The sequence below is a fragment of the Mytilus galloprovincialis genome, chromosome 10, assembly GCF_965363235.1.
Source record: "Mytilus galloprovincialis chromosome 10, xbMytGall1.hap1.1, whole genome shotgun sequence".
Classification (NCBI taxonomy): domain Eukaryota; kingdom Metazoa; phylum Mollusca; class Bivalvia; order Mytilida; family Mytilidae; genus Mytilus; species Mytilus galloprovincialis.
The window spans coordinates 16,278,110-16,422,288 of NC_134847.1; the positions used below are offsets into that span (position 1 = coordinate 16,278,110).

The following is a 144,179-nucleotide window of genomic DNA, read 5'->3' on the forward strand; positions in this document are numbered from 1 at the left end:
AGACCCCATCCGACTGTACACGACCTTAACTCGACCATTCACGACTCCTTAATGACTCCATCACGACTCCATTCCAACAACAAAAGGAATACTTATTCGATAATTCCGATCAGTTCACGATCTTTACAAGATCTTTACTCGGCTGGCTAGACCAAATCATAGTTTGACGTCGCGAAAATAACAATTTACGTTAGCAAAGTGATTACCTCCCCTGTAACTGTATCGTATGCCCTTAATTGTTACCCTTGTCCGTCCGTACGCACGTACGTCCCAACACGACCCTTTATAATGTTATATATGCTAGCTGGGGCATTATTGGTGTCCAATGGACACATTCTCCGTTTATTTGGTTATATACAGTAGAAGGTCCGAGTAAATTATTCATTTAAAATATCTACATAGAAATAAAGCAGGATTTGTGGACAAGGTGGTAAGAGCTCAGAGAGACAGGTTAATAGCTTTGGCGGAGCTTGTAGAGTACATAGAAGACGGAGAAGATGGTGTAGACATCAACAAGCACCGAGAAATATAGGCGAGGCAGTGGCTGGCACGACGACCACTGTGTGGTCAGTTTGAGAGACTTGCACTAACTCAATAGAGAGGAACCCAATACTTATAAAAACAGCATCATAGTGGACACTGATATGTTTTCTTTTTCTTTTTGGAAATGACACCATAAAATGAGATTTGTCACTGGATTAGTACTTATGTTAGATAGCAATATACATCAACTTTACCATCCCCATTTCCGTGCTTTCTTTCAAATAAAAGCGTACTGAATGTAAAGGTATGTGCATAAGTAAGTAATCAGTGTTTTTCATAGATTTGATATCCATTAGTTGCATGGTTAAAGATATTTATTTTCTTTTTGCTGTATGGCAACAATAAAAATATTGCAAAAAGAGGGCAAAGATGTCCCCAAAATTTTACCCAAAGTAGAATTTCAATCCCCTTGAGTGATACCTTTTCTAAAACAGTTTACAACTTTACATATATCTTTCAACCAAAGTTTGGTAAACGTTGTGTGCCGTTTGTTATAGTTTGTTAAACGTAACAGAAGTAGAAACAAATGCAACCTTTGGTTAGAGGGGATTGAATTTTTGGGTAATTTTAGACAATGTTTTGAGTTATGACAAGCAAGATCACGTTTGGATAATTGATTTAATGTTACAGTTAGAAAGAAACGCATCATTTGCACTAACAAACGACGAACGACAAACTGTAGACGCATTTGCAGCGAGTGTATAGTTTGTCAAAGGTTATGCAAACTTGCAAAAGTATGTTAGAAAGTAGAATAAAATTATCAAAACGTGTGCTCGCTGAACAGTTTGTATCGTTACTGTTAGAAAGAATTCGCACCAAATAAAAATATTTGTCTTTCGTCTCATTTTTGTGTGAAATTACGTCATAAAGTTCGAATGAAAAGAAAATTGACTGTAAGGTGACCTATAGTTGTTATTGATAATTCCTGTGTCATTTGGTGTTCTGTGAAGATCTGTCTCAATGGCAATTGCACCACATCTTCTCTTTTTGCTACAAAACAATACGGACAGATAAAACAGAAAATAGCCCATAAAACAGGTAAATTATAATCTTGATGTTCTTATAAACCAACTTTGAAAGATAATTAGGCATCAGCAGTCATACAATGAATATTATTGCACAATTACTTCAATATTTAAAAAATCCGGCGGTGCCAAAATTGCTGGATTTTCTTCCCTTCCGGAACATATGAGATCATCCCAGATGGGTTACGTGTTGCTAAGTTTTTAGTTTTCTATGTTATGTGGACTGCTGTTTGTGTTCTCGTCGGTTACCATTTTTCGCTATGGCTGTGTCGGTTTGTTTTTAACCTCTGAGTTTGATTGTTCCTTTGGTGTCTTTTGCCTCTCATTTGAAATGTTACCTCTCCTTGCAAAAGTAAAGACACGTACTGTACAAGGAGGAATTTTTGTACAGTTAAAAATAATGTTGCCAATATATTTTTGCGGAAGCATAGTTATGAGGGTTAATCAGATCTGCACACACTTTCAAAGAATCGTATAGCAGTCATGTGTTCTCGTGTATGACCGAGTAGAGATCGAAGAGTGGCCGAACGTGGTCGCGAAGGGATCGGGTATAGGTCGAGTTGGTCTGGGATAATATAAATATTCAAGTCGCAGTGATCTGGAAGCGATCGGGCATTGGTCGAGTTAATCTCGAAATGATCGGAAATTAGTCGAGCAAAGATCGAAATGATCGAGTACTGGTTGGTAAAATTTTTGTATTCCGACCAAACTCGATCTGTACACGATCCTTTCCCGACCAATTCGACCGCTACTCGACGAATACTCGAATGTTTTTGACATGTCGATGACGAGCAAGGTAGACTATCCCGAAGATTCTTGTCGATAGAGTCAAACCAGTCTCCCGATCACGTAATTTGTCTTGATCAGGCGTGATCGAGTTCATCTGATTGGCAGTGTGAACCTAGCTAAACTAAAGTAGTGTTTAAACGCTATCAATACATTTTTTTTTTCAATGTCTAATACTATAAGGTATGGAGCCAATCTTGATTCCATTTTCTCTTTTTGGAATTTCATTTACAAAAAACTGTTACCGACAAACGTTGCAGGCCTTTTTGTATCTTTTTCTACTTTGTTGGTGTCCATAGAAAAGTAGAGTTTAAAACTGAACAGGCGTACTCTGGTGTTTGTCTTATTCAATATGTTCTTGATCTGATATCGAACTTTTGCTAAATTTGCAACATCTAAGTGTGCAGTTTGCTTTGCTGCATTTGATGTTTATGTAATTCTGTGTTTTTAGCCTGTCAACATGTTCGAGGGTGTTGCCTGTGGAGGTGTTATTATTATATGTTATTGTTTTTTTTTTTTAAATTTGGTTGATGGTCAAGACATAACAATGTCATTTTTCAATATCATTTTGAAAGACTTTGCAGTCACTATAAGTTACATAACCAAATATGCAATTGTATCAACTGCAAAACGATTTATGTTAAAATGTAGGCCAACTGGTATGTCATCTATGTAAAATATAAACAGACTTGGATAAAGTTCAAAACCTTGATGCGCTACAGATTCTACAAATACAAATCATTAGGTCTCGTCTGCTACGAATACTGCTTTGTTACGACATGATAAAAAATCTTTTATCTACATGTCTGTGATTTTTTTTACCCTGGATATCATTGTGATGTAGTTTGTGTATATATCGGTTATTACTGATTTTATCAACGGCTTGAGAGAAATCCATTATTGATATATCTGATGGTTTAAAAGTTGTTCTAATTCTATTTTACTAGAAAAATAATGTTCACATTGCACTTAACTCTGTGTAAAAGTGAGAAAAAAAAATTAAAACGGAAAGTCCCTGGTCAGATGGCAAAATCAAAAGGTCAAACACATCAAACGAATGGATAACAACTGTCATATTACTGACTTGGTACAGGCATTTTCTTATGTAGAAAATGGTGGAATGAACCTGGTTTTACAGCTAACTAAACTCTCACTTGTTTTGACAACGATGCGTGAACAAAACAAACAGACATAATAGGTAAAAATGTTAAATATACAGCAGTCAACATTGTGTTATAATCGTAATCACTAAAAACAAACTATTTAAGAAAAAAGCACAATATAGCATATAGACTAAGCATAATAGCAAAATATAAAGACAAGAATACACAAAGTTTAAGTGTACTCAACACGCCTCTGATAGTTGTGCAGGATGTACAAGTACACAGCCACGCATTTTGCAATTAAAAAAAAATACAACAGCTCTTTGATGGGTTCGTAGGTGTCCTGTCACAAGGCAGAATTTCTGTTTCTATCAAATAGATTTATATTTCCCAACGGCTGTTTAAAATCTTCCAAATTGTCATTTTGGACGACCTATATTACAGGACCTACTTGTCTTTAGATTTTTTTCTGTGAATTTGTTCTCATCCTTAACATACGTGAAATATATACCACTGTACGTTAAGCAACCAAAAATCAATTAACCAATCATTTATTTTAAATTCTTTTTTCACCTATTAATACGCTTTTTTTTAGTCTGCATAGTCGTTACATCATTAGAAACCCGAAAACTCTACAAATCAATAGAACGATTTTCTTAAATGTACCGACCAGTCTATGTTCGTCGGACAAACTATTATTTTATTAAACTGATAAAAAATATACATTTTTTTTTCTTAATAACATACAGGAAACATTTCGTTATATCTCTTAAACTCTTAAACTAGCTTTATGTCAAGTCGAGGCTTAAGATCCTATGTTGGGTTCAGTTGGGTTAACCGTTTGATGATACAATTGATGGTTTTTAAGTCTTCTTTTTTAATGTTGCATGTATGATAGTTTTTAAATTTAGCAGTGCTTGGTTTTACGAAAATTAATTAAAATTGTCGATTGAGAGCATCTTATCTCAAATAAGTTGTAATTATAAACTGACAACGCCATGGCTAAAAATTAAAAGGACAACCAGACAAACAATAGAACACATGACACAATATAAAAAATTAAAGAATAAACAACACGAACCCCACCAACAACTAGGGGTGATCTCAGGTGCTCTGGAAGGGTAAGCAGATCCTGCTCCACATGTGGCACCCGTCGTGTTGCTTATGAGATAACAAATCATGTAAATAGTATAATTCGGTAGGTCACATTTATGAAAGGGAAGGGGATTGTAGTTACGACGTAAGAAATATATCCGATATCATTTGTGAAACGGTTATTCCATAACAGTCAACCAACTCGTGATGGCGTCCGTAAAATTTACGAAGAGATGATTTCAACTTCACCATTTGGAATTCTTGATTTAATAGCTCCCTTATGAGCAACAAAATCATGAAAATCATGAAAGAAAATGCAAGCACGGGAATATCGTATCAATTGGGAGATATACACACCGTACGCAGGTGCTACTTGAATGTTGCTACTTAGAAAAGGAAAGTTCACAATTGGAGAGCTAAAATCATCTCTTTTGTCGTAAAGTTTTGTTTTCAATCGACCCTCATTGTCAATTTCTAGATGTAAGTCAAGATATGAGGCCAACTTGACTGTACCTGTTGTATCCTTTATCTCTAGTTCAATTGGATAGATGCGTTCGACATAGTCATCAAATTTTGAATTATTTAGTGAAAGAACATCATCTTTATAGCGGAAAGTAGAGTTTAAGGATATTGCTAACTTCTTATCTTTCTTCGTAAGAAATTCCTGTATGAAGTCAGCCTCATAATAATAAAGAAACAAGTCGGCAAGAAGAAAGGCACGATTCGTTCCCATTGGAATGCCGATAGTCTGTTGAAAAACACGTCCTCCAAACGTAACAAATATGTTGTCAATCAAAAAATCAAGCATCTTGATAATGTCAGTTTCAGAGAATTTTTTGTTTGAATCAGAGTGATCCTTTACAAAGTAGGATGTATCCCTTCCTAAGACAATACACTTGTATCTTCGTTGGCCATTCTTTTTGTTGAAACAAAGCAATACCAACTCTTTTAATTTGTCTTTAAGTTTGGAATGTAAAATACCTGTATAAAGTGTAGAAAAGTCAAATGTTTAAATACTATAACAAGATGAAAAAGAGAGTTAGATTGTATGTACTCAAAAAGATCTTTGGAATTTTTAAGGATCCACACCTGATTCACGCCATCTCTAGAATAGGCAGTTTCACAATAACTTTGAAGCCCGTCTTTGATTGCTGATAAAATAGATGGTAATAATTTAAAAAGAGGTTTCGTTGAGCACATGGAAAACCCAGCAATATACCGTTGTTTGTAAGTTTAGGTATTCAACACAGTGATGGAAGATCCAGTTATCATCTTTCAAACAAATAACAGACCTATGATTATCCAGGATTTCCTCTTTAGTAAGTGTCGTGAGGGTATACGTTGGGTTTCCAAGTATATTGTCAATACCTTATTCGTTTATCAAGCAGTTAATGTTATGAGTTTTACACACAAAAACGATATTGTTTGGGGCTTTATCTGCGGGGACAGCAACATATTTGTCATGAAGGTAGGATAAGTGTTTTGCAACATTAGGGTCTTTAAAGATTGACGTAGCATGGGTATTGATAGACCCATTCAGTTTTTTCATTCTGATTTGTATCAACGAACTCACTGCCTTAATCCATTCGGAAAGAGTGTCTACGTCTTCCTTCTCATGCTTAGCCCATTGCCTGGCATAATCCTCGACTGAATCCATCAAAATTTTAAAGTTGTATTTCCATTTGATGGATTTCGGTTCACGATATTTTGGACCTTTCGATAACACATTTCGTAGGGAAGTGTTATTAACAATTTTGAGGTCACCAGTAATAACGTGGCCAGTCGGATTATATGTGAATTGGGAACTAGCACAAGTGCAATCAGAAGGTTTAGACTTGAAGTCGTCAATACTAAGATCTTGCAAAACGTGTTTGTAATTGAAAACTTTAGTTGCAATAGGTTTGGTATAGGTATAAAAAAAATGATTGGTACAGACTGGTCTTTGAAATAAGGAGGTATTTTCGATTGAACTAATTTATGATGAAGGATATTGCCTAAGTTGACGCCATCGAGACCTTGGTTGGCAAAGGAAAGATTAAGGATAAGTTTTTCCTTCTGTTTACTCTCTCTGAAATCAACAACAGTCTTTTGTTTTGTAAAAGCCCAGAACTGTTTCATACTGCAAAACCAAATTATTATTGCGAGCGATTTCTTTTTGCGATTTTCGTGAGTAGAAAAATAACGCTCGAATATGTAAAATTTGGCTGTTTCCTTATCAAACAATATCAAGTTAATCCGAAAATTGTGAAATTAAATAGCTGCAAAGTGGTCTAGAAAGGGTAAAATGTGAAAAAAGGTATTCAAGAAAATAAGTTGGATTACATAATAGGAAAATCTGTTCTTGTCTGGTATAGGTGGAACACTGTTTTCTATGTAATGCCAGAATGATTGTCTGATCTGTTTGTGTGCCTGATGTTTTACTTGCTTCAAATTTATTTTTCGGGAAATCATTTTAAGATTGCTTTTGATCTTTTTAAATAATTATTCTACTGTTTTCCTAGTTTTACAAGTTTTTACAAGTTTCAGCTGTTACCCTGGTATTCAATTATTTTAGTTAAGATGTTTATTTAGAACTATTTTCTGATTGGGTTCCATAAATATATTCACCAGAACTAGAAATTAAAGAGACAACAGACACGGCTTCTCCCGCCTCATTTTTAGACTTGTACCTATAATTTGACATACACAGTCATCTCAGTATGACAAATGCGAAGATTTTAATTTTGAAATTATTAATTTCCCCCACCTTAATAGCAATATACCAACTTCACCTGCATATGGAATATACATTACCCAACTTATTCGGTATTCAAGAGATGGCAGCTCCTACTCAGACTTTGTAAAACGTCACCAGTGTCTGAGCAGAAAGTTGATGAACCAGGGGTATGTCAAAGAACGTCTTGTCCTTTTTCTAAAAAAAATCATCGGAAGGTACCAAGAACTTGTTGATAAATATTCCGTATCAATTTCACAAATAACACACGATGGTCTTGAAGTATAGATTTTGCGTACTGACGTTGGTTATCATCTTAATAACGTAACGGTGTTATATTATTCTTTTGTTTGTCTTTATTAATAGTATTTTTACTGTTAAGTCAGTTTTTTTTTTAGATATTCATTTGACGTGTCTCTGTGCTTATGTATAACATCATACTTTGAACGACAAAATTATTTTATTTATTAATATTACTTTTACTTATGTATCTTGTCATACTTTGAATGGCAAAACTATTTTATTTATTAATACTACTTTTACTGTTAAGTCTGTTTTTTGTGATATACATTTGACGTGACTCTGTACTTATGTATCCCGTCGTACTTTGAACCACATAATTATTTTATTTATTGTTATAAGTTTTACTGTTTTAGTCTGTTTTTTATTATATCTACTTTACGTGACTCTGTATTTATGTATCCCGTCATACTATGAATGACAACATTATTTTATGTCTACCTGTGCGAATTTCAAACGAGCAATTTTACACCAGTACATAAAACCTTCTATCCGTTATGGGTGGATTTTACATAGATAAATAAAATCGTATAATATAAGAAAATGAGGATGTTAAATTTGATGTATTCCTTTTTCTGCATCTTCGTTACATTTGTTGTTTTTATAGTGATTAAGATGACAACACAATGTTGACTGCTGTACCCCTATTTTTGACATTTTTACCTATTGTGTCTGTTTGTTTTGTTCACGCATCGTTGACAGTATAATGGAATTTTATGCGACTGTCATACAAGTGAGAGGTTTATCTAGCTATAAAACCAGGTTCAGTCCACCATTTTTTACATAAGAAAATGCCTGTACCAAGTCAGGAATATGACAGTTGTTATCCATTCGTTTGATGTGTTTGAACTTTTGATTTTGCCATTTGATTTGGGACTTTCCTTTTAAAATTTTCCTCGGAGTTCAGTATTTTTGTGTTTTTACTTTTTTCAGTGCCTAGTTGGTTTATCTTCGTTTTAACTTCTAACCAAAGACCTCCGTTAATATTTCCATGTTATGTATGTTGTAGGCTATGTGGTTTTTTTTTATGTTTCAAGTTATATTGAACTATATCAAAAACATATCGTATTAAGAATCTAGGCCTTATTCGACTCGAGAAAACGATTTTGTAGCTTTGTTATCATACGTATCATACAATTATATGTTTTCCTTCAATTTTTTATGGTTGTTCGATTAACTGTTTATATTCAGTGTCAATCAACACATTACCAAAAGGAGAGTGTATTTTTGGTGAGTAGATATAATAATTAATTTTCCGAATCTCTACCTCGAGGATTCAAGTCTCCTCTGTTTACACATGATTGATTCAATTTCAGTTGGGTTTTTTTTAAGATGTAGGATTATAATAGCCTGATACCCTTAGGAAAAAGGAAGTGAAGTCTTTAATAAAAAAAAAATAACAATCTGGAAGAAAGAAAGAAGGAATCAACAAAACGACATTAATTCCTTTAAAAGAAGACTTTATCAAATTGATAACAACTGTCATATTCTTGAATTGGTACATGCCTTTTCTTATGTAGAAAATGGATAATTAAACTTGGTTTTACAGCTAGCTAAACCTCTCACTTGTATGACAGTCGTATAAAATCCATTATATTGACAACGATATGTAATCAAAACAAATAGACATAATAGGTAAAAATGTTCAAAATAGTGATGCAGCATTTAACATTACTTTGTCAGGGCCAGCAAAAATTTAAATTAGAAACCTGGTAACCTTAAATTACGACATTCACAAACAATGATAAAACCAATAAAGTATATAGGAAGACACGAAATATATCAAAAGAAGAATACAAAAAAGCCCGGCAACACATAAACATACCAAAGAAAGCAAATTACAAGCACTGCCAATTTCATAAAAAGAATAACTCAGAAAGATAAATCACAACTAAAACATGTAATGAAACACATGAAACTCTATAATCAGTGGAAAATAACATGGTCATGCAGGCAATACTTAAATAAAATAAGAAAGATAGACAATTGGTGTTGACTTGATAGACATGAAAAATATGCAAACTTCGGTTTTTACAACTTTTTAATGAACAAAATATACAAAACATATAAATGAAAAGAAATATTATTTTGCAGAGGTGAAACAGGGATAATAACGATTTGTGTACTTTTACCATTTTTATATATAAAAACATGACCATCTCTATTTATTGTCTTGTGTGAAATATGTCCATCTTTGTACGTGGTCTTTTCAAACAAAATATAAAAGTTGTGTAATATAACCAAACAATTTTATCAAAAGGTTCTAATATGGTAAAGAAATGTATGAACAAACTCTTCTTCCTTGATGTCAGGATTTAAATATTTTACATCAATTTAAAAAGTTAGAAAGCCCCAAAAAGTACGAAGTTAAAGAGCATTGATGACACAAATCTCCGAAACGTCTTGCCAAATACAAATTAGATAATCTCTTCGTAAAAGTATTATCAGATTTTTAAATGTTAGAACAGACAATTGCTTAACATGAAAAATTTCCCAGCTCTTAAAATTAACCAATTTAATTTGTTTATACATTAAATCTTTCTAATTGATTCCTTTTTATTTTGCATAGAAAATATCCTTCTTTTATTTTTGAAATTTCTTGAAATAAGGTAACATACAGTTTTACTGGTGATTTTCCTTCTCATTGAAAGTTAATATTGTAGACACCGACAAAGATAATACTTATACATCTGTTCTGCTAATACAATTACTCTTGAAACGTACGTCTGCCGTATTAAGACATTATATTTTTTTCTTGGAGAAGCTTTAAATATATCATAATCTAAAATCAGATTGAAATGCACTTAACAGACATGTGACCACTGTTCGTAGTTGTCGATTTCTAGATTATACATTTTGTTATGACGTCAACCAATGAAATCTCTGACTTAATTGATTTGTCATTTGGAGAACTGGAGTACCAAATATGTTTTCAAAACTAAAACCCATCATCAATGATAACGGGAAATATATGTTGCGCAATCTCGAACATGTTGCTTGGGGATTTTTAAACGAAGTTTGGTTGTGAGTTCTTTATTTAAAACTTTCAAAAATATTTCAAAATATCAGATTTATCGAAAACATCTCAAATGTTAAATACCATTTAAGTCTCATGATCAATACGACCAAACTAAAGGTTCACGCCTCTCCCTATAGCATAGAGTCTGCTTCTTCCTATTCAATTTCGTGATTCGCACTAGTTCAATTAACAAGACTTAACTCTAATGAACATACATTGATTTAATAAGTCTGCTTCATTATGTATAGTCGTATAAGAAGTGCTCAGTCTCCAATATAAGGATTTCATTTTCGGATATTGGCTTAGATATATGACTACTACGAAAACTTTCGCATTTTGAAGTTTTACAGATACAAAGTAACAATAAAATGAAATACAAATGGAAATAGATATAATATATAACAACATATAAATATAAATAATAAAAACATTCATTAAAATTCAATTACACACATCCAATTTGCTATCAAACATTCACAACCATTATAAAACAATTTTCCTTTTCACAAGCTCACACAGGTTTTTTTTATGTTATCATATTGTATACATCTTCAGTTCAGAGTCCCAGAACGTTACTTTGTTATTAGTTTTTTTGTGACACGAACAGTTGTTTGTTATCTGAGGGGTGTTAACAGTGGCATACAGTAAGCAACCTTGTAGTTGTAGTGTATGCTTCATAATTAGGAATCGTGGTATATTTTTTATTGTTTATAAAGTCTGTTAATATAACTTTGTAAATCTTGCTAATGTCATGATCAACCTATATGACTGATTACTCGTTATACAATATAAATAACACTGCTAAAACAGTATTACAATATACATGTTAATTAGTCATTAAATGTTCGGATGGATTGAAAAATTACTCTGACTGTGTTATAAAATAAAGCTGTTGTTTAGTTATTATAAATAGTTTCAATATATTTGGGGTTATTTCAATATCCAATGCGATAAAATATACATTTTTTCAAGAACAATATTACTTAGAATGAAATTCAAAACAGTGTGGCTGTGACCATTGATTGACACATTAAATTCATCCACTGACTGGGACAATTTAGGTGAACGTTTGTATGTAACGACCACTGCTCACTATGTACTTTTTAAAGACACTTAAACTATGGGGTCACCAAAGGTTCTCAACACCTTAATAAAGTAATTCGAAAAATATTCAGAAATAACACGATGTTTTGATTTATATCAATTATATAAATCAACACATACAGGTTATTCCTGATTAATTTGTCGAATTATTTTATAATTAAAGGCGTTAAGAAACCTTTGGTGACCCCACAGTTTAAATGTCTATCGTAGGTATGTCGTGAACAGTGGTCGTTACACACAAACGTTCACGTAAATTGTCCCAGTCAATGGATGAATTTAATGTGTCAATCAATGGCCACAGTCACACTGTTTTGAATTTCATTCTAGTGAAAATTTCCAACTGGATGTACTTATATATCTTATTCACCATACAGAATATAAAATGCATGCAAACAAATGTAGTCGGTCATTGTTGTGGAACACAAATCCCATTCAAACATCCAACTCAGGATATCACTCATTCATGATCTATTTTACTCACACAGAAACTTACATAATATTTACAGATTAAACAATAATAATATTTGTGATTTTTTTTATAAAAGCACAAAACACTGGCCAAAATACTAGTTTGTCAGCCGATTGTTTTATGTTAGCACTTTTTAGATGCCACTACCAAGTTCATTTTCAGATAAAACCAAAACATTGCACAATCAATTCACGTTTAGCATCAATCAGAATATACATTATAATAATTAGTACGTCTTACTCGTTGTATTGTTATGTTTATGCAATGTTTTTGTGGTAACTTGATATAGCTTGCATTTAACATATTTAACACACCAATTGAAATTGAAAGACCCGATTTAGTACCCATTTATAGGTATTTCGTTGCGTTTTGAAAACACAGTTTACATTTACACGATATGAGGTATGAGGTTACGCTGCTGCCACTAACTTATAGGAAGTCTGTTAAGGAAATCAGCGTCAACGTCGTCCAAATGAAACAGACATTGCATCTCTCATCATTTTCTCCATCTGAATCAAAATAAAACAAATTAAGGATAACATAAAACCGGATAGTTTGACACAATGAGTTTTAAATAAATGAATGATGTTAAGATCGAACTATTTGACAAAAACGTGGCAAAACAGTGTTGAGATAATGACCATCAGAGGAGTAGCTTGTAGTGGAATTTAAGATGACTTTGTAACACCATTCTCATTACAAGTGCGCTCTAAGTGTCATAATCATTGACACGTGTATATTACCAACATCAAATATTTCTTTTATTTTTCTGTTTACTGTAGCCATAACCAATAAATCACTCAAATCGTTTTACATGTGGACTTTAATGTGAATGACAAGTAAAATAAGCTATTTATTTTTTGGATAACTTTGCTCAAGTGAATTTGTTTTTTCGGTTGACCTCTTATATTTTTCGAAATTCTAAGGATTTGCAACTACAGGAATAGATTACCATAGCTGTATTTGGCAAAAGCTTTCAGAGGTTTTGGTTCTCGATACTTTTGTACTCTACAAATTAATTGTCCTTTTTAACTTTTTTATTTGAGCTTCACTAGTAAGCCTTTTGTAGAAGAAATGCTTGTCTGTCGTACTTAGTTTCAGTCTGGTATCTATGAGTTTGTTAATAACTAATTCAGCTCCATCTGAGTACTTAAATTTATTTTTTTTTAAACTCATTATGATCATGTTCATATAAAATTGACTGCTCACAAAACAATTTGTAAGCCATGATTCTCCGATATTTGAACTCTCTAAACTGTATAAAGTTGAAAGATATCTTAAAAATTTTCAACCTTATAAGTTGATTACAAACTGACAATACCATGGCAAAACAAGAAACTATCGGTTTTTTTTATGCAGATGTACATCACTTTAACATAAATCTAATCAGGGGGAGGTGCAGGAGAGTGCTGAAAAAAGAGAATTTATTTCTATAAACATAGAAGATGTGGTATGATTGCAAATGAGACGACTCTCCACAGGAGACCAAAATGACACACAAATTAACAACTATGGGTCACCGTTCGGCCTTCAATAATGAGCAAAGTCCCTACCGGATAGTCAGCTATAAAAGGCCCCGAAATGACAATGTAAAACTAACGACCTTATTCATGTACAAAAAAGAACGAAAAACAAAAAGGTAACACAAAAACTTATTACATCTATTTCACATGCTTTAGTTGTAGATTAAGTTACTGTGAAATATGAAAGTACCATTTATGTCATGTTCATAAAGGCGCATTTTACATGTTGTAATGCACGTTGCATAACTTTTTTGTCATCACATTGACAATGTGTGAAGAGAAAACTTTAAGAATCAGGTTAGATGTTAGTTCTTATTTATATTTGTTAGTTTTTTGTTAAAAAAATTAAAAAATGAGGATCTGAGAGATCGAAGCTTACATCTGAAGGTTCTTATTTTAGGATCTTACATCAGCTTTAGGACACATCGGTACTACACATCGTCTCTTTTGTCTATGAGAAGGACAATCCATTCCGCCACGTCTTGGCTTTTTAAGTATTTTTCGCCTTCGTTTCTGAACTGCATTATCACCACATGATTGTGAGCATGGTGACCATGGTCCCCATTCTCCAACTTGACAATCTATAGCTACAAAGATAATATTTTGAATAGAATATATATTAAATTCTTTATTTCTGTCAATCATATTTAAAAGAATTCGAATTACAAATAATGTCATGTAAGAGTAAAAGAGGGACGAAAGATACCAGAGGGACGTTCAAACTCATAGAGCAAAACTAAACTGACAACGCCATGGCTTAAAGCGAAAAAGACAACAGAAAAACAATAGTACACAAGACACAACATAGAAAACAAATAACTTAGCAACACAAACTCTACCAAAAACTAAGGGTGGTCTCATGTGCTCCACGCGTGGCTCCCGTCGTGTTGCTCTTTTAATCTAGTTATTTATAAAACAAAAAAGAGGAATCTAAACGTTTTGAAGATTAATGTACAATGTATAATGATTTGCCAATAACATGATAACCATATATCTATAAAATGTTGTTTTCATTATTTTTTTTCATCCAATGGATAATGTCAGACACTTTTTTTTAAATGCATTCAATTACTCTGTCAAGCTTAGTATATGCGTTCTAACTCGACCTTTATAGAAATGTAATATTTGTGGCATTTCTCCTTCATTACTTAATTGTAACAATATTATATTAATGTTTTAAATACAATGAGTCTTTAAAACTGACATCTACCCTCAAACCATTTTATAATGGGAATAGAGATATACTTACGACATTTCGGTGATTTACATTTCTTCTTTCTCATTAATTTTCTAGGACATGGTTTTCCACCATTCGAATCTTTGGTAATAACTTTCCTTGATTTCGTCACTACGCCACGACCACACGTGACCGAACATCTTGACCAATCAGACCATTCAGTTACTTTACAGTTTATTGCTGGTCCTAAGCTTGGGTCATGTTTAGTGCGTTTGTTTTTTCGAAATCGATTATTTTTATTTTTCCTTTTCTGTTTTTTCTTATTTTTCCGTTTTTCTTTTTTCTTTCGTTTAGATTCGTCATCAGACATTTTATCTTTCTTTTTTGGAATCATCAATTCTTCTACAATAACAGAGTTTAATCTAGGATCAACTTTTTCTGAAGAAAAAGAACAATGAAAATTTAACATAGTGTGTGTTATCATGTTTTATCGATCCCCATGCCATTCCAGGGGGCGCCCCCATTCCAGATATCATGCAGTCCAACACCTCCGAAGTTTTGTATAAAAATAATACTGATACTACAAATATCTTAACGTGCAAACCATGCCGGGAATAAACGCAAATGAATAGCATTGCTTAATCTAATACATTATATGACTTAAAATTAAGGCCATCTCAATAGCAAAGATGAAGAACGTTAAAAAAATCAAAAATAACTGTGCAATTTCTACCTAGGCAAGCTGGGTAAAGGGGTTGAAAATCTTAATGTTTTAAATCATTGAAAGTACACTTCTAAACTGAACGTTTTAAGAATGGATTATGCCTGCATAGAGGAGCGCTGGATTTTAATCTTCTGATACCCTCGGTGACACCAACAGTTGAATCGATCTTTTAGCTGAAACCATGTTTATAATTAACTACTCCAGAAGCGAGTTTTGTGTATAGGTGTCTCATTAAATATGGCGGATTTCAACACGTACATTCTAATAAGGAATTCATAATATCATCGAACTATCATTAGAATATATATGAAATTCATTTCTCCAACGGTCAAATTTAACTTAATGTCTTTGTAAAACATAGTTTCATTTCAATGATAACTACTGGTCATTATATTCATATCATTGAGCTAGCTGTTAATAAATAATTATGTTATACATAAATAGTTTTAGTACCCATATGATCCCTGCAGTACATGTTACATTCATTCTCAGTTTCAAATTTATTATCATTGCCACGGCATCCACCATAATTAAATTGCAAGCACGTCATCAGTGAATGGTTATAGTAATAACGTAGGAAATGACCGGTACATGGCCCATTGTAAGATGGTTGTAAACATATTGCTGAAAATAAAAGGTCAGTTTTGAAGAAAATTAAGAAAATTTGAAAAGTACTGTACGTGGATTCATTAATATTCGTTGGATGCCAATTTTCGAGGGTTTCGTGAGTATAGGTGAACCACGAATTTAAATGTACATTGGTTTCGTGAGTATAGGTGAACCACGAATTTAAATATACATTGGTTTCGTGAGTATAGGTGAACCACGAATTTAAATGTACATTGGTTTCGTGAGTATAGGTGAACCACGAATTTAAATATACATTGGTTTCGTGAGTATAGGTGAACCACGAATTTAAATGTACATTGGTTTCGTGATTATAGGTGAACCACGAATTTAAATGTACATTTATGTTCAACGAAAACAAAATCTATATAGGCTTTGTATGCAGTGATAGGCAAAACGTTGAAATCTTATATCTACGAAAATGCAAGTTTTCATCAATCCACGAAAATTGTTACCCACAAAAATAGATGAATCCACAGTATCTAAAATATTTAGGAAGACTGTTTTTGAGATAAGGTATGACCTTTTTTCCTTTAATGTTATATAAATAGGATAACGGGAATAGCTAAAAGTATTGGATACTTAAACAAACCACACTAACAACTAACTCTTTAAGTTTGTATATCTATCTTTACCAGCAAAACAACATAAAATGTATAAATTACAAGAAAAAATATTGTATTCTTTTGTTTATAAAGTGAGTTTGAACTAGTTGACTTGATACAATTGCATTTGACAAGCAAGCAGTGCCAACCAAAACTACAAACGAAAGGATAAAAGGTCAAGTGGTGGAAAACAAATGGTCATAATTGATGATCGTTTATATAATATGAAATCAATTCAATCATAATTCAAAACACAGAGACAAACAAAATAGGATTACAGGGAGTGTAGGAATTGGAAACCAGCCACTAACACCAGATTCCTCAGAAGAAGAAAAACAGCCCCACAAACAAAACAAAGAACGAAGGACGTTAAATAGTCCATATGGCCTGACTAGGTACAAACAAAACATGTCTTTGAACTTAGCTAGTTGAAATCTATATTAAACAAACTTTGGTTATCTGGAAATTGACTTAAAAGTATTTCAGATAAATTGTATACTAAATAAACGTATTGCTAGTGATGAAATAGAGTTATACCTGACACCTCAATATTTGCATGCATCAATTTTAATACAAGTATATTTTTTTATGAAATCACCAATAAATCACATTACAAACATACTAAAATCAGGACTGCTTAAATATTGAATTACATATAATTATTTACCTGTAAAGTTTTTCATTTTTTGTGCTAGTTTACAATCTTTAACTTTGCCAACACAAACATCTTTTTCCATTAGATGAAGTCCACAGTTATCTGTGAGGTTACTTTTTCGAAGAAACATTCGCCATTTTTCTCTGATACCGATGCCACACGTGACACTGCATGGCGACCAATCAGACCAAGGTGTTATAGCACAAATGTCATCCACCTTCCTGATTGGATCATGTCTAACAACGAAGTCGTCAGGTAGCTCTTTTTGCACTCTGTCTTTTTTACAGTTTCCTAAACACGATTTAGTTTCCGTAAGATCTATTCCACATATGGATGGTTGAATTTGTGGATTCCTTAAAAATCTCCTCCGTTCTATGGACCCTACTCCACATGGAGTATTACAATCCGTCCATTCAGTCCAATCACTCGTTGCACACTTTTCTTGCTCTGAAATAGTTTTCTCATTTATCAACAAAGATTATATGCAATCGGTAAACACTACACAAATTGGCATGTATCATTTGTCAATTAAGTTTAAATTGGTAAAGTTCTTATACTATCTTCATAAAATGTTACTTTTTTATCCATCTATATTTCCCATTCTGTTCCCTTAATCTCTAATTTCCCATTTTGTTGCCTTAATCTCTAATCAGAAAGAAACATTTTACATATCCTCCTAACAAATCAATTTATACGATCGACAAGTTTTCTTTCAAAAAGATAAATTTCCAAGATTTTTTTTAAAAGTAAATAAAGAACTGTTATAGTGACAAAGTACTGTTAACTAGATTCCCTGTTTCTTAAATGCCATCAACCTCGACCTCGTATATATGAATTTTAATGTTTTAATTAATATAATGAATACGTCCTAAACCTAAAATTAATTTGTGTATATTAATCTGAAAATTAAGTAAGTACTGAAAAAAAATATTCCATGCAAAATGTACACTTTAAATGCATTCAATCGCCATGCATCATGCTGAAGTTACGTCCCTTGGTAAAACGCAAAACAACTTGCTACTTACTTTGCCGTAAACGCTCAGCTGTAAGGGGAGATAATACATAAAATGGGAGTATAAATATGCAGTTTTGTGTATAATATGTCAGCTTTTTACTTGTCTTTACTGTATCGTCGAAGCGATTTTTTTACAAATTGTCTATAAATGTTCAAAACATTTTTATATCACACCTGGTTTATTTCAAAGTCTTCACTAAATTTTTGTCTGGATTATTTAAAAATTACTCTAAATACAAGTAAGTGTAAATGTCGTAAATATCTTAAATATTGTTTTAAAACTTATAAATATTATATTTGGTCCTCAATGCCCTTCAACTTCGTACTTTACCTTCTTAACATTTTTAGATTCGAGCATCACTATGAGTCTTTTGTAGACGAAACGCGCGTCTGGCGTAAATATAAAATTTCAATCCTGGTATCTGATAAATATAAATATGCTTGCAGAAATGGAAACTATATAAGAAAGCTAGGCCATAGGCTATTTGATTTATATCCGTCGATACACTCTAATAGTACCTCTCGGTATTTTTCCATTGATAACATATTTTATTTAAATGCAGAGCTTACATATATAAATACATGATCTTACTAGCAGCACATTTGACGTGACAAACATAATTTACATGTACATACATGTGGTGTCTAAAACGTTCACATCAAACTGTACTAAATCATTCCAACGATTGGTTCATTCAACACCAATCGAATCAAAATACAGATCACGTGTCCAAGATTTGCTGACAAAAGAATTTGACATCACTCCGTTCATTTTACTTTCTGTTCTGATGTAATTAAAAGAGCCAATGAAATTCCTGCCTACAACTTTTTGAAAGTGGGCATCATTAGGACAAAATTAGAGAATCCCGAAAGGCCTTTAAACAGAAAGTAGAACAGAGTATTGTCTGGTCTTTCTCAGCAAAGCTTGGACACATGGTCTGTATTTTAATAAGATTGATTCAATACTGCAAGCATATATATTATGCATATATTTTAAATATAAAGAGAGGAGGGTTTGACATACTATGTTTTAGAGAAGTTCGAATGAATACCCACCTATTTTCTTTTTCATCATCATCTTCTTCTTCATCATTTCTATCAGATCTGTTGCACTTGTATCTTCTGATGAATCTTCTGTGTCTCCATTTTTACACACCTCTTTTGTTTTTGTAAAGACTATTTTGGCCATTGGTCTTATTTTTTGTTTACCATAAAATGGAGATTCAGCGTGGTTCGGATATGAATTAGAAATTTTGTGGATGTTTTCTGGTGGGTCTGTTTCAATATTGTGAGACTAAAACAAAATCGTATACTAAAATTAAACTGAAAGAATTCATTAAAAATTGAGCTGCTTCGGTTAGAAATCGACGTGTAATAGATTTTGATTAATTTTGGAACATTTAAATATGAAATAAATAATAACGTTTAGTCTGTTTGTAGATTTTCGTAAACAGCTAAGTATTTTAAAAACAGTTACAGACGTTTACAACAAGAAATATGTTAACAGATGTATTGATATGCATATGTATGAGGTCGATTTTTATCCGACAAAGCTTTTAAAAATATTGAAATTTAGAATTTAAAACAAAACCTTTCTACGCCGCGGTATAAACATTTTGCATTCAGGCGATGTAAAAGCAACCACCAAGAAATCAATCAAACAAAGACTACTTTCCAGTAACATTTTTACCAAGAAGTATAAAGTGATACCATCTATTTTTTTAGTAAATTAAAACACATTATATAAATAAGCCCGTTCTATTCAATCTGTGGCTAAATATATCTGTCTTCTAGCTTCGAACAATCACGCGTCCATTCGACACTTTGATAAGTAAATGTATGGAAATTTAGTATAAGATATTTTGAATTTGTCCACAACTGAACTTTCACTTACATTTCCACAGAACCATTGAACGCATTAATTATATATTTTTTTTTTAAAATTAATGACACAACATCTTTTAAATCATAAAAAACAAGTGTCTGTATATAGTCAATAATAAAACATTACCATGAATCATCTGGAAACGAATACATAGACTAAAATAAATCTATTTAAGTCCAAGCGCTTTTGATATACTTACAAAATATGATAGACCACTATCAGTGCCAGCATCCCATGGATACAGATCTATACTTATTTCATCTTCCCACTTACAATCAGCTCTGCACATGTTCAGCTTACTTACACCTAGTAAAAGATATGTTATTTTATAATTGAACCTCTTTGTAATACCTGAAGTCCCTCTTTGAGTAATTTTATGATAGCAATGTCCATATATGAATGGGAACAGCGGTAAAATATCTACATATATACTTTTTAAGAAACAGAAATCAGGGAAAATTATTCTGCACAAATGTAAAGTGCAAATTCTTTGTTATGTATATTGATTGGCAGTAACGCATTTCTTCGCTTAAATTATCTTTCGTTTACAAACGGTAAAAGGGAGGTAATAAAATTTTACAAATACTCATTCGTAGCTAACGTGAATTTTATATGGTATTCTTTTCACCATTTCTTGGTTTGCTTTACTTTAAGGCGTAAATATTGTACAACATTCTTTGAAAGAGCAGTGATGTAATTTTGGATTTTCGTGAATTATTTTTTTACACTTTATGTTCATTATGTTCATTATTGCAATTAAGTATACTATATTTCTTCCCACTGCATATGCTATTGTCACTAATTGACCATGGCAGACTTATCAATTTAGAAGTTTGTTTTGACAACATTTCAGAAAAGAATTATCTCTTTCGATATTTTGGCCCGTTTTTTTCGTATGTTTGGCGCTTTATCGCCATCGTTCAAAATATCAGCCATTAAAAAGGTATTTATTATTACATAACCGAGATGAAAATAAATATTTAGCTTTCATTTCTGCTCTATCTACAATGTCATAATGTCTAATTTGAAATTATTTTACAGAAAAGCACGTTTGACATGCTGTAATGGATAATTTGTACATGGTCTGCATACCTGTCAAAATCATTAAGAAGCTATTTGATAGGCAAGTACAGATAGCATGTTTGTATTTATTCTATAAATAAGTGCAATCATACAAGAAACGAATTCATAAACGATTTAGCATAAAAAGTCATTATTCGGCATATTAAACAGTTAAATAGTTTATTTTCCTCAGAATGGTATTTTCTGTCAAATATTTCATTTTGAACATTTTTCATTAAAATGTCTAGATTTAAATCAACAATAATATAAAGATTGACGTCACCAGCATCTTTTTTTATGGTCAATTTATAACAAACATCTATTTTGAAATATTTCTTCTTTTTTCAGTTTTTCATTAATTAAAGACTATAATTAAGAGGCAATGCAATTATGAATTTAACACTTAAAATCTTTCAAAATGGAATACGTTTAGAAATAAAACAAGTTGCATGTACAACGAAATAAAGTTATAACTTTAGTAAAAGAGAGGCGAAAGATACCAGAGGGACAGTCAAATCTCAAAGATAAAAAATAACTGATAACGACATGGCTAAAGAATAAAAAGACAAACAGACAAATAATAGTACACAAGACACAACATAGAAAACTAAAGATTAAGCAACACGAACCCCATTAAAAACTGGGGGTGATTTCAGGTGCTCCAGAAGGGTCAGCAGATCCGGCTCCACATAGTAATAGTTGGCTTATTTGGCAAACTTCCGAAAAAGCTTCTTTTATGCTGATTTCATATCATTTTGACATTTATCGTGTAGGAAACTCATTTCCTTCCTTTCAAGAAATTGGATAAGAAATAAATGCTTCGTTTTTCTACATTCATGCCTTGATAAAACAAAAAAAAAATAAAATTGACCACGTGACTTACCTATGCACCAATCTGGACTTGGACCAATCATCGACAGAAGAGAAATCAGATGATTATGTTGGTTGACATTTATCTGTGTATCCAGACTTTTCTTAGTTATGTCCCTTTCACCCCATAATGGCTGAGTTTTCACAACTGTCAGTATCTTGTCAGTCTGAAAAAGAAAACAAATATCATGACTATTTAACCGGCAGGTTTTAATTCGTGAGCTTGTCAAAGACCTTTTGGGGACTTCTTAGATCCCAATAGTATATGTATAAAACGCCTTTAACTCTTTTAGCTAAGATGCCATCTTAATCACAAAACAAATTCAAAAAAGGGAAGTTCATGTTAGGGACAACAACTATATTATTTATGAAAACATTTTTGCCAGAAAAAAAGGCGCATTCTAAGCTGGAAAACATATATGTTCATTCTGATTGTCATATCAATACAAAATTATTCGCTCATTTATCAATAATTTTAGATGGTTTCAAACCAATTTACTCTTGGAAAACATGATTTATAAATTTATTAATTGGTTTTTGGCTTTGAACTAACTTTCAGTAACTGTAAGTACTCTTAGATCAGTACTTGGTATTTTAGTATGTTTGTCTTTTTGTAAATTTATTAGTGTGATTCATGAAGAAGTCAACTTGTCCTGTTGGGTTACTGTTTGAATAATATGTCCTCTTACTCGTGTTTTGACATTAAGTACACTCCGGGGAACTCTCCTCTATTTGGGTTATTCCTTCTTCAAACGATTCGTTATAGTTAAGAACCATAATTACGTAATCGACAGCAGTGTCGTCATTAAGCGATATATGTCACGTGCTTAGTGTAAATGAAGGAGATGCAATAAAATATGATGAACCGCATCATCTTTATGACAAATAGCAGTATCTTGTCGGTAATAAAGATGGTATCGGAAGTCTCTTTTATTAGTTTTCTTCCTCATTTTGTCGGTTTAACAGAACTTTTAAGATTTTCCCAAGAACTGCTTCACCTGTGAGTCATTGTTTGCTATGACGAAACAAATGATTTCACTCTGCTTGAGCTCTAAAAATATTGTGTTTCTTTCGTGTGTATATAAAAAAAAAATAAGAAGATGTGGTATGATTGCTAATGAGACAACTTTCCAAATGACGTAGAAATTGATAATTATGGACATGTGTCCGTTTCAGAGCTCCAACTCGTGGTTTAATAACTGTACAGTCGATACACTACATCTACAGAAAATCAAACTGGCTTTTCTTATTTCAATCGTTGGTTTGCTGTCTCGTCGGCTCTTACTAAACATCTTTTATTCATCTTTTTTAGATCCAAGATTAGAAACAATAGACAACACAAATCAAATATATATATACTTCGAAAAAGAAACAGAATTGTAACAATGAAAAATATAATTTGTCATGATGTCTTTTGGTTTTTATGCATGTTTTAGACAACCAAACGATAGCTGAGTAACTATGATCCTGGTAACTATGATCCTGGTAACTATGATCCTGGTAACTATGATCCTTGGTCAAATCAGATAAACCGTTAAAACAAGAGAACAGTGAAATTTGAAATTAACCCTGTGCGTGTAGATTCTTCGGCATACGTGCACAGCAAACAATTATCAACATGTCATCGCAAAACAAAACAAGAATGTGTCCACAGTACACGGATGCCCCACTCACACTATCATTTTCTATGTTTAAAGGACTGTGAAATTGGAATAAATTCTCTAATTTGGCATTAAAATTAGAATGATCTTATCAAAGGGAACATGTATACCAAGTTTCAAGTTGATTGGACTTCTACTTTATCAAAAACTACCTTGACCAAAAACTTTAACCTGAAATTTGCACTATCATTTTCTATGTTCAGTGAACCGTAAAATTGGGGTCAAAACTCTAATTTGGCATTTAAATTAGAAAGATCATATCATAGGGCACATGTATACTAAGTTTCAAGTTGATTGGACTTCAACTTCATCAAAAACTACCTTGACCAAAAACTTTAACCTGAAGCCAAAAACTTTAACCTGAAATTTGCACTATCATTTTCTATGTTCAGTGAACCGTAAAATTGGGGTCAAAACTCTAATTTGGCATTTAAATTAGAAAGATCATATCATAGGGCACATGTATACTAAGTTTCAAGTTGATTGGACTTCAACTTCATCAAAAACTACCTTGACCAAAAACTTTAACCTGAAGCCAAAAACTTTAACCTGAAATTTGCACTATCATTTTCTATGTTCAGTGAACCGTAAAATTGGGGTCAAAACTCTAATTTGGCATTTAAATTAGAAAGATCATATCATAAGGAACATGTGTACTAAGTTTCAAGTTGATTGGACTTCAACTTCATCAAAAACTACCTTGACCAAAAACTTTAACCTGAAGCGGGACAGACGGACGAACGAACAGACGAACGAACGAACGAACGAACGAACGAACGAACAGACGGACGGACGAACGAACGAACGGACGGACGAACGAACGAACGGACGCACAGACCAGAAAACATAATGCCCCTCTACTATCGTAGGTGGGGCATAAAAAACGACGATGTAATATATATCAAACCATACATTGCTGCAATTTATCATTTTCTGTTTAAATTTCATTATTTTTTTTTAAGTTTTTGACCTCAAGTCATGGATAGCTTATTTCTAAATTCATTTTGTATTATGTTATTACAGTATTAATAACGACAAAATGTAATAAAACTTGAACCCACAACATCATGTCTGCCTTAGCATTTGTCAAATTGAAGACCTTTCACCTACAAATGCGTTTATTATAGAAAAATCATTTGTTTCCGATGGTGACCTTGGCTCAGATAAAACGTCACACTTAATTAATTTGACAAACACGTGATACTAACTGTTTAAAGGAGTCAAATACGGGTATTTGCAAAATCACCATCGCATACACAGAAACAGATCTTACTTATTTGTTTTCTTTTAAAAGTAAACCCTCTTCGTATGATAATCTATCATGATAATGCAAAAATTGGGGAATTCTTCAAAAACTCGCACCTAATTGTTGATAATTTATTTTATCAAATAATAATTAATATTTCTAAGGGATTTATTGTATATATTTATCAATTGCAATTTGATAAATATGTAATAAATGCCATTTTAACATTTACAGACACATTAACCGGTTGATAAATGTTTGACATTAAGATTTATACGCCAGTTTAGTCTAATATTTAACAAGGACCTGTTTATAATATTATTGTATTGAGGTTTTCCAAGGACAAGCGTGTCTTTTTCTGTTAAACTACATGTAGGTATTTTTCTTACAATACAGTTCAGGGGTGGAAAAGTTACACGATCATAGCTTAAAGGATTTGGGTTTACGAGCGGTCCTATTATTGTCCTAGTTTCCCAGCTTTTTGGTAATTTTGGTTAGATCTGCACTATTAGGCTCTATGGTTCTCTTTATAATAACAAAAATCATAAACACTTTAACTGTTTGAAATAATAATTATCATTATTTTTATCAAATTCTTTAATACTGTAGAATTAAACGTTACAGTAAAAGCATAAAACACAATGCATTTTTAAATAAGTCAAATGTAGAATGAACATTATCTGCGAGGGGGCCTAAAACGGAATGTTACCTCAAGCAACACCTAAGGTTCACATTATGAAAGCAGTCACTTTTCCTGGGTTTTTTTATATACAAACAGATTGATATCAAATTCAGTGGGTCAACATTTTATGACATTATTTATAATATATTTCACATAAAACTTTTTTGTAGCATGTACGAAACTTTAAATATACATAATCACAAAAAAAACATTTTATACATCGTGGGATTCATTCTCGATTATTGTAATCAACTTTTTATTTATTTCCATATCATAATTCGTTGGCGAATATTTTCTTTGATGTGCCATGTTTTCCATTATGAAATTGACAAATGTTCAATATTTTTCTTACAAACGACATATTTAATTGAATTTATAGATATCACAAAAGAGTAAAGTCATTGGAGGTTAAAGGACATAACATTAGGTTTTATGAAGTATGAAAGTACAAGACGGTGTGAAAACGAGATTATTTGTATTTGTGTACCAGGTATCCATAGCTAAATAACATACAAAGCTAGCAGTGATTTTCAGCACAATAGTCAGTGAAGTATTTATTGATGGGTTAAACATATTGATGCATCAAAAGGGTTCTTTTCTTCTTTCTGATTACAAAGTTTGTATGTTCGAATGTACATTTGTCATTTCCGGTAAATTAAGTAAGGCTCTGGGAAGTTTCGTCCATTGAACAATCCAAGTAACAGATCTAATTTAACATATATAATCATACATAAGGACGTTTTACATTAACAAAGTCATTCATAGTTCAAAACTAGTTCAGTAACGATAATTTATATAAAGATATATAACTTTCGCAGTAAATTCTACCCTCTAACTTTTAACCTACTGTGCTTTCTATTAATGAACATAAATTTAGTATAAACTTGGCTGGGTTCTCTTTAATCATGGTGAAAAAATCCATATGTAACATTTTAACTAAACTTGGTAAATTTGTGTAACATGAATGGGCCAATAGTGGATGTTATGCTGTAGAGAAGATTGAATGTTTCAAAAATCAATTTTCAAAGTAAAAATATGATTAAAAATGTAATTTTACTTGCATTCATCGTATCAAGCCAAAAAGAGTATTAAAAACGTTACTTTCCATTTTCTTTCCTTAGTCATTGTTTACATGCTTGCAAAATCAGGAGAAAATTTTTCTAAAAATAAAGACAATTTTGAGACAGGTGTAGACACTTGTGTGCTATTGTACGTGTAACAAATTTATGAACGCGCTCTTTTTTAACTTATTTTATTGATCTATATCAATGAACCACTTTCTTAAAAAAAATGATGACATTTATTCTTATTGGTATCAATTATTTATTAAGATACACGCCCCTTTATGGACATTTCATACAAGAATATGTAAATTATATTGCTATTTACATATATGGTCAAATTTGCTTTTATAAAATTCATATTTATATTCTATTGACCTTCAGTTCCTCTTGAATTAATAATTCTTTTAAAAAAGAAAAGATGGAAACTAATATTAGTATCAGCTATTGCCATATTTTTTTACAAATTTAAGCCTTTTCATTGAACAGGTGGATCAGTGCACAGAGGTCACATTATACATAAATTTAGAGTTTATAAAACATGAAATAAACGACAATGTGATTTGTTATGATGAAAAAATGTACACTAAATTTAACATGTCTTCAAAAAAAGAAAAGATTTGATGTTCATGCGAAAATCACGTGTTTCCGTAAGTTATTTCATGATGTTATATATGTTTTCTAACTATCATACACAATGAAAGAAGGACGAGATTCTGACTACAACAAATGGAACACAACCGCGGTTTTGTATGAATAGGTTTTTAATCAAAGTCCGACTAATGTCTAAAAAGTCTGACGAAATTTTATTGAATTCTGCATTATAATTAAGTTTTAAAAAACTTACATTTCTTCTCATTTCTTGTTCCATGTGATTGACATATCCATATTCACAGACTTCCTTGACAGCTCTGGAGGCTGGTTTACCATACTCCCATATACTGTAGTCTTCACCGTGAGAAGCACCGACTATACTTGACCAATGCAACAGTCGGGTTCTTTCTGTAAATAAAATACGGACAAAATATAAATAAAGGCAACATTGGCACTTAAACCACTTCATCTTTTTCTACTAACAGTAGTATACCGCTGTTCAAAATAAAGTAAAATCACAAAAATACAGAACTCCGATGAATATTCAAAATGGAAAGTACATTTTAATCAAATGGCAAAATCAAAAGCTCAAACACATCAAACGAATGGACAACCGTAATATTCCTCAATTGCATTGGTACAGGAATGTTAATTAATTGTGTAGAAAAAGGTGGATTAAACATGATTTTATAGCTAGCTAAACCTCGCACTTGTATGACTGTTCCAAAGTCATAAACCGATTAAGAGAAAACGAATCCGGGTTCCAAACTAAAACCGAGGGAGACCCATTCAGCTGTTTTATCAGTTATGGATATATATTGGGATATTAAGTAATTGTTGATGAGACAGCAAACCGAGAATACAAATTACACAATAAAGAACAATATTACAAGTGTAGGGGTTTGCTACCAAACAACTTTGTTGTTTTACCTTATAGAAATCATAGGTATCTTGATTTTACTTGAGGATGTTTGCTTATCTGTTTCAAAATAAAAAAAAGCTTTTTAAAAGAGTATGCATTTATAGAACATCAATAACAGAACCCGAAAAAGCAAAAAAAAAAGCAAGGTCCGTGAACTTGATTTTGATATAAAAGTCATTGAAAATTTGTCGGGAAATGATTTTCTCTAGACTTTTCTTACGTTTAACATTGGTTGCTTCAGAACAATGGAAAAATAGAAAGGATTTCATCACATTTTTAAAACTAGCTTTCTATCTAACATTTGATAAGATTATGAAAAGAAAAGTAGGTGTTTACGGACAACAATTTCTTGGCAGCACATTAATAAAACTAGATGATTTCGAATATCTGACATTACGTCAAAAACATGAGAAGCGCACATCCTGAATGTTATCAAATCATGCTTTTCGCAATGAATTTACAAGTAGAAATGTTGAATGAATGAATGAATGAATTAATGTGAAGTTTAGAAAAAAATACTGATATAGGTTAAATTGCTTGTTATTGAGCAGCTCCGGAAAAAGTAAATATAACAGTGATACATTGTTTCAATAATCGATACTCCATATAGACCGTCAAACCCATTTCAACTGTAAGAAGAAATTTCTTATCAAGTGGCCACTTCAATTTAAAGAAAAATGAACAACTTCTATCAGAGGTTTGATAAGTTTTCACTTAAGTGAAATCATTTTGATATTTGAAAAAGAATCTCGTGTTATTGTCATTTTAAAAAGTGCAGATTTTAAACATACTATCGGATTTTATAAGAAATAAAATGTTGTTTTTCTAGGTAACCGTAAAATGTAAATCTCCTTAATAAAATCTATTTACATCTCTTTAACCTTTCTTGGCTGAAATATTGTTCAATAATTTAATCAAAACTTAACTTTTCTTTTGAAGTTTGCACCCTCGAGTACTACGTTTTCTTCCCTCTGAAAACATATTTCTTCTAGCTAGTAAGTGAGTTTGTATATCAATGTACTTTACGTGTGACATGGATTAAATAAAGCGACGGCTTATATTAATTGTAACATCAGAACTATGTCATACTATTATTTTTTTTTTACTTTTATGTCGTTTTCTTTTCCTTTTTTTTTTTTTTTTTGTCAACGAGCATAATGTTAAGATTCAAAAATGTAAGATGTGAAAATTTGATGATAACTGAAATTGATCATATAAAATACCCAACATAACCAGGTAACTTTTGTATTTCAATTTAAACAGGCAGGCAGCACTAGCTCTGGATTGTTCAAATAAAGGGCTGCGCTTTAGCGCATGATACGCCCGTTGTTTGAAAGACGACGGGCGTATAAAAATGGCAAAAAAGACTACAATGACAGTGAGGAGTAGCAAGAAGATAACAGGGAAAGTGAAGATGGTGAAAGTGACTCTACTGAAAGTTATGATCAAAATGAGGATTTAGGTGATGAAAGTAAGGATTTCATTGACGACGGGCGTATAAAAATGGCAAAAAAGACTACAATGACAATGAGGAGCAGCAAGAAGATAACAGGGAAAGTGAAGATGGTGAAAGTGACTCTACTGAAAGTTATGATCTAAATGAGGAAGTAGGTGATGACAGTAAGGATTTCATTGATGATGAAGATAAAGATTTCATTGATGATGAGGAGGCCTCTTCTGAGAATGAAAATGAGGATTTTTCTGAGGAGGAGGCCTCTTCTGAGAATGAAAATGAGGATTTTTCTGATGATGAGGACAGTGATTACAGTGAAGAAGACACTGATGATTAAACCTAGTTCAGCTTTTTAATATTTAGCATAAAAAACAAATATCATTAACATTGGCATATTACATAGAAGTCTTCAATGCAATATAAGGAAAGTGATATATGATTATGGGTTTTAGTAATTCTATGGCTGATTTCCAAATTTTATAGTAGTTTGAAAGAAGGTAATTTTCTTGGGGTATATTGCTCATAGTTAGATTCTGTTGAACACAGTAAGGAATCCATACTAAATTATACAAAGATGTATGCAAAAGTTGTTCAAATGGTGCTTAATATGGTGGATAATGATTATTACCTTTTTATTGTTTAGAATATTCACAAGATGATCATATTGATAAATGTTTAGGAGACTTGATTTCCTTATTTTTTTCATAAAATGACACCCTTTAACATTTAAGGAATATTTAGTCACATGTTAGGATTTTCATGTTGTCACTTGTTCACTTATTATGTGCTATTGTAGACTAGTTATGTTTTATAACATTTTTTATTGCACTCAACCCTTCCACCGAAACCGAACTCTATAAAAAAAAAGCTGCAATGCTAAGGTATCATTTGTGATTTCAATTGCAACCAATTTTAACAAGAGTAAAACATCCTATATGCAAAAACAGTATTTGATGTTTATCCATAGCTTAGATAGTAAAGGTGGCACGGTAGTATTTCCTGGCCCATAAGGGATAATGATAGCCTTTTTAGAATTTTCACCACTTTCTAACACTGCAAAAAATTCTACATTCACAGTTAACTGAAGTACTTTCATTTTACTATTCAGAAATGAATTTGAATATGTATCATGACCGTTTACTTTTTTTGCTATTTTTAAAAAGCTAAGGCCACTTGTACTTTTAGGTCTTTTACGGTGCAGTGAATACAAAATTTTAAAAAATTCTCAAAAATTCATTTTCATCTGTATGTAAAATTATTTTATATTTTTCTTCACCTGATTCATCCCTCAGTTTGGGAAAGTATGTTCAGTTGATACTGTATTTTTTGTCCAATCACACTGTTTAGATACATTTACCTAAGTAGGGTACACAAAAGAGCAACCTAAATTCTGGAATGCAAATACTACCGTGCCACCTTAAAATGTTATCATAAAATGATATATGCCTCAGGGAACAGTTAGTATCTCAGGGACTGCTAATGTGCTTTCATCCTTGCAACTGTTCAATAATAGTACAAACGTATGACATTCATGGAACCTATTTTTTACAAGAAATTTAATGTTTTAAATTGAACTAAAGATTTTACAAATGTTATGTTTTCATCAGATTTTATTAAGTATTATTTGTTACATCAATAGATATAAACAATTCACCAAAGTTTCATGGACATTGGTGAAAGCCTTTTTGAGTTATTGTCCGAAGTGTTAAAAATCCCCCTTTTTTTATGAATAAAGCCCCATTAATCCAAAACTTAAAATCTGAAATTTATAAAAATTGAAAGGGAGCTTACATCAATAGATATAAACAATTCACCAAAGTTTCATGGACATTGGTAAAAGCCTTTTTGAGTTATTGTCCGAAGTGTTGAAAATCCCCCCTTTTTTATGAATAAAGCCCCATAAATCCAAAACTTAAAATCTGAAATTAAAAAAAAACGAAAGGGAGCTTACGTCAATAGATATAAACAATTCACTTAAGTTTCATGGAAATTGGTGAAAGTGTTTTTGAGTTATTGTCCGAAGTGTGGACGACGGACAGACAGACGGACGGACGGACAACGGTATACCATAATACGTCCCGTCTAAAAGACGGGCGTATAATAAAAATGCACTCTTGGTCAGTTGCACAAACTTGAGACTGAAAACTATATAGACTCTATATAACTATTTGGCTTTCTTTGATTATTGTAGCTAGATACCCCTTAATTTGAATTTAGTGTGTATATAGTTCACTTTTCAAACATGACACTTCTAGTTCTTTGACATAACATTTTCCATCTGTAACTCTTAATGTCCAATTAGGACTTTCATTTGTGTTTCTTATTTTCAAATTGCATAAATTACATGATATAATGGTATTCAATTACCAGCTAGTAGCCTTTCCATTTGTCGGTCGAAGGCTTGACAAAAAACAAATCAAAAACTATAAACAATCAGTTATCAGTATCATATCCTTGTTTTAGACCGCTTCGATGGTCTTGTAACATTGTTGTCTCCTCGAGCACGAGGTGTCGTGGGATCGATCTTCAACTGGGTTAAATTAAAGACTTGGTATTGCTGGAGGTGTGTGACATTTATTCCGGTATGCAAAAACTAATATTTGTTTGTTGTTGTTAAGAGCAAGAATGAAGATTTAATATTTGCTGATGGTGTGTGACATTTATTGCAGTATGCGAAAACGAAAACTTCGAGCAAGAATGAAGATTTCAACTGTGCGTTTAAGAAGATTACTGAGGTCATACTAAAATGTCAATTTCTGATATCTAAACCTACATCAAAATTAAGATGTTTAAAATTTGCAATTACAATATTGTGACTTACTCTGGAATTTTACAAGGTGTAGTAAAATAACCGGAGACGATTTTTTCAACCTTAACTGACTTCAAATTTTCGTGGCTACCTATAATCACCAGGTATTTGTTATAAATCCCCAGGTGTTTAAATCAAATGACAGACTTTTTTGACGGGTAATTTATAATTTAGGTGACAATATAATTGTTAGAAATATGCACCCCTACTTGCTAGCTATTTTGTTGATGGTATTTATTCTTTTGTTGACTTTATTATTGCGAAACTAGCTAAATTAACTCTTCACTTTTATAAAGAGACCCTGAGTGAATACCGAGTCTCGTCTTCCAAACAAATATCATTTAGAATTTCATTTACGTTTTAAATGTTTTATAAAGAGAACACAGCTGATCTCGGAATAAAACTTTTATGGAATAAAACGAGCACCTGGCTATCATCGTATTATCTACCCAGAGATAATTATGACTGTCACTGCATTATACTTATATATCATATTTTGACGTAATTATATCTATATTATATATACACTTTTATGACTGGAATAATACCTACAAAACAGTTTGACTCTAAGGTGAAATTGAAGTAAGCTGAGAGACTTCGCTGATTTATGGGACATTTTAACGTAAACATAAATATAATTGTGGCTGTATTTGAAGGAATCTATTTCAACAGTTATGAAAGCATAAATGTGCAACTATAGGAATTCACATTCGATTCTTTTCATACTACATTTTGAAAACGTAAAAATGTTTTAATTTGTAGTCGGTTATTAATTTAGGCAACAGTAGTGTAAATAGAGTACCGATTCTCCAATCTCATAGATCGGGCATGAAGGCAAATCAAAGCCGGGCAAAATAAAAATAAAAACAGAGAAAATAGTAAGAACTTGAATAGGAGCGAGCCAGGTGTGTCGACAGTGTTGGAACCTCCTGCTATGCATGCATAAACTGTACTTTATAATAAAAAATATATAAGGAAATCGTATTCAGAATGCTTCAAACCATTTGGTTGTGAAACAACAATGATACTTCGAAACTTGCTGTTTTAAAAACAATCAGTTCACTATTTGGAATGAATGCTTTCCTTGCCTTGTGTGATTGTTTGCCGAAAAAATTGTCAGTATATAAGATATTTTAGGATTAAAGTATCAAATTTGCACTGCCATATGTAGATACATTTTAGCTCGACAGATTATACGACTGACTCTGTTTCTAGTTAATAAAACATTCAGGAATTCTCGAAGATGCTGTTCGTAATGCAGCCATACTCGATAATGATGTTCAGAAATGACGCAGTCAAAGTTGACTTTGCTTTAAATAGAAAACGCAGAAAACTGGACATTTAAGTTATATTTCAAAGTTAACTACAAATACTCAGTTTGCATTTTCCTAAAGAAAAGTTAGCTTTTCACTATTTTGGCTGTTTTGTTTATTGCTTTTTGTTTTTCGATGCTTTGACATATTTCATGTGTTCCGACTTTCTATACGTTTGTCCTCAATCATATTGGAGAAGAATATTTAACAGAAACACGTGTCGTTTTCCCTTGAAATATGAGTCATACTTTCAAAAGTTTTTAATGTTCGAATTGTGTGAAAGAAGATTTCAAAGTTAAAAGACTTTGAAAGATAATTCAAACGATACTTAAAGATATTTGATCATTTCTGTCATATTTCCTGATTTTGTAGGTAAACATTAAAATATCTATATACCAGATAATATACTACAAATAACGAATTGATAAAGCTGTGGTTAGAAATTTATTGGTTTATACACATGTAGATGATGTGATTAGATTTGGTTATATGCTTTAAATATGCATTTAAGTGCAAAAAAATAAAATTGCACAAAAAACCGTGTTTTATGAGATCAGAGTAATTTACAAGCATAAAATTTGGAAATTTCTCAATTGGGTGAAAATAAATTGCTGTGAAATGAAAAAAGCGACATTCAGATGTACATTTCACACGTAATTGTTGATTATGAATTATGGAAATATAATGAATACACTAAAACTAAGATTGCAACACCCTCGGGTAAAGTCGACCCGCGAAAATTCTAGTTCTTCATTAAAAAGACTCTTGATGTTGTTTTTTTCTCACAAACACTATTTTTTTCGTCTTAAGATATATTTTTTTCGATCGTTCCGGTATTTGATGAAAGTTTATTCAACAAATGCGTGTCGTGCAAACGAGAGTCAGTGCTATACTTTGTTGTCCTGTTGTTTTGTGTGTCACAGTTTTAAGACGTGAAAATTGTTAAACAGTTACACGGTTGTGTGCTTATTTCAAGCTAAATTTAGAGATTCTGCGAGCAAACCTAACAAATGATATGTCGATCCCCACTTATGACAATGGTAGAATATGACAAGCTTAGAGAAATCATACACTTATTGGCATAATAAAAGCGCCTGCAAAACTCAACACATTATATATACCACCACCCCTACATATGGCAATGGCTAGTTCATGATTTACTATGGGAAACCCTTCAACAATTTGGGATCAAAAACATTGTTTAAATTCTGTGAAATCCAGATGAAATACAAAACAGAAGGGTTACAGTGGCATTATATGGTAAATATCAGTCTTTTTGACTGAATTAAAAAGTAAATGTGTATCTTTCACAAGAGAGTATACTAGTACAAATATCGATTTTATAAAGTTGTTGTTAAGAAAATTTATTGGTTTAATATGTACATGTAGATAACGTGAATAAATTGAGTTATTTATACATATAATAGTCTTTAAATGTGCATTAATGTGCAAAAAACAGAAATTGCAAGAATAAAATTGTTTTATGAGACCAATATAATTTACATGGTGAAAATTTGGTAATTTCACATTTGGATGAGAATAAATGGTTATGAAATTTTAAAAATAACGATAATTATGCAGATCGTTATTTCTCACAGATTTTCGTCGTCTTTTTACCACATCTACTTACTATAATGTTTTTATGATGTAATATAATTGACTTAAATTATGCAATAAATGATACGAGATTGATTTATCAAAATAAATACATTTGTATATTCCTATTAAACATTATAACTCATTTAAAAAAAAAAGTAAAAGTTAGAATAAGAGTTATTCCCCTTTTATTCACTTTTCAAGTCAGAATCACTGGTGACTTCCGCTGAATATTCCTTTTGAATTTCGTTAGAAGGCCAAACTTTTTTTCATAAACTAATACTTTTTTTATTTACAATGCTGCTTCAGAAAGTAGTTTTTTTTTTTTTTTTTTTTTTTGCTTTTTATAACGTAATGTGAGAAATAGAGCAGTTAGGTCGTAGTTATTTCTTTATAAGACTAAAAGCGCTGATCAAATGATAATATTTTGGCGAAAAAAAATATGTAAAAATCTTTTTTTCTAAATAACCATATGCGAATATTTTGGGAATAATTATCAGTTACCTACAACCGTACTCGTTCACCGTCTTGCACAAAACAACATTTTTTAAAAGCAACATTAAAACTACGTGTAGATAATATAATTATGCAGTTGAAAAACTTCGCAATGATAATGGGTGTTAAAATCGACCGTTAAGTTAAAACTTATTCATAAATATCACATTCTTTTGAACAAATAGCAGAAAAATGAAAGAATAATTTCTAACTTTGTACCTTTCCGACAGTTCTTTGACGTACATTTCTGATCTTCGATAAAAGGGCTGTAGTTTGATGTGATTTATATCAAGATATATCAAAGATAAGATCATGAATTAATCAACAATTTGCAGTACATGATACATGAGGGTCTATTTTGGGGTCCTTCATTTCTGTATTCTTTTGTTTTTAGGACATTTTTTCTCTATTTTTTAACTTTGTCCCTATTATTCTCTATCCTTTGTATTCTGGCACCTCCTTATTCACTAATCTTAATTTTTGGTCAATTTTTCATTATTGTTATATTGTTTGCAAAGTGTTCTCTATTTTGTAAACCCCTATCGACACCCTCATATACCAGTGAATCCTTTTTTAAAGAAAATACTGTTATTTACGAGCAGGTGGATTTGTTTGATATCAAACAATCAAACACATAGTCTATCTTTAAGAAGAAGATTTTCTTTAATGAAGCTTGTAAAAATTAAGTTTAATGTCTTTAACTTTTTATGACGATCGTAATTTAATGAGAGTATAAGCCTCTCTAGTTTAGTCCCTTCCTTGTGACTTTTGTAGTGCAAAACTATTAATTGTAATCAGGTCAGTGAATATTTAGACATGTCAACGACTTCTGCGCATCCTTGTACGCAAAATTACATGTTCTAAAGGTGTATTCATGACAATGAATTCTAATATCTGCAATAAATATTCTCAATGAATTGTTTTACCTGTAATTGTAGACAGGATGACGTTTAACATTACATAATTTTAACTTATCCAGTTTCATGTCAATTGCATTTTACGGAAATGGAATTCTTATTTCTTTATTTAAGATTAATTCATTCTTGTGTGTTTTGTTTATTTTTTAACTTTATAAAAACGTCTTTAAAATTCATTTGAAAAGTATACGCGACAGAAACTAATACCCGATCATTGATATAAAAAAATACATATCACATTTCTAAATGGTCATATTTCTTTTTTTTTTTAACCCAATAACAGTACATCACATGCAATTCGTCCATTAATAAATCAGTTACAGTTTTAAAATTCTGACAGCTCGAAAGTATTGTATTTTGAAAATTTCTCAATACATGCAATAGGGATTAAAAAGAAAAATCACAAAAATAATGAACTCCGAGGAAAATCTAAAACCGAAAGTCCCTAATCAAATGGCAAAATCAAATAATAAAACACATCAAACGAATGGACAACAACTGTCATATTCATGACTTGGTACAGACATTTTCAAAGGTAGAAAATAATGGATTAAACCTGGTTTTATAGCGCTAAACCTCTCACTTTTATGATACACTACAGGTGTCTCAATACAGTGTACCCCCATTTCAAAATCTACGTTTGTATATAAAAAAAACTGAAATAAGGGGAGATTATACTTACAGAGTCATCTAACATATATCATCCTTGAAATGAAGTAATATGTAATATTTGATATGATTCAGTGATATCAAATAAATTTGAGCGGGCTTTTCTGGTGCCTATTTCGACACAAGTTTTCTTAATGTATTTTTTATATATATTCACAAATTATTGGGCAAATGTATTCTTTGAATTTTATACATGAAAGATAAAGCTGCTGATTAGTATTTGTCCTTTATTATGATATAATATTTAAAACATAAACCAGTGGATTAACATTTAGATCAGTATAACAAAACAGGATTGACTGGTTACATGTATTACCATAGCAGATGACTGTGTACAGCAGATTTTGATATGATACCTGTTGCATCTACTGTACCGATATCCGGTAAAAGGGCGTGATTTTGATGACACATTTGGGTGAAAAGGCACCTTTGAGGAAGTCGGACACGCTTGTTGGATGGACACCTTTGAAAGTGTTATATACATATGTATCATCATATAAAATGATCGAATACATACCTTCTTTAAGCGGGAAATGTTTTGGGTGAGTTTGTCTGGACCAAATTCCTTTAAAATGCATATGGTATCGGGCATTCCCGCAGGCACAACATGTGCTTCTTGGTTCAGAACGATGCTCACCAGTACCATCACCTAATGGAGCCATTGCTGGAACTGAAATAAAAAAAAAACGACATTGGTAATTTGGCAGTGATAAATAAGTGTTCAATATATAAAACGCAGCTTAGTCAAACGCTCGCCGACTGGAAGAGAGCTTTGTATCACCGAACATCCTTTTTCCACATTGAACGATACACAACATCCGCTGTTAGAAGTCAGGAGGACTGGTCAAGAAAACACTGGTGTGTATATCTTTAAGCTGACAATGAATTTCCAATGATATTTATAAACGCATTGTAAAAAGTTTAATGAATTTCCAATGGTACTTATAAACGCATTGTGAAAAGTTGAATGAATTTCCAATGGTATCTGTAAACGCATTGTGAAAATTTTACAGTCGTGGGATAATAGAAAAAGACTACAATTCTTAGATTTTAATATATTTACATGCAAATTTAACTCCCAAAAGTTGCACAATCAACGTTACAAAAGAATAAACATAAGAAAAGGAAATGACATCTTTATTAATTAGACTGATATTACAAAACGACATATACAGTGTTTGAACAATCCACTATGTACTTTAGTATCCAATAACGAAGTTGACTAAAGATGTATGGGTAAATTTTTAGGTTTCACGTAACTGTCTAGAGTAATCTAAGATAGATATCATTTTGCAGTGTAAAATATTGCAGGCAAAATTGGCAAGTTTGTCTCTAAATTGAGACACCTAAATTTATGTTTTTAATCCCGATCTTTTTAATAACGGTATATCTTCTTCAATATTTGGGTGGCATTTACACAATAACGTGGTAAAATTTGATATTTTGATTAATGAGAATTTCTTTTTTCAATGAAAATATTTCTGGATGAAAACAACTCTTTGTAAGATCCTTAGATAAATAAAGAGATTGATAAAAGCATTTGTTTTTAATCTGAGATATCACGTCTTTACTAAGATTATACTTTTTATCAGGTGAGAATCGATTTGCTTCACCTTACAAAGTGACAAAGAGTTTGAAATTTTGATTATTTCTCGAGTATACAATATTAGAGAATCATCATCTAAAAACTAGGAAACCTTCTCTAGCGTATTCCTTTTACGGGTCAATGTTTTAGCTAACCGATCTTTTACCTTGTCCTTGTAATAGAACTATAGTTACATTTAAAACGCGTAACACGTGACAATAAATTCATACGCTGATTATGTAAGTTAATGAAATTCATTTTTTTTTTCTTTTAAAAATGTTTTTATCTTTAGTGTGTTTCCTTCATGTAACCTATTACGGAAGTATGACATGACCGACATATTTTGTATTCGCAGGTTTCATAATTTTGTTATTAAAAAAAAAAGAAAAAATGACAGTCAGATCTTAAACAGTTTGATCTGTGATATTTGTAACCTGTTGACTTTTATGTGTTTTGATGATCAAATCATTGCCAAATAGTACATGTACTTCCGTGTTAGATATGTTATATTTTATCGCGAAATAACGGTAGTTTTTCGATGAAATGTTACATTTTTCTTGCGGAATACCTTACTGAGAATGGTTCACTATAAGTTGGCATGAAAAGGTCTATACTGTTTGGGAAAATTTCAGTGATATTTGGTCTATTTTTGAAAATTGTCTCATTTGCAATAATACCATTACTTATTTTACACAAAACATCTTTTACTTTCCAAAGCGTTTTGATAAAGGTTGTTCCAAAATGGCCCGAATGTCGCCATTTTGTTGGGGTGTTGTTTTTTTTTTTTTTTGTTTGTTTGGGGAGGGTTTACAAATTAATCACCTTCAACATATGTTTACGATCATTATTTTATTGATGAAACGGGAGATATTGGAAGTTTAAACAGCCATAACTGACAGCGTATTATACAAGAAAGGTTTTAATTATGACAGTTTCTCCATATCCAGTTGCGAACGAGCTGGCAACTTCGCACATGTTACAAATGACTACAATTGTCAGTTACACCTCCACAAATTGAGAAAGACGCTACCCTGTCAGATATTTGATATCCATAATTAATTGGTGAAACAGGTGTGAAAAACGAAGATCTTCACTAACAGATTTATATAATTAGCTTATTTTAACAAGTGTTTGAAAACATTGGGAACTAAACAACAATTAGAGAAATTTGATTTCCGTAATTCATTAGCACATGTACCTGTGTAGATGTCAGACCACCAATTCAAAATCAATCTATTCAACCAAATTTTGATTATTTTACAGCTTTCCCTACATTAGTTTAAATTCATAGAAATCCGGTATAGTCTGCTTAATTGTACATGTATCACCTTTCTACGTGCCAAATTTCATCCTACCACTAAATTCTTATAAGAAAGGACTAACCATCGGAACACAAGTACTACTTAAATTTACCTCTGGTTTCTAGAAATCTTGAATTAGTATACTATGGAGCGCATCAAATCTTAATTTTTTAAATGCAATCTCCTTCACAAGTAAATTTTGGCTCTAAATGGTCTTACTATATTTCTCTTTCACCAAGAGTTTCATTTCTGCAAATGTGATGGTTAGTTTAAGTCTACAATGACATCAAAAGCACTATTTTGTGTCGGAGAAGGACTATTTCTACGTTCTAAATTGGAGGGAGTGAATTGGTGGTCTGACACCTGTAAACACTTACCATCTTCACATATAACTTTTGTTAAATTTCCGTCGTCTTTAAACCAGATCTCTGGAGCCTCAACAACTGTAGCCCTGTTAATAAAGAGACCAGATCATAAACATGGATTCATTGTACATCAACATATGAAAGGTTTTTACTTGATGCAAAAAGTTCAAGCAAGATGTCAAAGGGTTGTTTGCTTGACATGCAATAGTTAAAAATACTTCAAACATATTCAAATTTTTATGTGTGTAAATTATGTAATTGCACTGAAACAAAAGTCACAATTCTCTCCTCACGTCCTTCGCAACGTCTTAAAGAGAGTTAAAGGTATTAGAGAGATATCATATAGAATTAACATTTACACTTAAGTTATATATATATACAAATGACATAAATGCATATTTTATTGCGTTGAAAGACAAATTCATAACGGAATTTTAATGATGACAGATTTTCTTCTTATCTAATTAATTAAGTACCGAATATATACAGAAGCAACCACGACACTGAGTAATTGGGCTGTTGGCTTACATACTGCATTTGTTAATTAAAACAGTCGGTGAATTATCTAGTGAAAAAATGCAATGATTGCAAGCAGCGAACAAACTATCTGTTTTATTACATCGAATTAATGCTTTGATATTTATTTAACAACCATTTAACTTCAAAAGACAAACGGTTTAACGTCAAGAAAGCTATCTTTGTGGTATTGAAGCCAATTTTGCACGGAGTTTTAAGAGCTATGTTTTAAATCATTTTGAAATTGCTTCCAGAAAAAAATGCTAAAACGATTATGCAAAGCTATAACAATATCATAAATTCATTATTAATAGTGACTGGTTTATACAACAAATGGTTTTCTCTGACTCTTGGTAATAAAAACATCTATATTTTCTATTGCCAGAATGAAACTATCTTCTCAGTTTTAAAAGTTTAACGAAAGAGGTTATCAAATTATCATTTGATTGACTTTATAACATATGAAAGATATCTTAAGGCCACATCAGAATTTTCCTTGGTGTTTAATGTATTTGTATCGAGATTTTTTGTTTTTGAAAATATACTCTTCTGTGTGTCTCAAGTCAAATATTAACCCATTAGATCTGAATTTTAAAAAATCAATTTATAGCGAAGCCAAATGAAAGAAATAAAATTTTTGAAATAAACAATTGAGTCCAGACGCTATGTACAACCATTTGCACGCTTTTTTTTTTTTTTTTTTTTTTGTGGATCGTATATTTTATCTTCATCCAAACTGTAGTTTTAGAAAATTGCATGGATGTTTAAAAATATTCAAAGTTGTTACAGAGAGGAATTTCGTTATTTTTGTGTTTTATATAATTTTGTTTTTATTTTTTAGTGTGTGTGTGTGTGGGGGGGGGGGGTAAGTTTTTATAAGTTGCGCCTATGATTTAGTGTTTACATTTGAGAGTCTTTATATACGAGAACGTTTGATTCTTTTCAGCTTGTTCCTTAACTTATTGTATAGATTAAAACATTTAACTTTGTCTTTGAAAGTGGATAATCACAGAATTTTTGATAATGATTCGCCTCTGCCTCTTATGCTTCGTTTTGCACGCAAGTCATACATGTATGATGCAATGACAACGCTTTTCCGGATTTGTGGAAAGTAAAAAAAAAACAAACAGAAATATTTACGTTTTCAAAGGCATGTCTGGGTTTAAATGATATGTATTTATCTATAATAAATTCATGTCATTCTAATTACATTTAATGCTGTATAAATGGTTATCGATCGTCATTAAGACGCCATATATAACACTGATAAATGGATAAATTCTTTTTCTCAAACTTTTAAATTTATAAATTTGTTTGATGAAATTATAATTCCTCATTCCATTACTAATGTAAAATCTTACGCTTGACATATACACAGTTTAAATTTTCTGTCATAGCTTTCTGATACTTTTTTTTATATCATTGGTATTCCAATAACTTAATTTACCAAACATAAGTATTATATAGCTTTGTACTTTGATGGTGCGGTTTTAAAATAGCATAAATGTCAGTATGAATGTCAAATTTTACATTAAAAGACCACCATAGCGACCAAGAAATAAATATCAAAAGTGGAATACAAATTCTGCTAAACCTGGGCCGTCTTGAAATTGCAATAAGAAGTAGGCCTCGCAGTGAGTTGCACCTCCAACCGGGTCGATTACAAAATTTAGAATGGAAATGGGGTATGCATCAAAGATGCTTGAAAATCTCGCACCCGGAGCTGGGCTTCAGTTGGTCCCCCAAAAATCAGTAAGACATACATGATAAATGTTAACATCACCAATCAAAAATGTTACTAACCTTTCAGCCTAGATAAGCATCGGTATACACACAGACTATTGTAAAGAGATCTGGTATCGCAGTTGCCACCTTATTGATAATCCGCAATATATTGCGGCCACCTATAATTTGATGTTTTTTTTATGTCAAGTGAATTGACAATTTATCTCTATTATATCATTTAGCTTTTGAAGAAGAGGTTAGATCTTAAGGGACCGGTTCCTATTGCGTACGTATATGTTTAGTAATAAAACTCTCATAATTCTTCCGGTTAACATTACAGAAGGACACTTTTAACTATATATATTCAATGTCAATATTTTTTTTTCTCGCTATATGATACGAGTGAGCACAGCATAGTCAACTAAAACTGATTTGTTATTTTCAAACATAAAAGATTACACAATGCCTTAGTTGGTGGGCAAAGGGAACCCTTGTGATACGCAAACGTTAAGTTAAAGATCATAGTCAACCGCATACATTTCTTTCACTTGAACGAGGTAACAAATGGGAAATGTCCCTCTAATAATGTATTGCAACATTTTACAGGTTAAACCATAATATATAAACTTGTCAAGGTAACCGACAAGGTGTATTTATCTACCTGTAAAAACAGGTGTTAGTGAAATATTTGGCTCCATGTCCTGTCGTTTTTAACACGCTGTACTTAGCGAGTGTTGCTACTTTTAAGTTTTGTCTAAGTATAGTTCATGCCCTAACAATACGTAAACGCATATGTAATCTTTCTCTAGATTTACTGGCGACTAGATTTTAAATGCCAATCTTTGAAACGTTTGATATTTGCGAATTCTACTTTATCAGATTTTTTTTTAAAGTTTGGCGTACCTTAGAACGAATTCTGTCATATTCTTTAAGTTATCAATATTAAAATAAGACTGTTTTAAATCGAAGAAGAGTTCATGAAAATTCCAGCGCTGTCGCAATGTAGACTAATAAATCATATATAGTTTATCAAAATATCACAAGATTGCATGTCTGTATAACAATTATCTTCTCGTTTAATATTTTTCATAAGTTTTGGCACGTTGAATTTAAATAAATGAATTACGAGTTCTTTCGGGTGCAGATCTACTTTTCATGTTATATAAATGATGACATTTTTAACTGGAATCAGATTGATTATTAGTTTCATTTTTTTAAACTTTTTTATATTATTTAGGAATAAAAACATTAAGATGAACATCATTCATTGAATCAGGATATATATTTACATATATCTCTATGGCAACCGTTTTATAAACGTGTCCAAATATTACATCATTCTACGGCCATTACCGGGGCTTATCTGTTTGGTGATGGATCCTTATTATTCTGCAAACTGTCGTCATTCTCGTAACAGATGTTGCTACAGTTATGCTCTCCAAGTAGGAAGTCCCACCCGAATAGCGTATACTAGTAAACTGCTTTAAGATGTCTCGATTTTAACAGTATTTAAAATGTTGAAGCATTTATGGTTTGGTTATAGGAATAACAAAATGTGTCCATAGCACATGGGATGCCCTACTCGCACTATCATTTTCTATGTTCAATTGACCTTGAAATTGGAATAAAATCTCTTATTTGGCATTAAAATTAGAAAGAGCATATCATAGGGAACATGTGTACTAAGTTTCAAGTTGTTCGGACTTCAACTTCATCAAAAATTACCTTGACAAAACCTTTCACCTGAAGCGGGACAGACGGACGGACGGACGAACGGACGGACATACCAGAAAACATAATGCCCCTCTACTATAAAAATTGAAGACAATGAAACAAGCACCGCACAAAGACCAAACGACAATGATAATAGCACTATGACCTATAGGTAGCCTTATGACCTTTAACAATACCAAAACATATAACCTACAGAAAAGGGGAATAGAACACAACAAACTTCTGTCATCAACTGCACCATATTCCTTAATAAGGATAAATACTTAGATATCGACAAAGACAGCCAATGGCATAACGGATAACTGACTTTGCTCAATCATTTGATTTTGTTAAATATTTACAAGAATTTTCCTTTCCATGAGGGATAAGAATAAAATCATTAGAATCATGTTCTGCAAGAAACGTTTACTATTCACCGCATTCTTCTATATTTCAGTTGAGCCGAACTATTTTTCTACTTGTTCTTTATAAATCCGTTATCAAATGGTACTGGGGGACACAGAATTAATATGATTACAAAATTGCAATATCATGCTTACTAAATTAGTATGCTTATTGACTAGGGCGTTTCAATATACATGCAGAGTTGACACTTATTTAAATGCAGATTTTCACAGCAGGAATCAACTCCTCGTCTCTATTTTTGTGTCTAATTACAGAAATCCTAACGGTTTGGTGTTGTGATTCCGTATAACCGTGACGAAAGCATCAAGAGACGTCACTTCCTCCCAAGCAATATTATTGTACGCAATCGTAGCGTTAAATTTGAAATATTCCAGCCTGGTACATATCCTAATCGTAGCAAAAGTAAGTCATGGGTGATAATATAGTTTATGAATCTTTATAAAACAAATCTTAAAAATATTTGGCTTCATTTGCATATTTATTATTCTAATACCACGTGTTTGAGGACTTTCTTTTCATTAGTCTTTTGCCAATAAATGCTGCATTTGAAGCGTTTACTAAAATAAAAATATTGGATATAATAAATATGTTGGTTTCTATTCAAAGCAAATTGAATTCAAAAGAAAAAAATGTTGCGCTTGTAAAATAATGCAAACCTACTGCAATTTCAATTTTACATTTCATTTGAAAGTCATGAAATTTAGAGATTTCAAATATTAATTTAGAATACGATCCTTAAGAAAATAGATATAAGACATGAAAAAGGAGTATCTATAAACATTAGTCAACAGCAACAAAAGACGACATTATCATGGCCAAAAAAGAAAACACGACGAAAGGGCAAACAGCAGTCCACAAAACATTTCATAGAAAGACGACGCAACACGAACAAGAATTCGGCGATCTGGAAGGGTAAGCAGGCCGATAGCCACATGTCAATAGATATCATCTGTCTTGTTTCGTATGGAAAGTACACATTCGGTGAAAAGTGGCATAAGGTGTTGCACAATGAAGAAAAAGGAGACGAGTTTGTTGCGTCAATTAACAGATTGTTAGTGGTTTTTAACAAAAAAAAACGCTCTGAAAGCTTAAAATTTCAAAACAACAAATTAAACCTTTACATTTTAAACTCTATAAACGGTTGATTTTTTGTTTATTCATCTACTTAGTTTAAGATGCACGACAACCTAATTGACAACATCATAGAAAGAAACGTAAAATGTAATATTTGTTTGGCATTGGCATGCAAAGTAAGGAACACGTAAACCAAAATCTCGCTTTCAACAGCTACTATGATGTTTCTTGCTAATTAGCGGAAAAAATAAAGCTTTCTTGGGTTTTTTTTCCTAACTTTTTCAAAACCAACATCAAAGGCAATATCCAACTTGTAGGAAACTCATCTAATTATTCTATCATAATAAACAAACGTTTTTTGTGTACATAATCAAAGACTAAACAGTGTGTGATATGGATCGGTAATAATGAAAAACACGGCTGCAAATGATGCAAAAAACAAAGTGTTGACGGCTTCAGTTGTAAGATCTACTAGACCTACTATAAGATTGAAAATGAAGTTTCTTTTACAAGATATTTTACAACTACCATTCGCTGTGTTTAACAGTTTAACTGAGATTATTTGCCATCGTACCGGCACGTTAAATGGGACCTTGTTTTTTTGATAAAAAAATACATTAAGAATTCCAATTTCAATCGCATGGAAAAAACTGAAAGGAAAACAAATTGGTGACAGTATGCGCTGACAAATGTTACTGAAAAGACTGATGACTAACTGTCATAATAAGGAACATGACAAAAATGTGTTATGCCAAATGTTTCAGCTCAAATCTTTGTTTTGTTGTATTTCAATTTTCTTGAAACTTTAAAAATATTCAAAGAACTTGACAATATCTTTGATAAAAAGAGATAAGAGGTTTCCGTAAATGACACAACGACTCAATGCGGCAAATGGTTGTAAAATACATCTGTATATCTTCTGTACATCTTGTTTATCAACTTCTTAAAGAGTGTCTTATAAGTAACGATTGAATGATTACTCTTCCTGTCATTGTGTGATAAGGCAATAGTTCAATATAGTCCTTGTACTGGATTCATGGGCAACGTGTCGCATTTTAGTGGAACATAACGGGGAAACGTTGAATATGATTGCCATCGAAGTCTTTTTGAGCATGACTAATTTTACAACGAAAGGGTCTAATCAGACATACGGAATATATTAGATTGTTATTAATCATGTTCAAATCGTGTTTCAGTTAAACCGGAAACGAGACATCAATAATAACACAAAACTTTAATGGATTTTGTGAAAACTTTAAATATATTTTTTAAGATTGAAAATGACCTATATCATCTTTGATTAATGTAACGGACTACTTTTAAGTCATGGTTTCCATTGGGAAATTACAAATTACAATGTTGTACTTTTAAAACTGTTTATCATACCGCGCTAATTCTATCGTCTGCTGTATATCGCCATATCGAATACTCGTTAATGTATGGAAATGTATGTTCACAATGCATAATTTTCAAATAAATTTTCAATTCTTTTGTGCTACTGATATAAAAGAAGTCAAAACTTGGGTATAAATTTGACTAATACCAATTTATCAAGTATAAGATGTAATTCCGTACGCGTGTTGAAATGTATTTGTTTTTTTTACCAAAACAGTAAAGAAATAACGAAATATGCAATGACTATACAGTTCTATTTATACTAAATTACTACAAAAAAGCTCAGATTCTATGAAGCTTTTCTTTCTTACTGTATTTATCATTGAAATTCGAAACATTATTTACTTCTGTTACAATACTTGATATTTCCACACACGCCTAGTTATACTATATTTTCTTTTTCGCAATTCGATGTATTTGTCTTTTTTATATAACAAAAACATTTATAAGTGCAATCTAGGTAATCGAACTATATTGCATTGCACTATACATTTCATTAACGTTGGTAACTTACTAGAGATGTTCCGTGTAAAACATATCTAAATATTTACAATAATTGTATAACTGCAGGGGCGGATCCAGTCATTTCAAAAAGGGGGGGTTCCTAACCCAGAACAAAGGGGGGTTCCAGCTATATGTCCCCATCAGTCAAATGCATTGAGCGGCCAAAAAAGGGGGGTTCTAACCCCCGGAACAACCTCACCCCCCCCCCCCTGGATCCGCCAATGAACTTTTTCAAAGCACAAGACAAGTTATCTTGGAAACATTTTATGAGATACGCAGACAATCGAATCGAATGTCATTATGAGTGGATTTGAGCAAGGCATTGTCTATTCAGATATACAATTCCTTAATTTAAGAGACTCAATACCCCCAAAATTAATCAAACGATAACAGAAAAAATAACAAAAAACAAACAAGTAACAAATTTAGACAATAACACATACATTTTCGTACTTATTCGACTTTTCCTTCTTTGATTCATACACTACTATAGAACAACAGACATACCTGAATTCTACACATCCGGAGCCTTTTTCTGGTGCCTGCCATTTGAATTCTAGTCCCTTCTTTCGCATGAGGTAGTGGTGAGTGATAACGGTATGGTCACAATCAGAGTCAGTTTTTACTTGAGATTCCCAAGATATCTGAAATTAAAAAGGACAACGTGGATGTAGAAATTTATACGCACACAAACATTGAGACGTTTGAAATGGTTCTTCTGATGATAGCAAAACTATATGGCAATATATATATATATATATACTGCACGTTTGAAGGTCATTGAGATTATGCAATAGATGTGGTTTATAAATAAATAAATAGTTGTCTCTCCCGCCTAAATTTCAGTCGTCATAAAAAATATATAATATCATAAAAGAAAAAAAACACTTGACAACAAGTATTATGATAAATAATAGAGGGTATATGTTTCAAAAACAGATGCAACTCTTGATAACTGGGCATATCAAAGAATAAAATTTAGAAATTATTTCCAAGTTTATTAGTACTGTCTCATCTGCATTGTTAGAATAAAACTTGTGTAGATGCAATGACTTCCTTCCATATAATATTTCTGGTACGTAATTGACAGGCGTTCTTTTCGTTCTCGATAAACCTGATAAATTAATCAAGTAATATTTTTTTCAAATTAACAATTACAATTTTGAAACAGAAAATCGAAAAAACAAGAATGTGTCCAAAGTACACGGATGCCCCACTCGCACTATCCTTTTCCATGTTCCATGGACCGTGAAATTGGGTAATAATCTAATTTGGCATTAAAATTAGAAAAATTATACTATAGGGAACATATTGTACGGTGTATTTAGGATTTTGCTATATACACGGGTCATAATCACAGGGCTGACACTACTAAATTCAATCATTGTATTTGTTAGCGGGCATGACGTTAAACAGCGAATCACAGAATTCAACTTTATTTATAACTTATATAGGACAATGCTGTTGATTAAATACTCCATTCCAGGACCTTTTGTTTTCCAAATAATTAATATTACCAATAATTGATAAGTTCCAGGTCGACGGGTTCAAACAGAAAGATTTGAAAGCAGAGAAAACTGTGTATCTTATAATCGGCATTACTTTATCAGATGACAATACCAATACCAAAAAAAGGCTTACGCATAGTTATATACTTTAATTCAGTCACGGACCCGCGATATCACGGGTGTGTTCTAGTATAAACTAAGTTTCAAGTTGATTGGACTTCAGCTTCATCAAAAACTACCTTGACCAAAAACTTTAACCTGAAACTCCCACTTTCATTTTCTATGTTCAGTGAACCGTGAAATTGGGGTCAAAAGTCTAATTTGGCTTTGAAATTAGAAAGATCATGTCATAATCAACAAGTGTACTAAGTTTCAAGTTGATTGGACTTCAGCTTCATCAAAAAATCAAAAACTACCTTGACCAAAAACTTTAACCTGAACGGACGCACAGACGAACGGACGGACAAACGAACGAACGAACAGAGCCACAGACCAGAAAACATAATGCCCTCTACTATCGTAGGTGGGGCATAAAAATAGGCGATAAGCCGAATTCGGTAATGTAACAATCAAGAAACGAAGGATGTCAATTGTGACAATAACAAGAAAGATGAATATGCTTAATATGTAAGCGTAGGAATGTTGCTATGCAGAATTGGACAGTTCACAATAGGAAAAATAAAATCATCTATTGTGTCGTTGAATTTAGTTCGAAACCGACCCTCATTGTAAATTTGTAGGTGTGATTCAAGACATGAAGCACACTTAAAGTGTATCAGTTGTATCCTTTATGGAGACTTGTTTAGAGAAAGCAAATAGACTGTTTATAAGATTACACAAGACAAATGACCTATAATTGTAAACATCAGTATTTTTGTTTTTTTGTTTTTTTTTTTGTTTTTTTTTGTTACAACATTTTTGATTTGTAGATATGATTGTGTTTTCTCAGTAACACCATTTAGAACAAGAACTCCAAAATAGTTCGAAGAGATAGATGCATTTTAAAGACTATTCTTTATTGGCCACATTGAATATATTTCAATAATTTTCTTGCTTGGAGATAATGAGTAAAATGATTTATTTACACCAAAATAATATAATAGCTTATCCTGAACTTATCAACCCTCTGTAAGTATTTCAATTCGAATAAAGTGCCTCTTTTATAAGATTATTATATTACAGCATAGCGAGGGCAGTCATTTTCTTGAGTGTCTTACCATTGAACGCTTTGCTTTGGTACAGTAACGAAGAACACATTAATAATAATGTCACCTTGGAAACGCTTATAACATAGACACTTCTCTCAAAGAGAGGTCATAAGAGAGAAATTAGCTTATTAAAGCGACAACCACAATTGTTTAGTCAGCTTGAAATCCTTCAATCTGCTCTTTTAAAAGAGTTCTTATGCTATTATATTCTGATTTCATAACAATTTATGACCTGTTAGTAGAGACTTTGTCTTTATTAAAGGTTTTGTTAATGCACGGGCGGGGACATCCATTTCAAATGTCTTTCATAGTTACATTACGAGTTTACAAAGTAGCACTTACAGGATCTCTTAATGAAGCATATTTCCATATCTTACATTTTAAAAGTTGATAAATCTAGAAATTACAAAGAAAGTAAGGATTCATCTCCCTCAGCCAAAGTGGCTTTAGATGACGTTTGTTATTCTGCTTAGGACCTCTTTTTTTAAACGTTCTTGATATATCCACATTGAAATTCTATTTTTTTAATCAAGTCCTTTATAGTGATCTTTTACATGTGTATATCGAGTAGAATTGTTTATTTTTAATTAGTTGTACTTGTTACAGAACTAACCCTTTTTCTATTGTTCAATTTGTGAAGTATCTTTCATCAATGCGCAGTTATTGTCTAAAAGCTTCCACCACAATTCGCCTTTTCAGAATCTAATGCATTCTGGGTAATATTTTCAAAAGTGTACACCAAAACGTCGTGATTGGTTATAAACGTCCTAAATAATGGAAATTCAACTAATGACATAACGTTATTTTCATTTTGGGGTACGGACAATGAAATTACCCATAGTCCTTTAGATTCTGAAACGGCCAATTTTTTAAGGAAGTTTAAAGTTTATACTCATTCTCAGTATATTGAATCCAGAAACCAACGACAATGCAACAAAAAAGATGAAAAGCGATCATTCCGTAATTGGATGCATTTGGAGTATACATCTTCCAGTTGACACGATGTTCCAAGGTCGTTGTTCTTATATTGCTGAATGCCATTTGCTTTAATTTTGTCGTGCATTTCGTCTTTGTTGGAAATTTGTCTCATTGACAATCAAAACACATCTTCTAATCTTACTAACTATAATAATGATTCAGAGAGACACCGTTATGTCTACAATAGTCTATTACAATTATGTCTCTCTTCTTTATTTTTTAACTTCAAGGTGGTACCCAACACTTTCACTAAAATAAATTTGGCTCGTTTAATTTTCATAAAACTTTGACAAATTATTTACTTTGACCCTTTTACAAAAATATAAAAATTTCAAAAAATTTGAACCAACCGTTTTATCAGACAAATTACACTGGTTATATAGCAGTTTGACAAACACTTATTTTGATCATTGAGAAGCTTAATATTCCCTTAACAACACAACGTAATTAAAACGTTTAGCTGATTTTACAGAGTTATCTCCCTGTAGTGTTAGGTACCACCTTAAGACTGATTATTAGTTTTTATTTGATTTTTATAGTGTAATAATTGTCATATATTAATCATTTTACAGTCGAATTAATCAATTAGATGTTAAGATGTCACAGTGTTACAAGGACTGTCAAAAATTAATAATTGCTCTTACACCACAATTGATTTTCAAGACAAAATAACAGCTTCCGGGCAGCTTGTACCGTACTAGGATTTTGTGAGGTAGTAAATTATGTATGGTACACTAATATTGACAATCATATCTTATAAATAGACATTTATTGTTATAAAATGATACTAATTTGTTTATCAAGACATAACAATGTTGTTAAAAACAACACTCTGGTTGTTTTTATTGAATAATCCTGTTTTTGTAGAAGTTGTCACCAAGGAAAGTGAAATTCCTTTGGTCGCAAAAGCTTGGCTAACACAGCAACTTTGAAATGAAATAACATGGGGATTTAGACTATTAAAAATCATAAAGCACGAAGTTCTTGAAAGAAAGGTTACATTCCTTTGGTCACAAAAATATTCAGTCACTTTATTTTACAAAGAAGCAACAAGGAGATTTATATTTTAAAAATACAAAACGCCTATAAATCTCCGAGTTTACAGTAAATATAAATATGTAAATCAACTTTCACGTCATTAAAGGGATACTTTCTTTTGACATTAGTACGTCATTAAAGGGATACTTTCTTTTGACATTAGTTGAAATAGCTTAAATGGACAAAACTAACAATCTTTGAATTTTTACAGTGCGTTTTAAGATACCATTGCATTTCCATGCAATTATAGAGATGGCATATGGCGTAATTCTGTTGCCCAATCGTACACATTTCATGGTTTCAAATAGAGAAAAGAGAGAAGACATCACTGGTCAATGACAACACAAAATGAGAGAACGGCACTTCACAAAACACTCCAATGAAGGAGTTTCAATATGTTTTGTAATTTGAGAACCCATTTTCAATTAAAGCTCGAATTGGAGCTTTCTTGATAAAAATTTAATCTTGAAATTATTTCAATTTTTAATTGGTACAATAGATGCTATAACCCTTCATAGGAATACAATCTTACCTTGGGCGCGCCTAACGTTAATTTCTCGTCTTTGGCTCCTTTTGGTACTACTACTAACATTAAACCCATTAACATCTGGTCATCGTAACTTCCATTAATCTTGACTAAAAATACAAAAAACATACATTATTTTTCAGCATACTGGCACACTGCATTCACTAGTTTCAAAATTGTTCTTTTTTTATACTTGAGGTGTTTTGGTTTCTTTTCATATAAGAGAAACATATCTTTACTTTTCTGATAGACATGTCCATATATACTTTCTATGAGAAAATCATGTGTTTTTAATACTACAAACATTATATAATTTATGCCTTTTTTAGAACACTGAGATATTTTTTTAAAAAGTATAGCAAATATAACGAACTCCAAGAAAGGAGAAGTCCGTGCAAATAGGTAACATTAAACGTTATCAACCAATGGAGCAATCAAAGATACACAGAACACCTCTTACAAACAGAACACTTTTGATATCGGGGCACCACCGATTTTTTAAGACCTTTCAACAAAGATATTGAGTGCTACCCAGTATAAAAGTTGAATTCCAAGGATCATTGTGGTGTTAAAAATATTAAAAAGTTGTCGCAAATTGAAATACAAACTCATTTCACATGCATATCTTATTTACATACAAAAATTGTTTCACATGCATATCTTATTCACAGACGATATCAAGACTTGTTGTTGTGGATCCATTCCTAAATCAAAAATTATTACGGAAATAAGAGTAGCCCACACACACATGCATTTTACATTTTTCAGTTTCGTGTAGACAATTTGCAAACAAAGCGGACGTTTACGGGTGATACTTGTTACAAAACATTAAACCGAATTCATGTAACTACAAGGAAATGATATAGGCGTCTTTATTCATCATATTTTATGAATGAAGTGATATTCTAAACGATTAAAACTTTAAAATGAAAGTGATTTTTAATGAAACTCGTGTTGTCACATTAATAAATGTATGAAGTTACGTGTAAACATACTACACATTACATCGTTTTATTCGGTCACCGTACTGTAGGTCTTATGCCTAAAACGAGCGGAGTTAGTATATATACGAAGACACTATATAAGAAAAGCATACTTTCAAGTTTTTTTCAACACACTATTATTTACATTAATAGCATGTTTGAACGCAAACATTGCGTAATCCGATATTTCGTTTTAATGCTTGAATTGCATATTAAGAAAATAGTTTATATATTTGAGAGTTTTATTTTTGTAAGTAATCTTGAAAATATAAAACGGATCTTTTAATATAGGTCTTCGATGTCAAAGTATCTATTCGGGCCAAAATTAATGAATTGCGCATGCAACGACGTTAAGGGGACCAACTGAATAGAACTGATACAGCTATATTATAATCACCAACTACAGACAACAGGAAGAAAATACCGAATGCAAAGATTTGAAATGGAAATTATAAAATAAAATGAAAAGGACAATAGCAAATCGAGGCAAAACAAGTGAAAATAAACAAATCAAAAGAAAAGACAAACCGCATGAAAAATAAAATCCTTGAAAGTGTATAATGTGATTGCGGATTGCGATGACTTTAGGTTGTTGTTATCAAAGTAAAATTAAACTAGCTTTCTGCGTTAAATCAGTCTCCGTAAATTATTTGCGAAACTATTAGACACTAAAAACTTTATAAAACGTACTTTTGGAAAAAAATAACGAGAACAAAATAAAACATTTGCCAAGATGTAATCTGTTAACATAGTTTCAATTGTATTTTTAAACGCATTGAATATACTAACAAAAAATTACATTCTTGATTGGCAATTGTCAATTCACATAAGAAAATTAAATCATTCTGCAAACTCCGTTCCGTTTCATTAATAAAATTTCTGTTGTTGTCATTCATCATCAAATATATTAGAAAAGAATTTGTGTATTGCATATCTGAAACTGAATGTTCTCCTCAATAACACGCTCTTCACTTTCTGATGGTACATGTCATTAAGCGTCAAGAGCCTGTTACTGAAACTTCTTCAGCAAATATTTCATAGAAAACAGAAGTTTATCTAGTGTGTTACATGAAAGAAACTACCGAACAGGTCAAAGGTTATATCACTCGAAAGTTTTATTTGTTAACAGTAGGAAATAAATCCGGCCGAATGATGTATATTCCTACTGTCAGATGTTTTAATGACCTGGACAATCCGTCAAGAACCCTACTCATAAGGTATACTCATTACGTTGGTGTTTGTTATTTGTTACTGTATGAAATTCACAGTTCTTGGATGTCAATTCGTCAAGAACTTAAACTGCCATTAAAACACCAATAAAGCATTTTCCTTTTTTGTAAACCCGACATTATTATATAATGTAAATTGATTCCATTTTACTGTGGTAGAACATAGATGTAATACCCATCTATGTATTACATCTATGGGTAGAATCACTAGAAGTAAACAATATTTAGAATTTCCGACTTAATTTGAAGTCAACTCGACTCTTAGTCTTATGTATGCGACGTTCTTTGACCTTCACTTACAGGAAGTGTTGTCGTTACGTACAAACAACTTACGCGCCATTTAATAATTTTGATAAAAGAAGTATATCTTACCTATTAATCTGTGCTTATGTCTTATTCAAAGCCAAAGTTTTGATGAAATGTAAACTATTCATTACGCTGTCTGGGTGCACTTAATTTCTTAAATTTAATTGCTTCTATATTTTGACGAACGCATTTTACGTAACATATATCTGAACTCAATAGCGCATCATTTGATATTTATTATTTATAAACTCTAAGTGAATAATTTGCAATGAAATTTAAAAAGTCTTTGAAGAATGAGAAATGTGTTGTATTTCGATTAAATCATTTAAAAATACATTAAAATAACTAATAATATGTATATGCTCAGGGTTAAATATTTATTATATTCAAGACTGACGTTTTTGAGAATATAAATCAAACGAAACTATATCAATATATTATAGTTATATGAACTTTTGCATGAAAACATTTTAAACTAATATAATTCATGCGAATGTCTTACTCTAATAAATGTACTTATGATATATTAATTGATTGAGATTTAAAAGAGGTATCAAAGTACACTTCTTTTTTGTGTATTTTCCCAAAGAAATATAACATTGACAGCATTATTTGTAAACTTATCCCGTTTGAATGGTTTTACACTAGTAATTATTGAGGCACTTTATAAGTTGCAGTCTTGTAATTAACTGCTCCATATGCTTACATGCAAAACAGCTGATCTTTGAAAATAAAAAAATAAAAAATGCTACATAGAAAAAAATTTCATGATCATATCATGTATGTACTTTTGTGAAATTGTGATTTAATTGAAAAAAAGTGGGTCAAGCCACGAAGAATAAAAAGTTACGTAACCCTGAAGTCAAAACATTTTTATTTCTACTTTCTGTTTGCTGTTTTTACTATGCCGCACCACTGCCAAAACACATGATATCCTTCCACTTTCCTTGATTGATATCCCCAAAAACATACAAGATTTTTTTTTTTACTCTATACATATGCTTCAATTCAGCATAAACCTATAATCAAACAGAAAAAAATGAGTCCATAAAAAAAAATCAGAAAAAATAGACTATTTTGTTTTCCTCCCTGTTTTGACATGCGCGGAAACTGGAGTTGTAATTCAAGACTGGTACCTGCTTGCTATTTTGTGATACCCTAGGCTCCGTGTAGAAGACCGTACCATGACTCATAATGGTTTACTTTTATAAATTGAGACTTGGATGGAGAGTTGTCTCATTGGCACTCATACTACATCTTCCTTTTTCTATTATCAAATGAACTATACGGAACTGTTGTATTTATTGAATTATTGTCACAACGCGTTTAAAAATGTGTGTACCAAGTCCGGGGAATATGACAGTTGTTCGTTGGATGTGTTTGAGCAGTTCATTTTCCCGTTTTTATTTTTCCTCGGAGTTCGGTATTTTTGTGATTTTACTGTTTGATACGTTAAATGTCGCGCGCATATTGGAAGTAACTTAAATATCTTAATATTGAGTTTATTAAAGTTATTTACGAAATAACAGAAATGAATGGTTAATGGTGAAAATCATATATCATACCGTACAACAAATTAAAGACCATAGGAAAGAACGGTATTGCTTGCTTTCTCAATCGAAAACTGCTATATACACAGAAGTTGATTCAGTTGGAACGTATAAGGTTAAAAAAGATTAAAAAAAATCATTAGTTCAAAAAAATCACAGGTTGAATTGTTTTCAACACTATTTTTTTAATGTGCGCTTTATTTATGGAAATATATTGTAACGGGACCGATATTCGTACATTTATTGGCACTATTAAATTTATATTTACAATACTGTCATTATAAAATATGTATGTAACTAAATATAGTCAGCTATACTAAAACAAATCAACAAAGATATGTCTCAAGTTTCTATGTTCAAAACAAGTGTTATCAAAACATATCGTTCTATAAAAATAATTTACGAACGCGTGTCAATACAATAAAATAAATAGGGTTCTTTGTAGTCGTCTGTATGGGTGAAAACCTGATTGTGGTCTTCAGACAACACTTCACAATCAACATATTATGTCTTCGTGGTCTGAGTGACCTGTTATAAATCTTACAGCGTAAATACGGTATATAGTTATATACTGTCTATAATACATTGAATTTAGAATGTCATTTCGTAATCTGATTTAGTTCTTCAGTTTTAAATAAACTGCTACACTTAAAAAAAATGTAAAAATTAGTGTTCTGATCTTCACTAAGATGTGGTGTAATTGCTAATGAGACAACTCCCTACCAGAGACCAGATAGTATAGAAGTTAACAACTATAGGTTACTGTACAGCATTCTATAATGTTCAAAACTCGTACCGCATAGTCAGTTAACTTATGCAAGGCCCCAAAAATTACTAATAGAAAACAATTCAGACGAGAAAACTAACGATTAATGTACAAAATAATAAATGAAAAACAAACATTATACAAGCCAACAATAAAAACCACTGTATTACAGGCTTCTGGCCTGGGACACCCAAATAGAAAATGTGACGGGCTAAACATGTTTGCTGGCGCCCAACCCGCCTCGTCTTAACATGGGACAGTGGTGTAACAGCACAACATATGCACAAAAGATAAAAAAAAAACACAAACACACACACACAAACGGGACGTGGCAACATAGTCTCATTCCCACAATAATTCAAAACCAATTAAGCTAATTGGTAAAACAGTCAGTTTTATTTTCGTTGTACATATCAATCTTCATACACTAGTACATATATACTAAAGAGAATCACCAAAAACACAAGATCGAATCGATTATGAGTTTTTTTTTTAACATTAACAGCTACGCCCTATAATAAAACAAGAGTACTTTTAAAATTCGATATTTTTTTCTTATTTGTTGAAAGACATGAATAGAATTTAGTACGAAGTATTCAGAAATTATAGATCTAATTGATTTAATTGCTCAAATTAAGGAAGTAGACCTAGGTTAAGGGAGATAACTCTTTAAATCAGTCAAGCGTTTGTGAAAGTCAAGTTCATCAATGTATTTTAAGCATTTACTTGAAACAGATTGAAAATAGTCTATGTAACCTAGAAGCTTAGAATATGTTTTTGAAAATGGTTGACACAAACGTACTGATGATTTTAAGAGTTATTTCCCTTAACCTAGGTCTACCTCCTTAAACTGCAAAACCGCTATGTTAACATATTTGAACATCTATCTTTACATCATTTTGTTAAGATATGCGTACGTATATATATATTCTCATCATTAAGCGGGATTTTTAAACAAATAAGTAGGACAAAGTTTAGTATTAATTGAGTCATTAAAATTTTTCGTTCGATCGCCGTAGCATTTCACAAGTAGTCTACAAGTGCAACGTGCCGATCTCAAAGAAATTCCTTCACCTTACCGTGAAAATCAAATGATAAACGTTGAAAATAAATTGTACTAGATGTATGTTTACTTTCCGGTTTAAAATGTGCATTGTTGAAATGACTCGGAGAAAATAAAAGAATGAATTCGAATCAAACAGAAGTATTATGTCTCGCAAATATCTGCTAATCCCTCTAAATATAGGACGAAGAAGTGAAAGATATCGTTTCCCCGCAGAATATTTCAGTTCTAATCTGGTCCAGTTTTTTTGTGACACTTCTATGAGGGTGGGAACGGGGTAACCTAATCTGAAAATCATCGGTAAACAGTTTATTTTTTAAATAGGCCTAGTCATATTTTTTTTGTACGTTTGACGCGTACGGTACAAAAATACGATGTGATACATTTCTATAAAATCAGAAGGCGCGCAACGGCAGCGAAATGGGGAGCTTGACGCGTCACGGAAAAGGCCTTTTCCACCCTCTGCTCTACCTGCATATCAGTTATAAATTGAATGTATGACTAAATGATAAAAGGTTTCCTCTTGAAAGATTTACAACTGATGACATCAAAACTTATTTGAATCCGTGGACTCTTATTATTTACATAGGTTGTATGTTTCTTGTTGATTATAGATCACCTATATTTTTGTTTATTATATCTAGTGGTGTATTTTTATAGAAATTATATAATTTCTTAACGTTATGATTAACTCATCTTTTCAGAAAAACGATGATATGTTCTGAGTATTTTGTAAACGTGAAAGGTATAATTATCAAATACTTTCAAAGAACTAGGTTGCAAAGTACATATTAAATTGACGTAAGTTTGACATAAGTCAGCTAAGTACGACTCTCAAATTAGAAGGTATGATGAGTCCATTGAATTCGAAAATCACTTAGTGTTATGCATCTATTAAATAGCATTTATGAAAATATGTAGCTGTAGTAAGATTGACAATGAGACAACTACCCATCATAGCAAAAATGACGAAGGTGCAAGCATCTATAGGTCATTGACAATGAGACAACTACCCATCATAGCAAAAATGACGAAGGTGCAAGCATCCATAGGTCATTGACAATGAGACAACTACCCATCATAGCAAAAATGACGAAGGTGCAAGCATCTATAGGTCATTGACAATGAGACAACTACCCATCATAGCAAAAATGACGAAGGTGCAAGCATCTATAGGTCATTGACAATGAGACAACTACCCATCATAGCAAAAATGACGAAGGTGCAAGCATCTATAGGTCATTGACAATGAGACAACTACCCATCATAGCAAAAATGACGAAGGTGCAAGCATCTATAGGTCATTGACAATGAGACAACTACCCATCATAGCAAAAATGACGAAGGTGCAAGCATCTATAGGTCATTGACAATGAGACAACTACCCATCATAGCAAAAATGACGAAGGTGCAAGCATCTATAGGTCATTGACAATGAGACAACTACCCATCATAGCAAAAATGACGAAGGTGCAAGCATCTATAGGTCATTGACAATGAGACAACTACCCATCATAGCAAAAATGACGAAGGTGCAAGCATCTATAGGTCACCACGCGGATTTAAACAATAAGTAAATAAAACACAATGTATAGTCGGCTATATATAAAAGGCCTCGACATGAATAAAAACCTAATACGACAGATATCAACAAAAGACAACCATGCACTTGAGTTATATATAATACTAAAAAATACAAAAATAAATGTTTTCTTTAAGTGGTGCTAGTTTCAACTTTTCTCCATAAGTATGCCCTAGACAGAACAAACAAATTGCGATATGCAATGTAAATTTATGAGATAATATATAAATATTTCTCAATCTATTTTCATTTAATTAATTTTTAAGTGTCAGTCTCGAATCATGACAATTATCGAAAATTATAAAAATAAAATTGAAGCATGTTTGTATTATTCAACATATAAATATATATCTGCAGAAAATGACATTTTCTCAAAAACGATAACAACTAAGATAAGTAAATATAATTATGTTCCATATTTGGATCCGACACCGCTATTCTTTGTATTTCAAAACTCAATTTCATTTTCGAGAGGTCACACCCAATATATATTTAATTAAATAATTATGAGTTATGTTTTGTATAATTCAGTGCAACTACGTACAAAATACAATCTATTGTGGTTATATCTGATAATTATAGGTACACAGTCGGTTAGATATGAATACTTTTTCGTGAGTTATTGAGCGTTCTTGACTCGTTTTCGGGATATTACCAGTTTTAAAAATATAACATAGACAACTGAGCAACACAAAACCCAATAAAATAATCAATTCCTGTTCAGTCAGAAAACAAATCTTATGGTTTTTTATGCAAAACTGTCCAATTTGCAAAAAACATTCGAGGAAGAAATGGTTCGTTTAGGTCGAAAGCAGTGGACATGTTATCTGGTAATCAGACGTATCAAACAAGTGATTGTCCTTGACGCATACTATAACAATCGACGACGCAGAATCATGTGACCGGATATGGTACATGTCTTGATGATTTCGCTTTTTTATTTTGTGACCGGGTATATTTTGACATGTCTTATTGCGTCCTATTACTTTGTGAACAAGCAAATTTAGATTAAGGCGTGTCGACCTAATACAAAATAAAGTTCACATTCAAAGTATGTGATATTTATCACTGGACGTAAAGCAGGGTATATTGACAAAGACAATTTCAACACTATTACATTTTATGGGAAAATGAAAAACACAATGTTAGAAGTATGGAGACAGCTGGTCATTCTTACTCTATGATCATTGATTCTAAAAGTAGCACAAATCCCTCTTGACATTCCTTTTACTATAGTATATAATAGACTGGTTTTCATTTCTTATGTCATAAGATTAGTATTTTAAATGAAGGTTTTTACAAAGGAATGCCGTGATATCGGATTAGACTGTCCTGGTTTTCTACCCATACGGTTAATTAATCTCGCGTGATCAGCGTCAAGCGTTAAGAACAATCAAACACCTGAATAACAGTTCATTAAATCTGAAGTAATTTGGATTTAATCTGTTTTTAATCTGTCTTAATACCAGTCGAATACCAAATATTACACCTGGCGACGGACGTTATTATCGATAGTAATATAATCCAAAGGAACGGGCAGTGAAAATTCCCAAAATAAAAAAGAATAATTATAATAACGTTTAATTCGATATAATTCTTTAATACTGATTCAGTGCATGCATGTCATTGGTTAATATGGACAACATACTATTAGTATACTTTAAAGTAATTTTGATATACGTCTGCTGGTATTTTTTCTTGAAGTCGCGGTTAAATTATTCAAAATGAATCTGCACTCCGAGCGATTTAAGGTTGGCAGATGTGACTTCCTGAAGAAAATATGTTGCCCTTTAGATGTTTTTAGTTGGTTTCGTTTGATTATTTAGGTTGTTGTCTTACGCAATTCGTGTGATCAGTTTCAAGTGTTCTTTACAAACAATAGAACAGTCAATGCCAAATGGTCTTAAACAGTGGTGAAAAAAATCAAAGATGCCATGCATATTGTTTTGTACAACAGAAGCGCGTTTCGTGTACATAAGACTCGTTAATGGCACTCGAATCGCATCAAAGATACCCGGTTTACATATATGCACAGTAATCAATAGTTGTAAAAATGGGCTCTTTGAAGTAATGCAATCATCTGAACATGTGAAAAGTAAAACAATCAGATAAAAATTCATTGCATACATCAAAACAGAAAAAAGATGCACGAATGTGATATAAAATATTGCTGTAGTTTTATCAATAAACTCGTCCTAGCTACCAGGCATAAAATTGTGAACGCCAAACACACGTCACGTCTAATGCTCGAATAAAAAAAACTTAAATGAGCAAATAAAGAACCAGGTTAAAGAGCACTGAAGACCCAAAATTGCATATTTTGCCAAACACAGCTAACATATTTGTCAATTCATTTATTTCTTCTAATCATGTTTGCCTTCAACGCAAAACAAAGGTTCCAATATCCGAGAAATGGAGAGGTGGGATAAGAAGATGATTTTATTCATGTGTAAACATTTTTGCTAGTATGCAAGAATATCATCGCAAACAAAGACTTACTAACAAGAATAACGTCGCTAACAAAGGCTTACTTGGAAGAACAACTTCTTTTAATAACAGAAAAAAGATCAAAAAGAATCTTAGAATAACTCTACTATTCATATCATTCTTGAAATGATCATAAAGCATGTTTTGTGCATATCTTGTAACTTCGCTGGTCGTTTTGTATAACGACTATTTTAGACGCAGCAAAGTCATAAGTATTGTGTCACGAACTAATAACATAGTGTACTCTTTGAGAAGTGTTTTGGAATGCTAATAACAGAATAACTTTGTTTGAAGTGTAAATGTTAAATTTTTCTTTTCAGCTGTTAATAATAAAGGGTGTGGTGGAAAAATTGTGGCAAACCTTATAATTATGAATATATTTATCTAGATGATATGTAATGTTTACACAAGGAACAAGGCCAAATAAAAGTCAATACAAAAATTCTATATTTTCAAATGCAATTATTTATTTTGAAAATCCACATTATGTAATAATGGACCGCTTGCTGGTAGTAGTTTTGTAATTTATTATGCACTACATAAACTTTACATTGCAATTGCTACATACTTTATACATATTAAAGTATTAATTCATATGCTAACAGGGAGTTGTATTATACTTATTATTTATCTTTCCTAGTTTTTGTTTATCCCAAACGGTTGTACCTCCTTTTGTTTACCAAGTTCGCTAAATTTTCATTTAAAGCTTTTGTTATGTGTACTATTACATTGACACCATGTTGACCCTCTTGTATTAATATTGTTTATTCATATAAACATATACATAGACTTCTGAATGTATACTTATAAATGCTGATATACCATTTCCATAAATAAACAATGCATAAGATCTTTGATGGAATGTATGCCGTATTTTGTATACGTTCTTTCGACACGGTCTAAATGTACGCCGGTTTTATTTAAGTGCAAAACAATTTCCTAAAACAGACCTGAAAAGATTCGTCGTTCTATTGTCATGAACGCTTAAATAGCAAATAACATAAAAAAATTGAAAATTATAAGATGTGACATATATGCATATACTTATTTTCGAGCAATTTGTTAGTTCTACTTAGAAATATGTTTGGCAGTTTTATCAAGTGTAGGTTGTAAATAATGTTCAGTGCTAGATATTCATGCAATACTAGCATGCTCTACGGAAATTATATTATAGATAGTTTTTTAAAAACAAAATTCTGATAAAAATAAAGATCTTATTACTTTGAAAATTGCTCGAGATAAAATAGGTGCAAAGACATTTATTCCTTAATGCATGCAAATATACGGTAGCTATGCGCAAACTCCTATGGTTTTATCATTTTCAGATTGAAGAGCAGATAATATCGTGCCCTACGACAAATGATCGATTCGTTCTCCAATTATAAACTTTTTTGTTGATAAAAGATTAGTGTCATATAACTTAAGTTTGTAAATATAATTTAATATTAACTCTTGTGTATTTATAATTCGTTTACATGAGAAGGATTGGACGGGTCGTCTTGACTTGTGTCTTTGACAATAGGAAAACATTATAGCGAACAACTTCTGAATAAAGGAACGATTGCATTGTGAATATTAAATATTACATCACACAGTTGGTCTTAACGTCGGTATTTTTGCATACTGCGCAAGTGACAAACAGTGATCGGTATAACTTCATTAAAATCTACCATTTATCTAAATCGCCCTAGGATGTAAACATTTCAACTGTTTAATTTTTGCATCTCCATGTCGTGAAGGCTTATAATACATTCTTATGTAAACGTTCTATCGTTTTTATGTTAAAATAGCGTTTATGCTGTCAAATCATGGTGTAGATTTCAAACCGAATAAGTAAATAGTCGGATGTTTTTACCCAATCACGAAAACAAAATTATAGATTTCGGGTATCTCTAGTTTTTAAAGTGTTAAGATGACTTTGTATGATAGCCGTGTCTTTTTGTTATTTGAGTGTTTGTGAAAATGATATAAACTAAGTACTTATAGAAAATTTAATAATCTAAATGATATCTTGATAAGAGATTGAGATAGACGATTATTTATTTTTAAACAAGCCTTTTATATTCAAAATGGAATCGGGAAAATATAATACAAGTAAATACGATGAGGTAATTGAAAAATCGCAAGTCGTAAAACCGACAACACGAGAAAACTTTAGATTCCGGCCAAAACAAACTGTGACTTGGATGGAGAGTTGTCTCATTGGCACTCATACAACATCTTCTCATATCGATAATATGAACTCAGCTACCTCAAAGGGTAAATTATGTACATACACCCGCCATGTCAGTAATTTTTTTTTATTTATTTATCATATTCATCTTACAATATAATTGTCTCTATGTACTTGATTTTAATATAAAAATAATAATATTAGAATGATATTATATTATGCTCCTTGTGAGCCCATTTTATGGAAATAAAGCAAATTCTTCTTCTTCTATACAGTAACAGATCGAGTGACTCTGATTTGGAAATAGCGAGTCTCCGATTTTTGTTTAATTCTTGTAACATTTTCGAATTGTATTAAAATCATGTAAAAGGTAAAATTACCCTGTTGATCATCTCTTTAAAGTAAAACACCGATGGATTTGTCCCCGTTCAATAAACATATGTTCAATTTTTTTTATATTTTATCTTCAGACTATAATCTCTCATCAAGATCTATAAATATTATGGGTCAGCGGTCTATAAAAAGTTTTTTTGAGAATGAAGCTTGGGAAAACAGTTTGAACACGACATTTGTACCTCTGTTTTTTTTTTTTTTTTTCTTAGTTGCGTGACCTCTTAAACGTGTCAGTGATAATGTTACTGGAAATGTTAAGGTGTCATGGATTATTTATACGCGAGTTCAGTTACCGAAAAACCAGCAGACTTGTTAACCATACGGCGTATCATTTATAGAATTTATTGCTTGAGAAAAACTGGAAATCAATTTCACGAATTTTAGCAGAAAAACAATTTCGCGATTTCTTAATTTGCCGGTGTATTCGCGTAAAAAGAACGTTCAAGTTTGACATATTCCCGATGATTATATTCACGTTATTTCATGTATATTTCAACTAACAGAGAGCGTATTACTATCCGTAAATAAGCGATCGATTCATTGTTTTCATTTAGGAAGTAGATGCGTTATCATATATCTTGTACTGTTGAACAGACGCTCTTCTTTAGTTTTGGTTGCATTGCCGATAGAAAACAATCAGAGCTCTCAGTCATTAAACTTTGCCCATTACTCGGAGAACAAAATTAGTGCTGAAAACACTAACTCCAGAATTTTGATTGGTTGATTTCTGAGTTTTACGTAAAAATTTCGAGATTTGAAATGTCAAATTTTTGACTTTGAAAAAAAAGTTCACTGCCAATTTCATTTTTTATATGTCCCTAATACGCTTCCGTAGAGTTTGATTACAGCAATCGCGCTTGAATTTTTTGTGAACGCAAGGCCTGGTGATCTTTACTCTAGTCTATCTTTTGGACTGTTTATGTTTGCAAGAAACTAATAATATCGACGCTGATTTTCCAGATTATCATTTTCGTCTAAACCATGGTATTATAAAACTTCTCTGTGATCGCCAAAATCTCAAAATCCCAACATGCTTACTCGCATAATACACAAGTCGTACTTGCTTGAATAAAGCCTCTATTTCAGTTCTACATCGGTAAAAATGAAATAGTACTGTATGCTAGGTAAAATTAAGAAACAGTTGAAGACCTACGTATCATATTACAATGTATAGGGTCATAAGTTTGACATGTGGTGTATATAGGTATATAACCAAATAGAGTATATGTAGTAACACAAACCTGACCAAACAAAACTGACACGAGATAAATATTTAATTTAGCATGTCCCTGCAACAAAAACCTCTTATGACGGGATCGAGAGAATGTCAAATTCTTATCAAAAAGCTTTCAATGGCCTTCACTTTAAATCAAGGATGGGTAAAAAGTGAATCTTTATTTACAAGGTTTTACACAAAACGGGTAAAGTGCCAATCAAATTTAAGAGTATGGGATTTTAGGGATTAAATGCTGAATAATAGGTCTTTATCAAATACAAATACATGTAAATGGAATGAAAGGGGATTCTTAAATGCATTTGGAAATGACAGATGATTCCTTGCTTTACTTAAAGTGAAACATTTGTTAAAGATCAAACGAAATATAATTCTAAACAGATATTAGATAGGTAGAATGATTATGGACTAAAGAAACCAAATGCACTGAATTTTAAGGTCCACTTTGACGTCTATGTCCATTGATAAAAATTAAATTTTACGTGCATTTTTAAATTCAAAGATGGTTGATTACTGAAATACCAGGGATTTAAGGGAGGGTCTATACAGATATGGGAAAATACGGGGGGGGGGGGGGGGCATCACTTAACAAAACCTCCAAATAAATTCACCACGATACGAATAAAATACTGGAATTGATTGGTCAGGAAAAGAAATGAAAACTTAGGCAACCTTTCTCTGCATAAATACACTGATATGAATCTGAAAAGTCGAATATTTGCACTTTACGTGGAATTTGGACAAATATTTAAGAATTCAAGTTATGAGATATGAAATACATTATCCCTTATTATTTTGTTTACATTAAGCATTCAAAACGATAATAAAAACATAATAAAACAAAATATTCAGCAAGTCTTGCATGAAAAACAACTACAGCAGTCCCCAAGGTATAAACGAATAAAAGTTAGATGGTGTCGGAATGGAAATAGTTTAATCTCCGGAAACGCTAGATTGCAAATTATTCTGATTTGTTACTTTACATTTTATTAATTTTGTTTCACATTTAACACTAAGCACCTATGCCTATGTCTCGGTATTTTAAATCACCCAAGTAGAAATAAAGTTTTAGTTACCACCCCTTTGTGGTTTGTTTACATCAACATTAATATGTATTCCTCTTTATTCCTTTGAAGGTTTACAATTTGCACTTTTAAACATTTATCATGTATAAATCAGTGTATGAAAATATAATCCTGATCATATCTCTTAGTAATACGATCAAAGATAAAATATTTTTTCTTACATATCCCGAAGAAATCGTCATTAGTTTTTTCAACCCTTGTATACCGATATATGAGAGTATCGTTCATTCGCAAGATATGACCTTGTCGTAAAGTAAACCAAGCTTGAAATGACTAATGCTATTGATAAAAACACAAATTACAAACTTTACCACAAATGATAAAGTAGAGTTATCAAATTCAGAAATACAGATCATTACAAAAGCATACAGTCCGCAATTTCTGAAATGCAGTTTTCGGCTGTTGTCTGCTCTATGGTCGGGTTGTTGTCGCTTTGACACATTCCCCATTTCCTTTCTCAATTTTATTGATTAAAGCAGGATTTTTCGGTGACTGAGTCACAAGTGTGGTCAACATCATATTGCGGTGCAAACTTTGCTCGGGTGTCTAATCGGACATGCAGTATAGGTGGGTAATCGAATCTATAGGAGTATCATTTTGAAAATGCCTGTAAATTCATTATTGTATGCCAGTTAATTTTCTCCTAGCAATAATATTTCCACAGAACATGGTCTAAGTGAGTACTGACAAAAAAATCTAAATCTCGATCTTCCCTTTTTCCCCAACCCTTGATTCGGGCCATGTAAATTGCTACCCATGGTATCAAAGCCGAACCGTATAAAGGACACATTTTAAATGACAACTTTTATGTTTTTTCTGGAACCTATCATCATTATAATAGCTAGAGTAAAAATGTAAGTCGACAATTAATAACTAACAAATACTCAAATGTAAACCAAACATTATCTAGATAAAAAAAATGAAGTATTTCCCTAAAAAGAAACACAAACGAGTGCAATTCATCAACATGTCATACCGTCACTTTGAACGTTCTTTTCGACGTTCAATTAGCTCTCACCTTTCACTTTTATCCCTTCTTTACAAACACCAAAGATAAAGGCAAGTTACAATTTATCATTATGAGAGTGGAACAACTTGGCCATCAATTAGTAACGAGATGAAACAACTTGTCGCTTAACCATTTAACCAGGGGTATTTATACTAAAACTTATTTATCGTTCCCCGATCACATCTATTCGGATTTCACGTTCCTTTTATTTCAATTTCTAATGTTCACATGTATATCTTTTTACCTGATTTATTTTAACATCTTCCATGGTGTTATCTCCGAGGAGAACAGTGAAGTCAATTAAAAAATAAAAAATGTTGATATCTCATTTGATTACTACGATATAAGTAAACTGGTCTTGATTGATTTTGAGAAATGTATAAGAACGTTCGCACTGACGACAAGGGTGTTCAAGTCCTACAGTTGCTAAGATTGTGAGCAATTATCCCTGTAGCTGACCTATCAATCGTTCAACTATTCTTATAACTGACCAAGAAATCGAGCAATTATTCTAACAACTGACAAAGAAGTCGAGTGTAGTAATCATTCTTGTAACTGACCAATATATTGACCAATCACACTTCTAGATGATTAGGAAATCAACCAGTCATGTGTTACCTGGTCAGGAACTCAACAATCACTTTAAGACTTACTACTCATCAAGAAATCGACAAACCAATTACCAACAGCATTTATTTTACAACTGACCACGTAATCGACAAATCACTTTCCAAGCTGACAAAGAACCGAACAACCATTCTGTTAGCTTGCAAAGCAAGCTAGCAGTTATTCCAAACATTGAATTTTTTATAATTGTTAAGTAAAAGTTGATCGAGGCAAAAATATATTATTTTAAAATTTGTGTGGCCATCGTTCCGTTTTATTTTCTTTGAAGCGTTGATCATTAAAATCACACAAAAAGAATTAGAAAATCTAAAAGTGATATATTGTTTCAATGGACTGTGTCATATGGCACTAACATAGTATACCGAAAGTTTTACTTTTAAAAACGTTACACAATAAACAGAAAGTGTTTCCCAATATTCTCACCATAAAAATCAATATTAGCCATACATGGTCCAAGAATCAAAATACAACTTATGAAAAAAGGTCTCAGTGTTTGGACATTGTAATAATTATTCGTCCCATTACAATTTTTACTTCTTATAAAGTTCAAATGTATGTAATTAAGTAGCTGTTAATACAACATAAATCAAAAAGTTTTGATTTCATAAATTAATATGCGATGTGAATAAAAAGGCAATGTTAGTACACATATTCAAAACGTTTTGTATTACGGTCATGAAAATGTACGGAGCACACATAAAAGGCTTTAGAAAGCAAAATGGTGTTGGCGAACCGTGTTTATGAGGAATGTTTTAATATCAAAACATCTTTCAAAAAGAGGGAAGATCGGGTTATGAATAGTAAAAGCACAGTACATAAATCATTCCCATTTTAACTTGCAAACTGAAAGGCAATTGCAGTTTAAAAAGCTAAGGCAACTGATATACGACTATAAGGCACCATTACCCCTTTTCATACCCCCGGGTTAGCAGTACCCCACAGTAGCAATCAATGAGTTAAAAATAAAATTAATTTAATGTCAGCTCTTTTCTATAGAATCCCAAAGATAGTTCAGTGAGTGCTTTCATATATAATTCAATAAAATCTTTTTGCGGTTTTAAATCCTAAGAATAACATACCACATATATTTAAGTTTCGTATGGTCATTCAGCTCCAAATGTTTCGAGGTTTCTTTACATCCATGGCTTTCAAATTTGAGTGTTCCTGTTTCTGAAACTCCAGAAAGGACTTTGAACGCACTTAATCTCTATTAAAGTTGTTATTATCATTTAAGAAACTATTGCCTGATATTGTTGTAGTGGATATAACAAAAGGCTGCTTGTCTACTATAGTCGCAGTCACAAAAGTTACCTATGTTGCTAGTCTAATTTGTGAAAGACCTAGCACTTGGTTTACTTGTTATGGGGAATACAGTTTTAACATTTATCACTTGTTCATACAACAATTTAGGTTTTTTTCTTCATTTCTACAGAATTTGGAAAGATACATCAGACTTATTTCTCCGTTGATCAACCAAAATAAGTTGTACTGCTGTTTATCTGTATGTATATTCAGACAGATTTGATTTTCAAAATGTTTGGGTTTCAGCGTTCATAAAATAAGATTTACTGTAGAAGAGCATTTTGAACGCAACTGATTTGTTACGTTTTCCGATGACAAATTGTCACGTCGTGCCCCTTTTACCATTACAGTTTAGCGATTCTTAAGATTTGACAGTGCAATGGTTATATGGGATTACTTATAATCAAGTTGTCCTATGGTCATAATCTCGTGAAACCCCGGAAGACTAATAACCAACTACGATAAAGGAAATAGTCCTCTCAAGGGCGAATAACATCAATGCTATAAAAATGTACTTCTATAGAAATCCTCCGTATTCATTTTATAAACGCAAATGTTACTCATGGAGCAATAATCGAACAGTGTGATAAAAATGTAACTACATAAATAGTCTACCGATTTTTATAAAATACGAATTAAAATTTCTTTAATTAAGGTCGTTGAAAAGGTATAGCTGATTCCCAACATTTTGACACTCTCAGGTTGTATTCATACCGACAAAAATTGAAAAAATGAAACAGTAAGAAGCGGTCTTAGAATCAATAAATATAAGAGAGAGTGAAGCTATTTAAACAGATGATTAAGGAAATATGTACCCTGTAAGATTTAATGAGACGCTTAGTGTTGTACGGTTTTTGCCAAGCACCTGTTCCAAAATCAGCTGGATACACTTGTCACTATATATTTTATTCAAGATTTTACTTTACTTCTTTTGAATTTTGCGTCAAAGTAGCGGTAAGGTTTTTCACTATAAAAACGAAAAGATCATATAACAAAAGTGAAATTTAGTATTCTGTTAGATAAATGTGTCATATTTTAATCCTCATAAATAATGTTATTTTATACTTATTCATAAAATGTCTACTGAAGAGACCGCCAGAATATGGTTATAACATATGTAAATCTTTGAAATAAAACTCTCATACGCGTTAATTGTTAAAAGTCTAACCTATAGATGTGTAAAATATGAATCGGATGACGGACGTCCGCTTGATGAAAATAGGCGGAAACTTTAACTTTTAAGTGCCGCTAATAATACCTCGTATTGAAATCGAAGTTTTAAAACTCAAGCTCACCTGTCACATTAAAACTCTATTTATCTAAAAAGTTTTCAATTAAAATGATAAGATTGAAAGTTAGGCGACAATGGTTACCTAACTAAACCACGGGTTTTATGATTTCTCAAGAAGTTTACACGTATATATTATTTGACTTTTAAATTTCTATTTAAGGTGCACTAAATTTACATTTTTATATTAGGATTACTTGTAGCGTCGATAAAATGCTTACTTTACATTTAAACGAGTGCTATTAAACTTTAGAGTAATTTTGCGTTGTTTAAGACGGATTATGCCTACAGCAAATTCAACCGGTGCAAATCCTTACTAATGTTGCTAAATTTCAAAATCAAAACTGTCTATTTCTCAGATTTGTATACTAGATACATCGTTAAGTGGTTAACGGATAAACCACATGTAAAAGAATGCTCTTTAAAATAGACGCACAAAATTAAAAAAGCTAGTCTGCAAATATGTAAAATATGCGATAATTGGATTTGTATTGCGTACAATTTTCGAGCCCAGTTCTACCTAAACTAAAATCGTGCATCAATGTCGTTTTTCATGACAGTCAATTACTACATTTGCATTTTTCATATATACCTTTACAAATAATATATATATATATATATATATATATATGTGTGTGGTATCTACCTTTTTCATCCAAGACTGAAGTCATTTGTATCAATTATAAATATAAATACAAAATTTCAATCTTGGGTATCTATATATGATGTCAGAGATTATTCACATGCAAATTCTCTTACAGTCAAACTCATAGCTTCAATGTCAAAACCATGTATTTAGTTTTATTTAACTGCAGCTCGAAAGGTAAATATATTGTTCACTTATTTTTTTCAAATTATGAACAAATACATAAAATGGAAGCTACACAAGGCAGATAAAACGTAACATTTTGGGTTCGGTATATTTGACCAAGCTTTTTCTTTTTCTAAACAACGAAATGTCTAAAAATGCGCTTTTACTTTGATACCCTGGGAAAAAATACCACCCTCCATGAAAAGACTTCCGTTCAATTTTAGGTGTTTTCTAAAGCATAAACACATCTAATATTATTTAATGTCTCGTATGTCCCCCAATTAACAACACCTTTAGTAATTATATCCCCTATTTTGCTTATAAACCGGAAGAAACGAGCTACAGCCTGTTTATTTTTCTCCAAAAAATGTTAAATGAGTTCATTAAAATATCTCGTATTGATATTGGTATTCATAATAACTTCTAGAATATCGTAATTTGTCCATATTATTTCCACCAGAGGTGGTCTATTCAAAAGACATGACCTTATGACCTTCCGCGTGAATGGACAGTCATTTTTTGTTTCGGTCAATTATTCGTTGACAGGTTTACTGACCGTCAAGATATAACAAATGATAGGACAATATTTGTATTTAGTAAAGGGTTTTAACATTTAAGTGGTCACTTAAACCATTAACGTTTAGTATAAAGTTTCGTTTGGGCTTCATTTCAACCATCTCGAATTCGTTCAGCATTTTGTTGAACAATATTTTACCTCTAATAATATTTATTTTTTTCTTCATTAAAATGCGTTTAAAAAAACAATTGATAGCTCACAATCTGTGCATGTTTTGTCGTCCTCCATATTTTGTTCCCATTGTAAATGTTTATGTATTGAACGATAAGATTGCACGATTCGAAACAACATTTCCAAGGTGCGCAGAAATTGTGCTAAACCGTCGCATGATTCACTACCTCTCCTTTCGCTAAAAATATGTTAAATTAATCCTTTCAATAAGAAAGTCAAACTTTTAAATAATAAAGCCTATCATAAGAACGTGTTTCAGGAATCTATTCCTGGTATCTTTAAGCTCGGAGTAAACTTATTGATTTGTCAAAAAAATGTGCAAGTCACATTGATGCTAACCTTTTTCAAATATTTGGAACTTTTTAAAAATTCCATATCGTTTATATATGTTCAAATTTCATCAATATGAATCCGACATATATTTTCGGCCCATTAACTCTATACGGGAAGTCAATCTTTAGACAAAATTTGCTCAAATCTTATATCGTATTACAAAAAGATCCCTTTTGATATAAAGACTCCTGATGGTGTTATTTATAGAGCTAATTCAGCAGAAATAATGTTGAATTTTTATTCAAGTGACTTATTAACTATAAAAGGAATGCTTCAGCAAAATGGCGTCGAACAGATAAAGCTTGGAGCAGACGACAACTTCATTTAAGAAACTATCCTTTCAAAGTGGATTTAATGTTTATAATTTATTAAATTGTTGTTTCTTTTTTCACCACTCCAGTTTAAACATCGATTTAAATATGTTTTGTATGTATTAAGTTGCAATGATATTTTTAATTCTCGCGTAATAGCAATTAGATAGATAATTCATACTGTAATTAAATTTTCTAAGTTGTTAAATGATATATGTTAAAAGTCACATGAATTTTACAGAATTCCTGAAAACAACTAGTTTATTAAATGCATGCCTCCGAAGCACCTTTCTTTATTATCTTCATCGGGAACGTTCAAACTTAAACATTTGAAAACCAAGGATATAAACAAGTGAAAAGCTGTACTACCAAAAGGGACCGCCAGCATAGCCAACTATATCAGTCCTATTCAGGACCGATAACTCTGTCGATAGATATTATAGGGTATACAATATTGTTGAAATCAGAGCAATCGTATTATACGACGTCTCTGTTTAAATGTATACAATAACATTTTTTTACATGAGTTAAACTTTATACCGATTCACTGAATGCAGGGATTTAGCTTAAATCGTTCTTATGTCAACCTGTGTCAGGGAGTTGGAACTATTGTTTCTTTGTTACTTTTAAATTTATCAACGAAAATAATTATGTAGAGTTTGTTCAAAATAATGTTAGTACCGAAGCACGGACTACTGATCTTAGCTGTAAAAGATCAACCATTACTTAATCATATGCGAATGCCTTTCTTTGTAACTTGGTACTAAAGCACTGTAAGTACTGAAACACTGAATACTGATCTTAGCTGTAAAAGATATCTGCCATTACTTAAACATATGCCTTTTTTTTTGTATCTTGGTACCGAAGCACTGTAAGTACCGAAGCTGTGGCCATATATCTTAGCTCTAACAGATATCTACCTTTATTTAATCATAGGAGAATGTCTTCGATTATAAAGTACCAAAGCACTCACTACTGATCTTATACCTTAGCTTTAAAAGATAGAGGTTTATCAAATAAAAGGAGAATTTCTTTGCTTGTTAGAACCAAAGCATTTACTATTGATCTTAGCTTTAACAGATATCTCGCTTTATCAAATCATAGGAGAATATCTTTCTGTGTAAGTATCGAAGCACTGCCTACTGATTTTTGCTTTAAAATATATCTTCCTTTATCTAATCATAGCAGAATGTCTTTCTTGATAAGTACAGAAGCACTGACTACTGATTTAAGCTTTATCTTTCATTGGCGGATCCAGGGGGAGGGGGGTTCCGGGGATTGGAATCCCCCCTTTTTTGGCCGATCAATGCATTTGAATGGGAGCATATAGTTGGACCCCCCCCCCCTTTTACTCTGGGTTGGGAACCCCCTCTTTTTCAAATGGCTGGATCCGCCCCTGAAAGATATCTATACCAGTATTATAGGAGAATGCCTTTCTTTGTTTCAGTAAAGAAAGAAGCAAGGCAATATTTATATGTGTTCATGATATGCTATATTTCACCAGAGATTACAGTAATTACTATTGCTAGAAAGTAACAGATGTATTTTAAACTTGTCAGGAAGGAGGATATGTAACGTATAAAATATGGGGAAGAGGGTCATAATACATTACGAAATCTTTATTTCTAAGATAAAAACAGCCATTTCTTTGCAATAATAAGTAACGATAATTTTTCTTTTATGATAAATTTGAACAATTATTGCTCCCACTTAAGTAAATCACAAATACATTAGAAAAAGCTACGTTAGATCAGGCATACAGTAAATTTTGTGGCGCCTCAAGTCGCGTTGTGTTTAAATTGAGATAAGTATATAAAAACCCAAGCTTTAGCTATATAACGCATCGTGCATCAAAGGACTTAAATTAAATTGCCTCTGGTAAAATTCTTTTGTAAACTTGCAGTTTTATTATCTATATTGTGGTTACCGTTCGTTCGGTTTAGCATTTTATATTAATTCCTTGACATTTATGAGAAAAATATGCTCTTAGAATGTGTGTGTTACTATTTGGCGGTAAATTTTCCTCGACAATGTGTAAATGAATTTCAACTTTTATTACGGTTGTCAATAAACGAGTTTATTATATGATTTCATCATTTTATCTTGTACAACTTAAAAGGAACTAAATACAAGCAAAAACATCTACCATTTAAAGGAGTTTTGTCTAATATTTTTGCCAAATCTCTCACGGCTTCGAATTAGTCCGGGCATGGAAGTAATATTGAATATTACTTCCATGGTCCGGGCCACTGGATCTAATTATATTTCCCCCTTTGCCAAAAAAACACCAGGCATTCCAAGAAGACCAATACTGGGTCCATGACCCCACTTTGAATGAAATTGACAACGTAAACAAAAACGTAAATAATCTTGAAAATAATTTCTATCAATTCGACGTCGACGGGCCATATAACATGATGTAATCAAACATAAATATTTCATCTTGTTGATAGATTAACCTGAACCGCTTCTGTAGCTACTGTACAATAATTTCATAAATCAGAGAAATGATTAAATGAAGTTGATGCTCGGCGTATCAATAAACTTGCATCAAAGTTGACGATACCTCGATAGGCGAAAGATAAATCAAAGCTTTTGACTGGTACAAAGAGCTATTAAGTATATGCTGTAAAAACGTCTTTGTTGAGACATTCGGCATGTTAATGGTCACACGTAAAGTAACCTCTATCCTCTAAATCATAATAGGTGCTAGAAAAGAACACTAATTGACACTATTATAATTAGACTCTATTGCAAAGTTCAAACAAGATTATAATTGTGCTATGAGAGTTATGATCAGATTATAATAGTTATGTTCGAATCAAGATGTCGAATTATGTTTCATTAAATGCTTGATGCAGATGCAGCGATGAGAACACATTTGTTTAAATTGAAAAACAGCTAGAATTACATTTAGAATTTCTTCGATGCGTTTTAAATTCGACTGAATTTTACTTCAAAGACGCTTTTTCACACCATCAATGATCGACTATCGTAAAGCAAGCTATTAATTTTACGTCAATAATTGCATACAAAACATATTATTACGTATTGAAAATAAATATATAATGATGAAAAACATAAGACATCAATTAAACACCTCAAAAGCCACAGTCAAGTGCCAATTATGGGTTAAATTTGTTTCACTATAAATAAATAAACATATGTGTTTTGTCTAGTTTTCTTTCATAAATAAACAATGCATCTCTTCGTTGTAATCGAGAAGACCGTTTTACACCTTTAGATAAGACTATGTCACGTTCAAACGGTGACGAAACAGCAAGAAATGTATAAAAGGAAACAGGTACTTAATAACAAGTATTGATAAATATAAACAAATATTGTGTTATTGCTATATAGACAATAATTCAAGTTAGATCCGGAAGAGAAACTAGAATGCAAGATATTCATATAATTAAGCATGAATCAGCTGTAATGTTATTTGTCTCCTGTGAAAATAATTGGGACGACAGAGACCAAGTGGACATTCGAAACTCATCTGACAACGCCATGGCAGACAAACGAAAGACGACAAAAGGACAAATACTTCAAAAAAGACTATTTTCCTACTTAGTAGGAAATCTTAAAATTAGCAACATGAATCCCTCAAAAAGCTGCGGGTGATCTGAAAAATATGGTTCATGTATGCGGCCATTTTTTGACCGAAGTTAATACTAACAAAGCTATCTCTTGCATATATCAGCCAAATATATTACAAAGGACAGGTTTTACTTTAAGTTGTTCGCCGTTTTTTTGGGGGGGTTTGTTTTTTTTTTGGGGGGGGGGGGGGGCAGATGTTTGTTTCGTTATTCATATACTATCAACAGTCTTTTAGAATGTTTGTTATTTTGAAAGAAGACAGTGAACATCCTTTTACCAAAACCTGGTTGTCTTCTGGGTTTTATATAGATAAAATAGTCAACTGTAATCTTGCCTTATAAATGCAAAAAAGGTTAAGTATGTTGTTGACATTTTTGTCAAATGGGGCAAAAAGTGACACATTAAACCGCCTACTATAAAGATATCTGCAACATTTAAGAAATTTATGTTATACACCAAATATTAAAAGATGATTTATTCTGCTGTTGGGAATTTAAAGTTTTTGATCTTTTCACAAAAAAACATATCATTATCATTAAATGAACATTAAATATTGTAATATTTATCTGTTTTATTTCAGTATCAAATATGCACTTTGATAATTATAATTTTCTGATTCAGTAAGCCCAAAAGGATCTTGGGAACGACCGTTTAAAATCTGTACAGAAAAATATTATTCTGGAATTCAGATTTAGGGGTGATTGTCCCGTAAGCTTTTTTTTTTTAACATTCCTCTGGTAGAGGTTGTATTCTGTATATATATATATATATATCAATATAGGTAATCCATGTCTGTCAAAATCAACTTAAATAGTACCAAGGATTTGTATAGTACTAACATCTGGCTGTAAAACATATGCCAAAGAGGGACGTCCGTTTGGCTGTACGGGATGTTGAAATGCACAGCCACTTCCGGTTGAATGGAGAGTCCTTATTCGGATAGGGTCTAATGTAGAGTTTTCACTCTACTTTTAAGAACTCTTAAAAGAACTTACCCAGGGGACCAACTTCAAGGCAAATTATTTGTCCGTTTCCAACATACTCTTTTTTTTTCGAAAGGCGGTTGCAATTATGGTCCTTCCTCAAACTGAACTCACTTACACTCTAAAAATTGTGTTTAGAGCCTAAACACTTTCCTAAACACATTTGTGAAACCGATTTTTGACATGTTTTATATCTAAACATGTTTAATATGTAATGTGCTAACAGCCTAAACGTGTCAAGCTATAACGTGCTTAGACTGTAAACATGTTTAGATGTAAAGTGTTTAGACTAGAAACATGTTTTGTTAAAAAGTGCTTAGACTGTAAACATGTTTAGTTGTAAAGTGTTGTATCTGGAAACATGTTTAGCTCTGAAGTGTTTTGTCAGGAAACATGTTTAGCTGTGAAGTGTTTTGAATGTAAACATGTTTAGACCATAAAGGGTCGTGAAGAAACATGTTTATCGTTTTAGTGCGATAAGCCGTTACTTCATTAGACCCCAAATAAACTAATATTCCGGAAGGATAGACTGTAAAACGTATGATAGCTCTCAATACTACATGTTTTTATACCATCACAAAAGGAGCCAAACGCATCAAACTAAGAAACTTGAATTTCCAAATCAAATTGATTGTGACTAATACCTTTTCAATCTGAATGAGTATTTTCTGTAATTCAATTGTCGACATTCGACTGTTGCATTTTTTCTTCATTTCAAATATTCATTAAACAGTCTAGAACTTTTGAAATGAAATTATTATTATACTAATTCTAGGATTAAAAACAAAATTACAACATAGGAAACAAAGGAATTTATGTAATTGTTTATTTCCAGTTAATCATTGAACACAATCAAATATAAACTCATAAATTCACAAATTCATATCAACGTACATAAACATAATATTGACCAATCAAAACAATTTGAAAATGTCCTGTTTTCATTTTACAAGTCAATAAGAGGCTTCTCCTTTCTTAGTACCCAACTGCTGGTCACTGGCCTGAAAGATAGAAAAATATTAATAAGCAACTAAGTAGAATTAATCTAAATATATAAGTATACGAACTACAACACCAAAAAGTAAATGCATGATTTAAGATCAAGATAACAACATTAAAACCGTGGTATAAAAGCGTATAAATATACTGATGAGTCAATTGATATTTTTAATTTAAAACTTCTTTTTATGCTAAATATCATTCATTTGATCAAATATATATTGACATTTTTAAAATCAAATACACTTCGGATTCTTACCTAGCAATATAGTTGCTACTGTGCATTATCTCCTCTTTTAGCATGTCAAGACAAATGATTTCCTCTGCACTTCTCTCATCTAGAATAAAACAATACATATCAATAAAAATATAAGAAAGCACAACCGCTTATAACTATTGAAGAAAAACAAGCATCTTTTTATTTATTTTGAGCAAATGTTGATTGTGCATTTAGGAAGTGCTTACTAAAACAATGAACTCGATATGACACTGGTTTGGCGAATGATGCACTCGGCAGATTCCGCTTCCCTTCATGTTCCATTATAATCTGCCGAGGAGTACTTAATGAAAATTGTCCTCACAAACTCCTTTCCAAGAACATATATATTTATATATATAAAATAGTAAGTGATAGCTTGCATGATAGAACATTAAACAACTCTTATCTTTACACAAGATAGTTTGAACACTAAAAGCTCTTGTAAGCACTTGTTTCGTGGGATGGTTCCCCCTTTTTCTTCTCCTGCATTGACTATACGGTAGTGTACTTGTAAATAATACTTATAACTGTCAATAATCATTTAAAATTGGCAGTACAAAATAAAAATCAGTATAATTATAACTCCTTACCTTTCTGAAACAGTTAAGTTATGGTCAGAAGTAAACAGCGTAGCCTATGACTTTGGGTTCTTTGTTTCTTCTTCCCGCTCAAAAATTAGCACGTGGTATGCATGCCGTCTTCAGCCTAAATGTGTTGTAATTCTAAACGTGTTTAGGAAAGTGTCTAAATATTGAAAGTGCTTAGAATTTAAACACGTTTAGCTTCATATACTTGACGATGTAGCTAAACATGTTTAGCTCAACAACATGTTTATTGCAAAGTGCTGAAAGCCAAAACATGTTTAGTGGGAAGTGCTGAGAGCCAAAACATGTTTAGTTTTTAATGCTTAGAAATTAAACACTTTCCTAAGCACATAAGTCTTGCAACACGTTTAAATTCTAAGCACTATTTTTACAGTGTAGCAGACTTAACGTACTTGTTGTTTTACTTATTTTAAATTTGTTCTTGTTCTGAATTCGGACGAAATACTTGCCACTGGACATAAAGCAATCAATAAGTTTTAACCAAATACAGCGTTATATAAAACAACACGATGGTGTAAGTTTTTTACGACCTAAACTGGCTATACACTCGCATGGTCGGACAAAACATCATCAAAGATTCGGTAAGTCGAAATTAAAATGTCAAAATAACTAATATACACCAGGCATTGACCCTACATCAAAAACGGTTGATTAGTGGTTCTATGACGAACTATGAACATAAAATTTTCGATCCGGGTTCTCATTTTATAGTATGAGTCAATGACCCTACGCAAAAAAAAAACCTGTTGTTTGGAGGTTCTAGGATGAAATATGAACATGAAACATTCGATCCGCGTTCTCATATTTATCGTATGCGTTGCACTTTTAAATAAAAGGAATATATCATTATGACAAGCAACCGGATGAGGAACAATAATAAAGCTCTCTGTATGGCCATGATATTTTAGAAGAAATTTATTGCATAATATGATTGATCACGTCATTCTTCATTTCAAATCTTAATCTATAATTTTGTTACATTATTTATCTTTTTACTAACTGTGAAAATTATAAACTATTTACAAAAAACAGGCAGTTCTTTGTAATTGTGTTGTCAAATGTCCCGCAGTTAAAAAACACATCTACAAAGCCATTTTCAAATCTTAGTTGCAACGTCACAATCATGATTTATTTTCAACCGATAAACATAAGGTTTATGTTTTCAAATTTTCAACTGAAGAGAGAAATTTAAGATGGAGGATCATCAATATACCTTGTCCTGTAGGGAGATGTATTATATGTGTCAATACATCCACAGTGGGACTTCTCACTTATTTTCACACATAATAGACTCGTGAACAAACAAACCGTCCCACTTGTATAATACTCCCTATACTTCAGGGGCACCACCCTTGTTAACACGCCAACTGTGTGGTAAAAGCCAAATTTCAATAGATTTTTTTTAACTGATTGGAGAAATTTTCACGGTTCCTCACCTCAAATATTTAAAGAATTTTGTAAAGCTAAAAAGTACTTCTTGTGTAAATTATTGAAAACTTAAAAACCCGTGTATTTCTGCAAAGTCATTTTATGAATTTCTATGATAATTTGCCTAATGACCTCATAGAGCGGTTGAAACCACTCAACTTCAAAGAAAACATATCTTTTAAAAGTTACTAATGAAACGGAAAATTTTCCGCTTAGCGCGACTATTTGTGTTTTATGAGAAGAAATATATATATTATCAAAAGTTTAAATAATTTTCATCACCATTTGAAATAGTTATTATAGTTTATAACTAGTTAATTCTATGACCTGCATTATTTTGAAATTTTCTTGTGCATATTACATACGTCATAAAGAATGTAGACTGTTTTTATAAATGAAATGACATGGCTAGAGTTTATTCTCAAGAGAAAATATCTCTTTGTAAAACAGATTGACTACGCAAGAGCGGGAAAAGTAAGAATGCGTATAGTACGTGTCGTTTAAAAAATGACTGGGCTGCTCGTAGTATAAAGAATAATGTGTGTCTCATCCTGTAAAATTTGATATTGTGGGCTAGCTACGTCAAAATCTTACTAAATGTGCCAATCTAACAAAGCAGTATGTTCGTATTTCACAATCTTATTATTGTCATAAATGTGCATGTAATACTTGCTGCTGGATATATGCGACGTAACGAGTGTATTGAATACAAAAATGGATACATCCTTCTCCTTAGTCTTGAAATGTCATACTTCTTTACGACACTTTGAGTTCCCGGATGTTGTATTTTTTTTGCGACATTATTTAGAAATGTACGATCAGTATGCAAATAACTCCTACCTACATATTTTACAAGATATGCAATTTAAAAACCTTCTAGTTTTGGAGACCGATAAAAATTTCAAAAGATAAGGAGTGTAAAGCTTAAACTAAAAATCGTAAAAAAAGATAAATGGACGGCAATCCCTAAAAAGAGCGCAACGACAACAAGCCTATAATTTGAATAGGTATACGTAGATATACAATCGTTTATCAACAGGGTGTAATACTCAATTGAGGTGGAAGAAATTTGTCATACTGGGGGATAATGGACGACTTCATCCATTCGATTGTCACTTTTCTTTTGTAATTTACTTGCCGACTTGGCCTTTGTTGCTACCGGCCATGATATGTGGTAAATATACACAACATTCTTGACAATGTTTGTTTCAGGGAAAATGCAGAATTGCATAAACTTATTACCACAATTATTTACACAGTGCATTTATTAAATGTGCAAGTTCTCACGTAACTTTAAAACGAGCGAGAACATCGAGTATATAAAAAAAGGATTTTCCCCAGCATTCCATCTTTCTAAGATTTTCCATATATTTATATTACTTTTTACCAATTTGTCTCTCCATTTTTTTCAGTACGTCAGGTTACTATCTAAAATCATCTTTTATTTGTTTAGTACTTGTATTTTGTAAAGTGTAGTGGCACGTGTCGTGCTTTTATTCAGATACCGTCACGTTAAAACGAGACTTGAACATTTGTTTACAAAATTTCAATAAAAAAGACTTTTATTAAACCACAAAGTCTAATATATGTGTATTTCTTGTTTGTATGATAGACATGATTTTCAATATTACTATGTACAAATAACATCAAATAATTCTGTCAAAAAACTCATCAGTTATCTTGCCACAAGGTCACGTGAATTTATATTCAGTATATACCTGCCAAATTTTATTTAAATCCATTATGAAAATTGATGTTTGCAAAACATATAATATTTTATCATTACATAGTCAAAATCATTTATAGAATACTATTTTGTGGGTTAAACAAGGTTTTATTATCACCGGAGGTTAAATGTCACGCAATTGTCTACTTTGTAGTGTGAAATTGATTTTTAAGATCTGACCGATGAAAAAGTGTAAGTATAATACGTCAATATAAGTAAAAGGAGCAAAACACATTAGTTCTGGGTCTGCATGGATGAATACATATACTCGACAAAATTATATATGATTTATTGATTGTGGTTTATCTAACGCCAAGAACCAATAGTTTTTAGATTGTTAGGGCGAGAGCACATTTACGATTACTTTGGGTTGATGGGGATGAAGGGCGGAAATTAAGACTCCCACTGGAAAAATCCTGTAAATTCCATTGATATGTATGGACAAAAAATGAAATACCACAAAACAAGTCTGAATTCTTTAAAATGGGACCTGTATGATCGATAGTGCACCATGTAATTAGGAATGCATGTAAAGTGCAGAAGGGTTGAATAAGTACTAGTATGTTCTAAAGCACGTAATTACAAGAGGATTTTCTCTAGCTAAAGATAAGCAAAGGTTAATCTGAACTTCCTTAAAATCTTATAATATTCTTATCATTACTAATCGGCTACAATGCATATATAACAATGAAAGTATTGTTGAATAATAAAATACTTTTAAACTGCAAATCCTCTGTGAATTAAACCGCAAGTTTATAAAAATAAATCTATCTCGGATTGTAAAACCAGAGAGACTAATTTATCAAAGGCTTGTAATGATCGTTTAAAAGTATTTGAGTTTTTTGAAAGGTTTTGCTTTTATGTCTGCTTAACTGCATTCCAAAAGATTACATGTTTTATTACATCTGATTTAGACACAAAAGGGAGATAAACTTTTATCTTCCAATGACAGGAATTAATGGCGTATCCTTTCACTAATATGGGCTGATGTAACTTGTTCATGTATCCTTTTGAGGATAACCGATTCCTTTTCAATATTATAAATCCTTTACATACAAAAAAACGTCCCTTTTATTTATTTCACACAATGTAAGAATCGAAAAAACTGACTGAGAAACATATGTATATGCGGATTTTAATTTCTGGTTACAGTGTGTAGAGTTTTCATTTGCCATTGTAAAACATATATTTTTCAAGATTTTTAATATCTTGTAACTTACGGTAGGAAGGAAGATTGATATAATAATAATATTGTTGGGTCTGTGTTTTTACGGGGGAGAGGGAGGGATGCAATTATTTTTTTAGTCACCTGTATTTTTGTGAAAACACATTGATGTTCATTTTGTATGAACATATTTGACTCAAACTGCTGCTCTAGTCGTGGCAGGGACATTTCATTAAAGGAAAGTCACATCGGTATAATTGTGGACCTTAAATGCAATTTCTATATCTAAGTTCATCACACGCTCATCAAGTACAATAAGACCCCATTACAATAAAACTTGCTTAATCAGCGGTGCGTTCGAGTGTATGTGTAAGGTGTTTAAATCTATACAGTCGCGCTCGAACAAAAAATCAATCACATCAGTCGTTCAAGATGACTTTTAGAACGCAAGGGCAATTAGGAAAGACCATTTCTTGCATTTATCATGTAGTATGTCCTCAATGTTATACACGTACCATTGAAATTGATCACCTAGTGACACAACAAGAAAACAAATCACAACAGAAGACTTCTATTTTTCAAATTGTCATTGTTACGTAGATCGAATTGATACTTCATCGCTTGGGGGCTGTGTGAGTGTTTAAATCATTAATTCCGTCTGAAGCGTGAAAACCCATTACAAATGCAGAAAAAATATACAAATTTATCATATGTTTATATTTTTGACGCCTATTTGTAGTTAAAACATTGGGATTATTCAAATAGAAGTTATTCCTGAATCAATTATCGTCTATAAACCTACATAATGTTCAGATATACATCATGTATGCATAATTTATTTCCTAGCGTAAAAGTGATACACTAAATTACTACTTTATAGATTAATTTATGTTTGGTATTTAACATACCTAAAAATCAGGTTTCTTGGCGAGGAAAATTATTTGGTTGACATTTCTCCAGACGTTTGGGAATTTCTACATCCATTGCGTTTTTTGTATTAGTATATGCTTTGAACTTTCGCTCTTTCAGTGAAACTTTGCATGTCGATCATATTCATTCATTGTATTCACTTCATTCAAAAGAAACAGGTTTTAAATTTCGTTCAATATAAATAATCAAGAAGTTAAACTTTATTAAAAAAAACATAGATATACAACGCTTTAATCATCTGTATCTTAAACATGAATGAAATATTAGCCACTGAACGACAGGTAAATGATAAATGAATGAAGTATATCTCCTATTTTAATTGCCTTTCTGTCAAATAAAGTTAAAGTTATTGGGAAAACTTTTCATTCACATGAGCGGCACTGTGAGCAGAACGTAAGGTCATAGGTCAATGTTCAAACAAAAGGGGAGATGCAAGTCATGTAATTTGTTAATGATACGTTTAACAGTTTTCTTGTCCTCAACTTACGTAACAATAGTCTGTGCCGTATAATTTATGACCGTATGCATACGTTTGACCTTAAATTGCTTTGATGTTTGTTTATGTTGTCGTCTGCTTGCAATATTTTACAATAAAGTGTTCATCTTAACAGTTTTTACGCGTATAAAGTTCTTAATGTGACAAAATCAATGAGCCCCTTATTCTAACTAGTGCCAACTCGTTGAAAGAATATTTTTTCTTATGTTTGTATATTCATAACATTTCAATTCGGTTGTTTTATGACCAAAAGATAAAATAAACAATTGTCATTTCTTGTTATTTTCATAAAAAGTGATTTAATTGCGCTCAATCTAAAACTCAAGATAACTAATTGAATAACGGGTGCCGCATGTGGAGCAGGATCTGTTTACCCTTCCGGGGCACATGAGATCATCCCCGGTTATTTGCCCTGAAACTTCCATGTTTGACAGTTTTGTCGACTGTTGAGTGACTTCTTGTCGTTTTTTGTTGTCTTTTTTATTTTTGCCATGACTTATATGCTCTCAGTTTGTCTTTAACTTCCGAGTTTGAATAAAAATATTTCAAACTCAAAATTAATGGGTGCACACAATATGCATAGTAGCCGTTTCTCCAGATCCGTAGTTTATTAAAAAATTAATACAAACTATGCTACCCTTTTTTTTAAAGAATAAGTACGTAGATATTTTTTCTTGGTCAAAGTATCCTTTAATGTGTTTTATTTTCTTTCCTAGTGTGTAGGAGGTGTAAAAAAGTCTATCATGTTTCAACCATAAAATTTTTAATGGTAAAATTAAATAAAAGGAAGACATTCAATTCTATTATCATCTTTTAAAACATCAAATACGTACTTTCTAGGTATAAATTATTTTATATGGAAAGTGTGATAAGTACATATCCATGATTTTCTTCTCTATAATTCTGTTATCAAAAGACTATAAAGTCTTCCAACAGTACGGACTTGAAATTTTTAAAATAAAAACCATTAAAATTCAATAAAGAAACTTTTGTGGGTTAAAATATGGCCATAATTTATCTTTTGTATGTTCCGTTTTTAAAATGCTGTTTGAAATCATGGTGTTGGAACCTATAAAAAGTGTTAACGGCATGAGAAGGCATAGTTATCTTCAGATGTTAACATGCATTTCTATTCATAAAGTTCGTTTCTTTATGTATATTCGACTATTCCGTCAAAAAGGTTTGAAAAACTTTTGACTTTGCAAGGGTGTAGGCTATCAATAAATCTTAAGTTGGTTTTCTTCTTATTTAATTCACAGAAGACTAATGTTTTTAGTATCGTAATGAATTTTATTTTATCTACCTAACATGCACATTAAATCAACACTTTAATCTAACTAGCATATACTTTAAATCAACACTTTTGAGAAACAAGCACTTAACTTTATCAAAGAATAATATGCTATCCTATTTCATAAGTCGGGTCATTTTGATATTGATAAAATCATCCTTTATACTCTATATAATTAACTTGATGCAATGATAAATCGTGTTAAAAAAGCAGAGAAATACCTACTTGTAAGTAAAGTATATCTTCTTAATGTGAATAATTATTCGATTAGCGTATTTCCTCCCTCTTCGAGGGCATATTAAAACAATATATGTAGATAATTTCAACATGATCCAACTGTGATTTGTATATTACTAAATAAACTATTCTTAGCTTGAGTCTTAGCGAACCCTATGCAATCCACGTTGATGATAAATATATCATTATGCAAGGTTTGTAAAACATATTTAATTTTGAATCATTCACACAGTATTGTCAATTTCTAATTAATTATCGAATAAGTAGTATAATTCAACCAGTTGGTTTGCATTTGGATCTTTGAGATGCTTTAATCTTACAAGTCGTTTGATGAAGTTCAAGATTACCATAGCAATTTGCCGTCAAAAAAATATTTATTTCAAGATTAACTTTCTTACGATGCAGACTGTATATGTATACAAATGTATAACTGATTCATTACATGCTTCTTGTAAAATTTAAGTGTTCGGAAACGATCAAATTAAAATTACTTAGTGTATAAAACACGACTAACTAAAAGTTAATAAAATGAAAGTATGTACATAAAACTGAAGCAATACGTGTTTTTATAAATGTTGTAGATAAGTGGTGCAGGAATTTACGTAAGTTGACAATAATGAAATCTTTTATTGTGTCAACATGTTCTGAGCAGTGCATAACCTTGTCAGATAATTTAACAAGCGTGTAGAAGAAAGTCTTTCACCTGAAATATATTTATGTAAAGATCACTATATGAGAGAAATTGTTTTTGTTACCTTTACTTGATATTATTAAGAAATGTTCGCTTAACTGAATTAGTAGAAATAGATATCAAATATATGAATTCCTTGTCAGAAATTTGACTCAATCCTTCATCTTTTTCAATGGACTTTTCCCCGTTAAAATTTATATAACGTGAATGAATTGGGGAGTGTCTTTTAAAAAAATAGAGGTAAAGGGGGAGGGAGTGATGGGATACGAGATAAATGTAACATTAAATAGAATTTTGTTAAAAAGTATTCAAAAGCAAAGAAAACTACTACATCTGCCTGACAGTTCTTGAATTCTAACCTGTGAAACTATCAGACTTTCATACGATTCCGCGAGATTGTTCTGAACGCAACTAAACCCTCAAACTCTGTTTACTTGATTAGCATCCATAGTAAGCTTACTTGTATCACTTTTATTCAAAACATATTTACACATGCCAGATATAGATATATACATAATTATAACATTCGGATATGCAATAATCCAATATAATTGAATATTAACTTCATTTGTGACTGTCTGATACATCATTTCTGTCAGAGATACCAATAAACAATTGAGTCAAATTAAACTTTATAAGAAGTCCAAAGATAAGAATCACTCACCTGTGTATAATTCGCCCGGAACATATTTCTCGTTTTTAGGAAGGTCTAAAATCCTTATTGTAAATCCATTGTCTCCGGGTTTTTGTGTTGCAGTAGTATGAATTGGGGTTCTATTACAAATACTATAGCACTGTACACTTTGAAAAGTTATAACAAAAAGTAATAATCTCGAAATAATATTAAAATCCATGACGAAAATGATGATAATTAAATATACAATCTAAACTACAATAACGTATATTATTTTATGATGATTATTAAGAATCCGAAATGTGTATTTTAATTAAGTCTCCGTATCTGTATCAAAGTAATCCCATAATATACATATATTTGTCCGATACCATAAAAACATCGTCAATATTTATATCCCACTAGTATAAAAAGTATACGAATGTTTCATAAAGAAAATAGTAAGTTGGTGTTTAAAACTCAAGGTAGCAAACCTAGATGTCAATCAAATGATAGTCTCCGCCCCCGGAGGTATCTCTATGTTTTTGATAAATGGTATCACATGTTTTATCTACATATCGTAACGAGATATATTTTTGTAGTTAGAGCTTTAAAAATAAATAATATACCATATGGACAAGCCGCTCCTGTCAAATTGACCACTTAAATTCCAAAACGGGTTATTGTACCGAAACTTTTGTATAGTATAAATCCTACGGTTTAGGGATAAGTATATTTATTAAATCAATAAGAATTAAAATAATATTTCGATCGTTAACGTGATTCTTATACAATATTTTGACACTCTCCTATTCAATTTGTTTTTCAGATATCATAATTCAATAACCGTGATCTCAAGATGACAACTTAATACAGCATATATAAAAACTAGAAAAATAAAATTATTAAAAGAAGTCATTCACATCTCCGATAAATATATGATAAAGAAGTCATTCACAACTAGCCTCTTTAATATTCAACATTCTGACATTATTTCCTTGATTATACTCTTGTGATAACGTGAAATTATATAAAAATACTTGAACAAAATATTTTACTATTCAATTTCATGAAATTATATAAAAAAAAAATACCTGAACGAAATATTTTACTATTCAAATTTGTGTATATCTTGTAACTCATTAGCCTCAAACCCCAACTTCTGCCCTGTAATTAAATTTCATATAATGCTTATTATGATAAAGCATATTAAATTTTGAATGCAGTTATTGAAAAACTATTAGAATGCGTTATACAGTTGCAATACCTAATAGATATGATCATAAATATGACGAAAAGTCATGCAATTCGAAAATATTGGTTGCGTTATGCAAAAAATAAGACAGAAAGACACTAATACAGATTCAACAAAGAAGACCAGGAAACAAAACCTATAAAGGGTGAAAAAAGACAAAACAAACGAAAATTGGTCACTAAAACACTCAACAGAAAACTTATAAATGAGCAATTCTTGAACCATAAACAATCCGTTTAAGCGGGTATGAAATAAGGCGCTCGGGAAAGCAGATCATATTTTGAATGCTTCTTATATTTAGCTTTGCTAGTAAACGACGGATGATAAGAATGACTTGCTTAAAGGCAAACTCTCAGGCAGTTCCATCTACGCATGAGTTGCATGCCTTTCTACTTGTAGGAAGAAAAGTAGTTCCGAGACGGAATAGATCAATGTAAGGTATCAGGGGCGGATTCAGGCAGGTCGTGCGGGCGTACACCCCCTAAAATTTGTAAAGCATGGGTTGTCCTAAGCTAAATAAAGAACATTTAAGTTTGCGCCCAGCCTTATCTTGAATCCTGAATCCGCACCTTGGTATTGGTATTGGCAGTGTTTGTATCTTTTATATGTGGCATGATTGTCATGCAATGAGACAAATATTTACTAGAGTTGAAATGACAGATATGTATGTACAACTTTATGTCACTGTATGGCCTTCATCAACGAGAAAACTCGATATTCCGCTATGAAAAACACCCACATAAAAACCGACCGGTTGATTTATTACAAATCGAAAACCACATTCAACAAAAATGCGAAACCCCTTGCGTTACAGACTCCTTACTTGAAAGATACATATAAAGAATATGGCGCGCACAGGATTTAATATTTTTGTGACCACTAACATGAGACTGTAGCTGTGGCGTATCAGCACAACATTAGAACAACAGTTGAAAATAGTAAATAAAATTTGAACGAATAACAAAAACTCAGTGACTAACACATCCAAAGGATTTATTGTATAAACAGTATTAAAAAGCATTTTATCAACAGAATGTTGGTTCGTCAGTTTCCGTAACTGTATAGCAGTTACACTATTTTCGTTCTATCTAAAACTTTTTTTCATCCGTTCGGCGTTCGTTCGAGCTATCCGGAAAGGTGTGACCATAGCTAAAATGTTCATCTGTTCGTCGTCCGTTCGAGTTATCCGGTAAGGCGTGACCATAGCTTTATGTTCACCTCTGTATGTGTCTTTTCTATATCGTCTATGTGTTTTGGTTGCTTTCTTATGTAAGCGATTCCGTTTTCGTTTATTCATTAACAGGTCATATATCTTAATTATTACAAATGGTCTTATTGGTATGATCCTCGATTTAATTCCCGTTACTAAAGGAGGAGAGTAAATTGTGGGCAATAAATGTCAGTAATAGTACACTCAAATGTATTTGAGGAAATGCACATACTGAACTATTTGCGCTAAAGTTTTAACCTAGGTGTGCGTGTGTGACTCCCCGGGCTAAGTCTGGTACAATTGTGTATTTGGGGAAATGCACATACTGGACTATTTGCGCTAAAGTTTTAACCTAGGTGTGCGTGTGTGACTCCCCGGGCTAAGTCTGGTACAATTGTGTATTTGGGGAAATGCACATACTGGACTATTTGCGCTAAAGTTTTAACCTAGGTGTGCGTGTGTGACTCCCCGGGCTAAGTCTGGTACAATTGTGTATTTGGGGAAATGCACATACTGGACTATTTGCGCTAAAGTTTTAACCTAGGTGTGCGTGTGTGACTCCCCGGGCTAAGTCTGGTACAATTGTGTATTTGGGGAAATGCACATACTGGACTATTTGCGCTAAAGTTTTAACCTAGGTGTGCGTGTGTGACTCCCCGGGCTAAGTCTGGTACAGTTGTGTATTTTAGTATTGATTTAGATATCCCTTCAACATTAAAATATGTCTGTTTCTCCATACTCGAGACAAACATGACAAATGTTACTACAAGGTGTAGATTTATGTATAGTCGGGGCTAGCTTGTCTTATGATATGTCCTATACACAGGGCAAGTATCATTACTCATAATGACCGTTCCTAATGGCTCTTTATTCTTGTTTCAGCTGGAAGCAACGCGAGGAGTGCCAAATGTCATTTTTACATATTTGCTATTTGAAATATTTATATCAATAAACACACAACGTCGGAAAGTAAAGGTACTGGATATGTTAAAACATTAACTATCTTAATTTCATAAAAGAAGTTAGTTATCACATGCCAAATGCACGTGTAGATTACCAACTGTTTGAAATACCATTTAAATACTAGAAATAAAAGAACACGGACAACGAAGATATAGAGGACCTTTTCACAGAGCTTTGCGAGAACAAAACCCGACAGAGGCAACTAACATTTTATTTAGTAAAAAATAATATTCTGAAAGTTTTCTACTTTCTAAAATTTACTTTTCTGACTTCATAGCGAAAGTTTTCTAATGCTGCTTTATAAGGGATCTGCATGCTTAATCTTTCTAAGGCACCATAGGTCACTTCTGGTTGTTTGGTGGGGTTCTTCATGCTCAGTCCTTAGTTTTCTGTGTTGTGTTTTGTGAATATTGTTTGTCGGTCTTTATTCTTTTTTTACCATGGCATTGTCAGTTTATTTTAGACTTATGAGTTTGATGTCTCTTTGCAATCATTTGTCTCTCTTTTATATAACTAAACCCTATTAACTGCACTGTAAGTATGAAACTGGGTTTATATTTCTTTAAAATTCTTAACTCTTTCATTTATACCAACATTGTAAATGAAATTAAATCGATATAAATTAGTTGCGTCCAAAGCGCTTTATTAGATTAACGTAAAGCAGGACTTAGCGATCAAACAAAAAAATTTGAAGCCAATGATATACCAGAAGCTATATGGTTACGTGCGATTGATTTTTGCGAACCGATAAAATGTTTCAGTACGTATATACTTTGAGAACCGAAACGATAGTCAGTTTGGTTTCTTACATTGAACAGCAATGTATAGTGTTACCGGTTTGCAATTATCACAATGCAACCATCTTATTGGTTCGTGTATTCCAAGCAACCATTTCGTGATTCGTCCTTTGTCTGCATTAAATTATCAGTTAAGAAAATAACTCCCTTTAAGTGCATACAACTCATTTGTAATGAATGAGATTTTATTGCCTTTGAATTTATACTACTCATGATCTAAATTAAACTATTACATAAAACCCGGAAAAGAAACTAATTTAATGTTTTAAATTCTATCGAATGATTTTTTTTATCATATGAATATTCTACATTACTTGACGACATGACGACTATTTATTTTTCCGTCCACCCAAAAATAGTTACCAAATTAAATTTAAATCACGAAGTCAATAAATGTAAATTTCAGATAATTTGATTTCTAATGTTTTTAACAATAATCAATTCAAAGTTAAATATGTCCGCTTAATACGTATACATATGACTCCTTACAAATAAGTATTTTTTAACATGTGAGCAGTCAACATGATCCATATATATTTAGTGTGATATGTATAAACGCCCTATTTTTGCTTAATTAAATGCAAAATTTACCGTTGATGATTTACATCTTTATATTTTTAAATTCATCATCTGAAGATAATTAATATACCAGGTTAGTACGTGTATGGGATTTTTTTTTTTGTCTGCGCATTCAGATATTCAGACAGACAACAGCATGGGCAAATGGAAAAGACAACAAAACAGACCACAACTATTTGCCACATTCTGTATGAGCCTCTCCCAAGTCAGGAGCCTGTAATTCAGTGGTTGTCGTTTTTTTTCATTACTGTATATCATATTTGTTTTTCTTCTTTTTTTATTTTATACATAAATCATGCCGTTATTTGTCTTGTTTGAATTGTTTTACACTTGTAATTATAGCTGACTATGCGGTATGGGTTTTACTCAGTTTTGCAGGTCATACGATGACCGATAGTTGTTATTGTTTTGTCATTTGGTCTCTTGTGGAGAGTTGTTTCGTTGGCATTCATACCACGTCTTCTTATATTTAATAGTAGTGCATATAAGTACTATATTACACTAATTTGACATGAATTATACTTTTCTTTTAGATTTTTAGGCTACAACCATTGATAATTATAAATGCGAATTTCAGGTGTGTAACATGACGATGTTTCGGAACTCTTCTACATTTTACTGGCGCTTTTTTTCTCGCATTTTTTATATGATATTAAAATACTAATTTGCAGACAGTTAACGATATAGAAGAATAATGACATTGTGTGATGTCTCAACATCTCCTCCTAAAGGTGTCTATGAAAATTTCACAGATTGTTCAGCTTAAATTTTCCCTCTTTTTAAGAAAAAGCTATTTGCGACTCTGTCTATTTGGATTACAATCATAGACTTGCTACATGTCCATTCCTTATTAAAAAAATCAATTTTGCTCCACTAAATATTTTACTGCTATAACTAAGAGTTTACCGTTTTACTGACATCCGCAGAGTCAAATATAAACATATTTAATTAACTATGCTACAATGTATAAGGTAGATCTCTATCTTATAAACACTTTTACTCCATGTGAGTTTTGCTTTAAATGCTTTAGTTTTTGGAATATCAGCCAAAAAGTGCTTTTCTCCAAGGGCAATCAGTATACTGACAGTTTTCAGTGAACATATAAATATGTAAGAAAGAATTAAAAGAAAGGGAATTGTAGCAAGTCTATTAGAACCCTTGCACTACTCTATCCGAAAGCAAATTGACAGTACAGTCAGTGTTAATCGCTTATTTTGAGCGCATACATTCTTAGCATTTTGTCTTTTTATATTCAGTAAATCCTACTTCAAGGGACAAAGTACATATAAAAAAGAAGATGTGGTATGATTGCCAATGAGACAACTATCCACAAAAGACCAAAATGACACAGACATTAACAACTATAGGTCACCGTACGGCCTTCAACAATGAGCAAAGCCCATACCGCATAGTCAGCTATAAAAGGCCCCGATAAGACGTGCATTGTAGTTTTACAATGTGCCACATGTGGAGCAGAATCTGCTTACCCTTCCGGAGCACCTGAGATCACCCCTAGTTTTTTGGTGGGGTTCGTTTTGCTTATTCTTTGGTTTTCTATGTTGTGTCATGTGTACTATTGTTTGTCTGCTTGTCTTTTTCATTTTTAGCCATGGCGTTGTCAGTTTATTCTCGATTTATGAGTTTGACTGTTCCTCTGGTATCTTTTGTCCCTCTTTTATATCATCAAAGAAAGGTGTTCATATTTACAGTTTTTATTAATCGTGGCAAATTGTATTTATACTATTTTCATGTATTTTACTTAAAAGTGAGACATCTAAAATTTTATTATAAATTGGTTTTTATCTGATCTCTCTGTTCTTGTAACAATTTATCAGATTTTATTGTGCAGTGTTATTAAATTCTAAATCAAATTAAAGAAATAGCTCATAAATCTTGTTTATAATTTGTGCTTATGCATGCAGACACTTTTTTATTTGCAATTCTTTCTTCAATCCTGCTTATTCATGATTTATATCACCAATTTCTAATATTATCAAAGTATTTGAAAACAGGAAAAAACGGAAACATAAAAATTAATAGAAAATGATATCTCACTGCAATTTTACTGTGTTTATTTAAAACGAGTAAAAGTAACTGCTGTGATTTTAGATTAGACGTTGCAACCTGAGACATTTAAGTAATTCCAAATTGTTAATACATATTACATAAAATTAAAAGCATTATAATACACGATATACTATGGTTTTTAATACATAGTGCATATTATTCTACTTATACATCTGCACTGTTTACAAAGAATTCAACCAAAGTTCCATATTTTTATTTGATCCGTAATGCGCATGTCTGAAGTTTCTTTCGTTGACAACACTGGCAGCCACAGAATGGAAGGCCAAACTCAGTTGTGTAACTTTGGAGATGTTTAAACCAAAAAATCGAAGACAACCTGACAACACCATAGAAAACAACAAAGAACAACAAAAAGACAGTAAGCAGTTTACAAAACACAGCATCGAAAACTAAAGACAAAGCTATGCGACCCCTGCCAACAACCGGAGGTTATCTCATGTGCTTCAGAAGGTTGATTTTATCCTACTCCACGTGTGACACAAGTTATATGTTACTCTTAGAAATACGTTGATTTACTTTTATGAATACTCTATAGTAGTTAGCAGTAAATATAATAATATCAAAACCTCCAAGAACACAAACGTGGGCTCAAATATTTTTTACAAAATTATCCCGTTCGTGAAAAAAAAAAAAATTTGCTCTTTACAATTTAACGTTCGGGATTTGGATATTAAGTATATAATAAAGTTCATTTATAAAAAAAATAGAGCGAAATCCTATATAAGAAAAAAAAAATGATTTATACCCGCGAGCCCCCTAAACGCCATAGACGGGGATTATTTTTGCGATCCCCAAAAGTTGTTGTGGTCTTCTTACTATTAAATGTGCCTAACAATATCAAGCAGAGAGTGAAAAATAAAATAAAACCATAAGCAAGATCGCAAGCACTCAGACCGTTACTGAAATACTTCGTTTTAGCATGCATGTTTCTAAGATGAAAGTCTTTATGATATAACGATGGCGACAAGATAATATACAGATTATAAAGATAAAGGCAAGATTTCAAAATATACCTGTTTCGATCTTTAATTGTAAATTGATGCATAATTTGGAAAATAACTGTGGTTTACTAATAGGCGTCTTCACTTTTGATCAAGTATCAATCAAAGTAAAAATAATAAGGAAATGTTCAAGCAAAAACTCCCGCCTCCTACTACAAAGTCGTCTGCTAAAAATAGAAAGACTTCAAACTTGTGGCATTTCGTCACGTGTAATTTCAATTTCAAATGCGTAGGTAAACAAATTCCAATAAAATTTCTTTGAGCATGTATTATTTAATAGTCGTATAAAAAGTATAATGTGGAAAATTACGTCAGGAAAATTTGTATTTCTCTTTGACGTATCATTTACAGATATGCAATGATAATACCTTCAAAGAACTTATTGAGATGGCATAATTAACGGTATATTATTGTGGAATCTCTGTGATATATAAACAGATAATGTAGACATTAAATAGGTATTTTTACTATTATTACAAATTACAGAAACGTTAATTATTCAAAGCTGACACCCAATACAATGTGTTTAGGGTTGTGTTTAGAATCGATTTTAGCTAAGATACAAGTGTTTTATTCCGAAACACTTTCATTCTAAAACACAATTTAAAGTGTTTATATTCATGTTAACACTGTATTTGCTTACTGATAAATGTGTTTAGGTATTAAACACAATCATATACACGTTGAGAACTAAACATATAAGACAACACTTCGTGTATAATTTCTAAGCACGACTTTTACAGTGTACATCTGCATTGACTGCAAAAACTAAAATTTAAGTTTATTGAGGACACATACAGCACAGGACTTTTGATTAACGAATAGTTAAAGTAATAAGGAAATGTTCAAGCAAAAACTCCTGACTCCTACTACAAAGTCGTCTGCTAAAAATAGTAAAAAAAGTAGATAAATTAACAAATCAAAATTTCATTCATGTTTTCTTTGTTTCAATGTGGCATTTGTCCTATTTTGCATCTGTTCATACGGACATGACAGTAATAATGTCATTGGCGTCTCCAGCGGGGGGGGGGGGGGTTCCGGTGGTTGGAACACCCTTTTTTTGGCCGATCAATGCATTTGAATTGCGACATATAGTTGGAACCCCCCCCCCTTTTTGTCCTGGGTTAGGGACCCCCTTTTTAAAATGGCTGGATCTGCCCCTGAATGTATGCACATATTTGAATCAGCTCAATTCTTTTTCGTGATCAATTGGTCAATTTATCAAAGATGCAACCTAAGTGATAAAATTCAATTTTGAAATTTGTAAAGGAACATTACTCTTTAGTTTTTTTTTTTATGTGTCGCTCTAGTCATCTTCTACAAGGACGCCCTACAGAAACACAATCGCTGCCATTCGTAAACTGCTAGTACTCTGGCTTAGTTGGTGTAGCTTGGAAATACAAATCGGCCATCTTCGGGTGAATTCACGAAGGTATACGGAATCGGCATAGTTGTGTGAAGAAATTTGGAAATACGACAGGTAAGGCACGAGAAGCAGAATACTAAAGATATTATTTCACTCTAGTTTCGTTCTGTCTCTCTCATTTTTTTTAATGTTTCGATTTAAATGAAAACAAATATTTACTGACGATACAACATATTATAGTATACATTGCCTTTTGTTCACTCCTATTTTAAATGGAAATGCCATCAAGTTCATCTGTAATTTTGATATCTCATTTGATCATGTTGATAGTTTTGAACAATGCAACGAAATATGAAGTAGAAAAAACATGTGTAATAAGATCAAATAATATTTCATATCTAGAATACAATATATATTTCACCACATATGCAGCTGTGACGTACACTAAATCTCAACGCATAAACAAAAACATATTGGTCAAATAACTCTTATGCAATGTTTTAAGGAAGATTTTAAACATTTATAAACCGCAAATGCACTATCATTATATTTCTATGTATAAACAAAACCATAACCAAATAGTTAGTATTTCAATATGTCAATGTATATCTTAAAAATAATAAACCGCAAAGAATGTCAGTTTTCTCAATTGAATTGTTTCATATTTTGAATGTCGGGGTCTTTTATAGCAAAATATAAAGTATGAGTTTTTCTCATTGTTGAAGATATTACGGTTTCCTATATATAATTGTTTACATCCATTTAATTTATTTAATTTTAACTTTGGTAGATAGTTGTCACATTGGCAATTTTACCACATCTCCTTATTTCTATAAAAAAAAAATGAAAACAACACATTTAATAATTTCTTGCGTCCGAAGCGCTTTTTTGGATTTACCTTCATCAGGAACGCTCAAAGCCAAACATTTGAAATCCGAAGATGCATAAGTACCGAAACCGTTGAAGAGCTATGTGTCAAAAATATCTAAAATAAAAAGCCAAATTCATCTAGAGCCAACTTTGCCTGAGGGAGTTGAAACCTTAGTTTCTTAATAATTTCAATTTTTGAAAACGGACAATTTTAGTACATTTTGTTAGATCATGTCAGTACCGAAGTACTGACTACTGAGCTGATGATACCCTCGGATACTGATAGTCCACCAGCAGAGGTATCAACCCATAGATGTAAAAAATTAAAAACAACACGTTCAATAGTTTCTTGCGTCCAAAGCGCTTTTCTGGATTTACCTTCGTCAGGAACGCTCAAAGCCAAACATTTGAAATCCGAAGATGTATAAGTACCGAAACCGTTGAAGAGCTATATGTCAAAAATACCTTAAAAAAAAAGCCAAATTTATCTGAAGCCAACTTTGCCTGAGGAAGTTGAAACCTTGGTTTCTTATTAAGTAGAAACAAAATAATACTTCTGTTTTAAGCTTTAATTTGTTGATGCATGGACGTTTAATATATCTTGTTTTTGGAAATAAATTCTAGAAATTTGACAATAACAGATAGAAATTCAATGCGATTTTGAGCCATCTATAAGCATACGTAATTTGATTATGACAAAATGTTGAAAAATGCACGAAGTTGTGCAAAAAAGGTAGAAGAGAGCAAAGGGGCAATAAATTGTGTATTTTGGTAAAGATTCAAGAATGCTTTGACTGAGAAATTCCGTAGATATGAACATATGGAACATTTACCATACCCCGCCTTAGTCAATGCATCTATGAAATAGTTTGAATGTTACGAATTTGAAGTAACCATAACACACAAACCACACCGTCAAAGAAATACCACCGTTGTCATCAGACTGTTACGTGCCGAAAACATGAAGGCGATAATGCCAAGAAATCCTCTTTCAAAACTTCGGAGGACCTCCAACTCACCGACTAGCAATATTTGATTTCAACAAATTTATCACGGTGTGACCTGCATGTACGTGTCGCTTAGAACACAGCCAAGTACCAAATGGTCATCTTAATCATGCGTGTAATTTGTTCTATGGAATTATATGCAAATTTTCAACGGAGGAAATTATGGCATGGCCAATGGTTGATCAGGTATCAAGGCCCTCAGAGGCTCTGGAGTACTAAAGAGTGTTCCCAGTTACTTTGTGAGTTCGTGCTGTCCTTTTCTTTTTGTAGATTTCTGTTCATTAATTTCTAGCTTGTTGGTTTTTGTTCTTTACTGTTTGTTTTTTCTTCTTTATTTCGTCGACGGTTGATATGACTGAGACATATATACAAATAGGCGAATATTTGTACTTTATGATATTATACATAAAAGAAATCACTTCGCGCCAAATTTATTCAAGGTTGTAAATCACATGACTGTCGATCAGATCCTCAAAGAACCAGATCAAAGTAAATGTGAATCATGGATGTCAATACATGATGTGAAATAAATCATAATCAGCTGCCCCAATTATTACCCATAATTCCACAGAGTTATACATCTCTTTGAAATAGTCGTTTAGAGTTTTGAATAAAATAACTTTTGTTTTCATGTATGATTGTAATGTGTTTTATAAAATGTTTTCATGTCTAAGTGTGTCGAACGTACTTTTACATTTGTTTTCATGTATAATTGTATCGTGCTTTGTTTTTCTCTTTTCTCTTTTTGAGGCCCGTTCTTTTGAAGTATTTGTTCATTGTTCTCTATTATTTAACACCTACCAAGACCCTGCTTTGTGAAATGCTTTGATAATAAATCTATACATGATCTGGTACCCTTAAATTCCTAGTACCTAACCATTAGTCTATGGCATACTTCACATGTTGATTCGAAATTAAAGAGGGCGTGGACTACAACTAGTCATCTTTTTGCATTGCACATGTGACATTTACTGATACTTGACAATGGTGATTGACAATGGTGACTGGGATTGAGCCTCATCCTTGTGGTTACAGACATATATCAAAGGTGTCAGACCACCAATTCACAACTGGTGTAAAAATAGCCCTGCTCTGCCACAAAATTTTGCATTTGATATCATTGTTAACTTAAACTAACCAACAGATTTGCAGAAATGAAACTTTTGGTGAAAGAGAAATAGATTTAGACCATTTTCAGCCAAAATTGACTTGTCTATGAGTTTGTTTGAATAAATAGGTATTTTGAATATTATGTATAAAAGTATATGCACGGTATATGTCAATGAGACATCAACTTAAGGTGGTACCCAACACTTTCACTAAAATTAATTTGGCTCGTTTAATTTTCATAAAATTTTGTCAAAGTATTTACTTTGACCCTTAAACAAAAATATAAAAATTTCAAAAATTTTGAACCAACCGTTTTGTCAGAAAAATTACACTGGTTATATAGCAATTTGACAAAAACCAATTTTGATCATTGAGAAGCTTAATATTCCTTTTACAACACAACGTAATTAAAACGTTTAGCTAACTTTACAGAGTTATCTCCCTGTAGTGTTAGGTACCACCTTAACAACATAAAAAATCAAGATCTACAGGTCCAGCAGTCACCAATATTCATGGGTCAACTATATTCAGAGGTCAAACATATCCAGAGGTCAATAATATCAAGATGTCAATAATATCAAGAGGTCAAAATGTGTCAAACTCTAAACAGCCATGAGTTTTAATAAAATCATAATAATTTCCATGGATCTTCATAATGGCGATGAATGTAGTAGTATGCTACATGTACAAGTTTACAAGCTTACTCTGCAACCTAAGACGGCACACTTTTTTGCTAGATTTCAATAATCTTACAATATTTATGATCAACTCATATATTGTTTTATGCGATACACATATATGAGTGTTTGCTTAGCAACATGTTATAATGTATTGCCGAGGACATACGCTGGAGGAACTTAAGAATATTATGGAAACAATAAAACATCATTTATACCTTTATGAGAATAATATAGATTATTTGAATTTAAAGCAAAGGAAAGGAAAGTTTAAAATTAACATTCTTTTCAACTACATATATATTTTAAAACTTTCGTGATTAAACGAAAATTGAAATTTATGACACCAGTATCTGAGAAACAATCTAAACGAGTTTGGTTATGTAATCAATTTTCAGCCATTAGATTTAAACAGAAGATTAAAATGAAATTTGCATGTCCATTTATTCCAGATACAAAGAAGTAGAAAACAATTAATAAAGCCCAACTGCCACGACGAGTCGCAGGGAAGATATATATATTACGTAATTGAGTAGTTACTGCAAAAATCTGTTTGTTTTCTCACTTAGTAAAGAAGTTGTAAGGTTCGGAATGTATTGTTTTAAGACACATTCACAGTTTTGTGATATTAGTTAAGTTATTTTGCTTTATCATACGAAAAATAAACGATAGTATGTTTAAGTGATTGTGATACTAAACAAAAATTACGTAAACTCGCTAACGAACGTCCATCATTATATATAATTATATATATGCTGCAAGTCAGTTTTCGCCATTATATCCTCCTTCATTGGATGTCATCAAATTGTGTTTTTATTTCATACTTAGTCTATTGGTTTTATTCCTTGCATATATAGTTTCATATAGAATTCCTCACTGACAAGTTGCTATAACGTATATATGATATACATTTTATTTTATATATTATTTTTTTGTAGGGAGGGGTACTTACTGAATAAGTATAGTAGGCTTCCTTGTTAATGTTCTAGCAACCGAATTTTTTGTCAGATTTTGCATTATAAGCTGAACAAAATTTTCATTTTTAAGCATACTTATTTGGGGGAGTCTGATCTCTGGTCGGGTTGTTGTCTCTTTGACATATTCCCCATTTCCATTCTCAATTTTATATTTGGGGGAGTCGTTTTTGCTATAAAAAAAAAAGTGTTTGAAAATTCATATACATCGTCTTGGTTATGCATGAAATATTTTTCACTGGACGTTGAGCAATTATCAGTGTTCATTCATTCGTATTAGAACATCTGTCGAACGCGGGTTAGGTATTTGCCAAAACGTTTTATACGTATTTTGTTTGACTGTTGTTCACTGAAATTGTAAATTTAATGTCGCATGTGTTTATGTTTCCTTATTCTTGATTGACTTACATGTATATATCAATCTATTTCTTCTACAATTGCATAGACATTACATATATTGATATTTAAATAGATTCTACAAAAACTGAAGCTGGAATTTTGCAGTTCATTGATTCTTTGAATTATATTTTTTAAAATGCCAGCTGCACGAGTATATATTATCCGCCAGTCGCCATTTTTTTCATGAAGTACATAAAGTCTCATTTAGAACCTTATCAACATCAAAATACATGTAGTTTAAGTGTATCCTATTGGTTTCAAGAGTGTTTTCACATTGCATATACCGTTGGTGGCAAACAGAGTGGTCATCTCATAGTATCCGGTCAATCAGACGAATAACTTTATACTGAAGTAATGTTTCACATAATCGCTTCACTGTAGTTTCTAATATACAACAAAAACACACAAAAAAAAACGGTACACGTGATGGTAAATATTCTTTACGTGTTTATAAACATGACGAGATTTGCATCAAATCGGACTAAAAGGAAAGAGACCATCTTACACTTCTGGCGAAGCTCCATTGTTCACCAAAGAGTTATATCATATAGAAACTAATGAACGATAACATGTCTTTTCCTTGTTTGCATAGCTGGACATTCATTCATATCTTTTAATCAGCAAAGTGTTAAATTCATTAGTTTCGTATTGTTCATCAACAAGCTTCAATGGAGGTTGAACTATGTTGCTCTTCTCTTTTGTGTACTCTACTCGGGTCCAAAAATATCAAAACAATGAGAGTGGACAACTATATAGCATATTAAACTAAACACAGAAGAATTACTCAGGAGTCTAAATGAGAAAATAGTTTTTCATACAGGTAAATAAACTTTTTTTTTTTAAATTAGGAGCACCTATTTCTTCATTCATAACTCGGATTCCTTGTCCGGATTTGGCTTTACTTTATTTTTATCAGCACTCCAAAGTTTGTACTAGGATTTAAATAAAGGCAAAGGCAACAGTAGTATACCGCTGTTCAAACTCATAAATCCATGGACAAAAAACAAAATCGGGGTAACAAACTAAAACTGAGGGAAACGCATAAATATAAGAGAACAACGACACAACACTACAATGTAACACACACAGAAACGGACCAAGCATCAGACAAAATCCCACGAGAATAACAAATATAACATCAAAACCAAATACATGAATTTGGGATAGACAAGTACCGTGACACGTCTTATCGCAATGTCAATTTACACTCAAAAATAAGAGAAAACAAACGACGCAACGTTAAATTGTAACACACATAGAAACGAACTATAATATGAGCCAGTCCATGCGAAAAGGTACAAAAAGTCCTTTTGGTAAACTTTACAGGACAAACTATCAAAGTTTGTTATAATATTTTTGAAAAACGATTTTATCCGAAAAAAATTACATTAATGTAAACATTCATAAGATTGTCAATTCTATCCCGAATTTGTCAATTAAAACAGCAAAAGACGTAGAAATATCTGAATTTTTGGTATTTGAGCAAGTGTAAAATCATTTGTTCCCCGGACTAATGCTATACCGACCAGAAACTTAAAATTTTACGACACTAAAGAGACAAAAGTCAATAATTTTCTTCAGTTTTACCGGTTTAAGGAAAGAAAGACAACATTAAAACATGAGGGAAAATACAAAAACTATGCCCTCTTGTATTTTAGAAATTGAAATTTAAGTTAAGTTATTTAATATTATTTAAATCAACCGTCGTTGCACGGGATTCGAACCGTTGCCTGGTCTGATTGCATTGCTATCCGCATCGTAAGCGAGAGCCTTATCTCCACTGCTACCGGGGTTAACATTATCAATTGGCAAATCAAGCCATTTAAACTGTACTATGAAAATAATTGAAATATATGAAATAATTCATTAAAAATCATGATAAAACTAAAAGGCGGGGAAAGGGGGGGGGGGGGTCTCAACACTTGCAGGTGCGTGTAGCTCACAGCTTAAGGATATAAGGAAAAGTAAATGTGTTTTATAAATCACAAGTCTACTACCAATAATTATGCACACTTTTTAGAATTTCGTAAAATTTTCGTTTTTGTACCTTTTCGCATGGACCGGCTCATATAACAATGGCCATATTCCTGACTTGGTACAGGACATTTTTAAAGGAAAAAATGGTGGGTTGAACCTGGTTTTATGGCATGCCAAACCTCGCACTTTAATGGCAATGTTAAATATAACATTGAAATGACAACATAATATTACAGGCCTACAATACAAATAAATAGGAGAACGTATTAGACAAAGAAACACATGATTAATGAATAACAAAAAGCATCAGGTTTAAAATTCAATACGCCAAAAACGCGCCTCGTCCACACAAGACTCACCAGTGACGCCCAGATATAAAAGATCGAAAGCGAAAAAAAGTACAAAGTTGTACAGCACTGAAGATCAAAAGTTGAAAAAGGTTGTGTCAAATACGGCTATGTTTCTATGCTTGGGATAAGAACATCCTTATTATTTAGAACAATTAATGCTATTGCAAACAGTAAATATTTAAGCCTCGAACACAACTGAAAAGGCATTAACTATCAAAATGCGCACCTTTTGCATTAAATTGGCAAAGTTAATGTTAGAATTAGTTTGTCAAGCTTTAGTTGTATTAGGCAATACTTTTAGGAATTTTGATCCTCAATGCTCTTCAACTTCGTACTTTATTTGGCCTTTTAACTTTTTATAACTTTTTTGGATTCGAGCGATACTGATGAGTAGACTGGCGTAAATACAAAATTTAATCCTGATATCTATTATGAGTTTATTTGGAAAAGCTAGTGGAACATGTATGTTCACATATGTTATAAATATCACAATGTAGTTACTTCACAAATTCACAAAAGAAAGCGGGAGAAATGATGACAAATGGTTACATTACTACTCCAGACTTAAAAATTATAATGTTCCACCTATAAAGACATCGGCTGCATAATTCAGACACTATTTTAGAGATAAAACTTGTTTTGGAAGATGTTCAACATCTTAATTGTTGATTGTTAAGAAAGAAATAGGTAAGTGATAGGTTTGTGTGTTGAGGTGCTTTAAAACAAAAGTAATACGTGTATATTGTAACGTTACTGACATGGAGAAATTTTATTTATGTTCTTTCTGATTGGCCAAAATTGGAATCTGTAACCGAAGTATCTAAGAGACAATCTAAACAACTTCATTTGCATTATTGCTTTGCACTAGAAGAATTCATTGTATTTCAAGCAGGAGATGAAAAGAAATGACATTTCTTGTTAGTTCCGGGTTCGAAAAAGTAGAAAACAATTTATTCGAGGTTAACTTCTGAACAACTTACTAGAAAAGTAGAAAACAATTTACTAGTAGAGATTAACTTCAGAACAATTGACGTTGCTATCAAAATTATATCATTTTAATAACACTAGTATATGCATGTTATCAATTTGAACTTGAATACAATGCATGGAAACTCATAAACTGAAATATAAAAAACAATTCTTTATAAAATTCATGCGTTAGAAACGCTTTTCTGGATTAACATACATCAGACACATTCAATATTTGGGACCAATGTTGTATAAAAGAGGGTCGAAAGATACCAGAGAGACAGTCAAACTCATAGATTGAAAATAAACTGACAACGCCATGGACAAAAAATAAAAAAGGCAAACTGACAAATAAAAGTACAGAAGACACAACATAGAAAACTAAAGACTAAGCAACACAAACCCCACCAAAAACTGGGGGTGATCTCAGGTGCTCCGGAAGGGTAAGCAGATCCTTCTCCACATGTGTGCTATAAGAATTCAAACAGTTTTAGAGTTATATATGAACAAAAAATAATTTACAAATGAAAGCCAAACCCACCTTGCCAAAGGGTGTAGAAACCTTAAATTCTTAATCACTTTGAATGAGGTTCGGTGTTGCTCAATTTTTAGTTTTCTGTGTTGTGTTTTCTAGGTGTTTTTGTCGTTGGTATTATTTTTGTTTTTTCTGTTCATGTTGTTATCTGTTTTTCTACAGCTTACGTTTTTGTATTGTCCCCTTGTATCTTCTGTTCTTTTTATATTATAGTTTTTAAATCCTTCAGTTTTAGAAGAGTTACAGGTACTTTTAAGGTATATCGTAATTTTTTTTCAAGATCTGTCAACTTGAAAATGGTTTCTGGTATTAAGATAGAGCTAAGAACACTAATTGGTCTACCATGTTGTGTATTACAAAATTTTGAGACCGAAGTTTATTTATTTTGAGCATTTAAACAAAGTAAAAGTTTACACCAGTTGTCCTTGAAATCAAAAATTGTTTGAAAACGATTAATTTTCTCTGCTTTCGCTAGTAAGAAATGATGCAATTGCTATACATTTGTCTCTTAAAAAGGCATCCTCGAAAATAATAAACTGGTACTGAAAATCTGAAAGTATCTAACATATAAGATTAAAAAGGGCAAAACAAGACCTTTACCCAGTAAAATATAACTTGGTTTTTAACCAATCTTGCATAAAAACTGTAAACTTCAAGTATCAATATCAAAGCCATCAGTCTTTTGTATGACTAAGATGACTTAGTGTTCCGCTGGCCGTGATATTTATCCAAAATTTTAAAATGCAGTTGAAAGTTTATTCTACCTCATCTCTCGAATGATGTACACACAATACAGAGTCGGATTCAGGGTGCCGCTCCCCCTTTTTGTTATAGAAAAGTTTGATTGATTATTTAGATATTCAATTAAGTATGACAGAAGCAGGCCCCTCTTAAGCAGAAACTGTCCCAACCCCGATAGAAAATTTCTGGATCCGCAACTGCAATACATAAAAGTTACCATACGTTCAATAATGCTTACATATACTTTTACATGAGAACCTAATGGCATAGCACAAGTTAATCCAAGTACATGTTGTAATCATCAATTTCATGTGAAAATTGACGCTTTTCACAACATGCCAACAGAACTAACAAGACAGGCAAGCAGAATGTAGTTTGGTATTTCACTTCTTTTTGTTTCAAATATCTATTATGTGCCATTCTGATCTTGCTAATGATGATTTAATTCAAGCGAAAAATGAAGGAGAATTAGTGTTGTAACTTCTGAATGGAATTTATATAACATTTACGAAGTAACTGATGACATATCTAGCAAAACAAAAACATCGTCAGATAATTGTAGAAAAACATTGGCATTAATTGAGTTTTTGTTACAAGCGTTTTATTTCATCGGAATATCAATCAAAATGGCCGTTCTGAAATTAGGGAAGCGATGATTTATAATTACTACGGTGTTTCTATGTTTTTTTTTGGTTTTCAGGTATGAAAGTATTGAAGTATACATGTAACTGTTGTTTATTTCATATACGAACTGGGTGTCTGGATTGGTTTTTTTCACAGAAATGAATAATAAAAAAATTGTAATAATAGGTTTATAAAACATAAAGAAAAGAGAAATTTGTGCATACAATATCAACAGAAAGAAGAGAGAATTGCATACAAATTACACTATAAGATTTGAGGACATACAATCCAAATCTAAGTTTTGTTTGTATATTTTTATACTTTGATTAAAGAGTGATTCTCATACTTGCTCGTTTTTATTGGTTAATAATTAAAATCAAATTGTGGTGTGGCTTTGAAGTATTTTTTATTAAATTTTACATTATAAAATTTAATTTGATATTTAAAATCTTTATTAAATATTTAGATGTTTACGTTGAATTCAGATACGCCAGGTTGAGTAGAAAAAAATACATTGTTAAATATTTCATATTTAAAACTGCTAAATTTGATTTTATTTTACTTCCATGATGCTACTTTTTTTGAGAACTAAGGGCAAACTTTTTATTAAAGAGCATTTAGTACAAAATACGTTAATAATTTGGATACCTCTATTAGATATAAAGTGGTATTAATTTAACGTTATATATTTACATGATAAATCTTCAGTTCAATTTTGCTGTGAGCCTCGGTGGCTATATGTGGTCTAAATAGTTTCATTTAATGTATCACTTGCCTGAAAACCCTTATGCTGTGAGTTCGAACAACGCACGTCGATTTCAATCTTGACTAGGAATGCCATTCTTTCTACCGAAGTTCGGTGGTTTTCTCTAGGCACTCTGGCTTCGAATTCCTCCACCAATGAAATAGCTAATAGTGGACTGGCCTAAAACAACAACAATCAATCAATCAATTAATTCGAATTTTCGAATTTCAAATAATTCAAATCCTGCAATGAAAAGTTTATTGCAGTTTGATTTTTTAAAACTATAAACTTTTGAGATTACCAATTGTTGCTCTTCATAAAATCCATGCTTATTGATTTTCTTCAGTTAATCATTGTTATTTGCTGTTCTTTATCTAACATTGTTTATCAATGTTTTTCATCTAAGCAGTGTTTATTGTTAATACAAATCTTAACCTTGCTTTTTGCTGGTCTTCAAGTTAACATTTCAAATCTTATTAATTTGGTGAATGAATATGAAGTAGAACAACAACAGATCTACTATCGACACCAAATTCATTATATGAAAACGACATCTGGCAATTGCTGACTAGTTCTAGAATGGGGACAGACACGTTAAAATGTGAGTGCAAGGAGGGGGTGGTAAACTAGATTTCTGTATAGAACGTAAGAATGACAAAGAACTACTGTCTATTTATTAGTTTAACATTGCTCCATAGTTATTGTATGATATGATATTTTAGGTACACTCCAGTGCAAGAATGTATAGTAAAATGAGTAAGTCGGTGAGGTAGCGATATTCATTGTTGTTGGATATAGTCCATGTATCCTTATGTTTGAACTCTTCATCGATGTATTTAGCAAGCACTATTTGCAGCAATTCTCTGCCTCTTTACCAACCTTTCAAGTGTTAATCTGAAGAACAGTTTCTATTTTCCGCTACATTGGCCATGATTAGTATTTAGTAACATGATTACAAGAAATTGTAATGAGGGATTTCTACTGTAAGCCCGCCATTATGTTTGTTGTCTTTCTCCGTGCTGACGCCGATAATTCTGGTATCAAAGTATACAGTTCATGTAGAGCAGAAACTTATTGTACTTCAAGGTCTTGTATTGTCTTTGACTTCAATGTTTATTTATGTGTTCTGCATAAATCACATTTCTGTTCTATCTTTGGTATGTTTCTCAAACGTAAAACCACAAGGAGAGTGAAAGGTTTAAAGTGCAGATAACAGCATTGTTCAATAAACTATTATCATCTCAAATCAAGAAGGAATTCATTAATACACAATCAGTATCATAATAAGATACAGAACGAATTACATTATGCTGAACAAAAACAAAATATAACTGATTTTTTTTAAAACAAGTCGGTACGACTTTTTATTATCGTCACCACAATAATCGTCCATCTGAATCTATCCCACGAATCGTAGCATACTAAGGAAATCTTGCTGCCTAACTTTTGAGATCGTTTTACACTTTTCATAATTTTAACAATAATGTCGTGGAGGGGGATACATTTTTTTTGTTTTGCTGTTAAGTTGGGGTGGCTTTCTTTTTTGGAACGGGGGATTCTTTGCACCATTAAATGTTATGAAAAATAATATTAAAGTTACACAAGATGTTATCCGAGAGGAGAAAAGTTAACATATTTTCAATTTCAGAAATTGACGTAAAACTTTTAAAGTTGTATCATGTAACACAAATGTAAACATGAACGTTATATCATGCATTTTGAAATTTATCTTCGACAGAGAGGCATAAAATCGGATGCGGTATTGTTTAAGGATGTTGTTTAATATGCAATATTATTATTTACAATGATTACTTCCTTTGAACAATAATTAATTTATTATGCAGAAAAATGAATCGTGCATCAAATGCAATGTTTTACCTATAAAATGAGACGTAAATAATCTATTTCATCAAGAACTATACATAAAGGTGGTTTGAAAAAAAATAAATAGAACTCCTGGGATAATTAACTTTTAATATGATGTTTGTGTGGTTTTTGTTGTAAAATAAAAGTGTTGCAGTCTCATCACTTCTGTTACATAAAATCTTACATTGTCATTTCGGGGCCTTTTATAGCTGACTATGCGGTATGGGTTTTGCTCATTGTTAAAGGACGTACAGTGACTTATGACTTATAGTTGTTAATTTCTGTGTCATTTGGTCTCTTTGCGCGCGTTGTCTCATTGGCAATATTACCATATCTTCTTTTTTTATATTCAAAGAAAATAAATGAATCATAAGAATAATTCAATTTTTTACTTGTTGGCGATTTTCGCTTCGAAATGGAATGATTGCAAATGAGACAACTTTTATTATAACGTTAGTGTTTTGCATGATTCCAATATGGACGAACTCGAATAATTCTGCGCCCTCTACCGGCTTATAGCCTAGATTAGTCGTAGATCAGCAGGATATAACGAGTGACATTATTCGGGTTAAATATGGACTAGCTATACTTCTTCGGATTTAAGTTACGGTTTTCTGTGGTGAAACAACAAAATTAAGGCATATTATCAAGATTCAGATTAAATCAATGATACTGTTTGTAAGTTTTGCTTAGAAGTGCTATTCAGATTTAAGGATCTTAGGTTTTTATACCAAATTCTTATAAGCTGTAATTGTAGGATCTCGTTGGGCTGTATCGTCTGCTATGAGAATATCTTCAGGGTTGCACGATTCTTACATCGGTATCACCGATTATTAGTTATCGATTATAAACAGAAGTATCAGGACGATGGCATTGGCAGAACCAAACTCCCTGGCAGTTCCAGTTCCGATCCGAATACGGGTCCGCATTGATGGAGTAAAGGAAAATAGTTCTGGAATGGAAACGATCACTGTCCGGAGTTTGTGGCAGAACAGAAACTATTTATCTCTTTTAGGGAACTATAGTTCTTCTCCAAGCGTTCCTTAGGGTTGATGTTGCAGTCTTCATTTTTTTGCGTTAATTCTACTGAAATGTGAATGGATTTTGTCTTCTTTCTTTAAGCTATACATGTACTTAAATCCGACCATTATTCTACGATTAAAGCTTTGTATTGCTCTCTTGCTCTCTTGCTACCTTGCCATTTTTTTATTTTTACAATGATACGTCCTGCGTAAAGGTCAATTGCTAAAACGTTAAAAAGAAAAAAGATGAGATGTTTTGAGTTGTGCAAAATGAATTGATTTTCAGCATGATAAACGATGTTATAAGCGGGATGGACGAATAAAAGTTTTTGGTTTATTGAGATTAAAAGTTACTGTATTGTTTACAGAGGGGATATTTGAAAGGTACCAACATCAAAAATCACGTAGTGTTTCTCTTAACAAATAAGATGTGGCGACTATAAGGATCACTCTTGGTTGACCTGCAACTGCAAGAAACGGCATGACAAACTTAAAAAGTTTGTTTTTCTACAGGAGAACGTCGTGCACCTGCTATTTTCCTTAATTCTTTTTATATATAATAGATATTTTATTGATTTTTCTTTGGAGGAGGTCCCATATGCCAAAATAACGAAGACTCTCATCATCAAGTTTATCATTCGTCTCAACTTGGCCGACTCCGTACCCTCATCGAAGGAGAGTAGCGGATTCTACCGAGGATTGCCGAATGCCAAATTTATTTAACTATGTGTGTCATTGGTGAATGGTGATATAATTATCAATAACAAATATTGAAATGTCCCACTCAATTCAATGGCATGGTAACGAATTTGATAAAAATTTATACAACTCTTGTGGTCTTTCGGTACACATATTAGAGTGTATAACTTGATATTTTAATGTTAATGTTTCAAAGTAAATATCTCCAATCTTAACAGCTGTAGTTCTGTCGCATTTTATTCCATTTTTATAGGAGATGGCTTGATAAATGTATAAACTAATTCAATAAAAAAATATGTATATCGCGTTTTAAATTGTTGATGCATATAATTTATGTTGCATGCATTAAGAACTCATTGAACTTTGAAAATTTTCTCTGAAAATTGAAAATCTGTGTAGGTCTTATGCCTCCCGATAGAAAGATTCAGTTAAAAGTTGGTGGACAGTAATAATTGTAAAAATCTACGTAAAATTTTTATTTTACAACTTACAATTTACAACTTTGCATGAGAGAGTTGGAAAATTTCTAGTAAAGGTTTCCTAGTAATTTATAAATTCATCATCGGGTCATTTTAGCAGAACTGACTTCTGAGATGATGTCATGATATCTTTATTAATGCAGACAAAACAAAAAAATAGGATATAGCAAACATGTAACAAGCATATACAATACACACATTTTTATAGATGAGACTGTTGGTTTTCCCGTTTGAATGGTTTTACGCTAGTAATATTTGGGGCCCTTTATAGCTTGCTGTTTGGTGTGAGCCAAGGCTCCGTGTTGAAGGCCGTACCTTGACATATAATGGTTTACTTTTATAAATTGTTACTTGGATGGAGAGTTGTCTCATTGGCACTCATACCACATCTTTCTATATATATAAAATACACAAATGCATATTTAGTAAGTATGGTAACGCCTCAGACCGAACAAACTTAAAGATGCCACTGAACTTCCCAAGGCAGGACGAATTAAAATACCACAAACTTGACCATACGTTATTTAATTCCTTCAAAATTAAATACTCTTTGTCAGGAGTAAAGGCGCTTCTTGTAATCATAATTTTATATATTCAGATTTATATCAATGTTTTTATGATCTTATCGACACAAGACACAACAACTCCAATTAAGGCGACGAAATTCACACTCAACATTTCATCTTTAGAAATCAGAGATAGGTGAAAAAGGTCATAGCTTTAGACACAGCAAGATACTTTAAAATTGAGCTTTCCCCTCAATAATAACAACTATTTAAAAGATTATTAAGAATTATTATGAATATTTATATTTTTCATTCCTTCGTTTACAAGGATTAAATTTTTGTAATTATACCTCGGTACTATTATTTAAGAGAAATAACATCTATTTAGGAGATAAATAATCTGTAAATTCAAATAGGTTCAAACTTATATTTTCCACTGTCAAATACTCAAGTGGACTTCAATGGCCCTGTTGGGGAGTATAAATAATCCGTATTAAAATTGTATATCTTTTGAATTTATGTAGTCCTACATGGGACCAGTCGTCCAAGCATGTTTTATTAAGTATGTATTATAAGTACGGTGGTAATAAAATTTCCAGATGAATGCCATGTCACGACCTGGTTTAACAACTGAGAAATCTTTCACTTAGATTATTCTGAAGGAGATGAAGAAGAATACTAGGATATTAGTCAATATTTCACCCAGTGTTTAATTAGTATTTTTAGCGATGGTCTTAAGTGAGTCCTGGGTAGATAATTGAAAGGAGCACCGCACAATTAGGAGGTGTACAAATGAATGAAAACGAAGTTGTAATCCCGTCGATGCTGTCCTTTGTGTATTTCTTGTACCACCAATATACCAATAAATAAAACTTTGTGAGGTCTTTGTTGAAACCAATTAAATGGCAGACGTGGAATATCTTATAATGATATGATCATATCTAAAATATATCTTAAACGTGTAATTTACTGATTTAAGCTATCCAAACGGACACTAAAAATGGCAACGAGTTTCGCCAGTTAAAAAATGGTGATCCATTCCCCTATATTTATGTCGCCTGAGTGGTCTATTTCAAAAAGTATTTCAATCTTAAACAATCTGAAATCAGAGTGATGTGTGTACTTTTAGATTCTGACACTATTATGCCAAATTAATGAACATTTTTAAACGACCAAATTATAAATAAACCAAGATGGGTTTTTAATATAATTGTAATTTTGATACATATTTTCTTTTAGCAATCAATTGAAATGTGTATGAAGGACATCCTAACAAAACTATCAATATCAGTACATGTATATAGTCTGCAAGTATACAATAGTCATCATTTTCGTATTTGCATGTTTTTAAATAGCTCTCCATCCTTTAAATATAAACTTTTCTTTTTTTAAATATTTTGGCCTCGAGCATCACTGCAGACATTGATTGTCGAAATGCGCATCTGATGCAGACAAAAATTGGTATCGTTTATGTTGTTATTACCACTGGGTCGATGCCTCTTCTGATGGACTGATAGTCCCCGAGGGTATCACCATCCCATTAGCTAGTACTTCAGTACTGGCATGAACATTCGGATTTTGTATTTTTAAAAGTTGCTGTTACAAAATTTTTAAATTATTCAAAATTAAGGAAGGCATCTCCCTCATGCAAAGCTCTGATTCCCTGCCCTGCATTGGTTACACTTGTTCGGCCTTTTTGGTGTATAGCTCATCCTTTTAATAAGCTTTGGATTTTCAAATGTTTTGACCGCGAACATCACCGAAGAGACTTTGATTGTCGAAATGTTCATCTGGTGCAGACGAAATTTGTACCGTTTATGTTATAAATGACAGGTACATTTTTTGTTCTTTTTCATTTTGAGTATCAACATTTGACATAAGAAAATTTTGGGCAGTGGTTGTACATTGCTTTCTCTCTTTTGTTTTAAATATTCGAAGTGTACTCGACTCTTTCCGCATTATAAATTTGGTGCGTGCAAAGCGCTTTTATGTATGTTCTTTTAATCATCAGGAACGCTGGTCCCCAAAAGTTGAAAGCCAATAATGTGTAAATTTTCGAGAATGTGAGAAGCTATAGGAACAAAATGAACATATAAAGAAAAGTTAGCTTCGTCTAACTTTGCCTGAGGTATTTTGAACTTCTGAGCTATTTGGTTCTAAAACTGAAAACTCATCATGTTTTGCTTTCAATATTTGCTTAATTTATCGAACTATGATCAAAATTTCAGCAATATATTGCTTTTAATTGAATTTAATTTTCATAAAACAATAAGAAATTGAAGTTGTACATTTGTTATTTTCCTTGCTTGAATACAACATTCTTCGGTAGTTGTATAATCATTTCATATACGATATTTTTACTATTATAAAATTTTGAGAAATTGTCTCCCTTTTAAGTGTAAAATGTCGCGAACTTGCTTCCTATTGATATGATGAGAGTAAACCTAATTTAAAGTGATTTGAACTAAATAATTAACGATATATAATGAGCATGATACGCTTGATTTTAATCTATATCTCCTTAAATATTCGTATAATTTTTAAAGACGACTTCGTGGTGGTCGGTTCAAGTAGATTTATAGTACCATTACCAAATATTACTCAACAAGAAGATCGGATTCTAATGAAACCTAATATGTTGATCCTTCTCGTTTTAATTATGTAAAAAGTGACTAATTATAGCTATCCGTTATATTACAAATCTCAACTTTTCAGTTTCTTTTGACAGAGTTCGAAAACAAGTCAATATGCATTACGACGTTCCAAACATGATCATTAGAATAGAGTTTTTCATACGTCATTTGCGATGAGTATATTATTCAATACTAGCAAATTCCTGACATATTTTAGTATCAAAAGTTCTTTACTTATTAAAGCTAAATGCTTGAAGTTTGTTTGGATAACAGCAGTTCCCTGGTGTGGGACACAAAAGCTTTAAATGTTATGGGACGTTTTGATCCTCCTTATTACAAATATTGCACCACGATTAAGAATGTTTATTGAATAATAAGTTCAACTGTGCTTCAATAAAAGTTGTAAAGGTATCTTTGGTGACGTTTATGAAAACAGTTACTACCTACTTACGCGAGAAGACTTGATAACATGCATGTTGTGTTTATTTGTTTGTTGTCGTCTGCCGCCAGGAGAACAATAGCAACACTAGAGGGATTATATAGTGTAGGGCTATTGACAATAAGGTCATTTAGGTCGAAATGAATTTTATCTTACTATGTAAGAGTTAAAACTTAGAAGCTAACATAATATTGTGAACAACAGCAAACAAAACACTGAAAAACGTTTTTTCAGGAATCTGATGTTCAGTAGTTGTCGTTTGTCGATGTGGTTCATAAGTGTTTCTCGTTTCTCGTATGTTGAAGACCGTACCTGGACCTATAATGGTATACTTTTATAAATTGTGACTTGGGTAAGGGTTGTCTCATTGACACTCATACCACGTCTTCCTATATCTATTTTCAGCGTGTTATGCATAGTCTGTGGCCAGTATCAAAATTTCATTGGTGGGACGTCCCATGATCAAAACCTATAGAAAGCGTATGAAAATTAGCTCTTTGTTACGTCACTTAAATTTTAATTGATTTTCTCAACTTAAAATTATGTTGAAATGATTTGAGATTTTCTATGTTTATTGTTCTTATTGTCGAGTACAAAATACTTTCGACTTCTACTCTTATAACTTTACAACCTTATAAAAGTAAGCGAAAGGTACCAAAGGGACATTCAAAATCAGAAGTCGAAAATATGACAACACCATAAAACAAAATATTTCTAAACGGTGGTGGCCATAGCCTAAAAATTGACAAAGGAAAAAGAAAATGTTCATTTTGTTTATAAAAGAATAATAGGGAAGTCAATAATAATTAACGATCATTATGGTCCAGATCATCAAGAATAGCGCATAATTTACGTGAGACCTAACACATTTTATTATTGAATTCGATTCCTTACCTGGAAGAAGAATAGATAACAATGGACTGTAACATAAAGATAGATAACAATAGACAAAAAAATAGAAATAGATAACAATTGACCAAAACAACTATTGACAGATAACAACGGACCATAACATCAAGAATAGATAACAATGGACTGAAACATTAAGATAGATAACAATAGACAAAAAATAGAAATAAATAACAATTGACCAAAAAAAAATTAAGAATAGATAACAATGGACAGATAGCAATGGACCAACACAGCAAGAATAGATAACAATGGACCAAAACATAAAGATAGATAAAACAATGGACCAAAACATAAGAAATTATAGATAACAATGGACCAAAATATAGAGATAGATAACAATTATCCGAAACAAAAAGATATATAACAAAGGACCAAAACATAAAGAATAGATAACAATGGACCAAAACATGTAAGATATATAACAATGGACAAACACAAAAAAGATAGATAACAATGAACCCAAAACATCCGAAATAAATAGCAATGGACCAAAACATCCAGAATAGAGAAAAATGGACCAACACATAAAGAATCATGGATAACAAAGAACCAATCATAGAGATCGATAACAATGAACAAAAACACCAAGAATAGATAACAATGGACAAAAACATCAAGAACAGATAACAATGGACCTACACATCTATACTATTAAACGAGAAGACCTCATTTTTGGTGTCGCTTCTCTTCTTTCCACAATAAATTAATCAACACGCCTCTGTGTCCTATAGGTACAGTGCATAGTCGCATTTGTCATCCATTCATATGATTATTCAGATTGAGTTATTTTAGGAGAAAAACGAGAAAAAAGGCATCCGGGTATTGTCCCGTCATTGAATTTTAAGTCAGATTAGACTTCCGGTTTGCGTTTTTCTGTATACTTTGAACATACATATACTACGAATAAAGTGTATTTTCAGAATTTTATCTGCTATCAATTTCAAGTTTACTATCCACGGCAGTCACAGAGTTTATTAAATAGAGAGGGTCTGTATACTATATCAATGATCACCATGGATCGATTAGTAAACTTAGAATTGAAAGTAAATACGCTTTATTTATACATGTATAGTATTATGAATGTTCATAATAAACAGATAAGCGCTAAAATTATTCATGTGAACTTTTGATACTTTTTCTGAAATTCTCCAGTCATTAAATCTTTTACAAAATTCATTGATTACAAATAAAAAAGAAGATGTGGTATGATTGCCATGTTGAGACAACTCTCCACAAGAGACCAAAATGACACAGAAATTAACAATTATAGGTTACCGTACGGCCTTCAACAAAGAGCAAAGCCCATACCGCATACTCAGCTTCAAAAGGCCCCGAAATGACAATGTAAAACAATGCAAACGAGAAAACTAGCGGCCTTATTTATGTACAAAAAATGAACGAAAAACAAATATGTAACACATTAACAAACGACAACCATTGAATTACAGGCTCCTTACTTAAATAAATGTTCATAACATACTAAATGTATGTTCATCTTGAAATTGATAGAAAACCAAAAATTGGGAACTTTGGAAATAAAGGTGGAGGGTAAAAAAAAACATTTTCCTGTCCCCAATAACCTATGACTTATGATACTTTTACTGAAATTCTCCAGTCATTCTGTATTTAACAAAATTCTTCCAACAACTCTTTACATACTGATACTTTAAACTACGCTCTGAATGCCCGCGATTTCGCGGGTGTGTTCTAGTTAAGATAGATAACAATAGACAAAAATATAAAAATAGATAACAATTGACCAAAAACATGAAGAATAGGCAACAATGGACATATAACAATGGACCAAAACAGCAAGAATAGATAACAATGGACCAAAACTTTAAGATAGATAACAATGGACCAAAACACCAAGAACAGATAACAATGGACTGAAACATTAAGATAGATAACAATAGACAAAAAAATAGAAATAGATAACAATTGACCAAAAACATTAAGAATAGATGACAATGGACCAAAACAGTGAGAATAGATAACAGTGGACCAAAACATTTAGATAGATAACAATGGACCAAAACACAAAGAATAGATAACAATGGACCAAAACATTAAGATAGATAACAATGGACCAAAACACAAAGAATAGATAACAATGGACCAAAACATAAAGATACATAACAACGGACCAAAACATCAAGAAATAGATTACAATGGACGGAAACATTAAGATAGATAACAATAGACAAAAAATAGAAATGAATAACAATTTACCAAAAACATTAAGAATAGATAACAATGGACCAAAACAGCAAGAATAGATAACAAGGGACCAAAACATAAAGATACATAACAACGGACCAAAACATCAAGAAATAGATTACAATGGACGGAAACATTAAGATAGATAACAATAGACAAAAAATAGAAATGAATAACAATTTACCAAAAACATTAAGAATAGATAACAATGGACCAAAACAGCAAGAATAGATAACAATGGACCAAAACATAGAGATAGATAACAATGGACAAACACATAAAGATAGATAACAATGGATCAAAACATCCAAAATTAATAGCAATGGACCAAAACATCCAGAATAGAGAAAAATGGACCAAAACATAAAGAATCATGGATAACAAAGAACCAATCATAGAGATAGATAACAATGAACCAAACATCAAGAACAGATAACAATGGACCTACACATTAAAATAGATAACAATAGACAAAAATATAAAAATAGATAACAATTGACCAAAAACATAAAAATACATAACAACGGACCAAAACATCAAGAACAGATAACAATGGACAGATAACAATGGATCAAAACAGCGAAAATAGATAACAATGAACCAAAACATTAAGATAGATAACAATGGACCAAAACACCAAGAATAGATAACAATGGATGAAAACATAAAGATACATAACAACGGACCAAAATATCAAGAACAGATAACAATGGACTGAAACATTAAGATAGATAACAATAGACAAAAAAAATAGAAATAAATAACAATTGACCAAAAACATTAAGAATAGATAACAATGGACCAGCACATAAAGATAAATAACAATGGACCAAAACATAAAGATAGATAACAATGGACTTAAACATAAAGAAAGATTACAATAGACTTAAACATGAAGATAGATTACAGTGGACCAAAACATAAAGAATAAATAAAAATAGAACAAAAACATAAAGATAAATAAAAATAGACCAAAACATAAATAAAAGATTACACTAGACCAAAACATCAAGAGTAGATAACAATGGACCAATATATAAAGAATATATAGCAATGGACCAAAACATAAAGAACAGATAGCAATGTAAAAAATAAAAAGAATTGAGAAAAGTTGCCAAAATTTTAATAGTCTCTTAAGATACTTGTATAATAATTTACATTTATCGTCGTGGCAAGATAAAATACCGCGCATAACCTGTTTATCCGATATTTCGTGGCCAGAGCCAGAAACAGCAGCAAATTATCCTATCATATTCACTTCGATTTTTATCACGATATTCAATAGCAACAAGTTTCTATCCTATTTTGCACTTTAATATTTGTTTAAATTTAAATTTAAATCCATATATTGACATTCTTTTTGTTGCTTTTCAAGTGAAATAACTTTTTACTAGTTAAGAGGAAAGTTTGAAAAGGAGAACTTTACTTTTACACATTTATTATAACTTAAAAAAAAACTAAATGAAACGTATAAGAGAGTGTTATATCTATGTTAAATACCGGTACAATTCAGACTATGTAAAAAGTACAATGTTTCAAATTATTATTAGGAAAATAAGATTATACAAAGGCACGCTGTATTTGACTTGTACCACATCTATTTGAAAGACGTCATTTTTTTTATAAATTTTGTTTTGGTTTAAATAAATTCAATTTTGTCATGTCTTTCATGTGTCTTTTAACGATAATTTGGTTTTGTTTTCTTCTTAATTGAGTATGTCCTTATAAAGGTTTATTGTTCACCTCTGTGTAAAATGGCATGGGACATAAGATCGACAGTATATACCTACGAAATCTGACATTTGATTCTAGTAATTGATATTATTAATATTCGATTGAATAAATTCAGAAGTAACATTTTTTCAACATAAAAATCTGTTGGTTTTTTTTGGATTTTTTTTTTTTTTTGGATTTTTTTTTGTAAAGGCTATTGTCTTTATTGCATGCCTTGGTAACTGGTGCCAACCTTCATCCTGACCTGAATGCATCATAGTGACAACATAGAAAGACACACTATAAAATATCAATTTTGATGAAAATTTGCAAATAGGCTATTTTTTACCTGATTAAATCAAATATGTAATAAATGTGCTACTTTTTCAGTAAAATGAGGTCGAAATTTCAGATATTTGCTCAATATTCGAATTTGTACACATATTTTTCCCTCCGACAGAAATGCATAACTTTTTGTTTTAAAGATAAACATAAGCTGTTTTTTTTTTAATTATTTAAAAAGCATAGGCTATAAAACGCAAAATCAGAACCGTAAGATACTGTTCGTTCATATTTATCACGTGATATTTATAACCCATTTCGATTTTTAATTCATCTGCTATATGATATATATAGTTAAACAAAGACTTTGACATTCATTTCAACCCATATTTTACTAATAAAAACCTAAATGCATTTTTTCCAACATAAAGTTCAATTACTCAAACCCTTGTTAAGATAAAGAACACAACACGCTCCCATTTTTATGCAGTTTGCATGATTTTGATGTATTATACATGATTTGCTGAAAATTACGTTGTTTATAAAATGTGGATACTAGTAGTCTAAATCTCAACAACACACATCCTTAAGATTTACCACTAATTGGGGTGTCATACATTTGACTAAAATCTTGGGTGGTTCATTTCCAAATGATTTGATGACAAACAATCTAACAAATAGAATGCAATGTTTATGTGTATTTTCTGTGAAAAAGTGTTCGTTTGATCATTAAATCATAACAATGTCACATTTTTTACCATGACGAGGTCACTTACGGCCTCATAAAGGGTGGATAATTAGGACCTTAATTGTTTATGACAGGTATGAATGACAAATCGGGATGTTGATGACCTAATATGAATAATGTTGTACGACTAAAGATAAACAAAAACTCATATTTAATATCTTTAACTTCATGTGTTATTATATGAAGTAGAAGATCTCAGGGGAATTTATCACCCAATTACAAAAACAAAACAGTACAACAAAAGACAAATTGTATTGAATCAAGGATTTGTATAGCATTACTTATCAAATACTTGATTGAATGTACTTTATATTTTACATATAAAATTATTTTAAAGATTCAATAAAATTGAGAATGGAAATAGGGAATGTGTCAAAGAGACAACAACCCGACCATAGAAGAAACAACAGCAGAAGGTCACCAATAGGTCTTCAATGTAGCGAGAAATTCCTGCACCCGGAGGCGTCCTTCAGCTGACCTCTAAACAAATATAAATTAATAGTGTATATAAAACAAGTCGTATGTTGAAGTCTTTTAAATATAGTATACTTCTAAAGCGCTGTCCTTCAAGGAAACCCACTAACTTACCGTTATTAACAAAGATGCGTAAAACGATTTTATGAAACAACATTATTATTCCAACCTTATATTTTTGTCGTGACTGTTTCATAGTTTTCTAATTGGACGCTGATGTGCATTTGGCACCATTTTATGCTATTTATATATCATAACTCGTTTGCTGTGCCCCGTATCTGTTGTGACGTTTTGAATTTCAATGAACGTAAACTATTTATCTTTATTTTTACTGCAAATAGTTAAGTCAGGGTTTTCGTTAGAACAAATGAACTTTTCTTCCATAGATTTGGTTTTGAAGTTTGGATACACTTTAATTAGATCTTTGAATACTGTTTTTATTGGTATTAATGATCAGTAATTTAAAATCAAACAAAATATCATTTTTATATGCATATGCACATTCGTGGCTATATTATCTGTCGATGCCTATGTCTTGTCATATTTTTCTCCGACAGTCTATGACGTCTTTACACTAAATTCATTGGCTGTTTTGATGTGTACTGACTGATATTTTAGTCTTCGACGCATGATTTAGTTTTTAGTTGTTTTTGGCTTTTGAAATTGTAATAAGTGAAGTTGCCAGTACTCTAAGATCTATACTTAATTTTGTTGTTGTTGCTGTTGTTGGGATGTATAAGTACCCGTCTACGTCCACTCTGTGTATTGTTAGATGTATTTCTATTTGTATCTATCTGATGAGTAAAGCCTTTTTCAACCGATTTTTGGAGTTTTGTTTTTATGTTGTACCGTTCACCACTGTCCTAGATAAGGGTATGGTTGGCGCCTTCGAGCGAGGTTAACCCCGCCACATTATGTATGTGTCTATCATATTTTAATTTACTTATGTATCTATATTCACTTTTTTGTGGAAATTTTCCGATCGTTTTGTATATTAAAACACAACAAAGATTTGTTGATCACATTTTAACATCACAAGCTATCTTTCTACATTTTGCCTGAAGTATTCCGCTCGTGTATAATATTTATGCCATCTGTGCGGGAAATTAATGACGGCTTTTATGGAGTGTATTTAAATTTACAGCTTTCGTGTTTCGCTGCTGGTCACTTGTTGTTACAGTAAAGACAGGCTATTTAACTTATAACATATCTTACAGGTCAGACATGCGGTAAATTCGTGTATATATATATATCTAAGTACGTCAAGTTTACATACATATATTAAGAGGTCTCAAATTGAGAAAAAAATGCATCATACAATTGTAAAAAAAGCCAAAAGTCAGTTTCAATGTGGTTCATTCTTATAGAATATGGCATAAGCCCACATTTCAGAGTATACAAGAAAAAAAAGGATATACTGTTTTAGAAGGTCCTTTTATATATTTTGATGTTGCTTTTCCACCTGATTTTAGAGGGTTTTAATGCAGAAATCTCTTTTTTCCATTTTGTGGTCAAGTGTGGAGCAGGATCTGCTAACCCTTCCAGAGTACACATGATCACCCGCGTGTTTGTTGAAGTTCATGTTACTCTATATATAGTTTTCTTATAGTGATGAAATGTTTTGTTTAATTGTTCGTCTTTTAGTATAGTTTTCTGTTTTTAGCAATTGCCTGGTGGGTTTCTTAAGACTTATGAGTTTTACAAACGGAACAGGATCTGCTTACTCTTCCGGAGCACCTGAGATCAACCCCAGTTTTTGGTGGGGTTCGTGTTGCTTAGTGTTTATGTGTTAGTTGTCTGTGTTGTGTTTCGTGTACTATTTTTTGTCTGTTTGATTGTCTTTTTTTTTAAGCCGTCGTGTTGTCAGTTTATTTTCGGTTTTATGAGCTTGTATGTCCCTCTGGTATTTTTCGCCCCTCTTATAAGAGTGGTGATGTTCCGTTTGTATCTTTCGCATCTTTTTGTTATATGAGCATATATGATTTAAAAGTGATGCTTTTTATTTTCTTTGTATATACAAGCATAAGAAATCTTATTAGCTTATTCTTATGATTTGAAGTAAAGAAAGTGGTTTAAGTTCATTTGTGTCATAGTATGCTTTTTACAAACAGATGGTCTGCATCACAAAACTTAGGACATAAGTAAGTGACATGATAAAATTTGATTTTAATGGGTGTTTTAAGCTAGCCATACATAAATAACACAAACAATATATTTTTAATTGTTTCATGTCACTGTAATACCTAAAATAAAAGGAAAGGTTCTTCTTATGAATGAGGATGTCATAGGGAGAGGAAACAAGGTTAAATGTACTTTATTTCAAAATATAGCCACGTGTGTTTATGTCACGGATGTATTCATTTACTTATCAATCTCTTACATTTATTCTGAGCGTTTATTCCCATTGATAAATATGATAAGATTAGATTTTTTTATACCATGTATTGCTTTTATTGGTTTGTAAAAGGTGAGACGTTAATAAATAGAGAATAATACATGGCAAAATCCGTAACGCATGCTGTATCACCACAAGAAGCCAATATCAGTCCCGAGGGCTTGTCAGATTCATAATTTAACTTCTTTATAAAGTTTTTGACTGTTTTAGTTATTGCATTTGTTTATTTGCCTTACATAAAACTATTGTCAGAAGTATATGATAAAGCGATTAATACATGGCATTTTCCATATCAGCCTGGGTATCATCCCTCGACATGGTAACGGTGTCCATTTCGAAAATTCCAACCACAGTTTCAACATCGACTTATGTTACGATATATATTCATAAAGGTTCTTTGAGTTTGATCTAATATTCCTTTAGAAAAGGCTGGTTTGAAGTTTTTTCCCATAGGTTCAATGTTAAACTTTTCTCCAGTTTCCATGGCAATGGTAGAGATTTTGCAGAAGCTAAGTCCTGTTGGTACCCCAGGGCACCACTGCCAACATTTACATAAAGTTTCATTAAGGATGTATTCTTCTGACTTTTCAGTCTCGTTCAGTCTCGTTGAAATCTCGTTCTTGAATTATTTCCAAAACATGTGATAGAAGTGGAAAATATCAATGAATTTTAAAAATGTTGTAATCAAATATAACTCTGTAAAAATTGGGTATTTACAATGAAAGGTTTTTGCGTAATCCAGTTTTCAAATTTTACGACCAATCAAGTCAGTATCTTTACCCAAATTTTGAGAAAATGGGTGAGGGATACAAAAAATGATTTTACAAGAATCATGTACATCCCATATCATTTTGGTCTTTTCAAATTTCTTAAATATGTCTTTTTTCATTCATTTATAACAAAAAAGTTGAAATAATATGCATTTTGTTCTTAAAACTGAGAAAAATCACAAAAATACAAAAATACAAAATTGACAGCAAGGTAAATTTTACTAAAAAAAGCGTCAAAATATGATAAAACGTTCTTATATTAACACCTACCTATAGTTTTTGTAGGTAAAATTTATTCAGATTGGTCCACTTCATCTTTATAGAAAGTATGAGAAAAAGTTTAATTGCAGAACTGTGATTTTTTTCAGGATAATAGCCCAAAAATAGGTAAAAACCGATGAAAAATGGGAAAATCAGCAAAATTGGGCATTTTCAAAGGGCCGTAGCAAAAAAAGAAGTGCACCAACATATGATTTTTTCTTCACCAATTATTTTGTTACAGTCTTATAAACCCGAAAATCAGGCTAAGAAAAAAAGTTTAATTCTAGAAATTTTTGGCTCCTCAGAGGTGTACATCCTTAAGTTGGCTCTTATAACAAAAGATTTAGAATTTGCATTTGTTTTCACATTTTATCAGTTTCCATGGCAACGGCAGCCATCTTGATGATGCCATACCCGATTGCACAATTTCATATAGTGGTCTTCATTATGGTATAGTTCTATCAATATTGTTCAAGCCAATTCTGAGAAATAGCATGGACAAAAAAGTGTGGAAGAATAAATATTTGAAAAAAAGAAACGAACAATAACAATATGTCACCCCAACTCCGTTGAGGGTGCCATAATAATTGAAAAAAAGTAATAACAAAAATGGTAAAGAAGAGAATGTCATATTGTTCCATAAAAAAAATCTCTTTAAACACCTCTTGAATGCTAACTGTCAATGAAAATGATGGAAGGATATGCAAAACATACATGGTCCTATTTTGAAGGCGATGGGAGGGGTGAGCGGGACGTTATGAAGGTTAGCGTGAACAACAACAACAAAAAAAAAACAACCTCGAATTTGTGTTCAAATATTATAAGATCTTGTAATTCTTAAAATGAAATTTAAATTAACTTTAGCATCATATTCTTTAGCATTTGCTAAGCGATATAACCAATAAATATAAGTCCAAAAATAAACCAACCAATGAAATAATTTGTTTAAATCATTCAAAAATCTAGATTTTAAACGAATTTAAAAGAGACACGAAATCATCATTTCTGTTCTCGCGTGTTCTCTCTCATCGTAAAACATGAAATATTAAGAATGTGATGAAATGGACATTGACTTTTAAGGACATTTTCTATCATATTACAGCCATTCCCAAAAAATGGGTACAATTCGAATGTAGACACTGTTGAAAAATAAATTTTAACTGAGCAGAGAGAGAGAGTGTTGTTTTCTTCTGTGTCTATATCTAGTCTGTCATTTTTTTAATTTTTACTTACACCATTTTAGTTGTTTTCTAGTTTTAGCATTTTTTGTAAGACAAGGTAAGTATGAACGTATCGGAGGTTAGTGTTGTATAAAGTCATCTTAAAAATTGCTTTAGAGAAAAACACAAGATTTAAATCCAGGCTCATGTGAAATGGGTTACATTTACCACCATAGCAAACTGATTTATACGTATTATTCTGTATATATTGAAAGCAAATACCAATTTTAAGGTCTGAATTAATATAGTGTTTAAAAAATAATTCAAATAAGTAGTTTTCACAACTTATTTAGTAATAAATTTAAACTAATGAAATGTTATGCTGTATAATATTTTAGTTTCATAATACAGCTTTCCAGGAAAAACCCTATTATTTATGTTTTGAATCACTTGTATGTATTTTTTATGCTTGTATTAATCCACACCCCATCTTTGTTACGGAGGTTGATATCAAACCAGTATCTGAATGCTGATACATAGTAACACTTAACTCCTTAATGCTAGCTTTTCTAAACAATTTATTGACATTACAAACTAAAAAACTGTTTTCTATCAAGTTATATGTTTCTTTTAGTCAAATGGACTTGTTCTTGTCAAAATCTCCGTAACGATTCATGAACTTTCACTCAAAAATATGTTTTACCTAAACCGAATACTGTTCAACTTAATTTTATTAGCTCTATACAGAAAAAGTCATCTTCCTTCACACCATAATGTATGTATTATACTCAACTATGAAGTTTTGAAGTAAAAATAGTTTCATTTCGAAAATTTCTATCCTCCGTAACGACATTTAAAACCTCCATAACGGACAATTCCAGTTCTTACCAACAGCAAACATATAAATGAAAGTAAATATTGGAATTAAATGACAAACAAGACAACAGAATTAAACATTTTTCTTAGTAAATCGTTATCTAAAAAGAGTAAAGTCCTGTTAGAGAAAAAAAAACTTTTTTTCCTTAAATTTCTATCCTCCGTAACGTAAATCAATGATGTCGTCTATGATTGACATCACCTTTTGATTTTTATTAGTGATAATTGATGAACTGATTTGGTATCTATAACAATGTACAAGAATTTCAATTGGTATGATCGTGTTTACATGCATCTTTAGATTTTTTTTATTTGCATAACCTCCGTTATATTGATGAGTCCTAAATAATCTTGAAAATGTTTACCATAAACCGCTGTTAAAGTTATGATTGTCGTCGTAATTACACAAGTTGTGTTGTAGACTATTTTAAATCTAAGAAAATGGCTGATATAACGTTTATTAAACGTTATAATGTTGCTCACATAATAGGGAAAAAACAAGTTAACCTACCTTTCTCAAAACAACATTTTTTTTCCTCAAAATCTGTATTTTGTTTGTCTGTTTTCTTTATAATAAATGATGTCTGCTACAAAAATGATTTTCGGCAGTGTCGGCAGCCGCTGATACTGATAAAAAAAGTCTGACAACTTAACTGTAAATAACTGCGTCACGGAGGTTATTTAAACGGAGGTTAGTTTTATTTACATTATACATGGAAATATGTAACAATATTGTTGAGTTGCTTTCTCAAAACTGATTATTGAGAAGCTTTATGGGTGCTTTCAATGAAATAATGATCATTTTGATTTGTTCTTGGTTAGTGCGTTCCAAAATACGCGTTACGTAGGTTGGATTCTTATATGCGACAATCGAAAAAAAGAGAAAGAGAAGATTTTTTTTAATTGTTCGTTTCATTGCAATAAAAGTTAAAGGCAGGATTTTAAAATTTGATGTATCAACTTTGCTTAAAGTCACTTTGGGCATGATTTCCAATCATATGAATATGTTTTGACTGTACCGAAAGATACGTTACGGTAGGTTATACGTTTATCGGCGACATTGGTTTAATGGGTAAATCAAAGTGTATATTATAACTGTTGATTCTAAAATATTTTTGTGGATAAAAATCAATATAGTGTCAAATAAAAAAAAGCAAATCTAATCATGATTTAGATGAAATAAAGTATTTTAATTCACACCGATATTTGGAGTTTTTCTTGGCGACATTCGGAATTCGTGTGATTTCCGTATATTGAATAGAAAATCACACAAATTTATTTACGATATACATCACAAAAGAATATAATTTTATTTTAGTATACATATTAATCACTTAGAACACGAAAAAGATTATCTGTGACATATGTTAAGCTTGCATTTGTGGTTATTTGCCGGCGACACTGAAATTTTGTAATTGTACCCATTTTTGGGGAATGACTGATTAATGAGAGAGCAAAATGGTTGTGTTTTAAATTTACAGCTTTCGTGTGGATGATGATCGAGATAAATTGTTTTTCAGTATGGAGTCAGGTGGAGATAAAAATAATTTCTGTGAATATTTGTATAAACATTTAAACGCACGGCACATACATTATACTGACACGTTATCAAAATACAAGGCACTGACCGTTTTGTAATTGTCTAGGAAGGGAGGACATTGCATTCTGTTTGAAAAAAATATATTCATGTACTTTTGTAATGTTTTTGTCCAGCTTATTGACCTAGGATGAGATGTATTATCTTATCCTTCTATTGTTCTTTGATATATTTTATAATGCAAAACGATTAGCCCTCTGACTGTTGACTTCTGCCACGTCCGCACTGTGATTTTGTTAGATTTATATCTATTTGTATCCATCTGATGAGTTAAGCCTTTTTCAACTGATGTTTTATAGTTCCTTCTTATATTGTACAGTTACACCACTGTCCCAAGTTAGGGAGAGAGTTTGGACCCCGTAACATGTTTAACCCGCCACATTCTGTATGTATGTGCCTCTCCTAAGTCAGGAGCCGGCGATTCAGTGGTTGTCGTTTGTTGATGTGTTACATATTTGTTTTTCGTCCATTGTTTTTTGTACACAAATAAGGCCGTTAGTTTTCTCGTTCGAATTATTTTACATTTGTCATTTCGGGGCCTTTTATAGCTGACTATGTGGTATGGGCTTACAGTGAAAAGATATTTAAGCAATACAAACATGTGTTCTGATTTTGAAACATTATATTTCGATATCTAACATGAACTTTAACTATCACTTGTCTTTCTCCCTCCATTAGATAGTTGTATGCTTGACGAAAGAAACGAGTTTCACTCTAATTCAATTTAATGGTTTTGCTTTGAAGTGAATATGATATTGGATTGCATTAGGGAGTTACCATTTGATTTTTTTGGGGGCTAGGATGAAAAATTCGGTCCTGCATTTTTTCAGTTGTAATCTCTGTCCTGCCTTTTTATTTTTCACTCTTCGGTCCTGCCTTTTTTTTTTTTTTTTAGTTTTTCCTTACTTTTTTTTTACCTAAAGCGTCATCCTGACTTTTTTTTGCAACTGTCTCATCCTGCCTTTATTTTTACTCAAAACTCCTGTCCTGCCTATTATTTTCAAATTTCATCCTAGCCCCCCCCCCCCCCCCCCCTAAAAATCAAATGGTAGCTCCCTTATTTAAAATTTAGGTCAAAAATAGGGATATATGGTCTTGACACTGGACTGATTGTTGGTTTTATTTGTTGTGTGTGTGTGTGTTTATTTGTTGTTCCTTGGTTTTATTTGTTGTGTGTGTGTGTGTTTGTTGTTCCTTGGTTTTATTTGTTGTGTGTTTATTTGTTGTTCCTTGCATGGTTTTATTTGTTGTGTGTTTATTTGTTGTTCCTTGCATGGTTTTATTTGTTGTGTGTGTGTGTTTGTTGATCCTTGGTTTTATTTGTTGTGTGTGTGTGTGTGTGTGGTTTTTTTATTTTGTTTGTTGTACCTTTTTTGTTTATGTTAAGGTTAAAGGATGTTGTCCCTTTTTTTTTACATATCAAACTTCTTTTATTACATATACATTTATTTGACAAATACGAGTTCCCGCTCAAAAAATGTCCTATCATTTCAACTAAAATCAACAGTTTTCAAAAAAAGATTGCAAAGCCACTACATGACTGATTTACCATGAGTTGTAGTACAGTTTTATTGTTTATGTGGCCATGATATAATTCATGCTCTTTTTAGTTTTCTGACGAGGTGAACACAAAGAAAAAAAATCTTGAAAAGTTTGCTATGCATTTTAACCAAGTTAAAATCGTAAAAAAATGCATTTGTGTTTAAGCCATCAAATATATATATATATAATGAACAAGAACCTCACGAAAATTATGGCCAAATAAACAATAAAACATTTCTACATTATAGACATTGCTCAAAGAGTTATAGAGCTTATATTTAAAATGATAGGACATTTTTTTTAGCGGAACTCACTTTTGTCATAAGAATGAATAGATGTATATGAGTGAAGTAAGGATATTGTTAATTGTAGGAAAAATTTTGAAAAAAATATTAAGGGGAAAAACAACACTGATGTACAACAATTCTAGACTCTTTTTGAATAATTTCCCGCTGACTGCTGCCTCAGGACTACTACTGGACTTGGTTCTTCCGTCTTTTCGGACTGGAAACCAACCATTTTGTCGCTGAGTTGAACCATCATTTCTGTGGGAGCTATGACGGTGACATCGACTGATTACTGTAGAAAATTGTCATGTTTCAGATGTAACTAAGGATGCACATAGGCGACCTCTAACAAGTTCACATTGAAAACTAGTATTTGTCATGTTTCAATTGCAACAAAGGATGCACATAGGCGATCTCTAACAAGTTCACAATGAAAACCAGTCATCCGTAAATCAACCGTCACGTTCCGCTGCAACTAAGGATGCACATAGGCGATCTCTAACAAGTTCACAAGCGAAATCTTGTCGAATTTCTCTTGTAAAAAACTTTTGCTCATAGCAGCAGTTATTTACAGTCTAAAATTCTGGTATAATTGTCATATTTCAGCTGAATAAATTGTGGATGCACAAAGTGCCACACATTTACACAGTGAAACACGTAAATCGTCGTATTTTCTACTGTAAGCAACCAATGCACATCACAACTTCAACACTGGGCAAATGGCTAGGTACTATACTTTCTGCAACAACACGTCCTCTCCCAAAGCAGTCGATGGCGGGAATGACTGTCACAGTCCACCGTCGCTAGGTTTTATTTTTAAGACGCGGACGTGATAGAAAGCATCCTAGACGAATGTAAACAAACATGGCTGACATACAAGTGACATTGTGTTTTTGTGCTTTTCTTTCCTGTTGAAAAGTACAAAGTACGAGAACGGAATCTTTGATAAAGCAATAGAACGAAAAATTCAGGCTTCAATCTTCTGATTCCATCACAATTTGCATGATGTTTTCAAATTATCTTCCTGTAAATTGCTGTAAACTGCTGTCGGTTTACGGTGGATTTGTTGATGCCATGTCATCGTTTGCATATAATGCGAACAGAATGTGTACACAAAAGGCTTAAAGTTTATAGTATAAAGGTGTGTTTTTTTAATAATTGTTCTGACTAATAATTATGTTTATTTGTTAAAAGAACAACTTTTGTGATATTATGAAACAATTCAATTGAGAAAACTAACGACTAACTGCGGAACCATAGCTCTTTAATAGGTCCTTGAGTTATTTTTTGACTATTTGCGGACCATAAATAGTAAAAAACATAACATAAGGACATAAGAGCTACGGTTCCGCAGCTATCTAACGGCCTAACGTATAACGAAAAACAAATACATACATGTACCAACGACAACCACTAAACTATATATATAGACTCGCAACTTTGAACAGGCACATTAATCTTGAATCATCAGTATGTGCCAAACTGTTTTAAGGTCTATCTGACCGAAAAAGAAATTTGACATTTTTCTTCTATGCATTCAACTAAAAAAGGGTTAAACATCTTTGTGAGCGCACAACCCTCCACTAACCCAAGACAGTTGCGGAACAAAACGTTAGAACAAACTATAAAAAAAAAACAGTCGAAAAAGGCTTATTCGTCTCATATATGGCCTTTTATAACCGACTCTATGGTATGTGTTTTTCTCATTGTTGAAGGCTGCATGGTTGTCTATAATTGCCTACATCCGCTTTATTTGAACTTTGGTGGAGAATTGTCTCATTTGCACTCATACCACATCTTCTTATTGATATTCATTCATCAGATCGATTAAATTGGGCTAGAAGTCTGTAAACATAGTTATTACAATGATCCTTAGGAGGCTACCATTTGATTTTTATGGGGGCCTAGGATAAAAAAGGGTGTCCTGCATTTAATTTTACTTTTAATCTCTGTCCTGCCTTTTAATGTTTCACTATATTCGGTCCTATCTTTCAATGTTTCACTCTATTCGGTCCTATCTTTTAATGTTTCACTCTATTCGGTCCTATCTTTTAATGTTTCACTCTATTCGGTCCTTTCTTTTAATGTTTCACTCTATTCGGTCCTATCTTTTAATGTTTCACTCTATTCAGTCCTGTCTTTTAATGTTTAACTCTATTCGGTCCTTTCTTTTAATGTTTCACTCTATTCGGTCCTATCTTTTTACGTTTCGTTCTATTCGGTCATACATTTTTATGTTTCGCTATATTCGGTCTTACCATTTTATATTTCACTCTATTCGGTCCTACCTTTTTATGTTTCGCTCTATTCGGTCATACCTTTTTACGTTTCGTTCTATTGGGTCCCAACTTTTACGTTTCACTCTGTTCGGTCCTATCTTTTAATGTTTCACTCTATTCGTTCATATCTTTTAATGTTTCATTCTATTGGGTTTTATCTTTTAATGTTTCACTCTATTCGTTCCTATCTTTTAATGTTTCATTCTATTCGGTCCTATCTTTTAATGTTTCACTCTATTCGGTCCTACCTTTTTATGTATCACTCGATTCGGTCCTACCTTTTTACGTTTTGCTCTATTCGGTCCTACCTTTTTATATTTCACTCTATTCGGTCCTACCTTTTTATGTTTCGCTCTATTCGGTCCTACCTTTTTACGTTTCGCTCTATTGGGTCCCAACTTTTTACGTTTCACTCTGTTCGGTCCTATCTTTTAATGTTTCTCTCTATTCGTTCCTATCTTTTAATGTTTCATTCTATTGGGTTTTATCTTTTAATGTTTCACTCTATTCGGTCCTATCTTTTAATGTTTCGCTCTATTCGGTCCTATCTTTTTATGTTTCACTCTATTCGGTCATATCTCTTTATGTTTCGCTCTATTCGGTCCTATCTTTTAATGTTTCACTCTATTCGGTCCTTTCTTTTAATGTTTCACTCTATTCGGTCCTATCTTTTAATGTTTCACTCTATTCGGTCCTATCTTTTAATGTTTAACTCTATTCGGTCCTTTCTTTTAATGTTTCACTCTATTCGGTCCTATCTTTTTACGTTTCGCTCTATTCGGTCATACATTTTTATGTTTCGCTATATTCGGTCTTACCATTTTATGTTTCGCTTTATTCGGTCCTACCATTTTATGTTTCGCTCTATTCGGTTCTACCTTTTTATGTTTCACTCTATTCGGTCCTACCTTTTTATGTATCACTCGATTCGGTCCTACCTTTTTATGTTTCGCTCTATTCGGTCCTACCTTTTTATATTTCACTCTATTCGGTCCTACCTTTTTATGTTTCGCTCTATTCGGTCCTACCTTTTTACGTTTCGCTCTATTGGGTCCTAACTTTTTACGTTTCACTCTATTCGGTCCCATCTTTTAATGTTTCACTCTATTCGTTCCTATCTTTTAATGTTTCATTCTATTCGGTCCTATCTTTTTATGTTTCACTCTATTCAGTCCTATCTTTTAATGTTTCACTCTATTCGGTCCTATCTTTTTATGTTTCACTCTATTCGGTCATATCTCTTTATGTTTCGCTCTATTCGGTCATACCTTTTTATGTTTCGCTATATTCGGTCTTACCTTTTTATGTTTCACTCTATTCTGTCCTATCTTTTTATGTTTCACTCTATTCGGTCCTACCTTTTTATATTTCACTCTATTCGGTCCTACCTTTTTATGTTTCGCTCTATTCGGTCCTACCTTTTTACGTTTCACTCTATTCGGTCCTACCTTTTAATGTTTCACTCTATTCGGTCCTACCTTTTTATGTTTCATTTTTATCGGTCCTACCTTTTTATGTTTCGCTCTATTCGGTCCTACCTTTTTATGTTTCGCTCTATTCGGTCCTACCTTTTTACGCTTTGCTCTATTCGGTCCTACCTTTTTATGTTTCACTCTATTCGGTCCTACCCTTTTATGTTTCTCTCTATTCGGTCCTACCCTTTTACGTTTCACTCTATTCGGTCCTATATTTTAATGTTTCACTCTATTCGGTCCTACCTTTTTACGTTTCACTCTATTCGGTCCTACCTTTTTACGTTTCACTCTATTCGGTCCTACCTTTTTACGTTTCACTCTATTCGGTCCTACCTTTTTACGTTTCACTCTATTCGGTCCTACCTTTTTTAACCTACATTGTCACTCTGCCTTTTTTTGGCAAAGCGTCTAATCCTGCCTATTTTTTTTTTCTTTCTCAAAACTCATGTCCTGCCTATTTTTTTTCAAATTTCATCCTAGCCCTCTCCCCATAAAAATCAAATGGTAGCTCTCTTAGATAGAAATTCGACTCTCTTTCGCACTCTCTTCAATTGTACAACATAAACAATTGAAAATGTGGGGGAAAGTGACTTTTACGGATACCTTCAGAATAACAACCATTTTATTTAAATTAATGATAGAGCAAAATGGTGTGTTTTAAATTTACAGTTTTCGTGTGGATGATCGAGATAAATTGTTCTTCAGTATGAATTCATTTGTGAGGGCCCTCATGGGGTTTTTGATTATGTGATTACTTGGCCGTTTTTTTAATGATTATTTGATTATTAAGCCAAATATTTCATGATTATTTGATTACCTAGGACTGTATTTTTAGTTTATGATTATTTGATTACTAAAGATAAGCAAATATTTAATGATTATGTGATTATATTGGCAAAAAAATGGTGATTATGTGATTACTAGGACCCCCCCATGAGGGGCCTCATTTGTAACAAGAATAATTTCAGTGAATATCTGTATCAACATTTAAACGCAAACCACATACATTATGATGACACGATATCACAAAAATAAGACACTGACCGTTGTATACGTGTGGAAGAATGAAGGACCATGCGTCCTTTTTGAAAAATGGATACTTTTGTGATGATTTTGTTTAGTTTTATAGCAGGATGTATCATTTAGGATTACCCTCATTTCTTTATGATACAGTTAAAACTGTGAAAAAGTTAAATAACTGTACACTCTTGCATACAAAATGTATTTTTTTTTTACATTTTGAATATTTGTGGCCATAATTTTTATTTTTTTTGTTTTTACTTGAACTTAGTGGTGGCCACATTATTTATGACATCAGCCCAATCCTCAGAATCATATGGTTGTTTCCAACGTTCAGTTCATCTTTCACAGCCTAGAGGAGAAATAAGGCGCGACTGAGCAGGGTGAATTAGACATTCAATGATTAGGAAGATAAATATCTTATTTTTTTTTTTATATTAGAATCCGTAATTTTGATTGGCAATTAAACTTTGTAGTGACAAATATAAAATAGTGCATTTAAAAATCATAAAGAAAAGCTTGATTTGCACGCATTTCATATAATATTACAATGTAATTATGAGAATTGAATGTTTTTTCTTATATGGGTGTAAAAGCGTTGACCGAAGTTTTTTTTTTGTTTGAATAAAGCGCTTCATTCTAAAAATCTGCACATGGTCAACGATATAACCTTATAAAATAAAAAAAAAATTGCTTTAATTATCGTTTCACACATCAATAAAATTATGAAAGTAGAAGCATCCAATTCTTCAATATTTTAACATTTTTTTTGTTAAAACATTTTCCATTTTCATTTTTATTTAAAAAAAAATTCAATAAATTTATCCAATTTTTATTTAAATCATTTTACATTTTATTTTTTTTTTCCTTAATCTTGGCAATTTTTTTTTTTTTTTATTTCTAATGCTTTCTAATATAAAATATATTATGTAAAAATTGATATGAAAAATCTTTTAAAAGCTGATATGTATAATTTACGAGTTGAAGTAGATTTAAATAATTTTTAAAATGTTTGCATTATGAGTAAAAAATTGAGAATTAATTGTAATTACAGAAAATAAAATATTTATTTATTTTTATTTTTTTTTTTTTTTTTTTGATAGGGGGAGCAGTAATGAAAAAATTGAGATAGGTGGAATATGTATAAATAACACTGATGTACAACAATTGTAGACTCTTTTTGAATAATTTCCCGCTGACTGCTGCCTCAGGACTTCTACTGGACTTGGTTCTTCCGTCTTTTCGGACTGGAAACCAACCATTTTAATTGTCGCTGAGGTAGCAATACACAGTTAGAAGTTTAGTTTCGCATTATGGCCCCTGTGAATTTTTTAAATATGAAAGTTTTTGTACAATAAAATTGATTTTTAGATAATTGAAGAATAATATAGCCTTCTTAGTGGGTTTATATGAACATTAAGATTGTTTTTAACATGTTTTATAGGCCATTTATATGATTGACAGTCCGTATTTTCCTATCCGTACCGTTCATAGGTCCATACATTATTGTAGTGTTTATCAACAAAGATTTTGCGCTCGATCTTTTCAATTCAATTTTATGGAAAAACGAGCAGATAAGCATATGATTTTTTTGGGACCACTTGATAGATATAAACCTATGGATTCAGGAAAGGTATCACTGTAATTGATTGAAATTTTCCTTTAGACCAAATTTTGGAGACTTTTGTGACATGTTCACCCCCCTTTTTTGCTATATTTTGTATTTAAGAAATGCAGATTGTTGCCATGGTTACACCCAAGACGGATTATATTTCACCCTTATGACCATCAGAAATCAAATCTATGGAAGATTCTCTTTCTATAAGTATATACATGCATAACACACATATAAAGCCTTCTTTGTTAGACAGGAGGAGAAAGAGGGTGTTTAAAAATTTTGAGTGTCAATTTTAAGTTTTTTTCCTAACTGTGTATTGCTACCTGAGTTGAATCATCATTTCTGGGGGAGCTATGACGGTGACATCGACTGATTACTGTAGAAAATTGTCATGTTTCAGATGTAACTAAGGGTGCACATAGGCGACCTCTAACAAGTTCACATTGAAAACTAGTTTTTGTCATGTTTCAATTGCAACAAAGGATGCACATAGGCGATCTCTAACAGGTTCACAATGAAAACCAGTCATCCGTAAACAACCGTCACGTTCCGCTGCAACTAAGGATGCACATAGGCGATCTCTAACAAGTTCACAAGCGAAATCTTGTCGAATTTCTCTTGTAAAAAACTTTTGCTCATAGCAGCAGTTATTTACAGTCTAAAATTCTGGTATAATTGTCATATTTCAGCTGAATAAATTGTGGATTCACAAAGTGCCACACGTTTACACACAGAAATACGTAAATCGTCGTATTTTCTACTGTAAGCAACCAATGCACATCACAACTTCAACACTGGGCAAATGGCTAGGTACTATACTTTCTGCAACAACACGTCCTCTCCCAAAGCAGTCGATGGCGGGAATGACTGTCACAGTCCACCGTCGCTAGGTTTTATTTTTAAGACGCGGACGTGATAGAAAGCATCCTAGACGAATGTAAACAAACATGGCTGACATACAAGTGACATTGTGTTTTCGTGTTTGTCTTTCATGTTGAAAAGTACTAAATACAAGAACGGCATCTTCAATCAAGGATTGGAATAACAACTTTAGGCTTCAATCTGATGAATCCTGATGTTTTTGCTGTCCTTTTCCTGTAAACATGTTGTCGTACCAATAGATTTGTTGGTGCCTTTTGACGGTTGAGATTGTTCTGGAATATATTTGCCCGGGAAATTGTGTAGCTACTACTGGTGCAGTGAACTGATGAATATGTCTTTTCCCTATTACTAGTATATTATCTACAATGTTTGTCCTCATCTCCGACATCTATTCTTTTTCCTCCCCCCCCCCACCCCCCCACCCCCCCCCCCCCACAGTTTATGATACATTACAAACCATGCTCTACTTGAGGATTGGATTATATTTTCATTTTAAGTGTATGAGAATTTTTTGCCGACACTCTGACAAGCAAGGCAAATAAGATCAAATTATGGGAAATTATATTACACATATTTTTCTCCACCCTAAAGGCACCTCCCCCTCCCCTCCCCCCCAAAAAAATAAATAAAATAAAATAAATTGATTTATAAATGTTAAAACTTATTTTTTATGTACATATTTTCCATTATTTAGACTCTTACTCTTGGGTTCCCTATACTTTGTGGTTATGGTTAGCGGCTCTTTTGCGGCTCTTTTGTGAATATTACGGTAAGGACGAGTGTTTGATTCCGCTTGTGATACCGATTTGCAGTCTTAAAGATTATATGTATAACAAAGTGTTAATATATATAAATATTGTGAAAACTACGAAGTAACTCATTTAAATTGTATATATCAAAAACAGAGACTGAAAAATAATATTTCATAACCCGGAAATATGAGCCCAGTGGTAGTAAACTTTATGAAATTGTCCTAATACTATAACAAGCCCATATGTATTACATTGTCACTCAAAGAAAGTAAATCCATTTCATCTTTACGTTCTGGTGATATTAATTTATTACTTACTTAATAAATAACAAAATAAACTATAAATTAAACACTTAAAAGACAAATATTATTAGGTAATGTTGCAAAAAAGAACAAATTACTCCGTTGTCCTAGCATCTGGTTAACATGTCATACCAGTTAAAAGTCAACCGTTTTACTAGATGATTTAATATGTTCTTTCACTAAAAGACAAATAAGAATAAAGAAATATGTGACAGTTTGGCAACTAAAAGATATTGTGGTTGTATTAATTTTCTCGGTCAAGCACCCTTTCCATTCATAGACATGATGTTATTCAGATAGTTTAAACATTTATACCAACGCATTTATACAGTTAACTCTGTAGTATGAATCTGAAATAAGTAGAATGGAACTTCTAGACGCGTTTTTGTCTTTGGGCTGCTGTTCGCTTAAAAAAACCATTAAGAATCAGAAGAGCATTTTTAGTTGAAAATCCAAGTAAGAGGAATTCAATTTCACTATGTGACTAACGGATGAAACCCATTACCAAATTTGTATTTTTTCATAAACAACACGACTGGGGCAACATGTTGAGCAGGATCTGTTTTTCCCTGCACATGCAATTACCCACGCGGTTGTAGGTACGGTTCGTTCTTCTGACAGTCTTTAAGTTTTTGTAATCAGTGGAAAGTAGACCGTTTTTTTGCCATTATGTTTTCGGTGTTTCATTGATTTATGATTTTTGATTGGTGCTTTTTTTTACTTTCTCTTTCTTGCATAATTTACAATTGCACTGCTGTAACATATCATCGATAAGAGGAGTAAACGACAGCGCCAACCAATCAATTCTTCAACATTGGTATGACTAGCTTAAGTTCAACCTTTCAATTGTACTAGGTGACCGAACATTTCTTATGGCTTCTTTCATTGAAAGACAAATCTGTATGTAGAAATTTATGACAAATTAGCAACCACAAATTATGTTGTTCATTTCAATTTGCATAATAAACTGATAAATAATTCGCTTCTCGAAAAATGTAACAATCATAAAAAAAATCCTTCCACTCGTTGAATACTATCGCCCAAGAAGTCGAATTATCAACTAAACTGATCGTTTACCTCGCCAATGGTTCGGTTCTCGACATTGGACACAAGGTGGAGTTAATCTTCATTTTAAGTTCAATGCTCTCTCCTTTTAAATATTATCCAGGAGACGAAGAGTAAACAATGAAATTTGCTCATTAAAACCCCCCAAAAACCAACCCGAGTTTGACCAATTCAACACTAATTAAATCTTTGAATATTGTTTTATTGGTATTAATATTGACTTTGTTATCAGTAAATTAAAAGCAAACGTAATATTATGTTGTCGCAGAAAGCTCGACATCGGGATAGTGATCCGGGCGGTGTTAGCTAACCTCTTTCATACTTTGTATACACACGGTGGGTATGGTTGTCCTGCGAGAGAACGTTCTGTGCTGGTGATTCGGTCCTGACGGGTGCTGGTGATCAATGAAAAAATGTAAACAAAGACGAAAATGATGATTTTTGACGTTTTCACTCATAAAAAATGAAAGAAAACAGTTGAGATTTTTCAATTTTGTTTCTTATGGGTTCATATATAAACCATTAAAAAGTTGACCCTTTAAACTGTTTCAGTAAGCGTAACACAAAAATGCTCATTTTCAGAAAATCTAGATCTGAAAAAATAAAACAAAAATGCTCATAGAGTCCGCTTTCTATACCGCAATCCACACGACAAAACTATTTTGTGAAAAAAACTGCAATTTATTAAAATTTAGCATTTTCTCAATTTATTCATGTCCTGATACTGTGCTGGTGGGTCCTGTCATTGTGCTGGTGGGTCCTGATACGGTGCTGGTGATTTTGGATAAGAAGTTGGTCATATTTGAAACAAATGTTACAAAATCAATAAAATTGGGCAGATAATTGTTGTCAATAGGATCTATGACGCCTATTTTAGCTCTTGTGCATCCATTTGGCTTTTTAATATGTGTTTTCAAATGATCGTAACTTGTATTACACAATTACATAAAAGGGCAACATCTTTCGTCCAGTATCAGATAACAATATATAGTATCTAAAATAAGAATAGTTTTATTAAGATATTAAATGCCCCTAACATTGATGCTTCAACAATGATCAAAGCCCATGCCGCATAGACATGTTTGTTAGCGCTCCGCATACCCCTCCCCACTTCCACCCAACCAACCCTCCTCATTTCCTCCTTCATTGTTACAGTGGTGTACCAACACAACAATTTATCACATAAAATAATAACACAAAGACACACATTATTGAACAACGAATGCTCGCAGGTACTGAAAGCTAGTTCAAAGCCGCATTTTCAACTAATAGATAAACCATGTTCTCATATAAAAAAATCCCAATCGTGTCGATTAAAAAAGTCTCAAAACTTAAGTTCACATTTTAATGTTTGATGAAGCAGAACTTTAAAAGTGTGCAGTGAATCTTGTGCTCACAACAGTTATTGTCATAATTATGTTTACATAAGACTTATTATAAAGGAATTAAGAAGGTACCAAGAAATATTTTACAATTCAATTTAATGATCATGAATGGAAGGAAATGGTACGGAAGTTTACATAGGACAAAAAGAAATTGATAGTATTTTTTGGCGAAAGACTTAAACGCTTATTTGCATTATATAGTACAGCTCTTCTATAAAAGCATGCAAAAAAAAAACTTTGATTGACTTGTTTGCTTGGATGTTTTCAAACAATAGGTAAGCGGAGTTTCAATAAATACTGGGATTTGATTGGACAAATACTAACTGACAGGAATTGAAGATTGTCCAAACAAATTCTAGTATATAGTAAACAGACTACTTACCTGTTGTTTAAAAACATC

At 31.9% G+C, this 144,179-nt stretch overlaps 1 protein-coding gene, 1 long non-coding RNA gene and 1 pseudogene across 8 annotated transcripts; 1 reads left to right on the forward strand and 2 right to left on the reverse strand.

Moving 5' to 3' along the window:
* Positions 1-9,588: 9,588 nt before the first annotated feature.
* Positions 9,589-90,432, reverse strand: LOC143049921 (spondin-1-like). 7 transcript variants are annotated; one of them, XM_076223692.1, is made up of 15 exons: positions 89,935-90,432; positions 53,587-53,690; positions 48,830-48,966; positions 40,982-41,055; positions 38,236-38,388; positions 27,798-27,952; positions 22,314-22,467; positions 20,568-20,674; positions 19,540-19,777; positions 18,494-18,511; positions 17,481-17,915; positions 16,035-16,205; positions 14,930-15,295; positions 14,089-14,267; positions 9,589-12,666 (listed from the first exon to the last, which is right to left on the reverse strand). In XM_076223692.1, exons 1-15 carry the CDS (start codon positions 90,122-90,124, stop codon positions 12,616-12,618), a joined length of 2,532 nt encoding a protein of 843 aa, XP_076079807.1. In that variant the 5' UTR covers positions 90,125-90,432; the 3' UTR covers positions 9,589-12,615. The 7 variants fall into 7 exon arrangements, with proteins under 7 accessions (XP_076079807.1, XP_076079811.1, XP_076079810.1 ...); XM_076223696.1 differs by having other exon boundaries at positions 14,060-14,267; XM_076223695.1 differs by having other exon boundaries at positions 14,930-15,259; positions 89,935-90,423.
* On the forward strand, positions 30,039-30,195 carry LOC143050080 (small nucleolar RNA U3; annotated as a pseudogene).
* On the reverse strand, positions 80,330-81,678 carry LOC143049922 (uncharacterized). Its single transcript, XR_012970363.1, has 3 exons — positions 81,292-81,678; positions 80,702-80,780; positions 80,330-80,444 (listed from the first exon to the last, which is right to left on the reverse strand). It is a non-coding gene; the product is annotated as an uncharacterized LOC143049922 (long non-coding RNA).
* Positions 90,433-144,179: the final 53,747 nt, after the last annotated feature.

Excerpts from the sequence above, each read along its gene's own strand:
- LOC143049921 (XM_076223692.1), bottom strand. The coding sequence starts at position 90,124 with ATGGATTTTAATATTATTTCGAGATTATTACTTTTTGTTATAACTTTT. Across the intron at positions 53,691-89,934 it reads TCCGGGCGAATTATACACAG|TCAAGATTAATGGAAGTTAC; the intron begins GTGAGTGATTCT and ends TTGTATTTTTAG. Across the intron at positions 19,778-20,567 it reads ATAGTGGTCTATCATATTTT|TCTCACAATATTGAAACAGA; the intron begins GTAAGTATATCA and ends ATTTTGTTTTAG.